Source organism: Phalacrocorax aristotelis, chromosome Z (genome assembly GCF_949628215.1).
Source record: "Phalacrocorax aristotelis chromosome Z, bGulAri2.1, whole genome shotgun sequence".
NCBI classification, from domain to species: Eukaryota; Metazoa; Chordata; class Aves; order Suliformes; family Phalacrocoracidae; genus Phalacrocorax; species Phalacrocorax aristotelis.
The window spans coordinates 56880058-57009848 of record NC_134311.1 but is presented as its reverse complement, the minus strand read 5'-3'; the positions used below and the strand labels follow the sequence as shown (position 1 = coordinate 57009848).

The following is a 129791-nucleotide window of genomic DNA, read 5'->3' as shown; positions in this document are numbered from 1 at the left end:
AAGATGGAAACAGCTGCGTGGGTATTTTGCTTTCTAAAGTTATTGACTGATTGTAACTGAACTACCATTCAGAAGCGTGTCAAAAAGATAATATTTGAATAAATAAGTTAGGATTTGGCCACCAGAGGTTGTAGGTGTGCTAGCATAAATCCAAAGTCAAGAAAGGGCTAAAATCCTTGCACTCTGAAGGATGAAAAGTTCAGATGGTACAAGCCACATCAAGATTGGATCCCTTCCTCTAGAGAAGGACAAGTACTGTAAGACAGCTCTTAGCATCAAGTAGGCACTGAAACACAGAGACACCACTGAGGCTTCTGTCTTTGAGAGGGAAGGGGTAAGCTGAGGGCTTGCTCAGCTAAGAGCAGGCCACAGGTGGAGTTGTCATGGCTTAAGCCATACACAGGTAGGCTTAATGGGTAAGAAAGACACAGCACATGGGCCCAGGTGTAATGACGCTGCAAATGGACTTGCAAGGCAAGGTTTGGGCTGCAGAAAGAATCCTTCCATCAGGACTTTTTCATCTTGGTCATGGCTTGGGGTCCTTGTATAAGGGTCAGCCCGTGGCTATGGCTAGCATTACATTCATGACACACACCCTAATGGCATATATGGAGTGAAGCTGCAATGGGAAGTTTAGCCACAAGGACATTTCCCTTAACAATTTTTTGTTTTGGCCATTTTAATACTATTATTACTAATAATATTTTTTATTTATTTGAGGTCTTAGGGTAAGGCTCAGCACATGCCTTGGTTTAAGGCTAGGGTTTGAGTTCAGAGAGAGGCAAAAGCCTCAGATTCTAGGTTGGAGTGGGACTGCAGAGAAGCTGCCAAGGGAAGGTTTTGGCTGCAGAAGGTGGGTTCCAGCCAATTTTAGGGTTGGAAGACAGTTCCTAGGGGTCTAGTTGTGGTGGATTTGCAAAGGGGCTACCTAGGGGACCATTTGGTTTGCAAAAGAATTACTCTCAAAGACTTTGATCAAGGTAATGTTTGAGTTTACCTGGGGTTAAGGCCCTGGGCACTTTTAGGGTGAGGAGAAAGACAGGTCCTAGGGGTCTAGCTGGAGTGGGGCTGCTGAGGGAAGGTCTGGGCTGCAGAGGCCATGTTTGGGTCTGTCTGGTGTTAAAGCTCTGTGCACATCTAGCGTTAAGGTTTGAAGGGAGACAAAGCCTAGCAATTTAGATGAAGCAGGCTTCAGACAGGCTGCTAAGGTAAAGCGTGGGCTGTCAAACCAGTTATCTTCTGACAATTTTTTCATCTGTGCCACGGTCTGGGTCTTCTAAGCTTCAGGGCTACCTGGCCGCTTTTAGGGTTAGGATTAGAAGAGAGACAAAGCTGAAGGGACCTGTTGTGGTGGGGCTGCAAAAGGACTACCAAGGGCAGGTTTGTGCATCACAAAGAACTCTCCCCTGAGAACTTTTCCATTTTGGCCGTGGTTTGGTGTCTTTGGCTAAGGTCAGCCCACAGTTAAGATTAGGGCTAGGGTAAGGGATATGGTTTATAAATGTTACAAAGTCCCTGTGTGAATTGTTTTGGAGGTGGGTACTGGTAAGGATTTGAAATGGGAAGTATTGGGATGAAGAAAGAGTTCTCCCCTATGAAGGAATTCAGTCCTGAGAAATCTTAAACAGAGGATGAGTAGTGTAATAGATCTTCAGTTTCATGAGAATCCTGCCGGTCCCCAGTTATGCAGGACTCTGATTTTCATCTGGAACTTGGCCCTCTTTGTATGCTATTTGTTCAGAATCAAAACTTAACTTTCGAGTTTCTGCTCAAGGCACAAGCTTCATGTCTTAACTGTTGAAGTCAGTGATGTGACTCCCAACAGCTAGAGTTATGCATTTGGCCCGTTCAGACAGTGTTCTCCAGACCATTTGACCACTCTTCTCACCATAATCTATTCATTAACCAATAACATCCCATTCTTCAAAGCTTCTCATGTTTGCCATGGGGCCTACAATAAATATAACCTGTTTAAATATGCTTGGTAACAGATGGCGATTATAGCATCAACATTTTTTGTACAGGGAACAGGAAAAAAAAAACTATTTAGAAATGTATTAACCCAGGTAAAGTAACTTGTGTTGCAGTTTTCCCTTGTCTCGTTTTCCTCAGGTCCTTGGTACAAGGCACCCTGATATTTTGTGTTTGCCTTAATCTAGATACTAAATCTAACTTTTCTTTTTTTTTTTGGCACAGACTGTTCACTCTTAAGGATTTTTCTCCATGTCTTACCTGCATCCACTTGTCAAAATAGCTATTGGAACAACAACAAAGAAACTGAAAGACCAGTGAAAGAAATTCATGATCTATAATAGAAACAGAGGCTGAATTCAGCCTCTACAATCTCTAAACAATATTGAGTTCTGATGGATAGAAAAGAGAGTGGTTTCCAGAATTCATTAGCAGAGATGTCTCTGATAAACCAGCTGCAATCTCTCTCATAGAATGGAAACAATTATGCAACATTGAAGTTCCAGTTTGGTGCTATTTGCAATTTTCTGAAACTTTTAGAGCTGAAGGCCTCCAGGTATAGTTGCTGTCTGAAGGTAAATAGTGCTGGAAGGTTTGGTCAAAGCAGCTCAATGTTAAATAGTTCAAGGAGAAAAATGAAGGCAAAGCCCCCTACTCCTCCTCTATTGAAACCTTTGTTTAAGCTTAAAAAATCTACAAGCTTTTTTCTCTATGTCTTGGCCTATGGGCCTATAGGCCTTCCCGAGAAGGCCTATGGGAACTGAGACAGGTGTATGTTTAGAATGTGCTTTACCTTAGCAAAGAGCCTTATGGAAGAGCATTTGATAATACTGCTTTTAAATGGGTTACCTGATTAAGGGTGATTAAAAACATGTACTCATGTACTCATCCTTTCCGTACTGGGAAATTACTCAACTGTCTTGAAACATCTTTCAGTTTCAAAACCAGCTGTAATATACAATAATTTATGATGTTATTAGCCTCCAGGACCAGGTCTGAAATAATGAAACTTGTGTCAGTACACTGCTTCATTTTAAGTGTGCCATTTTAATATTTTGTACTGAGACCAAACATGGCAAGTATATTAAAATAAGAAATGTAACTCCAGTGAAATAAATGGAACTATAACAGGGATTAGTATGGTGCAGCATCCACATGAAGACTTTTTAATCATGATACCCATATGATATGTTTTGCAGTTCGTTTAGGAATCAGGATATTCTGGGATTGAAGCCAAACCAGAGGCTTAGGTCTAAAATAAATTTTATTTACCAGGCAAAAAGCAGCTTTCATCAGGAAAACAATACATGATTTCAATAATGATACAAAGAACTTAAATTAGATGTACATTAAGAAACAATATTTAAAAGGCACAAATAAATTGCTGAAGGTTGGCTGGCATCCATGTAAACATCCACCTCATGAAAAGCAAGATTCAAAAGTTTAGCAAGTGAATACTGAAGGAAAAATCAATCATTTTCTTAACTAAACAAATGCCATATTTTTTTCCCACTACGTAGCATCCTAGTTCTTATATTCAACGTTTGGACAGGTTCAGTGATGTTCATGTATGCCTTTATATGCTTTCTTTAGTGCTTTTTAAGTGAAAGATATGTTGACCTATTTATTAATTACAGTGTTTATGAAATGTAATTAGTGTATCATAGGCAGTGATATAAAAATGTTAAGCAACTCTGCAAACGTGTATGTTGTATCTATGAATTCCAACTTATAAAATACAAATTTTATAAATCTACTGTGCTGAATTATAGCAAAATATGTATTTTTTTAAAAATATGTGTTTACAGTTATAGTTAAAAATGTGTCTGCATATGAATAATCTCTGTATCTTCTTCAGATGAATTGTTTGCATTGCTCCATTTTAGATTACTGTTGAAAATACACTGGTTTTGATGAGAATTAAGGCTATTATGATAAATGGTTAATGCTGTGCACTGGTTAAATTAATGAATATATTTGCTATTATAATTTCATTACTTCAGTCCTTTGGTTTTGTAAATTTTGTAATTAAACTCCTTTAAAGACAGGGTTTTTAAAGAAAGGCCTAAGTTGTAGGTTTTCCTAATTTTTTTTATTTTCTCTTTTGTGTGAAAAAAGACAAGTTTTAAAATAAGTAAAGATGGTCATGAATTTTGATTAAAAACAGTGGATGATGCCTATTAATTCTGCACAGCTCTACAAAACTGTTTTTTTTTCACTTTTGTTTTAATCCATTGTACTCTTGGGAGGATATTCATGTTCCTCAAGCCCTAAACTAGTCACTAAAGTTTTTGAAGGGTTTGCCTGGTCAGTTCCTGAGGGTTGGGTATTTAAGAAACAGTTTGATTATTGTTACAAAGGTCTAGTAGATATTTCACTGTGGCCCAGTTCTTATCAGTGGCTGAGAAAAAATTATTTAGGGTTAATGGATCTGGAGGCAATACCTACTCATTAACTTAACTTTGTGCATATATTAACATTCCCAGACTGGGGGACAGACAGATGCAAACTTATTTCTATCTTGAACTAAGCATTTTATACAGACAGTAAGTATTACCTCTATTTTATACTTGCCTTTACTACATTGAGCATGCACTTAGAAGTTATGAGGTCTCAACGAGAATATTGAGATTTGAACAAGTTGGGAAGGTCCTGCTGTGAGTTAATAAATAAAATATGACTTGCTACCTGCTGTCTCATTTTCTAGCATTTCCTATGTGAACTGCCAAAGGTTGAGTAGGGTGCAAGAGCTAGCTGTTGGTGGTTAACTTAAATTCTGTTGTATTACATTTCTTCACTGTCTTCAGGTTTTTATGACTGGTTTTGATTGCATACTTGTTTATTTCATTCAGGAGTTTTCCCATGCTTCAGAACTAAATTTTGTCAGTTTAATATAAATGATGGCAGTATTATATGGAAAAAAACTTTATGTAGTTGCTTTGCTGGCAGAGATGGGTGCCTAACGACTGAGAAATTCCTTAATCTTATTCCCCCAGAGTAGATTATTGAAAATACTACTATGCTGGGTATTACAAGTCTCCTTACACAAAAGCTATTGTAAGGTTTGCCAAATTTAAAATATATTTGGCAGAATGAGGAACATTTTCATCTACCAGAAAAACTCTGAAATAAAATGTACTAGCGTTTAAGAGTTTTTACTCAAGAAGTCAGGACGTTGTTAACAGGTTTAAAGATTGCCTTAAACTTTACAATATGTGTAAATGTGTTTTCTTCAGGGCTTTTCTACAAAGCCTTACAATAGGAATAACTAAAACATAGTTTTTACTTGGCATTTAACTAAAGCCTGTAAAGAGTTGGACCTATGTATTTTGGCTCTGAAAACCCAGGTCCCTCTCTCTCAAATTGCTAGCATTTATGTTACCAGTAAGCTATAAAAGTGATTTTCATTTTAAGATGAAGGCAGCCCAGAGATGTACACATATCTGTGTGCCCATACACACTCTTGCACAAGTCAGTTACAGAAGGCTAATCAAAAGTTATAGGTTAAAAATTGGAACAATTCTGTCTAATGCAGCAGTAATCCACAGTGTTGCTTTTATTCACAGCCAGCATTTTTCCAGGTGCACTTGGTATACGTTCTTTAATGACTTGTAATTCAAATAAAGTAATTTTTCCCATTTTACATTTGCAGGCATGTTCCTTCTTGCCTTCACTTTTAATCTGGCATTTTTTGCCAGAGTTTTACAGCCAGTGTCATAGAGGAAACGAAGCAGGGCTGCAAAGAGAAGCTGCCCAGCACCTTATCTATGAAGAGGCTATCATACATCCATAATACATTACACCAGCTTGAGGCAAGTTCAGTCTTTGTTGTGAGCTATGTATTAGTACACTCTCTTCTGACTAATTTATAACGTTGCTGTGCGAACTTGGTTAGTATTAGAAGCCCTAGAAATGTCAGGTTTCAAAAATGATCCTTCTATTGATAAAAGGATTCAGTGTAAAATACTATATTAAAGCAACAGTGAAGCTGAGCTTTTGAAATTACAAAAGGCAGGAAATGCAGAGTTAAGGTTGCCATGGAAACCGTAACTCTACACCTTTATGTAGGTACCAGGCTATGGTTTGAATTACTTCCTCTTTATACAACTCTATAGGTGTTCCTTTATTATGTGAATTCTAATTATATTGACTGCTATTTATAATACATACTAATTGCACTGGCTACTCAGCAAATATTAGAAATCAGGCATTAGCTGTGGCTGACTGTATCTTACACTCTAATATCAAGGTGACTATATGATGTGTACTTAGAAAAGAATATTATGGCTAACTTCTTGGCCAAGGTATTAAAAAGTGCTTTTTCTGAGTTAAAATTGCACAATATGGCCATCATATTACAAAGTATCATGACAAGAAGAGAAAAATCTTAGAAAATGGAGGCAGTTTACAGGAGGTAAAGTGAAAGTGGTGCTTTATGGACGTTTAACCAGGATGATGGTACAGTTCTTCAGCAAAGCGTGAAAATACAGCAGCTTCGTGAGCAGTATGAAGCCTCTGCAAAGTTTGCATTAGACTACAAACCTGAAAATTCTCTGGCTCAATTCAGGGTTCCTGTATCTGCCTGCCAAAGGGGCAGATTTATATGACGTTTTGTCTTCTCAACTGATATGCAAGGAATGTCCAGATGTTGAACATGAGGAACCTCAAGTCGAGAGACCTGGCAGCAAGCTAACATCTTTAGTATGGTATTTTGAAAGGTGTGGCAAATTGCATGGTATATTGCCCAGAAAGAAGTCCTCTGTCCATGCAAGCAATCCATATGTCTGGGATAATCTGGGTTTTTTGGAGAGAGGGCACATTTGCATCTAAAGTTGCTGGTACATAAAGTTTGGAAGACTGTAATTAAAACAGTATAAATAAAAAGAATGCACTGTGAGAAAGATGTAAAAGGAGCGTCATTAATTTTTGTTTCTCAAACTGCTGGTTGCACTTTAGGTAGTACTGTAAGTATTTATAGAAGATATAAATATTAAGGTGAGCATGATGTTCAGGTAAAGTAAAATATTTATTTCTACGGTTTTCATTGCCAATGACTTATGAGAAAGCCAAAAAAAAAAGGCTTTAAATGTGAAAGTGAGCACCTCGCTGCCTCGTGATGGCTGCCCCTGCGAACCCTCTGCCAGCTTGTTTCCTGCCCAAGAAGATCTTGGGCCTTCCACAATACAGGAGAGGGCAATGAAAGAGGGCTGCAGGGTTTGGTGCTCTGTTACTCCTGATACCAGAAGGTTCATCCTCGTAGCTCTCCGCTGGACTCTCTGCACTAGTTCCCTGTCTTTCTTGAACTGGGGAGCCCAGAACTGAGCACAGTACTCTAGCTTTGGTCTCACTAGGATGGAGTAGAGGGTGAGGATAACCTCCCTCAACCTGCTGGCCACAGTCCTCTTAATGCACCCCAGGATGGCGTTAGCCTTCCTGGCCACAAGGGCACATTGCTGGCTCATGGTCAGCTTGCTGTCCACCAGCACTCCCAGGGCCTTCTCCACAGAGAAGGTCAACCCCCAACCTGTACTGGTGCATGGTCTTGTTCCTCCCCAGGTGCAGGGCCTTACACTCACTTCTGTTGAATTTCATCAGGTTGCCCTTGGCCCAGCTCTCCCACCTGTCCAGTCTCGCTGAATGGCAGCACAGCCTCCCGGTGCATCAGCCACTACTCCCAGTTTTGTATCATCAGCAAACTTGCTGAGGGTACACTCTGACCCTTTGTCCAGGTCCTTGATGAACATGTTGAACAGGACTGGACCCAGCTCAGACCCCTGGGGAACACCACTAGTGACAGCGCTCCATCCAGACTCTGCTCCATTGATCACGACCCTCTGAGTTCTATTGTTGAGCCAGTTCTCTGTCCACCTCAGCATCCTCTCATCTAACCCACGCTTCCTAAGCTTACCTATGAGGGTGTGATGGGAAACAGTGTCAAAAGCCTTGTTGAAGTTGAGATAAACAGCATCACCTTCTCTCCCTTCACCTACCCAGCCAGTCATGCCATCATAGAAGGCTGTCAGGTTGGCCAAGCATGATCTTCCCTTGGTGAATCCATGCTGACTACTTCTGATAACCTTCTTGTCCTCTGCATGCCTGGAGATGACCTCTAGGATGAACTGCTCCATCGCCTTTTCTGGGATGGAGCTGAGGCTGACCAGCCTATAGTTTCCCAGGTCTTCCTTCTTGCCCTTTTTGAAGACTGGAGTGACACTGGCTACCCTCCAGTCCTTGGGCACCTCTCCTGTCCTCCATGGCCTTTCAAAGATGAGGGAGAGTGATTTAGTGACAGCATCCACCAGCTCCCTCAGCACTCATGGTGCATCCCATCGGGGCCCATGGATTTGTGAGGATCCAGTTTGCCTAAATGATCTGTAATCCAACACTTCTCAACCAAGGGGAAGACCTCCTTTCTCCTGATTTGTCCTCTCTTCTCTGGTGGCTGGGACACCTGAGGGCCAGCCTTAGCAGTAAAGACTGAAGCAAAATTATATTCAGTAACTCTGCCTTCTCTGCATGCTGCCTCACCAGGCACCCACCTCCCTCAGCAGCGGGCCCACAGTTTGCCCAGTCTCTTTTTTTACTACTTTCTTTTAATACTGAGAAAAGCTACAGCACTGCATAGCAATGAGGCAATGTGTGCAGTCTAGCAAGGTCTTATGTTTCCCTGATTGCAGTTGTGTCCTTCCCTCTGCCATGTACCTGACACTAGAATTGCATGCAGTGGGTAAGGAAAAGGTTGATGTTTCTAAGTTAGTTACCTAAACGTTGTAGATTAAGTAGCTTTCTGCACTTGCCTAGGCGAAGTTAAGAGGTAAGTTAGTGTAAGGGATGTACCATATGGGTATCACTCATGGTAGGAATCATATCACAAAATCCACAGTTCTAAGCAAGCCAAATCCCTTTCAGAAAGTATAGGAAGGTAGACAGAAAGACAGATGGATGGACAGGTAGCTTGTTTTCATAAAATTCTGTTTAGAAGCCTTCTGGTACAACTTAAGGTAATTTTTTTTTCTCTCTCTCTCACTGAGCAAAGTTTACCTGTATTTCCCTCAGAATCCCCTTGCTTGCTGCCCAGGAAGATCTCAGGCCTTCCACAATACAGGAGAGGGCAATGAAAGAGGGCTGCAGAGTTTGGTGCCCTGTTACTCCTGACACCAGAAGGTTCAGGGAACTCAGGGGTAGGGGCTTCCTGAAAGCTATTGAACCAGCCAGGACTTTTGGGCTAAAATTTACCAAACAGTAAATCCCATTCCTTCCATGTCAGTTTCTACAAAGAATTCAAATCTGATGCCTGTATTCTTCCTTACTCATGCTGTAACTTACATATGAATGCTGCTTTTATGAGAAATTGCTCCTAAATTTGGGGGCATGAGGGAAGCTGGAATGTTTTGCTTACACAAAGGGAAATCAAAACTACAGTTGGAGGCTTTGGACAGCAAAAAGTAATGAAACTATACTTCTAATACACAAAAGGTGAAATAATGTAAATGGCAATTATGTGCTTTGCATATAACTTCCAAATGTCACCCATGGTCAGAAAGGTGAAGACATGTAGGAAAGAACATCCTAATATACTGTTGGCAAGATGACGGTAGAGGAGTACTGGTGGGGGCAGTATTTCTTCTGTGCATACTTATATGCTGCCAGGTCTATCATAAACCATAACTTTCGATGGCAAAAGCATCTGTCCATGACATACTTGCTCTTACAACTGAAGTAATGAAATACCTACCTGCTCAGCCTCAGAAATAGCGCACACCTAAATACTACAGAGAGGTGAGAATATACTTTCCTATCACATATACTGGACAATTCCTGTACATAACTATTTGAAGTCTGAGGGCATTAGAGCGTGAGCAAATGTGCTGGCTCCTCGATTTCTCATCACTTGCTGAGGGTATGTTTTTTAGATTTTTGAAGAACCATAGTGGCAAAACGGTATTAGACTGGTCCTTCTTGAAAGGACACATCATAATTTCCTTCCTCGTTTGAGCACTGTTTTATACTTGTAACTAATTTCACACTCAAGATCTAACATTGCAGAGTAGCCGCAAGGGCTGGAGGAGGTGTTTGGCCCCGTCAGGAGGACAGGGGAAATGGGTTCTTCCTTGGGCTGTTTCAAAGCAAGGTGAGGGTGGCAGTGTCCTGGCTGCAGGCGGGGCAGGGCAGCGGGCCCTGACCCGGGGCTGTTGCAGAGCTTGTTAAGGTCATTTGATGAGCAGGATTTTTCAAGAGTGTAAAAGTACACAGAAAAGACATAGGGAATCATAAAGCACAGAAGAAAATGGGGAGAGAGATGGAGGAGGAAGGAAACAGCCCAGTCTGATTTCTGTATTTCAATGATTTGTGAGAGGGAAAAACCTCCACGCCTTTCCATAAATCTTAGACATAGGAGAAACTATGCCAAACTATGCCAACAGAATTCAAATGTAGAGCCAAGGATTCAGGGTTAGGAAATGACAGGAGTGAGGCTGCTTGTGTAATTTTAATTCAGCTGCTTTGCTCGTACGCATTATGTTCACTTTATCTATCCTTCAGTCTGCTGAAACAGAGATCCTATTAACGGTCCTAGGGGCTAGTATTCCCAAAATTGCAAGTCTCCCAGAAGATGGAGAGCACTCGTGCCAACTTTAAAGCTGTCCCTCAGGTAGGATTACGCAGGTATTGTAGCAAGGAGGAGTTAGGTTCCCCTGAACAGAATCCAGTTGCTGTAACCATAAAATCATCCTCTCTTTCATTTCGTTTCTCTTCCTCTTCCACTTCAAACGTACTTCTGCAGCTCTTCTTAGAGCCTTTATAGAGCAAGCCTTTTGTTGCAGGCAGGTTTGGGCTAAGTTGGAGTCACTCGACTGTTGAGAATAACTAGTACGGTTTGCAGTTTACCACCGTTACACAGACAGCACTGGACAGGGATGATGTGCGGATGGAGCCTTTGGGTTTCACTGCTGTGATCTGACAGCAGAGGAGTGACGTGCCGGGCCCTTTACCTGCTTCTGGAGGAAACGCCTGCCCTGCTGAGCACAGCGCCCATCCAGGTTCAGGTATGCAGCCACAAATCAGGCTTTAAATGTCTTGATAAACTAAACTAATATATTGGCGGGGGAGAAATGTTGTTATTTAACATGGAGCAAACAATTTCAGCCTGTGTGAGTGAGGATTTGCTTGTAATTTGCTAGTAGTGAACAATTTGAAAACGGCTGAAAAGGCAGATCCAGTTATTGAGACTTTGTTTCCGGCTATCGAGGTAACAGGCTCAGAGAAAGCTTCATCTCTTAAGGATTCTTCTTAATGTGTTAAAATTACAAATCTGAAACTGGATCTGAGCAGCCTTCATGGAGCTCTTGAGGTAGCAAGGCGGTACACAGCTGTCGGCTGGCACAAGGACCATTGAAGCAGCGGCTGAGACTGACGCCTGCTTCAGGGGCCCTTCAGGTTGGCGAGGCACCTGACAGCCAGCACGTTAGCAGAACAAGGGAGAAGACTGCTGTTATCTGTAGTCACCAGAGACCGAGTACAGGGATCCTCCGGGTGAGACTTTAGGGCAGACGTTGACAGCACCGCGCAGACGTGCTGCTGCTTCTCAGTGTCTACACTGTCTCCCTGGTTGAGCACCCAGCCGTATTCCTTCAGGGGACCAAGTGCACTCTCCTGTGCCCGGTCCCGCCCCTGCAGAGATGCTGTTGGAATACACCATTGCTCCCTCCCTGTCTGCACAGCCAGGTTTCCTACAGAAAACCAGAGCAGCTGGGGGAAAGAGGGGAGTGTTGCTTCCCAGCACGTATGTGGGCTGTGGCCAGGGGACACAACGTCTGCCTCCTAGTGAGATCTGGGAAGTTCTCTCACGTCCCCCGGTTTAGAAATGTCCAATGGCAACGGGAAGCACCTCCATGGAGCCTCTCAAAGAAAAACTATTTCAGAAGGACTACTTTCCCCATACTGCCTCTGTAGTTAAAGTTATGTTTCTGTAGAGCAGAAGGCTAACTTAGCTCTGTGATGTGAACCTCATCCATGACAGGGGTACCTTTTGTCCGTAAGCGTGAGTGGGAATCCAGAGAAGTAAACTTCCCTGGGCGTATGTAAACTCACAGAAGCGTTCACAAAAGCTAATGACAAGGAACCAACCTATACTCATGTTACCTTGCCAGACTCTAGAAAGTACTCAGAAAGGTTTGTTACTGCAAGTGCCCTAGAAGCCTGCACTAACCTTTGCCTGGTTTGCTCTTACATTCAGTCAGATATCCCAGAGATGATATCTCAAGCTAATAAAATGGGCCCTTCAAAATATTCCGTGTAAGTGCACCTAAGCTGTCGCAGGTGTGCTGGGCTATGCAGCGTAACTAAATGAGAGAGTGAATGCACATCCTGTAACGTACTGCCTTTTGTGCTGGTAATGCACGCACCACTTGCCTGGTGGTGATGTGCATCCTTCTCCTCCTGAGTATGTATCCAAACTTTTCACACTCGGCGCAAAGGATGAACTAAAATAAAGCGGTTGCTCTGTACACCTTTTGACACCGACTTCCTTGTACCATAAGAGATTTGTTTCTTTCTGGTGAGATTAAATGGATCTAAACTTGGACACGATCCAGATGGCTTATTGTAGTAATAAAATTAAAAAAGAACAGCAAAGAACAGCAAAGAAATAATACCGGCAGTGCACGCATCAGCGAGGAAAAACATGTAAAGAGAAGTATCGTGGCTGAGTTGACAGGCCATTAGAACACCAGGGCCATATTAGTAGACCTTCTGGTTTCTGATGGCCTTGGACAGCGTTATTCATTCTGTGATTTTTTTCCCCCGATTGTCTGTTCATGGGATAGTGATACTTAATCTAAACATCTGAAATGTCTTAACCTCTGACCTAAGAGCCACACCTGTGGCACTATGATGGGAAAATGTAACTGAGTAATGTCATGGTTTGCGTTTGGAAGTTCCTCATCTCCTGCGGAAAGGCTTGAGGATGGTGGGAAAAATGGGGTTGGAAGAGGAGAAACTGTGTTTAAGTGATACTTCAAGGTGAGGAGAAATCGCAACTAACTGCAACTAACTGGTGTTCTCCTCCTGCAGTGTAGTGCCGCAGTTATTTTGTGGCCCACCTGCTGAGTACTGAAGCATGTATCAGAGGTTCTTTTGTGTCCTTCCCTGCTCCGTGATATCAGCCAATGCTAGGATGCTTACAACTTTGTAGTCATCTGTGAGCTGCTTTTTCCATTCCCACACACTGAATAACCAGCTGAGCAGACAGGTATCTAGTTTCTTTCTTTTAATTCTTTTCTTCTCTTTCTTTTGGCAGTGGACAGTGGAGGTGGCTCTTTTCTTCCTTATAAGGAACGGCCAGCCTGTCCTTGATCTCCAGAGGACCCTTCCAACCCCTACCACTCCGTGATTCTGAGATTCTGTGAAGTGAAAAGTCCCACACCTGGGGATGAACAAGCCCACGCACCAGTTACGCCAGGGGCTGGCTGGCTGGAAAGCAGCTTTGCAGAAAAGGATATGCAGTCCTGATGGACACCAGACGGAAAACGAGCCGGCAAAGTGCCTTGCTGGCCAAGAAAGCCCACAGGCTCCTGGGCTGCATTAGGAAGCGTGTTGGCAGCAGGTGGAGGGAGGAGAGAGCTGGGGCTGCTCAGCCTGGGGAAGAGAATGCTCGGGAAGGATCTCATCAAGCTGTACAAGTGTCTGGAGGGAGAGTGTCAATAAGGCGGAGCCCGGCTCTTTCCATGGTGCCAAGTGACGACAGGAGGCGATGGGCACAAACGGGAACACAGGACGTTCCTGCTGAATATCAGGAAACACTTTTTTACCCTGAGGGTGATGGAGCAATGGCACAGGCTGCCCAGAGAGCTGGTGGGTTCTCCATCCTTGGAGATCTTCTAAAGCCACCTGGATGTGGTCCTGGGCAGCTGGCTGTAGGCGGGACTGCTTGAGCAGGGGGCTTGGACAAGATGACTTCCAGAGGTCCCTTCCACGCCCTGGGGTGTGCTGGTTTTCGCTGGGATAGAGTCAATTTTCTTCTCTGTAGCTGGTATAGTGCCGATGGCACGTTGATGTTTTAGTTGCTGTTAAGTCATGGCTAAGTGTCGCTAAGTAGTGCTGGTTAGGGACCTTTCCAGCTTCCCGTGCTCTGCCACGTGCACAAGAAGCCAGGAGAGCAGGGCCACAGCCAAGTCAGCTGACGCAAACTGGCCAATGGGATATTCGATACCGTGTGACGCCATGACCAGTATATTAACGGGAGGAGCTGGCGTGGGGCAGGGCGGTTGCGGCTCAGGACCTGGTGGTGTTGGGTTGGCAGGCGGTGAGCGGCTGCAGCACTTGTTTGTTTTGTTTGTTAATTCCCCCCTTGCCCCACGCCCCGGCTTTCACCTCTCTCTCGTAATTTTCCTTTTCATTACATGATTATTGTTGTCATTATTGTTTTATTTTGATTGTTAAACCGTTCTTACCTCAACCCCCGAGCCTTCTCACTTTTACCCTTCTGATTGTCTGCCCCATCCCACTGGTGGGGGAGTGAGCGAGCGGCTGTGTGGGGCTGAGTTGCCGGCTGGGGCTAAACCGCAACATGGGGCTTTCCCAGGGCAGGCACAGAGTACATCCTTCTTCCCTTGGAGGAGCCCAGTCCAGGCGCTCCTTTGGCACGGAGGAGGTCCCCGGGGTTCCCTGCCTGCATTGCTGGGCTGCCCGTTGTGGGCTGGGGGGCAGCCCCCGAGACCCCTGTGAGGTCACTGTGGGGCATTTGTGTTGGCCCCAGCCTCGCTGCTCTTCAGCAGCCGCAGGCTCTGTCCCGGCACCCTTGGTCCCATGCTCCTGTGAGCGCGCACGTGCACCGTGCAGGCTCCATCAGGACTGCGGACCTCCACCTGGAGCGCTGCCTTTGTGCAGAGCCTCCACTGGCAGCGGTGCTGCAGATCCTGCACGGCAGCTGTGGGCACCACTGGAGACTCCCAGCCAGTTCCTCTGCCTCCTCTGACGGCCTGCGTCAGATACCCTGTTCTAGCTCGAGTTGTGCTGGCTGTCTGGGGGGAGCAGAGGGGGCGAGGGGTCTTGGACAGTGGGCAGTGTCCCTGCGGGCAGCCGAGGGGGACAGGCAGGTGGGGAGGGCAGCCCTTGGGGCTGGCTGTCCCACAGGGCTGCTTCTGCTGCCACTTTTCAGCCCGCAAGGAGACCCTTCAGGAGGCCCTTGCCTCCCCTCTCCCACCGCTTTCTGGTCCTTTCTTATTTTTCCCTTCCTTGCCCTGGGAAATCTCTGAACATCTCTCATGGCAGGGCATGGCGTCGGGTGCTGAGGAGGCTCTGGAGCAGAGCAGCTCTGCTGTGACAGCCTCAACCAGCCAGCTGCAGCGGGCAGGAAAGCGGGAAGCAGCGGCAGACAAACCATGCTCCATCTGCCTGGGCAAGATCGACAACGCCGTCTACGTCGACGGATGCTTCCACACCTTTTGCTTTCGTTGCATCCGGCGGTGGGCTGCCACGAAAGCTGCGTGCCCGCTCTGCAGGCACCCTATCAGCCGCATCCGGCATGCAGTGATGGCTGATGACGACAACCAGGAGCGCGTGGTCGGCTCATCCGTCCTCCAGCAGACGACCACAGCCAGGGAGCGGGTGCGCAGCAGGTCCCCGCAGCGGCGCTACCACCTGCGCCCAAGGCCCACCAACAATGAGCCCGCAGCTGGCAGAAGGGGATCTGGGGGGAGGCCCCAACGGGTGCGGGGTGTCGCAGGTCCGGGGTCCTCCAGCGCCTCTGCCCGGCAGGCCGCAGGGGAGCGCCCGGCCAGGCAGGAGGGTGGACAAGACCCCCGCAACAGCCTGCAGGTGCTGAGAGCACGGCTGATGCATTTCATGGAAATGGAATAAAGATCCAGAAAATTTCTGTGGCCTGTGTCTTTCAAAACTAAAGCACAAGCCATTGCAGGGCATGCTTTCCAGCCTCCCCAGCTCCCCCTTCCAACCACCGGGGCAGGGCTGCCCAAGCCCCTCAGCCATCAGCCAGGCCGCCTGTCCTGGAGACCTGCGAAGCAGGGTGCCATGGACAGAGGCCATGCTGACAGCCCTCTCCCTGCTGGGCCCTCCTGCCGCCACCTCTGCACCCAGACAGCCCCTGTCACCCTCCAGTCACAGCCTCTGGGCCTTTCTCTGACACTCCTCTACCACAGCAGCCCAACTCCTCCAGCCGCAGGCCCCGCGGCCGTGGCTGGGAGGCAGGAGGGGGTCGCTCTTCTCTCCTGGGGACAGGCTGCGTGCTTCCCGAAAGCCACTGCAGGTTAACGAGGCCCGGCTGTGGGTCTCGGTCAGGAAGGCAAAGCTCCAAACCCCAAGCATCCTGGGATTTCGGCAGCCACCCAGAGGCAGGCTGCCGTCTGAGCAAAGCACGCCTGTGCCACGGCCTGAAAGGCGCTGCTTCCCCCCGCATCCAGTGGGATCCACATCCAGCCTCCTGCCCTTGCGCCTTCCCCTAGAAACCCCGGCATGAGCCTTGCACAATCCCACAAGCCCCTGAACAACACTCCCTCGTAAGGTTTGGGCACCCCAATCCCACAAAACTCCCCACCCCTGCAGCCAGTGACCCCTGCAGCCTGCAAGGCCCCTGCGCTGCGTTTCTGCAGGTGATCCCTGCCAGCTGTGCAGAAAAGGACCTGCGTGTCAAGTGACAAGAGGCAATGGGCACAAATGGGAACACCCCGTATTCCATACTACTTACATCATGCTCAGGTCTCATTCTATCCAATACAACTTTAATAACCCCTACCCACCTTCTCATTTTTTAATAGAATATACAGAGTTTGTTCATCATTCCCTTATTCTATGGACCACCACTGTAAAATGTCTGTGAAATATCCACAAATGTCCATTGAGTTCATTTAGTCCATGACTTTGGAACCCATCTTTTGCACAAGTCTTCAGGGTTGGAGAGATGGTGTGTGTGGTGTTGGATTGTTGCATGCAGAAGTCAGTCCTTGTTCCATTGCCGCTGCATTTTGCTTGGTTCAATTAAAGTTCTTTTTTTTTAATATAGTTTGGGAGATTCCCACCATGATACCATTGATATGACATATAGCAATCTTAATTGTGGTGACTTACAACATTATATAGCAATTAACAGCATGCTATTCAGTTCATTGGATGTTTTTACCCAAAATCAAATCCCCTTGAGGCACACATCAGACTCCTCCATTCTCCCACATCACCCACCAGGTGCATCCAGGTCCTTGAGCAAAAGCAATCCCACAGAAGTGTTTGCCTTTGCCTGAGGCAGGAATAACCCAGACTGTTTTTCCCAGCATACTTTTTGCATGCACTAAAGGGACTTTATCCCCTTCCACAGTACATAAGAGTTCTGACTGGACAGGGCCAGCTTGATTGGTAGATCCCCTAGTGTTGACTAACCAGGTGGCTTTTGCTAAATGCGTATCCGATTGTTTAAATGTCCCACCACCACCCCCTTTGCTCTCAGTCTAGTGTTTAACAGTCCACTGTATGTTTTGATTTTCCCAGAGGCTTGTGCATGATAGGGGATGTGATACACCCACTCAACACCATGCTCTTTGGCTCAGGTGTCTATGAGGTTTTCTGGGAGGTGAGCCCTGTTCTCTGACTCAGTTCTCTCTGGGGTGCCATTTCGCCATAGGTCTTGTTTTGCCAGGTCCAGGATAATGTCCAAGGCAGTGACATGGGGGACAGGGTATGTTTCCAGCCATCCAGTGGTTGCTTCTACCATTGTCAGCACATGGTGCTTGTCTTAGCGGGTTTGTGGGAGTGTAATATAGTCAATCTGCCAAGCCTCCTCATATTTATGTTTCAGCCATCATCCCCCATACCACAGAGGCTTTACCCACTTGGCTTACTTGATTGCAGCGCACATTTCACATTCATGGATAGCCTGTGCAATAGCGTCAATGGTCAAGGCCACCCCTCGATCACGAGCCCACCTGTATGCTGAACCTCTCCCTTGATGGCCTGAGGTGTCATGGGCCCACTGAGCAAGAAAGAGTTCACCTTTATGTTGCCAGTCCAGATCCACCTCAGCCACTTCAATCTTGGCAGCCTGATCTACCTGCTGGTTGTTTCGATGTTCTTCAGTGGTCCAACTCTTGGGGACGTGAGCATCCACATGACGTACTTTGACAACCAGGTTCTCTACCAGGGCAGCAATATCTTGCCACAATGTGGCAGCCCAGAGGGATTTGCCTCTGCGCTGCCAGTTCCTCTGCTTCCATTGCTGCAACCACCCCTACAGGGCGTTTGCCACCATCCAGGAGTCAGTACAGAGATAAAGCACTGGCTACTTTTCCTGTTCAGCGATGCCTAAGGCCAGCTGGATGGCCTTCACCTCTGCAAACTGGCTCGATTCACCTTCTCCTTCAGCAGTTTCTCCAACTTATCTTATAGGATTCCATACAGCAGCCTTCCATCTCCGATGCTTTCCCACAAGAAGACAGGACCCATCAGTGAACAGGCCATATTGCTTCTCATTTTCTGGCAATTTGTTATACAGTGGGGCTTCTTCAGCATGTGTCACCTCCTCCTCTGGTGATATTCCAAAGTCTTTGCCTTCTGGCCAGTCCATGATCACTTCCAAGATTCCTGGGTGACTGGGGGTTCCTATTCAAGCCCGCTGGGTGATCAGTGCAACCCATTTACTCCACGTAGCATCAATTGCATGGTGTGTAGAGGGGACCTTCTCTTTGAACATCCAGCCCAGCACTGGCGGTCGGGGTGCCAGGATCAGCTGTGCTTCAGTACCAACCACTTCTGGAGCAGCTCGAACCCCTTCATATGCTGCCAATATCTCTTTTTCAGTTGGAGTATAGCGGGCTTCGGACCCTCTGTATCCATGGCTTCAACACTGTAGGGGTCAACCTCAGGTCTCCCCTGGTGCTTTTTGCCAGAGGCTCCAGGTAGGACCATTCTCCCCGGCTGCAGTGTAGAGCACATTCTTCACATCTTGTCCTGCCCAGACTGGCCCAAGTGCTACTGCATGAACTATCTTCTGTTTAATTTATTCAAAGGCTTGTTGTTGCTCAGGGCCCATTTGAAATAATCCGTTTTCTGGGTCGCTTGACAGAGAGGGCTCACAATCAGACTGTACCCACAACATCTAAAAAAGTTTGTGTTTCCTTTCTGCTAGTTGGTGGAGACATGGCTGCTATTTTGTTGATCACTTCCATTGGGATCTGATGACATCCATCTTGCCATTTGATTCCTAAGAACTGGATCTCCTGTGCAGGTCCCTCGACCTTACTTTGTTTTATGGCAAAACCAGCTTTCAGAAGGATTTGGACTATTTCCTTTCCTTTCCTTTCTCAAAAACTTCTTCTGCTGTGTTGCCCACACAATGATGCCCTCACGATGATGTCGTCAATGTATTGAAGGTGTTCGGGAGCTTCTCCCTGTTCCAGTACAGTCTTAATCAGTCCATGACAAATAGTAGGGCTGTGTTTCCACCCCTGGGGCAGCTGACTCCAGGTGTACTGGACGCCCCCAAGTGAAAGCAAACTGTGGCCTGCACTCTGCTGCCAGAGGGATTGAGAAGAATGCATTAGCGATATCAGTTGTGCCATACCACTTAGCTGCCTTTGACTCCAGTTCATATTGAAGTCCTAGCATGTCTGGCACAGCAGCACTCAATGGTGGAGTGACCTCATTAAGGCCACGATAGTCTGCTGTTAGTCTCCACTCTCAATTAGAATGCTGCACTGGCCATATGGGACTGTTAAAGGGTGAGTGGGTCTTACTGATGACTCCCTGGCTCTCCAGTCAGTGAATGAGCTCATGGATGGGAACCAGGGAGTCTCGGTTGGTGCGATAACGCCGCCACTGCACTGTTGTGGTGGCAGTCAGCACCTGTTGTTCTTTGACCGTCAGCAACCCCCCAACAGAAGGGTCCTTTGAGAGACCAGGCAAGGTAGACAGCTGTTTAACTTCCTCCATCTCCAAAGCAGCTACACCAAAAGTCCACCTGAACCCTTTTGGGTCCTTGAAATACCCTCTCCTGAGGCAGTCTGTGCCAAGGATGCACAGAGCCTCTGGGCCAGTCACAATGGGGTGCTTTTGCCACTCATTGCCAGTTAGGCTCACTTCGGCCTCCAATACAGTTAGCTCTTGGGATCCCCCTGTCACTCCAGCAATGCTGATGGGTTCTGCCCCTATATAGTTTGATGGCATTAAGGTGCACTGTGCACTGGTGTCCACTAAAGCTTTCTACTCCTGTGGGTCAGATTTGCCAGGCCATTGGATCCACGCAGTCCAGTAAAACCGGTTGTCTCTTTCCTCCACCTGGCTGGAGGCAGGGCCCCTCTAGTCCCAATCATGGCATTCACAACTCACTTCCTGTAAATGTGAATCAGAAGCCCCTCTATTACACTTAGAAATAAAATCAGCACTTCTACTCCTCTGTCTGGGGACCTGCTCGCTGGAAACTGGAGCAGCAGCTTTCCTGGAAGAACCTCCCTGAGTGATTGCTCTTCCTTGCAGCTCATGTACCCATGCCTCTAGGGTCGAGGTAGGCTTGCCATCTCACCTCCTCATGTCCTCTCCGTGGTCATGCAGGTAGAACCACAGGGTGGCCCGTGGTGTGCATCTGCCCCTTTGAGCAAAAGGACACTTATTCCTAACAGCTGAGACACTACTCTATAGAGGTGGGGAGTAGGACATATGTTCTTTGAGTTGCTGGACCTCTTGGGATAGTTTCTCCACAGCACAAATGAGGAAGGAGGAAATATTTGCTTTGTAATCCCGTAGCCTATCAATCACGTCCACCACTGCTGGTGCCTCATCATCTCTCCAGGACATTACTGCCAATGAGTTTGCATATGAGGATAGTGCACTCCGTACAAACTTCTGCCACATGGGTTGTGTGCACTGGGCTTCATCTGGATCTTTGGATGACTGTTGATTATCCAGGTCACCATAAATCACCCCAAGCACAGCTAATTCCCTTAGATACTGGATACCTTTCTCCATGGTTGTCCATTTTCCTAGGCGATATGTAACATCTTCCTTGAAGGGATACCTTTCCTTCACTCTGGACAGGAGTTGCCTCCAGAGGCTGAGGGCTTGTGTCCCTTTTCCGATTTCTTTGTCAATTCCCCCTTCCCCAGAAAGGGATCCCAGTTGCTTGGCTTCTTTCCCCTCTAATTCCAGTCTACTGGCCCCGTTATCCCAGCATCAGAGCAGCCAGGTGGCAATTTGCTCACCTAGACGACAGCCAAAATCTTTTCACATATCTCGCAACTCACTCAAGGACAGGGATTGGGTGGTCTCTGTTTCATTTATAACTTCTTCCTCCTCTCCTCCTTGTGATGGCCCTGCTTCTTCATCATCCCTTTCTAAACAAGTTGACCTCCACTTCCAAGAATTCTTGTGTATGGGGGCAACTGATACTGGCATGGTTGATTCTCTGATTCAGGTCCAGTACTTGTCATGGGGGTTTGAGTGGCCACAGTGCTTGTCCTGGGGGTTGGAGTGGCTGCAGTGCCTGTTGTCAGGGTTAGAGTGACACTGTCACTTTGTCTTTCAATCCAGAGACCTTCTCTTCCCCTTGGGAGCACTGAATACTGTTGAACAGGGCTCGGTATGCATGGGCGAAGCCCCAGCACGTTGCAGTGAACGTGTCTTTCTAGAGTTTCCAGGGTAACAACATACTTTCTCCAAATATTCTACTAGTTTTTCAGAATTCCTCACTTATTCAGGAGTGAAGTTCCAAAACATTGTGGGTGCTCACTGCCCTAGGTGTTTGCCCATACTATCCCACATGCCCTGCCACTCATAACTATCAAGCCTTGCGGCAGACCTCTGGATGATATTCTTAAATTGCCTTCTAACCTTAGTCAAAACCAGAACAACATGCCCAAAACCTAAAAATAAGTATATCTCAACTACCCAAGGATGTTCAAGATACAAAAAGGTTGCTGCAATAAAGGTGGAGACATCACAGAAGAAAGTAGCAAAGATACCATTCTGTATTTCCTCCACATAAAATCTCTCAGAGGAGGAGGTATAATTGCTAATTGCCTCAGTAAGGTGGTATCGAAAGCACAGTAAACAGTTCCAGCAAAAACCTCAAATAGCAGACAAAGATGAAAACCAGTGTTTGCATAAAAAATCTTCTAGGCAAAGCATCACTAATCATGGCAGAACACAGCAGACTAAACAAACCAACAGCAATCTTTAACACGAACTGCAAAAATGAGAACACGGTGCTGTGACCATTAGCTGTTATTACCTTAAAACTCTGAGCCCTACATTGGGTCCTAAAAGAGACTGTTGTGGTTTAGCTGGCAACTCAGCTCCACACAGCAGCTTGCTCGCACCCCCACCTGCAGGATGGGGCAGAGAATCAGAAGCCTAAAAGTGAGAAAGCGCCAGGGTTGAGATAAGAACAGTTTAACAAAAAAAAAACAATAACACCACCAACAGCAGCAATACTGCAATGAAAAGGAAAATAAAGACAGAGGCATGAAACCCAAGGACAGTGTGGGGGAATGAACAACCAAAACAAACTGTACTTGACGCCACCAGCCACCCAGCTGCAACCACCCCCCCGTGCACCAACTGCCCAAGTTAATACTGGTCATGTTATCACATGGCATGGAATGAACATCCCGTTGGCCAGTCAGGGTCAGTTGTCTTGGCAGTGGCCCTGCCCCTCCCAGCCTCCAGCACAAGTGGCAGAGCACGGGAAGCTGGAAAGGTCCCTGACTACTACCAGACACTACTGTGAACAGAATTAACTCTTTCTCGGAGAAAACAAGCACACCAGTATATTAACGGTAGGAGTTGGCGTGGGACAGGGCGGTTGCGGCTCAGGGACTGGTGGTGTTGGGTTGGCAGGCGGTGAGCGGCTGCAGCACTTGTTCGTTTTGGTTGCTAATTCCCCCCTTGCCCCACGCCCCGGCTTTCACCTCTCTCTTGTAATTTTCCTTTTCATTACATGATTATTGTTGTCATTATTGTTTTATTTTGATTGTTAAACCGTTCTTACCTCAACCCCCGAGCCTTCTCACTTTTACCCTTCTGATTGTCTGCCCCATCCCACTGGTGGGGGAGTGAGCGAGCGGCTGTGTGGGGCTGAGTTGCCGGCTGGGGCTAAACCGCAACATGGGGCTTTCCCAGGGCAGGCACAGAGTACATCCTTCTTCCCTTGGAGGAGCCCAGTCCAGGCGCTCCTTTGGCACGGAGGAGGTCCCCGGGGTTCCCTGCCTGCATTGCTGGGCTGCCCGTTGTGGGCTGGGGGGCAGCCCCCGAGACCCCTGTGAGGTCACTGTGGGGCATTTGTGTCGGCCCCAGCCTCACTGCTCTTCAGCAGCCGCAGGCTCTGTCCCGGCACCCTTGGTCCCATGCTCCTGTGAGCGCGCACGTGCACCGTGCAGGCTCCATCAGGACTGCGGACCTCCACCTGGAGCGCTGCCTTTGTGCAGAGCCTCCACTGGCAGCGGTGCTGCAGATCCTGCACGGCAGCTGTGGGCACCACTGGAGACTCCCAGCCAGTTCCTCTGCCTCCTCTGACGGCCTGCGTCAGATACCCTGTTCTAGCTCGAGTTGTGCTGGCTGTCTGGGGGGAGCAGAGGGGGCGAGGGGTCTTGGACAGTGGGCAGTGTCCCTGCGGGCAGCCGAGGGGGACAGGCAGGTGGGGAGGGCAGCCCTTGGGGCTGGCTGTCCCACAGGGCTGCTTCTGCTGCCACTTTTCAGCCCGCAAGGAGACCCTTCAGGAGGCCCTTGCCTCCCCTCTCCCACCGCTTTCTGGTCCTTTCTTATTTTTCCCTTCCTTGCCCTGGGAAATCTCTGAACATCTCTCATGGCAGGGCATGGCGTCGGGTGCTGAGGAGGCTCTGGAGCAGAGCAGCTCTGCTGTGACAGCCTCAACCAGCCAGCTGCAGCGGGCAGGAAAGCGGGAAGCAGCGGCAGACAAACCATGCTCCATCTGCCTGGGCAAGATCGACAACGCCGCCTACGTCGACGGATGCTTCCACACCTTTTGCTTTCGTTGCATCCGGCGGTGGGCTGCCACGAAAGCTGCGTGCCCGCTCTGCAGGCACCCTATCAGCCGCATCCGGCATGCAGTGATGGCTGATGACGACAACCAGGAGCGCGTGGTCGGCTCATCCGTCCTCCAGCAGACGACCACAGCCAGGGAGCGGGTGCGCAGCAGGTCCCCGCAGCGGCGCTACCACCTGCGCCCAAGGCCCACCAACAATGAGCCCGCAGCTGGCAGAAGGGGATCTGGGGGGAGGCCCCAACGGGTGCGGGGTGTCGCAGGTCCGGGGTCCTCCAGCGCCTCTGCCCGGCAGGCCGCAGGGGAGCGCCCGGCCAGGCAGGAGGGTGGACAAGACCCCCGCAACAGCCTGCAGGTGCTGAGAGCACGGCTGATGCATTTCATGGAAATGGAATAAAGATCCAGAAAATTTCTGTGGCCTGTGTCTTTCAAAACTAAAGCACAAGCCATTGCAGGGCATGCTTTCCAGCCTCCCCAGCTCCCCCTTCCAACCACCGGGGCAGGGCTGCCCAAGCCCCTCAGCCATCAGCCAGGCCGCCTGTCCTGGAGACCTGCGAAGCAGGGTGCCATGGACAGAGGCCATGCTGACAGCCCTCTCCCTGCTGGGCCCTCCTGCCGCCACCTCTGCACCCAGACAGCCCCTGTCACCCTCCAGTCACAGCCTCTGGGCCTTTCTCTGACACTCCTCTACCACAGCAGCCCAACTCCTCCAGCCGCAGGCCCCGCGGCCGTGGCTGGGAGGCAGAAGGGGGTCGCTCTTCTCTCCTGGGGACAGGCTGCGTGCTTCCCGAAAGCCACTGCAGGTTAACGAGGCCCGGCTGTGGGTCTCGGTCAGGAAGGCAAAGCTCCAAACCCCAAGCATCCTGGGATTTCGGCAGCCACCCAGAGGCAGGCTGCCGTCTGAGCAAAGCACGCCTGTGCCACGGCCTGAAAGGCGCTGCTTCCCCCCGCATCCAGTGGGATCCACATCCAGCCTCCTGCCCTTGCGCCTTCCCCTAGAAACCCCGGCATGAGCCTTGCACAATCCCACAAGCCCCTGAACAACACTCCCTCGTAAGGTTTGGGCACCCCTAAGCGCTCTTACCCCCAATCCCACAAAACTCCCCACCCCTGCAGCCAGTGACCCCTGCAGCCTGCAAGGCCCCTGCGCTGCGTTTCTGCAGGTGATCCCTGCCAGCTGTGCAGAAAAGGACCCGCGTGTCCTGGTGGACGCCAAACCGAAAACTAGTCATCGATGTGCTCTGGCGGCCAAGGCGGCCAACAGGCTCCTGGGCTGCATTAGGAGAGTGTGGCCAGCAGGTGGAGGCAGGCGATCCTTGCCCTCTCCTCAGAACTGCTGAGGCCACAGCTGGAGTCCCCTCTGCCGTTCTCCGCTCTCCAGTGCAAGAGAGGCATGGTCACGTTGCAGAGAGACCAGCGAAGGGCCACGAAGGGGGTGAAGGGATTGCAGCCCCTCCCATAGGTGCTCCCATAGGAGTAAAGGCTGAGAGAGCTGGGGCTGCTCAGCCTGGGGAAGAGAAGGGTCGGGAAGGATCTCATTAAGCTGTGCAAATGTCTGGAGGGAAATTGGAGACAGAGGGAGCCCCGAGACGGAGCCCCAGCCCCCTGCACAAGCCCCAGAAGTTCATCCCAACTTTTGGGCACCCCCAGGAAAACACCTGCTCACAGAGGAAAGTCTGAGAGAGCTGGGACTTCTTCCTGAGCCCCTTCATCCACATCACAGAATCACACAACCACAGTATGAGGCTGGAAGCGACCTCTGGAGGTCATCGTCTCCAACCTTGAGTTCAGGGTCCCATCAATGTGTATAAAAACCTGATGGGAGGGATTAAAGAGGACAGCCTTCCCCAGCGGTGTTCAGTGACTAAACTAGAGGCAACGGGCACAAACTGAAATGCAGGAAATTCTATTTAAAAAGGGGAAGAAACATTTTCGTGGTGAGGGTGGTCACACTGTTCAGCGATTTCTGAAAATTTCTGTGGCAGCTGCTTATGCCTGTCTGTATTCAAAGTTCGTAGCCAAGAGATGAAGTTCAAATTTGTGCACCCGTCAGAGCATGGGAAGCTAAAAAAGTCCTTGACTAGCATAAGCCCTACCTAGCAACAACTAAAACATCGGTGTGTTATCAACATTATTTTCATACTAAGTCCAAAGCACAGGACTATGCCAGCTACGGTGAAGAAAATTAACTCTATCCCAGCTAAAACCATGAGAGTATCCACCCCTTATTCCTTATTCTGAGGGCATTAGCGCGTGAGCAAATGTGCTGGCTCCTCGATTTCTCATCACTTGCTGAGGGTATGTTTTTTGGGTTTTTGAAGAACCATAGTGGCAAAAAGGTATTACAGTGGTCCTTCTTGAAAGGACACATCATGCATTTCCTTCCTCATTTGAGCACCGTTTTATACTCGTAACTGATTTCACGCTCGAGATCTAACACTACCCTAAATACATGTAGCTGGAACGCAACTACTGCAGCCTTCCGGATATGCGTCTTTTGCCACTGCATTGGCATAAATTCCTTAAGGACTGACACAGCTCCTTGATGAACTCCTGCAGAGCTGCTGCCTCTCCCAGTGCTGAAGAATCGCTTGCTGCTCCGAGTGCGAGCACAGCCGTGGACAGAGAGCACCTCGCAGCCTCCTGACGGCAGGGGTGGTCGCCCCTGCGAGCCCTCTGCCGGCGGGCTCACCAGCAGGACCTGGCAGCCACGCGCAGGCAGGCCACGGCTTTGCCCGTGGCACCGTGGCACAACTCATCTGCTGACAGCAGCGACCCAGGGCTCAGCCGTGCTCCCACCCCTCTTTTAAAACGCTAGATTTCCTGGCTTGGTCCGTCATGCCCGTTGTCAGTACTGAAGCCCGCAAGGGCGGGCTGCGGGGGCGGCCTCTGTGAGGAGAGGCCGGGGCTGCCCCGCGCTGGACACGGCCGGTTCCAGCCGAGTCCAAGGGACCCAGCCCGGGGAAGCGCTGAGCCCATCGGAGGAGCCGGTCCCGCCTGTGTGAGGGGGTATTCAGGGAAGGGCACGGGGCTGCCCGACCTGCGGGGCGGAGGGGGGCGGCCGTGGCGGGGCGGGGGGGAAGGGCGGGGGGGGGCAGGGCGCGGCGGGACGCGACGGGACGCGACGGGACGGGGGGACGGGGGGACGGTTCCTCCCTATGGCATCTCTCCGGGTGCTGCAGCCTGTTCTGCAGAGAAGGAGGCTGAGGGGCGACCTCATCGCTGTCCACAGCTTCCTGAGGAGGGGACGTGGAGAGGGACGTGGTGAGCTCTCCTCCCTGATCCCCAGTGGCAGGATGCATGGGAATGGTTCAGAGCTGCGCCGGGGAGGTTTAGGCTGGACACGAGGAAGCACTTCTTTACTGAGAGGGTGGTCAAACACTGCAACAGGCTTCCGAGAGAGGTGGTCGATGCCCCAAGCCTGTCAGTGATTAAGAGGCGTTGGGACAATGCCCTGAATAACATGCCTTAACTTTTCAGGTGAGCCCTGAAGTGGTCAGGCAGTTGGGCTAGGTGATCATTGTAGGTCCCTTCCAACTGAAATACTCAGTCCTGTTTTGTCCTGTCTGTCCTGTCCTGTTCTGTTCTGTTCTGCGGCCTCTGAGCAGCGATGCCCTGCCCTGCCCTGTCCTGTCCTGCCAGGAGCCACGGCCAGAGGAGGGGGCGGTTGGACGGGACAGCACCGAACGCTGCATTGGCTGCCCTACCCAGCCCGTGCGCCTTGAGCCTGACCAACAGAAGACGGAGGCAGAGTAGCCGCAAGGGCTGGAGGAGGTGTTTGGCCCCGTCAGGAGGACAGGGGAAATGGGTTCTTCCTTGGGCTGTTTCAAAGCAAGGTGAGGGTGGCAGTGTCCTGGCTGCAGGCGGGGCAGGGCAGCGGGCCCTGACCCGGGGCTGTTGCAGAGCTTGTTAAGGTCATTTGATGAGCAGGATTTTTCAAGAGTGTAAAAGTACACAGAAAAGACATAGGGAATCATAAAGCACAGAAGAAAATGGGGAGAGAGATGGAGGAGGAAGGAAACAGCCCAGTCTGATTTCTGTATTTCAATGATTTGTGAGAGGGAAAAACCTCCACGCCTTTCCATAAATCTTAGACATAGGAGAAACTATGCCAAACTATGCCAACAGAATTCAAATGTAGAGCCAAGGATTCAGGGTTAGGAAATGACAGGAGTGAGGCTGCTTGTGTAATTTTAATTCAGCTGCTTTGCTCGTACGCGTTATGTTCACTTTATCTATCCTTCAGTCTGCTGAAACAGAGATCCTATTAACGGTCCTAGGGGCTAGTATTCCCAAAATTGCAAGTCTCCCAGAAGATGGAGAGCACTCGTGCCAACTTTAAAGCTGTCCCTCAGGTAGGATTACGCAGGTATTGTAGCAAGGAGGAGTTAGGTTCCCCTGAACAGAATCCAGTTGCTGTAACCATAAAATCATCCTCTCTTTCATTTCGTTTCTCTTCCTCTTCCACTTCAAACGTACTTCTGCAGCTCTTCTTAGAGCCTTTATAGAGCAAGCCTTTTGTTGCAGGCAGGTTTGGGCTAAGTTGGAGTCACTCGACTGTTGAGAATAACTAGTACGGTTTGCAGTTTACCACCGTTACACAGACAGCACTGGACAGGGATGATGTGCGGATGGAGCCTTTGGGTTTCACTGCTGTGATCTGACAGCAGAGGAGTGACGTGCCGGGCCCTTTACCTGCTTCTGGAGGAAACGCCTGCCCTGCTGAGCACAGCGCCCATCCAGGTTCACCCATCTGATTTGAACAGTTCTCTCCCCTCTATCACTCCCCATGTCACTGTCTCCTCCTTCGACTCCTCAGGTCTGTATTATGTTTGATTTGCCTGTTCCTCCTAATGTCGGACTTCTCTATTCACTTCCCTACCGGTCTGAAGTCTCCCTTCTATCCTCCAGCTTAGATTTTCCCCATCTTTGTTTCTATTCTGCTTCCCTGCCTGTTAACCTTTTTCCAGCTTCCCTCACTGGATTTTAGCCCTGGGTCTTTATCTGATCTCTGTCGTTTGTTCATTGGTTCCCACCCCTTTGCCTGCCATTTCTATATCTGGTCTTAGTCATAGTTTCCACTTGGACTTTTGACTGTTTTCCCATAATGTGAAATATAGGTCTGACTTTTTATCAAGCTCGTTCCAGACTCTAAATTGTCTTCTCTCTTAAGCCTGAGCGGCAGAATGGCACTGGAGCCATCTGTAGAGATTTGTAGGTAAATTACCAAGTACATGTGACAAGAATTTTTTTTTCAAACTTTAGGCTGTTGTAAATTGGACCAACCTGTCAGAGGAATGAAGAAGATAAAAAGTGAAAGAAAAAAAATTCAGAATGTTTATGGTCAAATTCCATTTTTCTGCTTCACAGCATGAAGATGTTAGTGCTCCTCAAAGCTTGGTCAAAATTTTCTCACATGGAGAAAAAAAATTGTATATGCTAGGACTTAATTCTCAGCAGCACCTGAAATCCAGCTGCATGGAAACTTTGTGGAAATAGCTGGAAATTCCAGGTGTTCTTCATGGGAAGATTTACAGAAATACAGCATAATTTTCTCCAAATACGACTTTTTCAAAGTCTCAGAAAAACTCACCTCTAGGAAGGAACACTCAGGCAGAAAATTAAGCTGTTTCCTCAAATATCCACAGATGCTATTGTTAGAACATGTACCAGAACGTTTAAAAAATAAGTAGGAAAGAAGAACTGCTAAAAACAGAAGCTAATTACTCTAAAGCAATCTCATATTCACTAGTGAATGAGTACTTCATACACTACAAGTTTTCAGACCCTGAGAAATAAAAATATTAACTTATTACTTCAAATATAGGAAGCATGGATACAGAAATCATGGGTGATGTTTGGAATTTGTTAGTTCTGCTAGAAATAACTTGGTCTGGTTTGGCAGGAGCGTTCAGAAAGAAAAATGCTGTATGATTGCTACAACTTACTGTTTCTGAAATCACAGACCGTATTGCCTATAATGTAAATATGACTGAAAAAAATTCTGTATCAGTATGTGGTTTCTCAGATGTGATGCACAGAGGACACACTAGAAAAGAAGACTCATTGTGGGCAAGTATAGTATTGCCAGGATAGGAATGCTTTTGGAGAGGTTTCAGATGCACAATGTCATTATTGCTACATTTCAGAACTCATAAATAAAAAAATACACTCTCCTGGTTTGTTGTTTTGGTCCCCCCCCCCCCCCAATATTTTCAGCATCTTCAGCTGAAACTGCAAAAATATCTGCAAGGATTTTGGGTAACAAAGCTGAGTGATGTATCTAGATAAACTTGGAGTAATTAGACAGAAATGACAAGCTGACATGATCAGTCTACTGGCATAAACTGTGCTTTCTGTATGGTCAGAAAAAACACTGGAGGAAATAACAGTCACTGATAAACCTGACTAAGAAATGAAAGCATTACTCAGGGCTTAGTATCTTTAAAAAATTCCTGTAGGGGTGTAGTGCCACAGAGTTGTGTAGGAGATGTGCGATCTATTTCTGGTGGTAAGACAATGAAATGTTGGAAGTAGGTGCCAGAAAACTAACGTTCACTGGCAACAGGACAGAGTTAGAAATGTTGGACCATAAGGCATCTCAGGGAATTATGTCATACAGTTGCTTTCAAAAGCAAATCTAGTCTTAGTTTGAGAGTACCACATTTACTTGAACATAAGGCGACACTTAGGTTTCTTCATCTATGCCAGGAGAAAAAATGGTGAATGCGTATTCCTCCAGAATACCTCCAGGCCCACCTAATATGGCAGTGAAGATTCTTCTAGAGTGATGGAAATGCAGACAGAAACCTTGGGCTCAGGGAAGAGGATGCCATTTACTCTTTTCCCCTCTTTTCTCGACTTCATTTATAAATTAAAGGCAGATCCTGCAAGGGAAAATGATGGAGAAGAGAACCCACTCACTGAAAGAAGCATGTGTGTGGGGAGGGAGATTTGTGATTAGACAGGAGAAAGGAGGGCAAGGAAAAGGCATAAAGGAGTAGGAGGAAGGAAGAGACACAAAATAGCATCAATGCATGAGAAGTGAGGGAAGTGTGAGGTGCTGGCTCTCTCATCTTCAAAGGGAATAAACATCCCCAGTTTCCTTAGGATTTTGGAACTTACACTCATCTGGTATTAAACCAAACAGCAGCTGATATAAGGGGGCAGCAGTAGTACCCCAGCCCAGAGCCCCAGAGGAAGTGGTGTCTGCAGGCTGTGGGTCACAGGAGGAAGGATATCTCTATGCTTCCAGCTACCTTCACCTCCTCCCATGTGGAGGCAGTGATGGCTGCCATCTGTGATTACTTTTCAGTCATTCTTTCTTTTGCACCCAGTCCTTATTTTGTGAGGCTGCTCTGGAAGCTACCGTCTTCTTGAAGATCAACAACCTTTGGAGTATGAGTAAAAACTATTTACAGCAAGTTTATGCTCATTTATTCTTTTGCCCTTTAATAGCCCTTTTTGCTCTCTTGCTTCTGTTAACCTCATCCAAAATATTTGGAGAACATAATAGTGTGATGTATTGGATTTTAGTTTGGTAAACCAAACAAGCCAATTTTTATTTTTCTACCCTCAACATCTCTGATGTTCCCTAAACATCCTTAGAATTTCTCTCTGGTTTTGGTGCAGCTAGAATTCTTTTTATTTATTTTTTATTTTAATATGCTGGCTACAGCTGAACAAGGAATTGCAGTTAAAATATTTTCAGTGCTTTATCCAGTGAAATGGGATTTCCCTGTCTCTTACAAGAATGTTTGTCTTTTCCATGGGCATGGTGTCTCCTAACCAATGTGTGACTGACCAGTGCAGGGCTGGTTTTGCATGGAGAAAACAGAGGTACTATGGAAGGTTAGGCAAAATGCAGACCCTTGTGGTGCTTTTCCTGCTTTTCCAGCTATGTTCTGCTCTCTTCCAGGACTTTGGCCAGGCCAGTGGCCATGTCTCAGCAGGCCTGAGACAGCAGAGCCATCTGTTTTTTTTCCCATCTACAGGTATCCCACTGGGAGGTTCAACCCAACACTCCTTTCAGAGGTATCAGTACTTCTGCCAAGTTCACAGGTGTTGCCCCAGCTGGCTGGCCTTCAGGGCAAGGGTGTCAGAACAGGGTTTGGCAGCTTGGTTGTTGGTGATGAATATGCATACCAGGAATATGCTACTTCAGAGCAGCAAAAAACCAGTCTTTCTCCTCCACCATCCTGTTCTTTGCCCTGCCTGAAGCCATCCACCTCTTGTTTGATTGTGGCATTACTTGGTATCTTTGTGGAGCAACAGCCACTGACCTGCTGACAGTTTCCATCACGCGGCATGCTCCACAGCTCAAGACGGCCTCCATGGGAGTGCTCTAGACAAAGAGGTATTCTAAAATAGCAGGGGAAAAAGTCAAAACAACCAGCTTAGAGCTGAGCCTCTTGTCTTCACTACTAAATTTCTCCATGTTACATTACTTCAGTCTTCGAGGTGATTGTTTATTGTTTCTCCTGTTAATGTCTGTGATTTAATCACCTATATTGCTTTCTTTGAATCTGCACATACAGTTCATCCTTAGCTGATGGATGTCACTGTGTTTTTGTATCATATATTAATTTGGGGAACGGCAAGACAGAGGAGTGATTTCAGTAAGCTTGGCAAGCATCAACAAAGGCTTTTTCCACAAGACAAATAAGGTTAACTCAACCAAATCAACCTGAAACTGATCAAAATTGTAACTGAGACAAAGCTTAAGGCTTAGAGAAATCTCAGTCAGACCTGGACGAACAGTAGCAATAAACACAGAAGTGAAATAATCAATTACGTGGAGCTTCTACACTTAACTGTAATAATCAATTTACACTGTTTAAGTGAAGAATTAAGAGGAAATAAAGGTGAACTATCAGATTTACTTGGAGTGATGCTTTCTTTGTCCCTACAGCTCTGTTTCCCCACCGAGGATCTTATCTGTACTCTTATTTTGTTACAGAGGAGCATGAAATATAGAGGGCATTTCACAAGTCAGTAAAGACACTCTTGGTATCCCACATGGGGTTGCTCTGGAGATGGCAGTGTTTCTTTGCCCCTGAATCTGTTCACACCTCTCATTCTCAAGTGAACATGCAATTCTTTCCCCCAGGGCTCAGTGTATAATTTCTTTATTTTTTCTTTTATCTTCAGGCTCAGGGATTTCTGGTTTTGCACCCATATGGTGGGAAAACATACTTCATGCAAGCCAAATATGTGAACAAGTTGAAAGGCAGAGACAGATGGAACCATCTCTGTGATACCTAAACAAAATGCTTTGGACATAATGAAATACTAAATCATTTGCATTAGTGTGTGAGCTGGAGCTGAAATAACAAAAATGATGCAACAGGGTTACGCAGATGAGCATTTGAGCCTTAGTGTCGTTGCACTTGACCTGCTGTTACTGCATACAAACTGTCACATGGGACTTTTAGAAGCTAATGAATCTAGACTCCTAGCTACTTGACATCAAGCAACATATTTATATGCCATGTGTTGTTTACACTTGCCTAGTCTGAATTATTTTTGATCATAGTCTCTCTCACTCTTATCACCCTTTTCATACAGAAAAAAGAACTGTTGTGGATCTTCATCTCTACCCCACCAACACTGGGGACTGCCTTGAACAGTTTTACTGATAGAAGTCTCTATATCTAATTCGATTTTTAGTGGAAAATACATAGAGTTGCATATGTTTCAGAGTTAGCACATGAAATCCAACCAAGAAATTACAATGGCAGCCAACATACCATTGTTGGTTTTGTTGTGTTTTGCAACGCCATAACATCCACTGGTAAAACTTGGGTCTTCATTTTGGTGTGGAGATTGACATCTAGTATCTTACTGATCTCTCCCTCTTATGTTCGTTACAGGTTGATACGCTTCTGGTGGCTACAACATCACTTAAGCAGGAAAATGCCATGAAAATATTGAAAGTGGCCCCAGAAGTAGCAAGGAGCAGGGATGCGTGATCCACCTGGGCATCCCTGTGCCGTTGGCATTGTCTAGGAGCAGATACATGTAACTTTTATAAATTCTAGAAAACTTGGAGAGTTAATGGAAGCATTTGCTGAACTTAAGATGAGGTAGGTGCCCTGAAAGGTGGTGCTAGAGCTTGGGCTGGTACTCTGTTGGATTAGAAGCAGCAACACATGCGATCTATTTGCACGGTACCATTGGAGAACTAGCCAAAAATAGTAGGACCTGGCAAGCGCATAATGCTGGCTGTTCCGTTGCAACACTACTAGCATGGATGTGCTGGAATCGACGGGTTTTCGGGCCAGTTTCGGAACAGCTGTTGGGTTGCCTTCGCGTTCCGTGAGTGACGCTGCTGGGTTTGAAGCACTGGCGAGGCCAGGGGATTCAGGCACGAGTTCCTCCGGAGCGGAGCCCGCTGCCGCCGCCATCCGCGGGGCAGAGGGACAGAGGGCTGCCGCAACAGCACCCCGCGCCGGCCTCAGCGCCCCGTTCCGTTACCCCCGGGGCGCCGCCACCCGGCTCCTCCCCCAGCCGCGAGGCGCGGCGTTACCGTGGAGACGGCGCCGCGAGGGGGGGGAGGAGGCGGTGGCGCGGCGAGCCCCGAGCCCTCTCCCCCCGCCCTCCTCCCGCCGCCATGCCCTATTATAGAAGAGCTTCCGGCGGCGTGGACCACTCTGACATCATCCCCCGCACCCCGGTGACGTCAGCGCCGGGAGCGGTGCGTGACGTCAGTGCGTAGGGGTGTAGAGCGGTGACGTGTGCTATTTAAAGCTCCCCGGGCGGAGGATGGAGGCAGAGCGAGCGGGTACCGCCACCAGCAGGAGTGGCGTGTAGGACTCAACGCGGCTCGGCTCGGCTCGGCGCGGCGCGGCGCGGCGCGGCGCGGCGCGGCGCGGCTCGGCTCGGCTCGGCTCGGCTCGGCTCGGCGCGGCGCGGCGCGGCGCGGCGCTTGCCTTCCGTTCCGTTCCCTTCTCGCCCTTCCGTTCCCGTCCTTTCCCCCGGGAGGAGCGGGACGGAGGCGGGGGCTGCGGGCGGCGGCTGCGCCTGCCCACCGCGAGGGGACGGGCGGGCGCTGGCGGAGGTGTGAGGCGGAGCCGGGGGATGCGAGCGGACAGCGGTTCGGGGGCGCCGAAGCAGCCGGGCCCCGCTTGACGCGGCGCTCCCTCCCTCCCTCCTTCCCTCCATCCCTCCCTCCGTCCCACCGGCGGGGCTGAGCCCGCGGCCCCGTCGCAGAGGAGCGGGGGCTCGGTGGCGGCAGCTCCTCCCGCCGCCCGCTGGCGGCGACGGACCCGCCGCGCCCCAGGACGATGCCCGCCTGCTCGCTGCAGAAGAAGGCGTGACAGCGAGGAGCGGACCCTCCGCCGCGGGAAGGAGGAGCGGCGCCCCGTATCTCCGCAGCCGGGGGTGGGCGGGCGAGCGGATCGCATCGCGGGAGCGCGGGGCCCCGGTGCCCGCGCGGCCGCAGCCCGTCGCCAGCCGCCTCGCTCCTGGAGCCCGATGCCAGCGCCGGTGCCGCGGCTAGCCCTGCCTCCTCGGGAAAATGCCTGGGTGTCCGCGGCGCTGCCGGCGGGTGTGCTAGGGGGAGCGGCGGCGTGGAGCCCTGCGCGCACTGCCTGCCCCATCCCGCTCCGCTTCTGAGGCGCACGGAGCCCTCGGCGGCCGCTCACGTCCTGGCGAGAAGCGCCGCCGCAGCCGCCGCCAGCCTCTCGCGGTGAAGGCGAGCGCGTCCCCGTCCGCCCGCAGGAGGGGACCCGTCTGCGCCCGTAGGAGCCGCCGCCACCGCCCCCCTGGGGGCCGGAGCCGCTGCCTGCGGGCGCCCGGCGGGGCCGGCGGCCATGGGAGCCCGGCCCGCGGGGGGCGCTCCCTAGGGCGCGGGCGGCCCCGCTCGGCCCGGCGGCTGCCAGCCGGCGGCGCGGCCCCCCGGGCCTGCGCGGCGAGCCCAGCGCAGCGGCCCGCCGCCACGGGGCTGCGGCGGAGCTGCCGGCGCGGCAAGGAGCGCCACGGGGACGCGGCACCGCCAGTGCCCGGCGCCGCCGGCCGCCATGGGGTAAGGATCGCGGGGGGGGCCGCCGGGCTGGAGCCGGGGCGGGGGGGGTGGGAGCAGCTGCCTCCGCGGGCGGCTGCCGCTGCTGCTGCAGGCGGGCGCTGCCGAATGCGCACGGAGGCGAGTGGTTTTCCTGGCGGGGTACACAAGCAGCAGGAATCATGCTGCGATAGATGCTGTGCATCAGCCCGATGAAAGAACGGCAGTGCGCTCCGTGAGGGGCGCGCCACGATCTGCAGAGGTTTGCTTCCGCCGTAGCCACATCGGAGCCCTGGAAGAGCCCGCTTGGCTTCCAGATCCCCGCCGTGAGGACCTTCCCCGGGTCCGTAAGGGGTGCTCAGTCCTGAAAACGGCTGCTTTAAGCCCAGTGTGACAAGGTGAAACGAAGGCTCATTTTAACTCTTCTGGAGTCTTCAGAGGATGTCAAACACCGTGTGAATTTCCCAGTAATGTGAAGAAGGCTATAAGGAAATTTGCTTTACAGCAGGTCCCCTAGTAAATTGGGGCATCCACCTGAGATTTTAAGGACATGTGATCAGATTATCAAGATTTTATTCCTTCTCATCAAATTAGTAGATAAAAAAAAAAGTGGCATAGATACCTGTGAAAACTTTCTGCAGTTGTATCCTTAGTAATTTGTATAGTGAGGTGGAAGAATAAACCCTACTACCAGGTTTGACTGATAGCCTCTGAATGGGATGGAAACTCATCCATGTTCAAAAGCAACAGAAACCTGGTATGATTTGGCTAACTGCAAGGTGGAGGCAGACTTCCAATGCATTAACAAGATGCTGTTTTTCTATGACTTTATGGAATAGTTCAAAGCATAAAAGTGACAAATCATGTCCTTTGTATTTTGGTCATTCAGGAATTCGAATGTGAAATTGGTATATTAATATGGAGGTTAAAAGTATCTCTTTCCTCAAGCCGTTAAGGACACTTGGAATTCTCGAATTTGTTAACTTCCTTGCATGTGGGGTGATAACAGCTGTGCAGTCCTTGGCTCTGTCCTAGGCACTGGGGTTCACTCTACAAGATGTAGGAAGGAAAGAACTTCTAGGCTAGCTTTTATTTTCCTGATGTATTCCTTTCCAATTTTAAAAGAAAACACCAACCAAACAGAATAAACCCAACCTCACAGCTTTCTATGTATTCAAGAAAGTGACAATGTGTTTCAAAAAACTCCCCAAAAGTGAAATGATATTACAATGCTTTTGGGATAAATTCCTAGAACTGTTAAGCAGACACAGAATCACATCCTTAAAATAGAAAACCTCTTAGTTATTTAAAATCAGTATTGTGTTTGTGGATATGTCAGTTAAATGTATCATATTACAAATACAGAGCACTGTTGAAGAGGAGTAAAAGTTCTTTTGGCAGAACTAAATTGAGCATTTCTGAGAGAAAAAAAAAAAAAGGACTCCCCCATTTTATCAACTCCAACACTGCTGGTGTTTTAATATCATAGCTTCTTGACGAACAGGACAAATCCTTATCTGTAGAGGGAGTTGAAATAATCTTAAATACTGAAGTTGTGATCACTTGAGTAGTATGTTGGCACACTGAGGTCAAGAAGACAAAACTTGCTAGCACAGATTTTGAAGATTCTTTAGACAGTACACATTGATGTACTGCAATATGGAGTTCCTTTGCAGACCATCTTCTAAAAAGGTGGACAAACCCAGAAGTGTAGGTGTGTGTTATTGATAATCTCCCTGCTCTCTAAATGTGAGGGAGCACATCTGATCCAGGGCCAGCACCAGCTCTGGGGATCTGATGTTAGGTATCAGGCATTTACTGGTGTTCAGAGCAGAGGTCTTGATTCAGTAGCTATCTTCTATTAGCATCTAAATGCAGATGCCCATGGATTTTGGAGTATTTCTAGACCAAGGTGTACTGGACTCGTTTAACATTGCAGTTGTAAAAATAGTCTTCTGATACTATACTAAGGACTTAAAGCTGAGTGCTCTAGAAGCAAGTTGCAAAATGGTTGATGATCTGCGTACTTGGCCACGGATCCTTACTATATTACACCTTACTATAGTCAGTATTTAATGGGTACTGCTATCCTCTGTAAGCTTGTACAGTGAGCTTGTAGTACCTGGCTGGTAGAGAGTTTGCCTATTCTAATGGCCAGAACACAGAAACCTTGGGATGGTGGAAAGGAATTGGCTTGACAAAGCAGCAGCGACTTTCTTACTCTCATTTGTTACAGTGTAGAATGCACTCCTCTGCAAGTGTAGTTCACCCCGTGCAGCGCATTGAATACCATCAGGCAAGCCAGGTAGTCATGTGCTCTGTGTGTGGTGGTTACGAAGCTGTGGGTGACTGGTCTCTGGAAGTGTGCTGCTATTAAATATTTGTTTTGAGAAACATGAAACTAGAGAATGGTCTATAGGGTGCAGTAGTTCAGGAGGCCCTCTTCTTAGTGCTGTATCCCATATGTCTATGCATGTCTTTCATCTCACTGGAGAAGGTAAACAAGTGAAGCTCTGGGGATTGTACAGGCCAGGCACATAGGATGACCACTCTTGCTTTTCTACCTGCCAGTCTGTCTCTCCTCTCCTAGTTCCTCATCCTTGTTGCATAAAGACAAGTTCTTATCAATAGTCACTGTTGAGTGATCTAACCATTTATTTGTGCAGGCTCTCCTGTTCTTTTGGCTACACAGAATATAGAGTTCTTTAATAGGAAAATATGGATTTTTGTGTAAATAAGATGACCTCAGTATGTTCTGTCCTAGTTCATAGCATGTCTGTCTTGTATTCCCAGTATTCACAAACACAAAATTTGTCAGTATTGTGCAATCAGTCTTCTTTGAGCAGAGATTAGATTACATTAAAAATCCTCAAGAAACAGATCTTTTGTAGACATCCTCAGGATGTATACTGGTAGCCTAGATCATTGACTATATTGACCAAGTAAATTCCATGTCAAAGCTGCAAAACATCACCATATTTCACTGGTCATTGGTACTCCTTTTACTTTTAGCTGGAGGCAGAGGAGGCAGAAGTTTGTATTTGCAGACTGTGATGCAGTCATTGCTTAGGCTGACATGAATACACTTCATGTTAGACACAGCATGGAAGTTACACAGCCATGAATTCTGGTAGGGGTGGGAAGTTGGTGTCCTGTTGATCTTAATCTCTTGGTTTAATTCCTTGTTTATTAATGGGTAGTCTCTCCATAACTACTTTCCTTTATGGCCTTCTGTGCTGTGGACAATTATCCAAATTTATCTTATTAGCTTTTCCCTTCTCTCATGCTGAATGATAAGGAATTACAAGATAAAAGCTTCTGTAAGATGTGCTTGTCTCTGTCATGTCATGTTAATCAAGTGTCTTTATAAAGACTTAAGCTTCTCTTCACTTTTATTGGGACTATATTTAGTACATTATCTTTGTAAAGGTGGTTATGATATGTGTCAGTTTGAGATGGCAGAACTAGAATACTAGGGTTCTTGAGTTGGCTGGAGCGTATTGTGGAAGATGACTATTTTAAGATGTACTTATTAGCATTGTAGTTGCCTAGAAATAAGTATTTTATTTGAATTTTTGGCTGTCAGAAAATGTCTGTTGCTGGTTGATCCATTCTTAGCTCATGTGCTCTTTGAGGGATGGGAAGTTAGTCCAATGCATTTTTACAAAGCACTCTGGATGCAGGGACCCATTTTGAAGAGAGGATGCTACAGTTGTAGGGAAATTGACAAATCATGCTTATTCTAAACTGTAGGATGCAATAATTTTTACAAAGCCAGTCTGAAGTTTTAAAATATGTGAAAGAGTAGTGTTTGAAGGTATGAGATAAATCTTGCTGTGGAAATGGGTTTTGGTTTGCTGCCTGTTGACTTGCTTTCTTAGGTGTTTCCAAACTACAGTCTTGTCCTTTAAACTTCTCAGTTTCCTTTCTCTAGCTGGGTAACAAGACATTAACACTATAAAGCTGTTAGGAGCCAGAAGCATTGTTGACTGTTGAATTTGACCTGACTCAGGTTCTTTAACCTGTCTTTTTCTGCTCCCACAAGGCTTAACAATAGCTCTCCCAAAACTTTGCCTGAGCAATAGTTCCATCAGCTGTGCTCCTCTGACACAGAAATATTGCACGTAGTAGAGCACAAGGTACAGCTTCTTGGCAGTAGTTCAGTGTTACTGCTATTCTTGGCCACCTTGCTATCTGACGGCTAAAATGAGATGCTTATTGTGTGAGAGCAATGACAGCAAAGTAGTTTATGCTGTCTTCTGTATCAGTGTGGAGAGTATAACAAAAACAGGTCAACATTACTCACTATAGACAACAAACTTGGCATTTTTGACAAAATCAACAAAACTTGGTTATCTGAAAAAAATCAGTAAGGTATAGATACCTAGACAGATGGACTGTATGTAAATCAGCTTGAGATAGTTAATGAACTACTTTGTCAGGCAGCAACGTGTGGAGACCTCTACCATGCTCAAATTATCTTCTGTCACAGTAGTTTTGTGACCATGAAATAAGCATGAGAAATCTAAACCAGCTCTTCTGGCCTGGCGACACATAAACAAGTGTCCTGAATACCATGGGGGATGGCTTCCATGCTGATCTAGGCAAGGTATTTGTAATACCTTAAGGTTGCAATTGATTTGTTTCAGTATTGTCATGCTTTATAAAGACTAGTAGACCTGTTCTTTGGGTGAAATCCTAGTTCTGCTGAAAAAAAAAAGCATTTCAGTCCTTTACATTCATCATGTTGAGATTATTTTTATTCTCAGTGTCTCAAGGCAAACATCAGAGGGAATGCTTTGCGTGTGTGTTCTTGTGTTTTCTCTCTCCTGAAGCATGCTTGCCCTACCACAACTCCTGTTGTCTTTGCAGGACTCATAACCAGATGTTGAGCCAATACTTGAAGAAATGTGAAGTCGTAGAAGCCATTGAGATTGCCATAGCTTGAAATACTGTAGCAGGCCCGCACTTCTAAGTGGGGGAATCAATGACACCTAACTGGCATTAGAGTTTTTCTACCTGCTAGGTAGTAAAAGTAATAAGTAGAATTCAGATATCACTATTATAGGAATTTTGTTGGAAAACATTTATTCTTTATGATTGTCTCTTAAGACTAATTTGATTTAAAGCTCTTAGCTGATCACTCTTTAAATCACAGCTTTCCAAATCCATGTCTATGCATTAGTGTACTACAAAGAGAAGAGCATTATTTCATGATGTAACACTAATTTACTAGTAGTTTAATATAGGTGCCTGGGACATCATTTTAGCTGAGCCTATGATTTCCAGTGTATTCTGGATCAGTGGCCATCTAAACAATGCAAACACTTTGTACAACTCTTTTAGATATGTTTAATTTTGAAGCTGTTGAGGCCTAAAGTAGTTACCAAGAGCTGATGCCTCTTCTAGTCCAGAAGTTGTAGTTTAAGAGGCGCTTATGAAGGGAGCAGGTGTGGTGTAGAGATACCCAATGAGGCTGAGACCAGATCTGGAACTGAACTCACATGAGTATATGTGTGTGTATATATATATGCACACAGAAATTAAGTGTGCTTGTGTTTTAACAGTGTGCCCCTTGTCTCTGAGACAGTCCTGCATTCGAGAAAAATCTCAGGCTTCCCCATGTGTGTGGTTATAGTCTTAGTAATAAGAAATGTAATAGTGAACAAGGGGACAAAGTGTTCTGTATTATTTAAAGTAAAAACAAAAATCAGAATACTCAGTCCATCTTTTTTTTTTTGTTTTTAAGGTAACATGTGAGATTGAAATGTGTATCTGAAAGCCTTCCTTAGGTGAAAGCCTTTTCTAAAAATGACTTTGCAAGAGCACGCTTTCTAGTTCTGGGTTTTGTGCTGTTCTCCCTGCAAGGCTTTTTCAGATGTATTTAGTCTTAAAGGTAGGGTGCAGTGGGTGTGGAAGCATTGCACTATGAAAAATCCACTTTTAGATTGAATTTTGATAATAGGTTTCTGTTCCTCATTCTATTGAAAGTTATTTTAGGTTTTATTTTTTCCAAGGCTGGGCTGTGTGAGAGTCACCAAAATTAGTATTGTGCTCAGGACAGGGAGAAAGGAGGCTAGAGGGAGCTGTAGTTTTATTCCACCTGGGCCTTTTACCATGCAGTGTTTGGCTCTTGTATCTACACAGAACCCTGGTAGTGGTATTAATGTTGTCTGCTCTATTCTGCAAAGTAAATGGAACTATGTTTGAATACTGTATTGATTTTGTGGAGCTGCATCACAAATATGCTTCTGGCAACACAGAGCATTTTGACACGCTTCTCCGGTGGCAAGTAGTGGTGAATGCCAGTCATCACTAAAAAAATCAGTCTGGGGAGACAATGTTTTCACATACAATAGATGATGCTGGATTGCCAGATACAAGCATATATTGACATTTCCAGTATCTAGTAATGATTTTATTTAAGCTACAGATATCAAGTTAGCTAACTTAAGCAGTCCGCATCACTCATTTTGACCGATGGCTTTTACCTGAATAAAGAGGGAAGAACTTGAAATACTTAGTTCCTGTCAGGTTTTTTCTTCTTCCTCCATATACATGCAAATGATTCACAGACACTGCTTGTCCATCTTTATGCCTATTCTTTGTTAACATCTTGATCATTAAGTTTTCACTGAACTTGCTGCCAAAAAGTGGGAACAACAGAAGATGAGGGCTGCTTTTTCCTTTTGTCTGCTGCACACAAACATTAACCTAGCTAACTGCATGGCTCTACAAATACAGGGGTTGGCACAAGGGAAGTGTCATTACAGGTGGGATAGACCTGCCTTTTGCTGCTGCAGTGTCTGTTTATTCTGGCAGGAAGTCTTCAAAAAGATCCAGTCAGAGCTATCCCTGTCCAAATTTGCTCCTCAGTTTTGAAGCTCAAGTCTGGAAAGATTTTTTTGAGACTGTCTACTAGGTTGAGACTCAGCTTGTTGAGAAATGGCATTAATTCCCCTTTCAATAGTACCTTTCAGAGTAAAAAAACATAGTAGGTAATATTGCTAGGGTTTAGAATTTGGGTTTTTAAAATGCTTTTTAAATGACTTATTCTGTAAATAGTATGCTATAATCTTGAATCCATAGTTAATCTTGAAGCTGTTCTTGTAACAGGACATATAATGAGATCTTCCTTGAGTTTTGAAAACTGAAGAATGAGCTTTAAATGGTCAACACTTTACAGTGAAGTGTTGGTGAAATAAATAATCTTTGACAGGTATTCTCACAATTCCTCCTACTTGTGTCTGTTCATTTCCAATAGTCTGCTAGCCTTGGCTTGTCTGAACAAAAATCTGAAAGAATGTACTGTGTGATATTGGAGAAACCAGTGTTTTCTCCAACACATGACTTACTGTGGAGCGTGCAGCCGTGTCAGGGCTTCTTAGGGTATGAAGTGTTTTCCATGCCAGCAAAACTAAGCAAATGGAATAATACATGCTGTTGTCAAATCATTGCATGCAGTAACTGAGGTCCTGAGCAGCTGTTTGGCCAATAGACTTTGAAGCTGTTAATACCTATGCTTTGCACTAGCTGTACTTTTCCCTGACTTGTGTGTGACTAAAAGACTTAACCTGCAATTAGACAGGAGCAATTTCTCTTGGATTAACTTACTTTCAGCTTCTGGAATCTGATTTCCAAGTACCTTTTTGACATCTGAATATATGTCCCCCCATGTCAATATTTGTTCTTGTTCTTGAACAAAACAGAAGGATTTCCTGTGTCAGCTTTAGCAAGCCTGCTACCCAGGCACCCAGAGTTCTCTGCATCTAGACATATGCAGAAACTGGTTTCCTACCAGGAAACGATTGGCAATACTTGGTAATAGGTGATGTCCTGCTGATACGAGTCCTAGGTGGGCTTGGTTCTTCAGCAGAACTGCATGGCTTAAATGGCAGTATGTCTGGCTATGCTCAAGAGTAAAAATTCCAGAACCTCTGGGAAGTTTTCTGGAAAAAAGGCACAGGCGCTGAAGCACATGGTTAAGTAATGATCCATTTTGATGGGATTTCAGTGAAATGTGAGCACTGAACTCTAGTTTCCCTAAGTTACTTCACATCTGAATGCAAATGCTGCCCATGTCTCTCAAAACAGATCTTAATGGGCCACTGAAGATCTGAGATTTTTTACTGATAACTGTATATTTGGTGACCTTAAATGCAAGCTACATCTTTCAAAAAAATCCTCCCTTTTTGTCCCATTAATTATGAATTTTTAAAATAAAGTTGGAACAAAAGCTAGAATAGTTCTATTACTGGGATGGATTGAAGGGCATCATAGGGGCCTTTTCTGTAACATCTGCAACTTTTATTGTTAGCAGGATTTGAGAATTAATATTATTCTGGAGCGAAGTTCATAGACAAAGGAAAAGAATCTGCAACTTTCCCAATTGTTCTTACAAAGAACAATTTTACTTAGCATGAAAATATATTTAAAGAGTCCTTCTCTTCTGCGCCTTAGTAACAACATTAAACCTTAGATTTAAACAATACTGCTGCTCTTGAATGCTCAGAGGTGTACATGGTAATTCTCAAATCACTTGCACTAACTCAGCCTTTACAGATAGGACCCAAGTCTAGATCTTGTAAAGGTTACCTTCTCTTCCACCTTCTTGATGGTGTTGTTGTCTTGCTACTTCTGCTACTGGATATTGTTTTTGTAAAACTCAAGACTTTACTGATTCGGAGGACTTTGGTGTCACTTAGAGCAACATGTATAGGATGTTGCATATATTGCTAGAATAATCTGGAAAAGAATAGTTGAACACCAGGAGGATTCTATCAGGGAAGTGTATTAACTCTCACAGCTATGTTCAAGTTCAAAGTGGGTTTACAAAATCCAACCATCCAAAGAGTTCTGCAGCCTTGGAAAATGCTATTTATGTAGTGGGAACCTGGAACAAATGTTTGATTTGATGTCCTGTATGACTCTGGACGAATCCTAACCAGCCTATTTAGACCCTAAAAGTTGCTGACTTGATGATCCTGCAGCTTGCATATGACAATACTTTTCTGAAGTCCATCAGGAAGAATATAGGTGGAATTTACCCAGTTATTAAGATACAGACTTGTATTTGCCCTGTACAAGTCCTGCTAGCTTTCTCATTGTAGAGGGGGAATATTGGGAGGGATAGAATGTGGGTACGTTAAGTGATTTTTGGAAAACTAAATCATTGAATGCTACCTCACATGAATACCAGTTCTGTAGCAGAGTACATGACTGTGTGCTGCTATTAAGATGTGTTGATAATGCAGTTTACGATTAGCATTGCAGGTTAGGATCACAAAGTGAAACTTCATCTTTCACCATTTGAAAAATGCAACTAGTATTCTTCTATGAGAAGCTTGTATTGAACAAGAAATATTCCTAACCAGCACAGCAAAATAGCAGTTAACCTTCTTCATTGAAACTTGACGGTCATGGTGACCTGACACCGTAATGAAGGCCATTAGAAAAAAAAAAGGCAAGGATTCTGGTTTCAGATACCATTATGCTTATAAATTAATATGCTGTATGCCAGAGGTTTGGGAAATTAGTGGTCATGATCAAACTTCACACAGAGATGATTAGAGTCACAGAATGGTAGGGGTTGGAAGGGACCTCTGGAGATCATCTTGTCCAGACCCCATGCTTGAGCAGGCACACCTAGAGCAGGGGGCACAGGACTGTGTCCAGGTGGGTTTTTAATACATCCAGAGAAGGAGACTCCACAGACTCTCTGGGCAGCCTGTTCCACTGCTCTGTCACCCTCACAGGAAAGAAGTTTTTCCTCATATTCAGGTGGAACTTCCTGTGTTCCAGTTTGTCCCATTGCTCCTTGTCCTGTTGTTGGGCACCACTGAAAAGAGTCTGGCCCCATCCTCTTGACACCCACCCTTTAGGTATTTATAAGCATTGGTAAGATCCCTCCTCAGTCTTCTCTTCTCCAGGCTGAACAAACCGAAGTCTCTCAGCCTTTCCTCATAAGAGAGATGCTTCAGCCCCCTGATCATCCTCGTAGCTTTCCACTGGACTGGCTCAAGCTGTTCCCTGTCCTTCTTGAGCTGGGGAGCCCAGAACTGAACACAGTACTCCAGATGTGATCTCACTAGGGTGGAGTAGAGGGTGAAGATAACCTCCCTCAACCTGCTGGCCACAGTCCTCTTAATGCACCCCAGGATGATGTTGGCATTCCTGGCCACAAAGGCACGCTGCTAGGCATGGTCAACTTGCTGTCCACCAGCACTCCCAGGGCCTTCTCAACAGAGCCACTTTCCAGCAGGTCAACCCCCAGCCTGTACTGGTGCATGGGCTTGTTCCTCCCCAGGTGCAGGACCTTACACTCACTTCTGTTGAATTTCATGAGGTTCCCCTTGGCCCCTTGGTGAAGGGAAGATCAGCTTGGTGAAGGTTTTAATCATTACTTAATTATTAAAAATGATACTTTAACTGATACCTTGTCTTACATGTATGTTGTTCATCTTCCTGAAGAACACTGAGATTTTTTTTGCAATTAACTATGGTATTAGTACTTCCTACTCGTGGCCTTCTGTTTACTAGTTCAAGCAGTCATATGTTGTAGTATGTATTCTGTTTCTAAAGATAAAAGCTCTTAGAGAGTGGGAAATGGCAGTTTCTGCTGCGTGGACTTGTATGTGATGCTTCAGTTAAGCCTCCTGTGGAAGTAAACATATGAGCACCTAAGTGCTCCAGTTTGGGAAGACTATTCCATGTTTAGCATATATGAGTAAAATGTTTTTAAATACGGCTTTCTTTAAAACTGACTTTGCAATGCAAGCATTCTTTAAGTAACTAAGTTTACTTGCTTGTTTCTGGCCACTATTTATTTCATGGAAACAGAAACACTAGGGCTTGGCTTCTTACATTTAATATCTTTTCTGGTATTCATGCAAAGGAGTGGGTGAGGGAGGCTTTTCTAGTTCTTGTTTCATTGAATGCATTGAAACCTACTGGTCCATTCAGGTACCATGTAACGAGAATCGTTCATGTTCATAAAAATGGTCATACTGAAATAACTACCTCTTAACAAGCATTGGTTCCTGGTCTTTGATCAGGCACTTTCTACCTGTAGTAGCATGTATTTATTGCTTGAGTATTTTTATTGTAGGCCACTAATGTAGGCAGTTCCAATTCCACATGAAATTGGTAAGAAAATTCCTATTTTATCTGTCACGCAGGCATCTGAGCCAACACTTCTGCACAAACTGGATGGTGTGCATTTTGTTGCTCAGATTGTCAAAATGCTGAGCAGTTTCCTGAGATCTGGGTTTTTTTTCCTGTGATTACACTTCCAACAGGTAAAGTAACTTCCACCTGGGTAAAGCCCTGATACCTACCTGCTATCTTGGGGTTAGAACTACAGTCATTGTAGGTGTCTTTCTGAAGTATATTCTGAAGTATGCTTTGCAAAGTGGTTGATAATCTAGTATAGTACAGCTAACACATAATGCTTTGTCTTTACCAGCCTCCACCAGCGTAACCAAAGCAAGCGCATGAGCCATCAGTGAAGAAATGTTTCTTTATGTTATTTGGATAGGAATACTCAAGGGTTGTACTGATGCAGCCATTGTGTTTCCAGCATAGTCGTCTTCCCTATGAGCTGCTCCTCAGTAAGACAGCCTAGTCCAGGTATGGCCATTCCTCTCTGGCTGTTGGGGCCCATCCCCATCACACAGCACTTGGCACAATCCCTTGGCTGACATTCACTGTGCAGACCTGTGTACCTCTTCCCATGTCGGCCTCTGTAGTGGGCACCTTTTGCTCCATGACTGTGGTCATACTGGTATATTTAAAAGCAGGTTGTGCCCTGTATGCTTGTTGTGAATCTCACCACCATTACAGTGGGAAGTTGCCTGACAGCGCAAGGTATGTCGTCGGGGGAAACAGGATTTGGAGGCATCCTAGGAATGCCTTCAGTGATCTGACAAGCAAACTGCTCTGCCGGGCCCTCAGGAACAGTATTTGGGTGTTCTGCCTTAGGAGGAGTCTCAGAGCATCTTTGGTCTATGTGAGGTGTGAACAATCAGGGAAATAGATCTGTCACTTCCAGTTACAGCTCAATATAGATGCAACCACTGCTTCCAAAATTTGATAGTGTTTACTAGGCTGTAACTTATCAGAAGGGAGGGACTTGCTGGCGTGGTAATGGCATGCTCAAAGTGAATTAAAGAGACTTTATAGTTCCTGCAGTGCTCTGTAGGATGATTCAAATTGATTTGTTACTTATGAATATAAAATTAATTTGTTTACCTTTCTAGGGGTCTAATTCTGTTCCTTGATACAAATGAAATAATCCAATTCTAGTCTTGTGATGTGGACCAGTGATTCTTTTTGAAACTTAGCATGCAGCTGTAGTGGTCTGGATGGGATTGCAGATTGTTTGAAGATCAGTTGATGGTGAAAGTGATGAAATGCACGTCTGTTCAGCCTGGTTCATTCTGCTGGTTCCATATGGTCATCATATCATCACCACAAATTCTGATACTTGCCCTGGAGGAGGCATGACTTCAACTTTGAGGTGTCTGCGGTCAATGTGCAGGTTGTGCTGATGATTTATTTCAGGGTGTTTATTTCTGAGAGTTAAGTGTAAAAGCTCTCAAAACTGTTAACTGACAACTTCTTAAGTTAAATAAGGGGTTTATGGATTTTAAGCTGGAAATGAAAGAAATGACAAGTGCCAGGCCACTAAAATAAAAAGCACTTTCACGTGTGGAAGGTCTGTTAAAATTAGTAACTTTGAGATGTGGAAAAAGGTGAGGTGAACTTGGTTGATGGGAAAGAAGTGGTAAGGAGATGTGATCATTTCTGTATGAAGGCCTACAAGGAAGCAAAATAGAAGTTTAAAGTCACTAAGGAGGTTAATGAAACAAAACTGGTAAGAAGGATTACAGGGAGGGGTTGCTAAAGCTTGTGGTGCCAAGTGAGGAGACCTCATCTTGCTACAGAAATATGAAGCGAACTCCAAGTGTGCCATAATAAACAGGGAAGATTCCTCAGTTTTTCTGTTGTGAAAAGTTGCTGAGAGATCTAGTCTTTAGAATAGCAAAATTGTGACTAGTATTAGTTGAGTGTTGTCTCTCAAAGTCAAAGATGATTGAAAAACCAGCAGTTAAAGTTAACATCATCTAAAAATACTAATTTTTAAACACTATCACTGTTTATCATAGAATTGCTAATTATCTTGGTGGAAACACATGATGAATTCATTCTGTGATTTTCTTTTCCTTTGATTCCTTTTTAGGTTCCAAAATCCTTCTCTGTCTCTATTGTCAAATGCCACAACTTTGTTGCCTCATACCTGTGACATACAGCCGTCAGAATAGAAACTCTTGTCATAGGCAATGAAGAGACTTGATGGAGTGCACAAAATCACACTGGAAGTCAAATCAGAAAATACTGTGATTACATTGCTTACTGGACTCTGCAGTGTCTCCTTCCCTGGAGACATTCAAAACCCACTTGGACACGTTCCTGTGCCCCCTGCTCTAGGGCTACCTGCTTAAGCAGGGGGGTTGGACAAGATGATCTCCAGAGGCCCCTTCCAACCCCTACCATTCTGTGGTTCTGTGTGATCCTGTGTTTTGTGGAACTTAAGCTAATGCAGGATTGCCGCTTTCTTACTTCAGTGCTCTGCATGACTGCATGTCCTAGTGCCAACCTTCTATTCTTGGTTCCTTCTTGGTGTGCTAGCGGTGCACAGTGATACTTGTCAATGCTGCTGAAGGATTTCATTTCAGCAACTAAACTGGTCTAACCAAACTTTAGAACAGAGGGTGTTGATTTTTGGACAGTCTAGTGCTTTCATGTCGGGACAAAGCAAGGCATTTCAGTCTATCAATTGTTTGAATGTGGTACTCTGGGTGGCATTTCTACCGCTGCTGTCTTATGGCCCTTACATCCCACCAAACAGTATGACTAACATCAAAGAGTCTTCATGCACTTGCAGGGTGCTGTTTTTCCCCATCTGTGCCTCAGCAACAGCATCTAAGTGGCCCCATCTGCTTTGGTGTAATTCGTACCTTGTTTAGTTCATGTTTCAGTTTTTACCTTCTCAGATTTGTGAGAAAGCAACACGAGTTTTTGCTGTTGATCTGGATATTGGATAATTAGTAAGACCCATCTGATCTCACTGTATCATGGATGAATATGATCCATGTTTTCTCTACTGATACAAACTTGCTCTGGAAAAGGAAGGAAAAAATGGAAAATATCGGTCATACAGTGAAGTCAACACTGACTGACCAAAATAATCTATTCCCTCTTAAGTTAATACGTTAAAACCTTCCCCACCTGATGCCAAGCATCTGAAGATGGGATGATACAAAAGACAATTCTTGGCTTCTGAGTGCTTTTGCATTTTCTGTGCCTTGTGATCTGGGGAGGGCTAAGGAGGCATGTGAGGGAGTTGTTCCCAATGCAAGAATCTGCTTGGTATGCTCGAAGTATGCTTAGTGAATTAGTGACCAACTTTATTATTAACACAGTCTGTAATATATTTGAGGTGGATATGTGTGTGTGTGTATGTAAAAACACTCATCAGAGAATTGCAAAATGAATACGACTTTAAGGCCCTGAAGGCAAGCAGGACAAAGAAGAGTATTGGAGAAGTATTTAGGGGACAGCTGTTTAAGGGACCCTTGTTACTGATGTTTTGTAGGTTTTCACGGTAAGTGATATGCCTGAACAGAAGTGCCAGTGAAATATATTGGAAAAGTGTATTTTCTAAGAGGGAGGGTGCCAAAGAAGAGTTGGTCAGGCCAAATGAATGACTAGCCATAAGGCAAGAAGGTAGGTCTGAGAGACAGATTAGACCAGGAGCCAAGTGACCTGGCTTTAATACCCTCTCCATTCTCCAGTGCCTGGGTCTGCCAGCACAGGCAGTGTCCTGTCCTGCCACCACACTGTCCCGACAATAAACTGTTTGTGCCTGGCTTTTCTTGTCCTCTGTGGAGACTAGGAGCCTGGGCATTGATTTGTCCTGTGCTTTGCAACTCTGACAGCTTCCATGCTGTGGATGTTACTAAATTTGTGAGACCATAATCTCAGTGCTGTGCTACAGTTAATTTTAAATTTGTGCTGTGGAAGAAGCTCGCTATTTTTCTAAAGTTTACCAGTAGCTACTATCCTTCAGTGGTCTTTTATGAATGGGAAGCTCAGTCAGAAGAGGATTGAGCTCAAATGAACTTTCTCATTGCTCTTCATAATTACATTTTATGGGTTTTGTTTGTTTGCTTTGGTTTTTTGTTTGGGGTTTTTTGTTTTGTTTGTTTTTTTAAAAGCAGGTCTCATGTATGGGCTTGCTGAGCATTTAGTTGAGATTAGCACATAGAGGGTGGTTAATTTTTTTCTCTGAATGGACTATAGGATTACATGCTCATAAAGATGCCATCCACATCAGTGGATATGCCAAAATGTTACCAGAAGAAATCAATTTCAGAAGTGTTTTCTGCCCTACATTTTGAAATTACCTGCTTTCCTGACTTGCTCCTGTGTCATACAGAAACTTTGGTTCACTATAACAAATAATCAGAAGTAGACAGTTTTTCTACTAATAAAAGTCTATAATTGCAGACTTCATTAGAGTTCTCTCTACTGATAGGTGTCGAATTTAGCCTAGCTTGTATAAAATTATATTCTTTGTACGTAGCTGTATACATATGTTTTGCGTATACTTCTTAGCTGACAGTAAAATGTTGTGAGTTTGTTACACTACTTTTTTTTGAAGTCTAGGGTTTTAATGTATGCAAATATAATGCGGTTGTTACCCTTCCTGCCTGAATAGCTCTAAGTTTTCAACTAGTCTTTATAGGGACATTGGCATTTCAAATATCATAGATATCTATGAATTTTATGAAAATAAAGAGATAGGTCGAAAAGAGTACTTGCTGAGAGCAAGAGTTTAACTCCTGATAGTCACAGAGGAACCTCTTGGGTAAGATGTTCTGCTCCAAAATGCAGGAAGATTTCATGTGGAAGTTTCCTTTTGCAAGACAGTTTCCTTTTGTTCTAGTCCAATTTTTATTAATTCTGCTATATATACAAACACTTAAAAATAAAAACAACATGGTAAAGAAGAGGAAAAGGGGTTGCGCCATCATCACCAACAGCTCCTTATTGAATGAACAGAGTATGGGACTGTGTAACGTGCTGTCTCTTCAGGATGATACAAAATGATACAGGTGTAAAATGGGATTAAGTTTTCTGTCATGTTTCCACTGGAATGGGTACTGTGGTATTTCTATAATGTCTAATTTCTGCCTTCACTGTAAGTAATACCAGTGCTCTGGAGTCTTTTCCTGAAGGCTGTTTTCTGGGACTTTTTTATGAACCCATCACAGAATCATTTCCAGTAGTAAAAAGCTTTTACAACTTGGACAGTATCTTAGAGCATGTTGTGATTTCCCATTCACAGACTAAAGCTACTAAGTCAGTCTGAATTCTAAGACCAGCTATGACTCAGTCCGTTTAACATTAGTGTCACCATTGTGCAGTGCAGTTTAAGAGGGGAGTACAGCAATGTATTTGCTTAGTTATATACCCTTTAATGTTAGAAGCTGTTTCATTGGTTCAGTGGGGGGTTGCCATTATCTTCTGAAGTTATTTGACATCTAAGGAGCTTTAAAAATCTAATGTTTGAAAAATTTTTCAGTGTTTTCAAAGTCTGATCTGTAATTTCATAGGACTGGAATTACTTAAAACCATGTTCTCTGTTTCTGCCAACTTCGAAACTTCTTTGTTCATGTATAAGACTAGAGCTAATGAGCAAAGAACATGGATGAAGAAGCATCAATACTGTAGTGTTGGTAAAGGTGGAAGGGAAGGGGTGGAGTTTATGGGCTGGGGTTTGAACTTTTCCTTCTGAAAAATAGGCCATACTGTGCCATAAAATGTCTATTGTAGATTTATTAAAATAAATGTTAAAAACATAGGTTACAACTTACCTTTGAAAAAGGAAAGTGTTGGAGCTGGCCAGACTGATAAAGGCAGCAGGCCTGGTGGCTGCCTTGTGGCATATCGGCAAGGCCTTGTCTCCTGATCACCTATGACAAAATACGAATTTCACAGAAATGTAAATATGAGCAGATCACTGAATGATTTTCTTCTGACTTCCAGTATCTTATGCCAGTTAAGTACTGTGCGATAACTGATTTCAAGCTGAAACACCTTAGTTGTTCAAACCTTCAGATCCTTGAAAATTGAACGTATAGTATGTAATGATGTTTCTGGTAAAGGTGAATGTATTTTTTACTTACCCTTATAGATTTAATGAAAGGTGCTAGATAATTTTTCTCCCTCACATCCTGAAAAATTGCTGGTATTATTTGTGGTGGTATGCTAACTCAGAAGTGGTTAAAGGTCTAATACCAAAAGCTGATTTTTAAATGGGAAGAAAACAGTTTAGAAAAAAGCTTGAAGGCAGAGCTCTGTGTTGTATTATGTAGCTATAGAACATATTCTATAAAGTGAGCCATTGAACTTTATAGGTAAATAAATGCATGTATGTATTAACTTCTAACTGGATACAGAAAACTTACAAGCTTTTAAGGAACAACTTCCTGAGCTTTTGCTGACCTTGAGTAAACCTGACTCAAACCCAAAACATAACAGCAAAAGCAGGTCTAAAAATGTAAGTGTAAAACTAGATAAACTGCTAGTGGTATGGGAGAGATTTCAATGTGGTTGCTTGATTTTAACTTCCACTTTTTTTACTATCTCACAGCTTGTTTTGAGACATTAAAGTTGTTATTGTATGTACGTAATATAAAAAGCAAAATTTTAAGAGGTACTCATTTCACAAGTATAATCAGTATGTTTTGTTCAAGTACTTCATAATTTTAATTTTTATTTCAAGATGGCAGTTGTCAGTCAGCTTCTGTCCAGAAAAAGTTTTTATTTCAGAACAGTTTCTGTACAACAAAAAGCTAGTGTTATGCAATACTGTCCCACAAGCTACTGTGTACAGTATTTATTGGACTAAAGAGCATTTTTAGGAATAAGGAAAATTCTGTGTTCTTCTGTTGCGTTGAATTGTGTTTGCAGAGCTTGTTGACTCAGACTCCTGAGAAACCATTGGCTGTGTTTGGATACCATAGTTGAAAAATTAATTTTTACTACAGCTGCACTTATAATTACTCTCCTCATTTCTTTTTGGGGCGCTCTCCTCAAGCTGCTTAGAGTAATAAAAACTTGCTACAGCTTTAAAAACAAGCTAGGGACAGTATTTTTTAAGACCTTAGCAGGGCATTGGGAGAAAGCTGTAGTCTTGGTATGCTGTCATTTTGAAAAAACCAAAAACGTCTTTGTCATATCCTAAATCTGAGGATAATCAGCAAATGCCTGAGAGATCATGCAGGGGATTCATGTTGTCTGCTATGGGGAGAAATTACCTTGGATGACAGATACTACAGAGGCTTAGAACTCACTGTGCAAAATTCCACCTTCAAAAACACGTGATGCCTACTGAGAGCATTTGCAGTCCTTAGGACTGCCAGAGCGTGTGTGCTGAGCACACAGGCTGCCATGTGGCAGGGTCTGCTGTGCCCACGGCTGCAATGGGCTGAGGGCAGGACACTTTTTGTCCAGTCTCCACTGTGGATAGGGAATTTGGAGTGTAGTTGCACTCTGGTTCTGAGCACAGGGATGTTGTCCTGCTTTTGGATGCACAGAGCGTCATCTTACTCTGAAACTCTGAGACTGAAATCTGAAGGGTGGGATCTTGCACTGTTTGCAACTTGCAAATGTGATGAAAAGAACTTCCAAGGCACATTTTGTTGGACTTGTCTTGTATGTGTACACCATGTGCTAGAAAACAGTAAGTCTGGATGATACACTTCAGAGTTTAAGATCTGCATCAGGGAAATAGAAATTGCTGAAGTGATTGACATAAATGTTCATTCTCATGGACTTTTCATTACCCAATTTAGAGCTATGAAAGCTGAGTGGAGTAGGAGGACCCCATCACACTGGACCTGCTCATTTATCCCTTTTTGTCCTACTGGTTGGGGAAAAATAGCTCTGCTTAGAGATTTAAAACTTCTAGTGTATTTGAATGCTTTGGGGATCCAAGAGGCTGTTATATAAGTTTTTTTTTGTGTGTGTTTGTGGCAGGGAGGGAATGTCATGCACAAAAAACACATTTTTATTCAGGAAATTTAATTCAATTTTATTTATTGCCAATGAAGATAAAGACAAACAAATAAGCACAGAAAACACACCTCATCTTCTGTTGCGTTAATGGTAGGAGTCTGAGGAGTGGCGAGGGAGAGACCCTACTGTTGAGTCACAAGGTTCAGACAGGACTTCCTTTCTAAACTCTTTCTTCGAGAATAGTCCAGGTGCAGCTAAGTCCAGTCTTAGTCTCAGACTTGGTCAACGGTTTATTTTCTAAGGGCTGTAGAAGTAACCACTCATCAGGGTATTTGTTGTTAGTAACTAATTTGGCAGATGCCCAGGCCATCTTGTTGTGTTCAATGAGAATGATCACAGCTAGGTTAATGAATAGCACAATTTATTAAAGCAACAGATACACAGGTTCTTTGGATTACCAGTGATAAGATTGCTGATTACAAGACACAAATAAATGCCAAAGATGTGAGCACACTGCTAGGCTACAAGTATGCAAAACAAATATGAAGCAACTCTAATATGAAGCAAAGCAACTCTAATACGTTAGGGATTTAAAGTGACTCTACAGAGGTTTCCAATCTTACCCAAAGGCATCCCAGTGGGGGGGAAGAGAGGCTTAGCTCGTTGGCTGGTCCCAGAAGTCAGAGTGGTACACAATGGTATCTTCCCTATCACCCTCTTTCTCTTCACACATTTTACTTTTTTTATCTTTCAGATGGAGCTTGAGTGACTCTAGTCATACTTACCTCTATTATGATTGGTGTAAAATTTCCTCGCTTTGCTTTTAAAAGTGTAGACTGGAAGAAATTCAAAGCATGTGCTCAGTGCGGGGTGGTCACACCCTAGAGGCGGGTAGCTTTTGCGATGGAGGCGTGTTTTGGTATTATAATGATATTATAATGAGCAAAGTTCACTAAAAGGATAGCATTTTGTCAAAAGTATGACGGACTGTTGGCCCAGGGTGGCAAATATGCAGCGTACCAGCTCCATGGTACCTCAAGTTCCCATTTATCACAGAACCTGGCCGCAGTGCCTCCACACCACTCTACCTTCCAGACAACTGTTCTTAGAGTCAGTATGCCAAGTTCTCCTGGCATTGCTGACATGTAAGGTTACTAGGGAACTTCTGTGGAATGGATTTCTCACATGCCAGCTGCACTTCACCCTGAAAGCTTCTTCAATGCTGTACTTTTTCTAAAAACATAAATTTAATTTTTAAGTCACCTCCAGCGATTATTCCACATGCTCCCTGCGGACACCTCTCCATTCCTTCCTGGTCTCCCATCCCCTCATTGACAGGTGGCACTCAGAAGATGGCGGTCAGTGCTTGTGGTGGCTCCTTTTTCTTTTGTTACTCAATTCCTTCATGGGCACAGTCCCCTCAGTGTTAAACCTGCTCCCGCATCTTCTGTCTGCTGCTTGGGCAGCTCCAGCCCCTGCTCAGGTGTCATCTTCTGTGTCTGTTTTTTTCCTCCAGCCCCAATCCTGGTCTGTTCTTGTGTCTGCATAGGGCAGTCCCTGACCTCATCCCAAACGATGCAGCACCCAAAACCCTGTCAATTTATCCCAGAATGTAGGGGGAGCGGACAGGATGTGTAATTTTAAGAATTTATAGCATCATTAACACTCCACAAGGGGAGGCAAGTAGCACATCAGCTAAAGCTGTAGAAGTTCATACCTTCTGAAGAGTTGTTTTTACAGTAACTAAGACAACAGAATGCCGGCCTTGAGAAGCTGTAGATATTATGGCAATGAAAATAATTTTGGAGTCATGGTAAACAACAGTCTGAGGAAAGAGGTCTTCAGCACTAGTGTTGGCACAATCTGGAAGTACCAGGCACATCAAAGAACAGATTTTTTTTTTTTTAAGATATGGATTAGCAAGGAAAGTTCTTTCTGACCTTCTGTACTAACTTAAGCTTCTTTTGTGAAAGCTTTGATTAGTCTAACATATGGAAAATGAAACCTTTGGTTCTTATATTCATTAGTCTGCATTGTTTTGAAAAGGATGTGTTAAGATGTCAGAATGGAAAGATTTTTTGAAAACACCATTCAACTGTTAGAACACAGGCTTTTCCCCTAAGCCTCGCCTGAGACTGGGCACATGTCAATGAATGGATTTCGGTATCAGTGATGAAAACTGGTGTGACTCTACCTGCTTAAGTGGTACTTCTCATGCTTCTTTAGTTCTCACATTGCCACCCAAGTCAAGGAGCACTTAGTGCTCCTTTTTAGTCTGTGTTTGACCATGGTAGTGTTGCAGTCTAAAGCAATTAAGAACAGCAGCACTTAGCATTGGAAAAAGGAAGCGATTCTCCTATTTAATTAACACTAATACTCCTATAACTAGTATTACGTCAACTGAATTAATTGAAACTTTCAGACTGGGAGAGCATTATGTCCTGTATGGGTAATGGAAGAACAAAAAGTTTGAGTAAAGATTGATTAGCTGAAGTTACAAATCTTCTATATGTTTTTATACATTACCTTTTGTTTGTTTCTGAATGTTTTAGCAAATCTAAAATTTAAGTAGCTCTATAGTATGTTGCTACAGAAAAGTACAGATGACCTAATTGTACAGCAGCTGCAATGGACTTCAGTGGCACATCAGTGACTGATTCTGTAGCACATTTAGTCCTGTAGACATAGATGCATAACTTCCATTTGTTTGAAGAAATAATCTTTATAAATATTAATTGTCAAAGCGTTGGTCTAATTCTAGAGACACCTGAATTTTAGTGTCTTTGTCAGACAAAAATCCTAACTACCCCAGTAATCTGGCAAAATCATTATTTGTCCTGCTAGTTTAATGAAGGGAGCTATGCTTTTTCCACAGGGTGTAGACAGCTCATCATTCAGGAAAGCTGTAGTTTCAGTTAAAACATAGAAAGAAAAGACTGTAACTCTACTTTTCTCAGGAGCAATTAAAAAAGTGCAAGGAAGCTTCATTATGCTCTTCCATACCTAACGGTAATGTCTATGCCAGACTCACACATGTGCCCTGCAAAGTGCTCTGGTTTGTCTCTGAGCAACACCGCTGAGCGATCAGCAGGAACATGCAGGCCACCTTGTCAAACCAATTGAGGATATTTAGCTGGGGCTACGGAATATTTTTGTGCTGACAGTGCAGGAAAGCAGCAACTCAGGGCTGAACAATCAGACTTTTACTGACACTCCCGCTTGCTTTAGTCATATAGTTTTGCCTACCTTTTATATATTAAAATCCTAACCTGTGGTATGTTGAAAGTCCCACTTGTGTGATATATTGCACTGTGACAGAACTGAATATCAGTGCTGGTCAAATGTGTGTTCATTAACCACACCTCTACAATTTGGATTCAACTCTTCTTTTTAGTTAATGTGGTCAGAGCCTTTATTTTCTCCTTTTAATGTCAGTCTTCATCCAAATAATTATCAGGCATCTAAGAATTTTTATTTTGATGGGCTCTTTAATGTCCAGAGTTAAAGAACTGGTGTATTACATTATGGTAATGTGCATCATATTACATTTGGATATGCTTAACTGGGAGGTAGATGCAAAATGTGTCTAATATTGAAGACAAGAGCTAAAGTTTAAGTATGATTGAAGAAGTAGTTGCAGATATTTGAAACAGCAATAAGAATTAGCATAAAGATTCTGTTAAACAAGAGGGTTATAAAAGTCACCTTTGCATAACCTTTGTTTGTGTGCAAGGGATTGGGTTCAGGAAAATGGCGATGCAACATCCTGTAGCTTGGTGATTTAGGAGGAGAAGGTGAGTTGGTGCTGAGGGGACAATTAACATTTGTATGGAGGACCAGCATGTGAATTGATTCCCCTTGCCTGCTTTCCTTCTCCTTCGGCTTTCACTGAAACTCTGTTTCACTGTCTTTGGTCTGTTCTGTATCCTTTCTGTCACTTCCTCCAACACCCAACATAGGAGAACACATCTTCTGGCAGATGAGCTTCCAGGAGCCCAAGTAATATGATTCTGCTGCTGAAAGCGGCTGGTCTCAGCTGCTGTTACTGCCAACTGGGAGAGATATTTCTGAGAGTTCACGTGTACCCCTTGTAATAAGGCCAGATTAAAACCCTTTGACTATGAGTACTCAAGATCCTAATATCTTTATTTTGCCTTTAGTTTAGGCATAAAACTGTATTAAAAACTTACCTCTTAAAGGGAAATGAGGCAGGGACAAAGGAGATATTTCTTCATGCCCTGGAAATGGGAGAAAACAATAGAGTCCAAAAACCTAAAAAGTTAAATCCAACTTAGATTTCTGGTACTTAATATCTTTGTGATATGATGGCAACATTCCCTGAAGAATAAAGCAATCTATTTATCACTAAAATATAGCTAGATTTAAACTGACAACTATCTTAGTGATGTGAAAATATTTTTAGATTTCTGTGCAATACTATATGTCCTGGTAACAATAACGGGGAAAATAAGTTGTAAATTCTAAAGTACAGTAGGTTTTTTAACCTTATATAATTTTATTTGCTAAGAAGTTAACTTTGAACCATGTATTTTACACATATTTAGTGTTGCTGTGAAAGTGTTCAGGTGTGAAGCTCCAAAGAGTGAGGGTTTCACAGCACATGTTTCTGGCCCTAATGAATGTTAGTTTTAGAGTAATTGGATTGAATCAGCCAGTTCAGTTTCAGGTTATGGCCTAAAATTCTTTAAAATAATGAGAATTTTAAAAGATTTTTTAAAAGATGGGGGTTTGAAGTAATACGTATTCTGCAGTGTGCAGTGTAATGAGATGAAGTTACACATGTATTAATGCCAGTTAGTTTAAAGGGATAGATGGAGAATGAGGGCTGGGGAGATGATGGGTCAGGGCTGAATCTGTATTAGAGATGTCTGTCTTTATCTGACTCTACAACTCGGTGCTGGTTTTGGCCTTAAAAGTCTTGCATTTTGCTTGCATATGTATATTAACGCACTTACCTGCTCTATGCAGCAACACACAGAAAAGTTCTTAGGAAAAATATATCATGCATCGTCAAATGCATGCATCCCAGTGGGCACTACTGCCAGATAACTTCTGTGAAATGATATCATGTACAGCTTAGATTCATTACTTTTACTCTCTGCCCTTCAGGGAACAACCCATCTTCAGCACCCGAGCTCACGTCTTCCAGATTGACCCAAACACTAAGAAGAACTGGGTTCCCACCAGCAAGCATGCTGTTACTGTGTCCTACTTCTATGACAGCACAAGAAATGTCTACAGGATAATCAGTTTGGATGGCGCAAAGGTAAGTTTTATTTCAGAAAACTTACTTGGTTCATCAATACGTGTATTTTCTAGTTTGATGTCCTTCATGTATCTTCTCAGATGCTTTTGTCATTACCTGAGTAACAGGTTACTGACATGTGAGAATAGTAATATTTCTTCATTACATGTCTTAAAAACTTCATTACATGTTTTAAGTGTTTATTCGGAACTGCTATTTTTCATGTGTTCATATTTACTTTGATAAATCTGTTACTGAATTTCAGTGGTGACCTGTTAATACTATGAGCGGGCTAAAAAGACATTCCCTGTGAGATGCACTAAAAAGTACAAATAGTGTTACAATAACCTGTTTTCATCTCTGCAGTCAGGGATCTGTCAATATCATTGGCCTCAACTTTATGAAGGACATCTGTTCAGTCCCCATAATCACTTAGTAAATCCTGTGTTATGTAATCTTCCAATTTTTGCTGTAGAGAATGTGAGGATGCCCTCCTAATAAAGCTCTCCATGATAAGCTTTTATCAAAACTCAGTTGATTTGGGGTTGGGGTTTCTTGGGGGTGGGTTTTGTTGTTGTTTTCGATTTTTTTTTTTTTTTTTTTTTAATTGGGAAGGATAATGTCTTGAGCTACTGTTAAGAAACCTCGTCTGAGAAATTAATTTGACATGGAGAAAATACTTGGCTGTTTTGTAGATTCTACCCCAAGTGTGTATAAAAACAATAACTTTACAAACAGCATATCAGAAAACTCTGCAAGAGAGACATCAAGGATATACCAAGCGTAATAGAAAGATTCAAGAGACTTTCATGTGCAACTTCTGAAGATGCATCTGTTCATGATGGTTGGAACTGAAGTACTCTGTTAGAGCATAGCCGTATGCAGAGAGATTTTGTGGCTATTTATTGAAAGTTGAAAAATATTTATTTTTAAATATCCAGAATATGGCTACGTTAAATGAGGAAGGAGAATTTCTATAATAAAGAAGTATATAGAAATATATCTCATAGTCAGGGATCGCGATATGATACTACTATAATTGATTGAGACTCTGGTATCAAAGCCTACCAAAATTTTTCCAAGTTGAAGTCTTACTTTGTTTCTTCCCTTCACAGGCTTCCTTCAAATGTTTCTTATTATTCTGTCAAATAATCAAAATACCTTCTGTGTGACTGCTTATAAATAAAGACTTTGGGACTGCAACTAGATGCTGTGTGAAATTAAGACTATCAGTTATAGTCTGTAGCACCTTCAGTGACCTGCACAGTTTACAAAATCCTTATTCTGGTATCCACTGGGGTTTCTCTGCCTTTGTCCAAAGCTGCAACTCCTGCAAAGTGGCCACTGAGTTAAACTGTCAAGCTGTTGTTTATCTATTTATTTGTTCTTTTGTCTACTGCAGCATTTTCTTTACATTTGCAGTACTATTGGCAGGGTATATTGATAATGCAATCTATCACTTATATTTACTCTGTGATTGCTGTAATCCTAGTAATGTTTTCATCCAAGTGTTAGATGTCTGACAAAGATACAGGATCCCAGTCATGATTAAGAAAGACCCATGTTTTAATCATTACCATACTGCTCTGAAACATACACAGGTGAATAGCAGGGGCACCCATGGAAGAATTTTAAGCAGGTTTTCAGCATAATTCCTAGAGAAATTTTTTATTTTTAATTAAAGCCCCTCCTTTTTTAACATGTCTGCACATATGCAATATAGCATGTACAAGGGGATACATGTAAATATAAAGCATTCTTAAGTTTGGAGTGCATCCTGATAGTGTCTCCGCTGTCTGGCGTGCAGCTGGGTGTCAGTAACACTGCTGGCATCTGAGCTTGCAACATCTTTTATTGTTAATTGGTCAGACAGAAGCGTTAAATTTGCAAAGGAGAAGCTGCTATGCAATTTAACTCTCCCATTTTAAGTTTTGAAATGAAACTGAATAAAGTAGATTTTTTTTTTTTAAAAAAACCAAATTTTACATTGAAGATGTCTGAAATATACATGTTGCCAGCGGCCAAAAGCACTTGTCAAACCATACTGGTTTTGAAGCTGTAATGCCCCTCCCTCAGATGGAATAGATCCAACCAGTTTTATTGTATACCTTGGTACTGGTGGGATTTACAGCACCCTGTGGGTTTGTATGGTGGAGAGGATGACGTGCACGTGGCCACTTGGTTACAGTAGCTCAGCAGTGCTGAGCAATAAGTCAGTAAGTGATAGCAACTCACATGTATATTCACTTAGACTGCCGTAAGGAAAGTTTGAGAGAGAGATACTTCAGATTTGAATTATAATCCTATTTCTGTCCCACACCCTTCCCTCTCTTCAGGTCAGTGGGTTTCAGTAGGTTTCCTGGATAAAATTTAACTTCTGTATGGATTGTCTGAAAGTCTTTAAATCTTTCTTCCTGAAAATAAAAGGACATTTTTAAGATGTACTCTTCACTCACCTCTGAGTGATGCTATTGTACATTGGAGATTCCCACTTGAATTTGCTTGTGGAGGTCCTTGGTGTTATTTTGGGAGAGTTTTTTTTCCTTATTCCATCTCTGGGTCCATGAGCCAGATTCAGCTGAGACAGGTCCTGTAGAAGCAAGTTCTGCTTATTTTTAATGCACTCTGTGTAATGTTGTTTTCTGAAGCTATAGTGTGCTGTTAAAATACCTTACACAAGAAATGATGCATCTCCCTCTAATTTGACTCCAGAAAATGTTCTAGGACCATAAGGTTTTAAGTGTACAGGCCATTTTTGTAGTCATGTACAGTGTCTGGATCCCTGTTGCTCACAGCAGGGAGATCCTGATGTAAATAATCTGATAGTACTCGAGGCTGGTTTCTGTGACCTCCTGAGTAAATATCTTTAATGTGACCTTTTTCTTCTACCACTCTAGGAATCAAGAGAGAGCCTGAAAAGTAAAATTTTGTAGGCAATACGACATGACAACATGAGCAGTTGTTGCTAAGGCTTTCGATTCTCATTAATTTTATAGTCATTTCATAGCTCCTTGGAAAAACATGTTTTAGTACTTCTTTCTCCTAGGTGATGACAGGAAGTCTCCATTATTTCTCCAGTAATACTGTAGACAGACACTAGGTTTATTCCCAGAATCCTGCTGACTTTTTCCTTCAATCTCTGTCAATCACTGAGAAAAGAAAGGCCATCAAGTAATGCGGTTCCTGCACTACTAGTTAACTCTCTGATAATTTTTTCACAGATGCAAGATAGGAAAAAACCCCTAATAATTTGAGCTCAGTTAAGACAAGGGAAGACTCTGGAAAAGAGTGGTTTTCCAGTCTGTAGGTTCCATGAGCCTATGTATTATTTCTGAGTCAAGTTTCCCATCGGTGTTACTGCAATAGATGATCTTTGCATTTTAATGACTGTTGTAAAATAAACTTGTCACACATTAAAGTGATAACCTGTTTAATGCTAAATACAGGTTTCAAGTAAGGCGTGTAAGCACAGGGCTTCAGTGATCTTCCTTTGAAGAAGTTAAAAAATACTGTGTGTCTCAATTATTATTGCCATCAATTTTAGCACTAGATAAAATCATATTTGGCCACTGCTGTATATCTTGTAGCTGTTGGGTTTGCAGTCAGTAAAATGAAGAGCTGAGACACATGCCCTATTTTCTTATAGCTAGACTAATATGAAAGGAAAACATGAAAGCTATTTTATTATTTCAACAAAATCTAAAGATAACAAAGTCATTTTTCTTCAAAAGCTAAATGCCTGACTGTCAGATTGACTCAGTTCTGTTGTTAAGATATCCTTGTACATTTATACTAACAACATTCTTAAAAGTTGATGTAATATTTGACACCTGTCATATTGGTAGCTCTACAGTGAGATTTGGTGTTGAGGAGAGCAATTAAAGCAGTCCCTATTTGAGTTGGCAGGACGGGCTTAACTATAAATTCTAATTCAAAAAATAAATTTTTTTTTTTTAGCTAAAGTTATGAAGGATTCATATTTAGTATTTTCCAGTGGCTGGTACTGACTATATCTGTCGTATGCCTTAGCACTGCATTTCTAAAAAGCAATAATTAGTTTAGCACATGAGAGATCTAGCATTCTAAAGCTTTTAATTCAGAGAGGATTGAAAGCCTTGATTTCCTTGTAAAATTGGTAATCTAATGAAAGGACTTTTTTTTTTTTTCATCACTGGGATCTGAATGTGCTCTACCCAGTGAGAAACTTGCTGTCTTTGGACTAATGCTGTCTACTGGAGTGGAACTCCCTGATTTTTCTCTGCTGGAAAGTAAAGGGAAGAATCAAAGCAACTCTTTCTCATACAATTTTTTTTTAAAGTTTTCTTCCTACATTTCTGCCTTGCAAGGAAGCAATTTGACAGTCACTGTAATCCAGCCTAAATGCAGACTGCTGTCAAAACAGATACCCCATTCTAGTCCAGGCAGCGTGTTCTGGGTTCTCTCTTGTGCAGCCCACAATGTGCTCAGCTGAAGCAGTGAGCAGCCTGGACTGAAAAATGTTTGTTTTCTCCAAGGCTTTTTGCTGGGTTAATTTGCAACCAGATGTGCCACTGCTAGTGCAGCAAACACCAGTCCTGCAGGCTTTAAACCTGCCTGTTGCTTGGAGGTCATAAGTCCCTGTCCTCAGAGTTGTCTTCTGCATTTAGGAAGTTACATCCATGGCATAACATGCACACTCTCAAATCTGTGATGTAAGGCCAAATTAAGCAATGGATGGAACTAGGTCTTAAGCAAGCTAGACAGCATAACTAGAGCTTGAGTTGGGAGGAAGACTTTTCTGCACTGTCCCCAGGATATTTAACTTCAAACATGTTACTGTTGACAGCTTCCACAGGAAGAGAGATTTAGCATTAAGTGAACTTGCACAGCTCTGTTGTGGGCTTCCACCAGGTTATTTCAAAAGTGGGCTTCCAAGCACTAACACTGCACAAGAAGACAAGAAGCATAAAAGAAGAAAAGAGTTCCAGAACACCTCCTTTCCAAGAAATCCGTCTGCCTATTTCACCTTCTCTCTTCTGTCCTGTGGCACAGACAGCCATTTTCTGTGAGGTCAGTTGGAGGCCATAGTGCAAGTGCAAGACTGCTGGCTTTGTTTGGGCTCTGAACCTTATGTGTAAAGAAAGAAGAATCATGTTTGAGTTACCAGTGCCTTCAGTGTCTAGCTTCTCCTCTATGAAAATCTGAGGAGATGTTTTGCAGACAATTAGTGCTGGAGATGGTTCTCCAGTCTCTGATCACACAGTAAATCCTGTCCTTGACTTGATTGAATCCTATGCTGATTCAAATGCAAGCTTTCAGACATTCCAAAATTTTCCAGGAGTTGTTCACAATGGTAGCCAAAACTTGCATTTTGAGGCAAAGGTTATCAGAGATAACCTGTTTGACACCCTCAGCTACATACAGATTTGTTCTTCTAATTTAATGTGAGTATAGTGGAGCTGCCAAAGATACTGCAGAAGATGCAAATTTTGTTAAATTCATCTGTGCTGCAGTATCTTTCCTTGTCTTTCTATATGTTGAAATACAGTGTGTTCTTCTGAACTTTCTTGCACTACATCTTTTTGCCACTTCACCTGAGAATCACCATACACACATGGGAGCCGTTTGTGGACTTAGCTGGCCCCTCAGCAGTAAATTTTTCAGGCTTGCCCTGTAAAATTCAGAGGAAATTTTATGTTGATGGTTGCTGTGTTCCAGTGCTACCTAAATCTCAGCAAAAGCAAAGAGTGCTAAGTAAACTCCATAACTACTCATTTTAATATTCATCCAGAAGGCCATCTCACACAAGTAACGCAGACTGATTTTGACTTCTAGAAGATATCAGGCTTGGGAGAGCAGTACTTGGTCTGTCAGATGTTGAAGTTTCTCACTGTCACCTGAGAAAATGCTCTTATTCTCTACATATCTGTAGAGTTCCTGCTATTCAAAGAATAAAAGAAAAAAATTGTTATTTACAACAGAGAAGGTGGTTTGGACTCTGTGGAGTTTGTTGCTGCTCTAGGATTCTTCAGCAATCACTGGCTTTAATCTGCCAGGGGTAAGGCAGGGGTTATGGTTTTGCGGAAGCAGGAGACATGCACACTGACATTCAAAAGGTTCCCAACTCGATACTGTAAGAGAACTGCAGTAGGACACATACTGACAATAACCTTTGAGCACAGTAGCTGGCATGTAAGAAAGATTCTTGTTGAATTGTTATCCTTACAGTGTGTGGATTTGCTGAGGAGTTTTAAGGATGTTCTCTTTCACCCGGGTGTTACAGAGCACCAGTGGTTCATGAAAAGGGCTGTGAATTATTTAACAAATGGTGGCTGAAACTCTTAGTAGCACCAGACAGATTAGAAAGCATGCCTGCATTTCACTTCAAATATGCATACCTTTGGGTTTACAGTTAGTCTTTCTTGTTCATGTCGGCTGGTTATAAACTGTACTATGCAAAACTTTTTTAGTTAAATGGAACCCATTGGTGTCACTGTAAGACTTTATCCTGACATACTTTGTCAACTGCGCAGCCCTACATCACAGATTTAGAATATGTTAGAACTTTAATGTGATGAAAATACTGTTGAAATCCATGGTAAAACTTTAGTTGCTTTTAGTGGAGCCAGCATATCATCTAATAGTTGATTTTTTTGTTTACATTAGCAGAAGTTGTATGCTGGAAAACGTCCTTCTTCCGTCCTGTATATAACAAGAACTAAAGAAAAAAAATTATTCTGAGTAGCTCTTCTTCTGTAGTTGGTGTATGATCCTGTCACTGTTAGGCATGCTTGTGTGTGTATAAAGGGAAAAAGAGATTCTTGTAATACAGAAGCTGAAAAAGAAATTATGCTTCTTGTTTGATTGCATGTTTTCCAGTCAGAATCGCATATGCAACCGGGGGTGGGGGGAATGCAAGGGTGAAGCTTATAGTGGAGCTTGAGAGGCATTGCCTTAGGGGACAAAGAAATACATTTGTGAGACAAAAAAGGATGCTTCTAGTTCTTCTGTTCTGATCTCATTAGCCTATGCAATGCTTTAAAGGATGTTTTTTATACTTGCTAACTACTGAATGACCGCTTGCAATTTCAAACAGGTGGCCCCCCCCCCCCGCCCCAGCTTTTGCTCCTTTTACAGAATGTATGCAAAAATATGCTTTTGTAATTTTAGCTATGATTGAGGTAGAAAACTGTTCCCTAGTTCCTACTGTGTGTCTCATTCAGTGTACACAGATGCTTGACTACAATATTGGCATTTTCAATTATAGATGGTCTTTAAAAAAAATTAAAACCACAACCCCCCTTTTTTACAACTATTACTTTTTTTCAGGCAATAATAAATAGCACTATCACCCCCAACATGACATTTACTAAAACATCCCAGAAGTTTGGCCAGTGGGCAGACAGCAGGGCAAATACAGTCTATGGTTTGGGATTTTCATCTGAACATCACCTTTCAAAAGTAAGTATGACCTAATGGCAACTATTCAGCTAGTCAAGAATGCTTGATTCCTGCTTATTGTATCTTGAGTCAGGGTTCACAACTACTGTTATTTTAAAATAATTTACAATAAAATGCTCTGTGTTGATCCTTATAATGTAAAAAGACAAGATAAAGTTTGGTGCCTGCAAATTTTACTGATGGAGGAAAAGAGGGAGATTTAAGCTATCACAGTGTATGTTGTTAATGGTTTCTAATTATTAATTTGTTAGGTTATTCTTCTTTTAGAGTTGTTTTTCCATTACAGTTTTTCATGGTATAATTTAAAGGAGTAAATATAGTGTTTCTTCTGTGTTTATATCTCCTAGAAAAAAACGTGTTGTTAGTCTTCAGATGCATTTTTTGTCTTTTAACCCACGTTCACTTTTCTACTATGTAGCACATCAAATTACAGGTATTTTGATGTGTGCAGGCTTACAGTAAAGCTAGTGGTAAATATATTCAGTGTAAAATAAATTTTCTTGTTGGAATACAGAAGTTGAAAAGTTTACTAAAGAAACTGTGCCCTACGTGAGGGGTTTTTCCAGTCTACTTGTGCAGGAGTGAAGTACACCTCATTCCAAGGAAAGCAGTAGCCCCTGTTTCTCAAAGTGATGGTATAGTTCCTCTGAGTACCCTTTCTACAATACCAATTACTATTGATACTATGGTAGGTAAATCCAGGAACCTGTACAAGCCAGTGACATTTTTCTCCAGGTGAGGAATTTCAGTTCAGTTTAAGAACATGTCTCTCTATTAGGAAGACAATTTTAATCTTTGAAGGATACAAAAGATCTGGAAACCCAAGCGCAATAAAAGGAGTGTATAGTTCATGCTGAAGTAAGGATTAATGATTGGCTTGTTTTTTAAAAAAGAAAATAATACTGGCCCTTTTGAGAAAGTAATTGTAACTATCCAAGGATAAGCATGGACCTGTTAGAAATCCATTAAAATGAGAACCAGTACATCTGCTGTATTTGGACAAGTGCTACACTTGTAAGATTTCTTCCTTTCATAATCAGATAGCTTTCACTTCCACAAAGTGACACAAATGCAGGAAATTCTGAATGATACTCATATTGCATGTGCGTTTGTGCACCTATCATTGCTTCAGTGAACTTTGAAGCTTTGACACTTACTTAAAACGGTGTGTATGTCCTAGAGGCACTTGCTTACCAACGTGGTAATAACTTTTCTTAATATTTAAATAGCTTTAGCATAAATGCTAATTAGGCTTATCTCTTTCACATACTAGCTAGTTTTCCTTAATCAGATAATGCTTCTTTGGAGGCAAAGTATGCTGTAGTCATGCACACTCTGTGTTTGCCTGACTTTAAACACTAGGTTAATCTTGCCAGTGAAAATACTTCAGGTTTTTTATCTGTTCTATCCTTGACTTTTTTCTTGCTCTCCCCATGTGGTACTTACTGCCTTCTTAATTACAGTTGTTTCAATCCCATTCTTTCATTGACCTCAAACAGATGTCTGAGAGTTTTAAGCATGCCCTTGGCTTAAAACTTTATATTACTGTTGAAAAAATAATCTGAAAATCTACAGTAGATATTTTGTCTTAAGTAGATGTTTGATTAGCATTTTCTCAGATTGCCGTGTTTTACAAAGAATACAAAAATCTGTTGGGAAAAATACCAAGTCACAGACCTTTTCTGCAACTTATGGTGATGAACCTTCAGAACCCTTTCAGCAAACTGCTCCTGTTGTAGTATATCTTAATTATCAAACTGATACTTATGTGAGTTGAAATTGCTGATTGTTGCTACTAAAATTCATAAAGGTAAAACTTCTTTTGTGACTTTAAAATTAACAAATATATTTGGTGGGGAAAAGGAAAATTTTCTTCAGATTACGGACAATTCAGTCACTGGAATTGGTAGATAAGTTGGTCTTGGAATGAGAAAAGGTGAATTAGAAACTGTGGATCTGCTGTGTAGCTTTAGAGACATACATCTATATTCTTCTTGTCTTGTCTTTCTGCTCAGATTACTAGCTCTCACTTCTGTGCACTGGCATTGTAGTCCAGATTACCAGGGCGCTCTTCGGTACACCTAGCACTGTAGAATATAAAATCTAATTTAGGGTTCAAGGTACTACTGGGTATTAGTAATAGGGCTAAGAAATAAGCTGTATTAATGGATTTGTTCAGAAGCAGGTTGCTTCTAGAAGTTGCCTTAAAAATTGATTCTGGAACTTCTTTTCTGTAGTTTGATTTATCAAAGTCCTTAAGTGAACAGCCCTGCTGTATGTTATTTGATTTGCAGTAATGTCTCTGGGCCCCAGTGAAATATTTCAGGTTCCAGGGAGCAAAAGACAGCCTGCAGCCACAAAAAACTTAGTCTAGCCTGTGACGGATTTCAGCATGTTAATGAAGCACATAATCAGAGCAGATAAGAATAAACTGTTTATTCTCAGAATATTGTCTGCTTAGTTTATACTAAACATTCGATTTTTGGACTATTTGTTTTTGGTTTATGTGCCTTTGTCCCCCTAAACTAACTACTACAGCATCAGTAACCTCCTTCTGTACAATTATTGTGACTGAGAATTAGTGGGGTGAGAATATCTGATTGAAAAATCATGGCACTATGATCAACTTCACATACAAACAAATAGAAGAAAATTAATTAAACATTTATTTATATTCATTAGACCTTTTCTCAATATGTTACACCACAAATTCGGCTCAAGATTGTTCCACCAGAAGTCAGTGATACCTGAAAGATGATTCCTATGTTGAAGAATATTCCTTTCACAGGATCGGGATTTACTAGCAGAGTCCCTCTTGCTGCTGCAGTAGGAGCAACAGAATATCCCATGATTCAGAAAAAAAAACCCAAAACCTGAGATGATTTTCTCATCCAGAATCTAAATCTGTGCTGTTGATAGCATCCTGATGTATGAGAAGAAATACTCCTTTTCAGGTTTGCTGATGTCTTACCCCTTTGAATTAGTTGACCTGATTTATTCCATGTAATTTAAGAGTATGCCATATGGCAAAAATGCCACCACAGATACCTGTAAGAGGCTCTTGTAGTCTCCCTGCACAATTTTTCATCTTTTCCTTAAAATATTGATCCTCCAGAGAACCTTTCCTTTCATACCATGAGTTCTCATCTTTGTTATTCAGGAATTTTATCAAGAGATTACCATTATCCATCCCCTGACTGTCTCAAGGAATTCTAGTAAATTTGTGAGAATTGTCACTGCATTAGCCTCATTGCTGCTTTCTTAGAATGTTATCTGTTTATCTAGTATAATTTTTTTTACAGTTTCTGCTGCTGTGATACAGAAGATCATATTTACTGCCTTGTACATCTTCAGCCATTTATCCTAAAACTCAGCACCATGGTTTCCATTTACCAATCCTCTGGTCTTAAAGCTGATTTAAATAATAGGTTACTCATCAGATTTTGACGTCTATGTATAAGTCTTGAATAAGTATCGTCTAGTTCTGGTGATCTGTTACCAATTTTATCATTTGTTCTGAGGTGTTTTTTGATGCTGGGTTAGAGTTTCAGGGTGGTATCTTTGTCTCCTGTATTCAGAAAACGTATGCTTTTATATAACCTGACAGGTGAAATATAGATTACAAGCAGAGAGAAGTGATATTCAAATACTAATAGCCTACCAGGAGAAGAAGTTTAAAGACAATAAGGTTTTGTAGGTCTCGCATAGCAAGTGAAGTTCTGATAGAAAACAGCTGAGGAGATTGTGTCACACAAAAGGTAGCCTTGATCCCTTCTAAACACATGCAGTGCAAAACAGTTTCTTTGTATGCTTCTGCTGGAGAGATTTAGAAGCTGCTGGTGAAGCTTCCAGTGTTTCTGCAGAAGTGTTTCATTCTTAGGCTGATCATAATACGATAATGTTCTCTATAAAAGCAGTAGGAAACAAAAACAAATGCTTGGCTACTATAGCAATTAGTGTAGTGTCAAGCTGAGATCTATGAAGCCAAATTTTTCTCTAGCCGGAGAAACCAGGCCCTATTCTTAATAAATTGATTTAATCTCTTAAGTTAAAAGCTGCATGTATTTCTAAATTGCTGCTTTAGCTATTTTCTGGAAGAGGTACGTGTAGCATAGAAATCAAGCTTCATAGGGCAGTTCAATGTGCATTTCTTGGATTTAGTGTTCAGTATATGCAAGTGTTTAGTTCAATTAATTTGTTCTTTTAACTTGATTGATGCCAGTGAACAATCAAGAAATGAACTTGACTCAATATTCCCACTGCTGCTTTCCTAATTAGCTATTGAAATTATAATTGCTGTTAAAATTTGGGAAGAAATCAGTATAGTTTCATTCATGAAAGAATGAAGCCCATTGAAAACTCTAGGCTGATAGTGGCCACAGTAGGCTTCAGAACAAGATCATTTGTTGTCAGGAGGAGAGTAAAACCTGGATCTGAAAACAGCTGTGTAAGGCAGCTTATCACGATTATTAGCCATCTCTGATATGAGGGTTTTTTAACACTGTCATCAGCAGATCAAACTTGGTTGCATTGTAAATTTCCTGACATATGAACAGTGTACATTATGTCTGAAAGGTATTGAAAAGTATATCACTGTGTAACTGACTTAAATGAGTATCTAATAGGAGAAAAATTAAAAAATTCTACTCACAGAATTTGACTTTGTAAAACATTAAGTACGGCATTCTGTTCTGCATGTAATGTTCTTCATGCCTACTCTTTCTCTTTTTCCTTTTTTTTAAACATATGTACCTTCAGTTTGCTGAAAAATTTCAGGAATTCAAAGAAGCTGCACGACTAGCAAAGGAAAAATCCCAAGAAAAGATGGAGCTGACAAGTACACCCTCTCAAGTGAGTCTTATTGCCTGATTCAAGCCTAGTACTTTATATCTGTGCTACTTCCTGTATTGTATCTTAAACACACATCTTGTATTAAAAATGAGTGGGGTACTTCCAGTTACCCTGATTCCTCTTAACAGTCAGCCAGAAGTGTCAAGCAGTCTAAAAATACATTTAACATACAATCCAGAGGCGTCAAAGGGACTTACTTTAAAAGAAATTTGGCCTTTCGTTTGTTCCCTTTCCTTTCTTTGAGCTTTCCCCAGAAAATGAGTAAATATGGTGAGCAGTTATGTAAGTAGGTCTATAGTAAACATGTTCTGTGTTTCTTTATTATTTTATCTGTCAAACTTCAGGTGGCGCACTGTAAAGAACTCTTATAGAAGAACCATTGCAACAAAAATCAAAGTTAAAACTGCAAACTATTTTTACTTATTTCCTACTGTGTAGTATTCACTTGTGTTGAAGGAAGAGGACAGATTCACATGCTGGTCCTGGAGTTTTGTTACAGTTAGCCATGATGTAAAATAAGAGTTTGTCAAAGGTATCTCCAGACATGAACTGGGTTAATATAGGCCTAATAGGAAGATAAATTAATATAGTCACGTTTACCCTAGTCGTGCTTAAATTAATTTAATTGAAAACTAATACTTGGAATTTGCTTTGAGAAAATAAATTGCATGATGCTTTTATACCCCCACACTCCTGCTCACCCCCTACCCCCGTGTTTCTGTCTCTGTGTGTAGCTATTTGCTTAGTTTTAAGCAATAGTAAAGACAAACGTAATTCCTTCCCTTGGAGGATGAAGCAGCTTTAAAACTAAAGCAGGTGTTCCTTAGTTGAGTAGGATTAATGCAGTTGATTCTGTTTTCTGGAGAGTCTTCATTCATTGAATCAGTGTATCTGTTGGGTGCTTTGCACTGTAATATGCTCCTGATCTTCGATGGAAGAAGGATGGCAGGCAGTTTGCAACATGCTGTATGAATAGTTTTATTGCCACCAGAAAGCTACAGTTGATATCCTTCCAAGAGAATTCAGTAGAAACCACAAGAATATACATAATGAACCAATCTCATGTTGTCTTCCCAGTAAGCATTTTGCCCACATGCTAGGTTGGCTTTTGCTATTAATGGGAAACTGCTTGCTCTACAGTAACAGGAGAAAAATAAGGCAGTCTTTTATTAGTTTTCTTGACTGTCTCTAAATTTCTGATAAATTCCATAACTAAACACAGAGATAATGGAAGTAGGTATTTCAATATTATAACCTAATATATACTTGGCCTTAGGAACAGTGTAGTGCTTCAGCCAGGCCTCTAGTTACTCGGTATTATAAGCAAAACAATTACTCTGCTTCTCTTTTGACATGTTGATTAATAGTCTGGACTCAGAATTTAAATCTCGCAGTGTTGAATGGAGTGACTTACTATTTGGTGTGGACATAAATTGGAACTACTCGCTCAGAGACAAGATGCTTTCGTCTAGGAGCTGCCATGGGTTAAAGCTTTCTCTTAAACTATATAAGCTATTTATATTGTTAATTTTCCTGTATAGATTTCCTTTTATACTTGGAACCTAACATTTTATACTGTAGGCAGCTACAGAAATCTTACCTTGAGCAATTCTGTAATGCACGGTGAGAGCTGCAATTTAATTACTGCGCACTTAGAAATAATTTCGTATTCAGGCCTTACTTTTCATCTCTCAGCTTTTTGCTGTGTTGATAAGTTAGAATATTAATCTGAAAGATGCAGTTAGTGCAAGTGCTGACACATCACCATAATAGTCTTCACATACTTAATGCTTCTCATTAGTTCCCCAGAGAGAACGGAATTGAATCTGGAACTTTGGAGTTTGGAGCAGATGAGAAGCAATGTCTCCATGGCAAACTGCAGCACTTCCATGGTGCTGGGACTCATTCAAAGAGATCTGTGTCTGGGGGAAAGACGGGTGCTTGGTAGTGGAGAGGGAAGATAGGACCCTTGAGATGTCTGAAGGAGCACTTGCTGTCATTTTAATCATCTGCCAAAAAGTGTACCTGCAATGCAAATAATGCAAGTGTTGCCTTTCTCAGTCATTTTACGGCTCATCTTTCCCTTTTGCATAGTGATCCTTTGCAGAAAGGGAGAGTAAAAGAGGAAAGAGATCTTTTCAGTGGCCAGTCAATACTTCGCAGGAACCTGGCTTTTTTAGGAGGCATTGACAGAAAGGCACTGGGAGGTAGCATGAGAGTAGTGAGCTCTGTAACAGTAACCCAGTTAACTACAAGTGTCAATCCCTCTGCAGTCTTGGACTTGCAGATATCTTTCTGCATTGAATTAATAATTGGTAGGATATGGCTTAACAAAATCAGAAAATATACATGTCAGGTTTAAATAAAATACTGTATTTCTCTTGGTACTGCTTTAAAAAATGCCATTATTTACCAGTTATTTAAAGTGCCAGATATGGTATGTTGCCCACCTTCTCTGTTACACCATTCTAAAAGATAAAAAGTGCACGTGCTTTTTTCTGCATTCAGCGTTGTTGCTACAGATTGAATCTTTATTGTATCTCTACAACTAGTGTAACAAAACCCTTCAGAAGGTATTTGCTGTTGACTGTTGTTTGGTGTAGCCCTGCAAGTGCTACTGGTATGTGTGAGTTTAATTTATGAATGTCCTGCAAAAGCGTGGTGTGAAATTAAGGAGAAACAGAAAAAAGAGGTAACAACAGAAATATCTCAGAAATAGAATATGTATTTGTAGTTCAAGTACTTACCAGCGTTAGCCATGATAAAACTTAAGAACAATCGTATCTAAAATCCACTGAAGTTTGGGTGCTTCTGTAAGGTGGGGGTGCCTGTGTGTGTGTGCATGCATGTGTGCGTGTCCTTCTACCAGAGAAAGACAGTGCCCTGGATCAGCCAATTACAAGAGGGGTGCTGCTTTCTTATGTGTAAGTCCCATTGAGAGCACGGCACTTTCTTGAAATGAAGAGGAAAGCGTTTCTGTGTCAGACAACTTGTGCTTTTTACCCATTGCATTAAAATGGATTGATATAAGAATACATACTTTATCTATATCTGGTATGTCTGGATGCTTCAGTCTAGAAAGGAGTTGCCTATTTTGGTACTTCTAAGACCAATGATACACATAGGTACCCCATGTGGTATCCCTTTAACTCCGCCTTAGGTAATAAAGCTTTGCAATGCTCTTATCTTGTTTATGTAAAACTAAGCCACCTCCTGTTTCTCACGTCCATCTTTTAATATAGGGTATTATTTTCTTCATGTCATAAACTCATAGATCTTAGAGTGACAAGCTACCTGTGGTCTATTTTCAGTTACAAGCTTGCCTGTGTACTGGAAGAGCAACACTTAGATCTAGAGTTCACTGAGCTGCAGGATGCAATAGCCTGAAAGCTGTCTCTCCCTCCTTTTTTTTTTAAACTAACCTTAATTAGGTTCAAGTACAGAACCAAACAGAGCAGTTTGTGCAGTTTGCAGTCTCACCCTATCAGTTTTAAAACCAACTGGATTCTGAACCTCAGTTCTTCCTCTCTAAACAATCTGTCCTCAGTATTCCTTTTCACCCCCATCATTTCAGATTAAGACCTCTGTTAATTTCTGAACTTGTGTGGTGAGTAGTTTATGCAAAATACTTGTCTGTGATTCTGAACCCCTCCTATGCAGACTATTAGGAACAGCAATTGCCTGAAAAGTTTTAGATTCACATTTTTTAGTGCAAGGAGTGGGTTGGTTTTGGCAAAATGGTCATGGTTTATCACCTGTGGGCTTTTTCTTTGTAGAAGTACAAAATTTACTTACAAAGCTTGTGGAAAAAGTAACTTTCTGGGATGTTATGTGAATTTCTATACTGGAACAAATACTTCACATGGGTTCCAGTATCTGAATCAGCAGCCTGCAGACTTACGTCACTGCCAGTCAGTACTAAACAGAGAACCACTTTGAAGAACAGCAATGCCAGGGGAGTATATGGAATACTTAATGAAAAAACAGTATGATACTTAATAACAAAACAAGCTGGAATTGTTTTGGTTTGTTCATGATTTTAGAACATCTACTCCTCCTTCCCTTCTGTTCCATATCTAGTCACCATTATAAGGTGACTTGACCTGTGATGTAAAGCCTGCTGGTTTTACTTTAAAGACTCTTTTGTGACTGCGTGCTTTTAGTTCATAAGATTTTGAAATTTAAGACATCTTTTGATGAATACCCCTCTGTGATGTTTAGTTTATATACTCTAGGCACTGTCGTTTTATACTGCTTAGCATCACTGGAGTCCTGCATACTCAGTAGAGCCAGGGCTCCTTTAGACAGTGCAGATCTCTGACAAACTCTTAAATAGCAAAATATGCCCAAGTCAGACTCTCACATTTACTTGTCATGTAGAAAAATACTAATACTCAGTCCATGTATAAGTCCAGGACTGGTGAGTGACTTAAAGTTCAATATCCTCCAGAAACCTATATATGATACAATAGTGGATTTATACCACAGGAGAGCTGTTAATCCTTTCTTCTGAAATACATGAAATAACTGTCTGTAGCTGACATGAGTGAGAAATATCAGGCCTTAAAGCACGTCACGGATTTAAAGGAAGACTTGTCATTTTCAATTTAAGTACCGTTTTTTTTCCATATAGTGTCTACACAGTTGAATGTTAGAGCTAGATTAACCTGCTCTCCCAGCTAGAGGGGAAGGATGAAAATCTTTTTTTAAGCTGACTGCAATTTCTTCCCCAACTCTGTAAAGTCAGGAATGGATATGTGAAGCTACAATGGTATGGAATAAAGACTTCATTAAATATGAACATCTCACAAAAATGTTTCTAAAATTCTTCTACTCTCTCTAATTAATATAAAATGGGAACGAATTATTTGTAAACGTTTGTAAAAATTGTGTTCAGTGTAAATGGCTTTTTCTGTTGTCTTTGGTGCTTTATTCATAGCCAGCTTCATTACAGTTGGCTGCAAATAAATTATTTATCAGGCAGGGATAGTTGTCAGTGTGTGAGAGCACTGTTTAACCTGTATTATTGGTGGAAGAAGTACGTACTAGAATCTGATGCTTCTCTTCTACATACAAAATCAGCCCCTCATGAATTTGCAGGCAATGAACCTTTAGGTATTACAAAGACTGATGTTTGTCTGCATTGATTTTTGTCACTTGAATTTCATTCACATTAGAAGTCTGTGAAAGTGCTTTACTGAAAAATAAGCCTAGGTGGGACTTGCACATTTGTTTTTCTTCTACTGAAACAATTATTATGCATTCACACTTAAAACATTTTCATAAGTAGGCTGTGGCTTTATGTATCTAATAATAGTGGTGTAGGAATTTTAGCTTAAAGATAGAAGCCATGCAGATATTGTAGGGTGTGGTATGTATTTTTTAGAATACGTTGTGTAATTTGGTAAGGGGAGGAAATAAAAGAGAAACTCTTGGGTCCGTAAAGGCTTTCATTTAATGTCAGTGGAAACTTTTTATCAAATCAGAGGATAATAATAGACAAAACCATATAATTTGTATAAAATAATTCATGTGCCTGATTATCTTGCCAGCTCTGCTCTCCTTTCACACTTAATTTCAATTCATTTTCAGTTCAACAAATTGTTATGTAAAAATCAAGATTTAATTTTGACTTTTAAAGTATTAACACTTAAGATAATAATTTTGAGTATAAAATAACATTCTTCCTGAAAGTAGGTAACAATTTGCATATATATACTTTAAAAATTACATTTATATTGTAAACAACAATTTATATCTGTGGAATTAAGTCAGTGAAAGCTAATTATTTCTGCTTTTTAATCAGTAGGAATTTAATAAGGTGCAAAACACTGGTGCATGTGCATTGTATAGCTTCATAATTGCTAAATATAATAGAACTTGAAGTCAGTATTAAAAAGTGTATCACCCACTAATTCAGGTTATAGAGTGAGATGCGTATCTCTCACTATGTGAGAAATACGGCAGAATAAAAGCAAAATTTTGGCAATTGTTGTTCTGCAAATGCTTAATATAATTTAAAATGCAATGAAAACATTGAACAACAATATTTTTGGTTAAGGGACACCAGAAAGATATGGACAGCAATGATAACAGCCAGATCTTACTTTCTTTAAAAGAATTCTTTTTTTTTTGCATCTAGTTAAGTCTCAAAGTCAAGGACATTTCCTATGGATGGAGGATAAGATTCAGTATTGGCTTTCAAAAAGCCTTATCCTTTTAAACTAGTTGAAGGCTACAAGTGGAGGTTCAAAATTAAACCCTGATCTTATATAAGATCATGACCATCTTCAGATACTTTGCAACTACTTCTGAGATTGCTGTTCTTCAGCTTCCTATGCAGAGTGTTTGACAGCTTGGAAGAAGAGCTGCTGGCCTTCTGACTGTGCTTGTGCTTCAGTTTAATAACATTAAATAGTGGTTTTATGTGTTCCCTATGCAGATGCTAGAAGGCTGTGTGGCCATAGGAGATGCTTTGCTTTTGGAAATACTGTAATTCAGCTAATCCTCTGCTGTATAGGTACCCTTCCATGACATCCATTGAACTCTGTTCATGAAACTATCTTAGAATTAAATGTTACCACTTGACTACTAAAAGCCCACTAACACATTTTAAAATCAAGATGAGCTACTTAGTTTATATGAGTTGCTTATCTCCTGCAAAAATCATTACTTGAAAAAGAATATAATAAGAAAGAAAACACTAAAATTAAACCACATACAGGGGCGGGGTCTTACAGGGAAAATCCTATAATGTTCTAGTTTAGGATGTGGGCTCCAAGGGTGTACTTTGTTTTTATAGAAAAGAAGAACTTTTCAGTGACTAGAAATTAGCAAATGGTGTTTGCTGGCCAAAACAGAAATGTACACATTGGCATGATGAAGGGTGATTAAAACTGCACCAGTGCCTTCTACTGGGAGGCAGCCATTAGGTTTTTAGGTGTCCAATTACATAGCAGTAACAGAAGCTGCCTGGGTGTAGCTGGAGTACTCTCCTTCCCAGATGATACCATGACCAGCAAGAGCTAAGCCGGGCTAATGTGCCTGTGGAAGTTTTGCAAGGACTCTGCTGAGCAAGTGCTCTATATAGATGTCCAATAGGCCAAACGGTGTATGCACCACCAATGGCTCGTCCACTACTCACTATGGTCAATAAACAATATGAAAGCTAGATTTTGAAACAAATACCAGAGTTATTTGTTCCACTGTTTTAAAGTAAGGGACAAGAATCCTGGTTGTCAATAGTCACCCATTGTGTAGCAGGAATGAGGGCTGAATGTAAAACCAGGAAAGAGAGAGAAGTCTGTAATAAGCAGGAGGCTGGATACTTGCAAATAATTCATAGGTCAGTTGTACAAGATAATATGAATCTTACGGTAATATACTTCTAAATTAAATTCATGTGATGGAATATGGCCATGAGGGTTGCAGGAAATCTGAGCCTCACATTAATACTACCTAAAATTTTTGTATAATTTAAGAATTAGTGTTGATGCTTATACACACATAGCCTTTCTTAGCAGGCCAGTTTGTAATTTAATCTGTTGTTTGTTTTATTTAAGGAATCAGCTGGAGGAGATATTCAGTCTCCTTTAACGCCAGAAAGTATTAACGGGACGGATGACGAGAGAGCGACGCCAGAAGTGACGCAGAACTCAGAACCAAGGGCTGAACCAACCCAGAACGCATTGCCGTTTACCCATAGGTACAGATTCCATTCCCACATCCTGATTAAGTGATACCTGTCTCCTTCCTTGTTAAAGGGACCTTCACCCATGTTGTGTGGAAAAAAAAAAAACAAACCCAAATTCGACCCAAAAACTGGACTGGCTTTCAGCTTTGCAATATAATCCTTAAAGAAAAAAACATGTATGAGAAAATCTCTTGGAATAAGATTTGGGGAACATAACTTCATAGTTTAATTAGCTTAACATGAGCCCTTGAACATTGGTTAGTGCAGGTGTCCCTTTAACAGGAAGCATTACTTCAATATCTGACATCTTAGTAAAATTAACTGCTTCACAGGCAATTCCAATTAATTTTTTTTTTTTGCACATATTCTTTAAATGACTGATAGGACTGGATGTCAGCCTTTCATTGATGAGTTGTTGGAAGAAAAGCGACTCTTACAACACTTCTGGATTATGAATTTTAAAGCAGCCTTTAATCGAACAGTTCTCTGACAGTTGAAAACATTTTTCAACTTTTTTTCAAAATATGAGAGGAGTGTAGTTCTGCTCCAGACTGAATTATAATTAGTTGCACTAGGAATGCTGTGCTCTGTTGTTCTTTAAAAAAGTGAAGACTTTTTATTTAATGATCCAAATAATGAGTTAAGATGGATATTCTTGCCTATTAGAAAGGATTGTAAATGGGCCACTCTCAGTAAAACACTTAATGTACTGAGACCATGGATGGTAACTGAAACGTTTATTAAACTTAGGACAGAGCTAGAAATACTAGATTTATTTTTTTAAACATTGTGTAATTCAGTTTAAACAGAGTTTAAGAGCTCTTGATCAAAGGTTGGGGAATACTAGGACGTCAGATATGTCCTGCAATTCAGAATGAGCAAAGATGGAATTGGAATTGAGGAGGACTTCTTGGTTTTTGTAAGAAGATAATAAATACTATTAAATGCATCTGGAAAAAATAGCATACATTTTCAAACAAGAAAAAAAAATTATACTTTTGCACTAATTTTTTAACAGAGTGATTGTGTTTATTTTTATACTTCAGCTGTCATCTGTGCATCGATTATATGTTTTAGAATAAATGGTGCTTTGTAAGAGTGCTGGGTGCATGTTGAAGGAGTATTACAAATGTTGCACTTCTATCAATGTTCTGTAATGAGTTCATTGAAACCGTTTGTGTGTTGGAATTCTCTATCAGTATTTCTGTGAAGAGCGAGTCGTGATAAAGTCCACACATGAGTAGTGGTGTTTTTTTTTTTTTAAATTATAGCTGCAAGATCTCCCCTGTCATTCTGCATATGTAAATATGTTTTCTGGTATGCCAATATAGCAACTACGCTTTGCTCTGCATTGAGCGTGACTGAAGACATGTTGTGAAACTACCCAGCTGTAATTTTTGATGGTGTAGAATAGAGGTTACAAAAATTATATGTGCTTTGCGTTTTTCTATCTACTTCATGTGTGCAGTGTGAGTGCCTGGTGTTAGTTTTTTGTCCTGCTAAATGCCACTAGCTAGAATTGATCTTCTAACAATAACTCTGCATTTTGAGGGACATTTCTCATGATGATACATAAAAGACCAGGGTTTTGGCCTGCTAACAGTAACTTCAGGTTTGTTAGCAAGCTATTACTGAAAAAAATGCAAATTTTAAAAACACTTTGAAATAAATTGAATTTTGGACTAGATAAAGTTTTTGTTACAAATAAGTAAAGATTATTTATTTATTTATTATAAATAAATAAAGATGCATGAAACACATGCATGAAAGGGATGGGAAGTGAAGCCTCCAGGGTTGTGTTAGTCCTGGTTAAATATCATGTTTTTGTAGAGGCATTTCATAATACTGAATTGGCAACTAAGTAGACATACCTAGCTGCTTGTACTGGCTGAAAGGGTGCTTTCTGCAGGCAGTCTGTTTGCCCTGATTTAAAAGAGAAAAAAAAGTGAATTAAATTTAAAACATTACACCCCGACCATCAGCGACTCCCTGGATTTTCATGTGTCAGGGATTCTCCTAGAACCCTGCCCTTCTGACAGTGCTGTGTGTTGGTGGCAATCCACGTGTGACAGAGCGGAGTTGCTGAACTGAGCCCTTTCCTTGTGCACCCTAGTAACTCCTGATGATCACTGACCCTCTTTCTCCTGCACTCTGTATTTCATCAAAGGTAAAATTTAGCCAGTGCCTCTGGGCGAGGCGGGTAGTGCTGGAAGGGTATTTGAGTGTTGTCTTGTGCAAGGCAATGCTTTTTACATACTTGCCTTTACTCCAGCAGCTGTTGATCAATCACTAGGTGCTTTTTAAAAGAAAAGGCATTGTAGTCTTCCCTCCAATGAGCTCTTCTGTAGGGGATATGAGAGTCACTGAGGCTGACTGTGCTTCACTGAAAGAACACTACTGTAGCAAGTTCATTTCTTCCAAAAACAGGGAAGCTGTATAATTCTGCTCTGGCATTGACAGCACATACTTATCCTGTGAAGAACCGAAAGGAGTGGTCCTCAGTGTAGGCTGGAGCATAGGGAAGGCACATGTGGGGCTGCATGCCAGGGACCCAGGCAGCCATGGGCAAATGTTGAAGCTTCATGGGAAGGATGAGGTGCTGTGGCACTGCACAGCAAAGGTGGCTGGTGAGGTGGGAACTGTCCTGCTGCCGAGAGGGATGGCAAGCTCAGCCAAGTGCAGGTGTCTCTGTGGCAGAGGACGGGGTAAATGTTTGAAGGAGGCTGCTGTCAGACCAGTGAAATAGGTAAGGGGTCTTCATGTCTGTGTGTGAACTGGAAGGGTCTGACAGGAGTTAACAAGGTCAGAAATCACAGGTGTGGAGGTCATGCTTTAGTCTGTATCTTACTACTTGTCATTTTTAATCTGCATACCTGAAAAAGGTTATATTTTATTTCGTTATGACATGTCCTCGCTGGCCAGATATGTCCTCTCCTGCAAGCATTCTTCTTTGTGCTTTCTGTGTCTTAGTATAAGTAGTTGGGGCCTGTTATTTCAGCAGCGTAAGTGTAGGCTAGTTATTTTCTGACCACTTATACCCAAAAGCTGAAAAACAGCATTACTTAAATCACCAGAGTTTTATTATTAAACTCAAAGAGTCTTATTATTTTAGTAAAAAATTATAAGTATTGAAATGAACATTTTCCATTATATGTCTAAAATCCCATTCGTATCCCATGACCATAATAGTGCAGAAATCTAGTTGCTTCAATTTATCCTCATCTGGAAAGTCCTAATGCTGTTACAAGCAGTGTAACTCTGGGCAACTGCTTGAGAGATAAGGTTATTAAACAGTTACGAGCCTTGCACAGAAGATGAACTCTTGTAATTAAGCATCTTGCCTTTTTTTAAACTATGATGGTTAATGTTGAATTATGAAATAATATTACATGGGAACTGCCACAGACTATAATATACTATAGCCTGAGTGCTTCTTTCATGAGTAAGTGTTGCCAGGATAAATGAAAGTAAAATGTAGCCTAAGCCTGGCATTAGAATTTTTAAGAATTTTGGGTGAGACACTGATCAATCCTTTTCTGAATGATAGCTAGCCCAGAAAGGCTTTTTTTTTCTAACAGAAGCTAGTTAATAAAATCTAATATTTAAAATAATTAAGACTAAAATAAGAATGTATTTTCGTTCTTAAGTAAATCTTAGTTTCCTCAGACATCTGTGTTTAAAAAATATTTTGCAAGTTCTTTAGGTTGTGATTTTTTTGACCCCCAGCTGAAAACTGTTGATCTTAAAATGGGGTTTGGAGAGAAGAAAGTTGCTAAAAACTTTAACTACTTCTGATGTGACTGGCTTTTAAGTAAAAGTTTTAATCCTGCTGGTGCATAGTATACAATTCCTGGTCATCTGAATGAGCCCAAAGAAATACTATTCTAAGCTTGTTCAGCCTTACAATCTAATTCAAATATTAAAACTGGATAGTGCATCTGGAAAACTCTGCTACTTGCTGATTGGGGCTTTTGGTAATTGTTTGGTGAACTTGCTCTTTCACCCTTGAAGAGAAGACATTTATTTATAACAAGCTTTATTCCATTTTGGCACCTTGTGAAGCTGATATACACACTTCCTGGAACAAAATGTAAGAGGATTCTTCTGGGACAAATCTTGAAAGTCTTGAATTTTCTGTCAACCATGACTTGAACCTGTTACCTCATTTTTTTCTTGTAATACTTAAATTTGGAATTTCCATTACATAATGTTTTGATCAGACAATATATATGTGTGTTTGTTGCTTGTTTGTTAAAATTCCTATTTTTGTATTCAGACAAGTTTTTAATAGGGAATTTTGACTCATTGCCTTAGTGAAAATGGACTTATTCTGAATGATGTTTATATCTTAGATATGTTATTGTCTAGATAGCTTACCATTTAATAATGCTGCATGTAAATCCAATGCTGTACAACAAAGAAAAAACAAAACTCTTGCTGCTAGCTCATGTTCCTTCATATGTTCATTAAAAGTTGTATGCAGAAATCTGTTTAGTAGATTTTTCACTGTATATGAAAACTATTCACTTCCACAAGCTTAAATATTTTAGTTACGTTACAGTAAAGGTACTTTGTGGATCGTGCTGAACAGTTAAGTTGGCTTTAAGGAAAAGTTTTGAGTAATAATTTTGTGTTTTGTAATTTGAATTTATACTCAAATCCTAGTGTTTGGATGTGCTTTATAGGGTTATTCATAGCTTCCTTACCAAGTAGTCCTGAGGGGGTGTGTTACTTTTTTTTTTTTTTTAATTCTTGGTTTTGAATGTTATTTAACCTGATCACAGGATAATTTCTTGTTGTGAGGAAGCTCAGGAGCTCTCTAATCCAAGCTACTGCTCAAGGAGGATCAGCTATGGGATCAGAACCAGGCTGCTCTAAGCTTCATCCAGTTGGGTTTTGAAAACCTTCTAGAATGGAGACTCATAAAGCCAGGCTTCTTAAAAAAGGTTTCTCTGTAACATAAAAGGCAGTAACTATCTTCACATTGCACAGTACTGTAATGAACTGTGACATTTTAGGGCACACTGGAGGAACTCTGGTAAATTCAATTACTGTGTTGAGAAAAGATTATTATTTCTTGAGGCACACACAGAGCAGAAACTCAAAGGTGATATGTTCCTGCTGTCAGTGTAAGCTAAGAACTGGTTAATATAGCAGCTTAGACGTAGATCTTGACTTCACCTCAAGCAACATTTGTCTGATGTTGAGAAAGTTGTAGCTGTGCTGTCCTTCAGCCTCTTGTGCTCCACCAGCAAGAGCCTAGTGGTCTCTGGAAGAAGTACACAGGGAGGGATAGCTCTTCTCTCCCCCCCAACCCAATTCCTGCTGCTTCCTGCACTCCTGCAATTCTACCTAGCTGCTGGGATCTAGCTCAAGTAGGCTATCCTTCAAAATAAAATTTCTTGCTGGAAAATTATTAATTTTAAAGGAAAATCTTGTCTTGTGTTTGTGTAATTTTTCATGTCTCTGACTTCCCTGATTGTGACAATTTCTAAAAATTCTTTAAAGTATCTTTGGATTACATAGTAAACCATTACATAGTTTTAATCCAGTAACATGTTGAACACAGCATAATACAGCTCATCCTGTAACATTTCCATGAGATATCTCTATTAAGGGAAGGAGAGGTGGAGAGGACTTGTATCTGGTATTGGAAGAATGGTCATGGTCTATGTGTTGCTAAGCTCTTCAAAATGAAGAAACTCTGCAACTAATAGAGCTAACTTCAGTGACTGGAGGAATGGATGAGAGCCAGAACTAAAAATAGCCTAACACTTAAAAGAGTAATTTCACCATATCCCTTGTGCACCTAAGCACTTTCTAGTTGGAGCATGTGAATTACCTGCGGTTTATTTATTGAGAACTCCAAGGGGTGATTCAGGTGATGTGAGCAGGGTGTTTGAAATTAGATTATATAAACGCCGTCCTCAGGGACAAGTGAGCGCTCTTGAAACATATCTATCAAGTACGTTCTTAGAAGAAGAATATAATCCTTATGCAATCTATATTAAAAAAAAACAAACCAAACCAAAACCATACTACTTATACTGTGTAATTTCCCCCCTTTAATCACATACATAAGAAAAAAAGCCCAATAAAAATTAAGAGAAGAAAGAAGGAACTATCTTGCTTAAGGAATGAACTTTTGTTTTCTAAAATACATCTGTTGCGTTCAACCTGTCCAAAGTATATATGATATTAAAAGATTGTCTGTTAATACTTAAGCAACTGAAACATTGGCTTTGTGATTTGGGATATGTGCTGCTTAACACTAAATCAGATTCTGTAGGGTGAGTGGTTTGGGGTTTTTCTTGGTTGCATCCATTAGTTCACAATGATTAATTTTGTTAGGTATTTTCAAGAATACAGTTTTCTGAAATGTGTTACTCATTTTAGGAGTCTACCCTTAACACACAGTGACTTTTTTGTCATTTTTAGACATTGGTTGAGGAGCTATTCTCTCTATTCTAGATTTTCCTAGTGATCTGCTTGAATAATGATCTTCTATTATGTATTTTGATACCAGTGTGTATGCTTGTTTAAATTTGTGAGCAGTGTCTGTGAGGTTTGTTTTATGGTATGATTTGTACATATATTATTTAGAATCTGCTGTTTTGTGAGTTACATGCTCAAACATGCAATCATCTTTTCAAGAAGAATTAAAATGATAGTTAGATCTTATTATGCAGACAGTAGATAACTCATGCTTTCTTTACTCATACTGCCATCAGTGTTTTTGATATTGTTCAGTGTCACCGTAGGAAACCATTCAACCAGTAAGTAGGGATAAGCTGCAAACTCAACTTTCCCCAGGAACGATGAAGGAGTCCAAGGTGTTGTCTTCAAAATATCAGAGATCTCTCTGGGTAAATTTTGCTGAAGTTAGGTCAGCATTTCCAACTATAATCAGTGTCTTTTCCAACATTTGTTTTCTTCAAAACTAAGAAGTGTCATTAGTATCAAAGAGAACAGACACCAAAGAAATGCCCAGGTTTCAGTGCACTATTTTCCAGAAAAAAACACGATTAAAACTTCAGAGAGGAATTAGCCACTTTGTAGAATTGCTTTTTATTTAAAAAAAATAATCTGTAGAAACACTTAGTACTTTGAAACTACAAATGTCGTGCCTTCATTGGATTGGAAGCCTCAGTGCATACTTACCATTTTTCAGCCACCCATTAAAGAAACAGAAAGCCAGTAACACCTGAGGTTAGCAGGAGAAAAAAACCCACATAGCTATTGATCCTGAATCTCAAATGAATTTTCTAACAGTCATGGCCTTTGGAAAGAAAAGCCTTTTGTGAAAAACAAAGGCAGAGGCGATGTTTTGCAGGACGAATATTTTTCACAAAGTCTGATTGCTCAAATCAGTCCTCATTGGTTAGGAGAGTTTATGCATGAAAGCAGTTCGTGACCAAGATAACATAAACCATGCAGGCCCATACCTCTAGCATGGGATTAATTCTTGATGAGGAGGTGGGGGGCTTTCTTCAGAGCCTTTCCTATGGCAGTCTGTTCTGCAGGTAAGAGTGTCACACTGTTTGCACCTGTCTGCACACACACATGCTATGCTTCTCCAAAGAGACCTCTTCAAATTATGCCCCAAGAGCCACTGAAAAGTATATGTTAGAAGATAAAGGCTCCCTGTAGCTGGTGTGTTGCTGCTTTATTTCAAGTGCAAGACTTAGTCAACTTATCTTTACCAATGCAAAATACACTTATACAACCATCTATATGGGTAGACAAATGCTAAATAAACTTTTCCAGACTTGTTCATTTACTCTTTCCTGTCTCTAAATGGACTCTGTGGTTGTAGTCTGGTTCTATGAAACTGGGGAATAGTCTAGACTTGGGTTTCAGGGTACATATTCCCACCCACATAGGAATTACTGAAAAGGTTACACAATTTTAGAGAAAGGAAATTAAATAAAACTGAAGATTTGTGGCCTTCAGATCACTTTTAAGTATGCTGCAGAACAATCTTCATCACTATCTTGTTTCGATTCTTGTGTATCTTACTCACTTCAACGGTCACCTATTGTCAACTTCCAAATATTTTGTAAAATCAGTGTACAGAACATGGATGAACTTGTGTGACTTGTAGTCATGGTACAATGGCTCTGTCATATTCTTAGAAGTAAGGGAAATTGGAGTGTTGCTGAACAGTTTTGAGTTCAAAGTCCCCAGGCTGAAAAACAGGTTTAGAAAAACCTTAGAAAGCAAGAGAAAACTTCGCTTTTTGTCAGTTTTGGTATATTAAAATATGTTATAACTCATGGCAACAACATACTCTCAAAATACAGCCATACTCTCTTAAAGATCATGTAAACGTGCCGCCCAAAGCCATACTTTCTTAAGTATTTCTGAAGTGTGTGTTTTTAATGAAGAAACATATCCAGTTGTTCAATTGCTCAAGTGCTGGAATATCTTCACCCAAATTTTTTATGACGAGGGTGATGAGACAGCAGACCGTGTTGCTCAGAGAAGTTGTGGGTGCCTCATCATTGGAAGTGTTCAGGGTAGGGTTGGATGGGGCTTTGAGCAGCCTCTTGTGGTGAAAGATGTCCCAGCCTATGGCAGGGAGGTTGGACTAGCTGATATTTAAGGTTCCTTTAAAGGTTCCTTCCAACCCAAACCGTTCTGTGATTCTGTAGCAGGAATTAGTTTCCTGCTTCACTGAGAAGACAGGAGCTAAAATTAAGTCACCTGCAATAAAAATAAATAAATAAATAACCCCAAACAAAAAAAACCGAAGCAAAATAACAACAAAAAAACCCAACCCAAACCTTTCAGTTAGTGGCTTTTTTCAAATGTAGGCTCTTTGTGTTTCCAAGTCACTTGGCCCCTCTACCCTGCACCAGGTATAGGGTCTGTTTTGGCTACTCCTCTGCTCTTCTGAAAGATCTCTGTGTTGCTGTACCTCATCTGTCTGCTTTATTCTAACAGAAAGGATATATGTTGAATATTTTAGGCAGCAGGACCAGACCCAGTGGAATATTTGAGGGAAGTATTTTTAAAAAGGGGAAAAAAAAAAGTCTGTAACATAGTACATTTTAGTGAAAGTGAAGCTCCACTGAATGCATCTGATTGATGCCAGTTTAGTCTTTTTCATACTGGTACCAACAAGTTACTCTGCCTTCTGTGTTACCTCTGTGGTAATGGTGAATCATGAGATAGATGGTCTTCTCATATGAGAAGCTGCACATATATAGAGACAGAAACCCACTTCTGAAATCTTACATATGCTGTGGGGTTATGGTTTCACTACAGTCTGGAAGGCCTGATGATAAACATATAACTATGATGACAATGTTAATGACTAAACAATTACTATTGACACAGTTTAGAACTCATTTTTCTCAAACTTCCAAGCATAATATAAATAAACGTACCTTCCTCCTTGAACAACTTACTGGAGATTAAATGATCAATTTACTTTATGGATTTTTATATTCTTTTTAGTCCTTTCTGTATTACTCCCTTCTTAACTGCCCCCTCTCTTTTGAGAAGAGGTACACTCTGGAAACAGAAATCAGTCTGGCTAGCACCATCTTCTGCAGATGTTTAAGAGCCTGACATTCATTTTATTCCATACTGTAATTTATAAGGATACTATTAGATGTGGGATAGGGGGATTTATGTTGTATCTGACCTGAGTTACAAGATGCCAAGCACCTCAAGTCATGGAGTGTTTCCACTTTAAGTCTTGGTGAATTATTAATTGTGTATTCTCCTATAGTGCACGCATGGATAAACTGCTTAGATGGTGTTAATGAAGCCCATATGGACTTCAAAATTAGCTAATTTTTAATCAATTAGATAACTTTCTCCTAGGGGATTGACCATGAAAGTCAGAGCCAACGATAGCTGGCAGCAAATACTTAAGTTATGGATTTTTTTCCTGTTGAAGTTATGAGATAGATGTGCTGCAGTGCCAAATTCTGCTTGGGTTAATAGGAAGCAGAGGTGGAACATGAGTTTAGGAGGTGGCTGCAGCTCCTATTCCTTCGCTACCTCTCTGACATAGTTAAAGTTTCAGAATTAGCAACTGTAATAAGCAACTGTACCTTGACGAGCTGGTACATGCTCTTCCAGGAGTCACACAGAAAGGGAGATTGGATAGAACTGTGTGACCGCTTCTGTCCCCTGGAATATTTTTCACTCCCAGGCACATGTGCCTTAGGAAGAACTGTGGTGTGTCTGTTGACTTCTCCAGTTCAGAGCCAACATACAGTTGCCTGCATGCTGCAAAGAAATCATGGTGAACTTAATGAAGCCATGTGCTGGTCTTAGGCGTTTATTGCTAGGATTCAGCCAAATAGATTACCTCTGCCTGCTTCTTGAAAGAATGCATATTTAATAAACTAAAGTTTCACAAAGCAGAGAAAAGCAGTTTAGAAAACTCTCTATATTAAAAATATATAACATGAGTACTAAGTGTAGTTTTTAAAAGAATTGTTTCACATTTAAATGAATCACTTATACAAAAAGTAGTTTTCATAAAAATTATTTTTTTCTAGAATTTATCTGGAATAGAGCTGACCAAAATTTAAAAGCTGTATAGCTGTATATTCTTTGAGGGATCATTTTGCATCCCTGCAAGGGATGTAGGACCAAGGACCAGGAGCTCTTGATTTTCACATGAAGTAAAAAGCTTGCTTTCAAGTCTAATCTAAAAGATTCATGCTGTTTTACTACTATGATACCCTTTAGAGTGTGTTGTTTTTATCAGATTAATTAAGATTGCTAAAGGTTTCTCCCTTATTAGCGGTAGGCTTTACAAGTAAACCTAGTTAAGGTGGAAATTCCTTTGGAGAATGCTGTGGTCTGGGTCCTCTGGGGGGGAACGAGCAAATTCTGCCATGTCTATGTGACAATGAGTTTGAAAAATCACACTGGAGGGGCTTCCATAGTGCCTGATGCATTTCCTCCTAGACAGGCACCTAAGACCAGTCAGATGAAGTGCCATCTCAGGATACTTAATCCCGCTTTTTCAGATCTAACCTGGGGAAGATGGGTTTCATCTGCTAAGCCCTCTTTACTGGGTCCAGCCTTAAACTGAACCTCCTGCCACCATTATGATCCAGAGCTTTGCTTCCTCATTTTTTCTGGAGGCAACACAGTGTCACGTTACCCAGCATTGCTGTCATCCTGCCATAGCTCGGCATGGTGAAAATGCCATTATCATTCACTCTCCATACTCTCCAGGTCATGGTTCTTGTCCAGACAGTGGAAGCCCCTGTAAGACTAGAGTAAAAGCTTGTTGATCAAGTAAAAGTCCAAAGTCGCTTTATTGTAAGCCATTTCAGAACGTATCTGAATGTGCAATCAGTATTCCAACTCTACCTGAACAAGTTCCATTATTCAACATAATTGTCTCGTGTTGATTGTTGCATTGTAGTAAGCAGACCCCTTGCAGTGGAACTTTGATACCATCAACGTACTTCCTGCAGACGTGGGTAGAGGTTAGTGGCAGGCACACATAAACACAGAAATGGAATATTTTGTCTGTCAGAAATATGAAGCACTTGAATATATTCTATTCTTGAGGTAAGAGTTAGCCTGAAGAATAAAATGGGGAATACAGCTAAATGGAGATCAACATTTCCTGTAGTTTTCCATCAGCTTTATGCTTTATGGAAACTTTCTGTGCTTAAAGAGCCACATCTTTTCGGTTTCTTCAGTATTGCTGTAGATGCCAGTGACATTTTGTAGTACAGGCAGAAAGTTGTTTGTGTTGATCAGTGTTTAGATCATATAATGGGGCTCTGCTGAGATGAATTTAAGTTATTGAACAGCACTTTGGTGAGATGTGGACAACTGCAATTCATAAGCATCATCAAAGTATTTCAGAGTGGCACCAAACAGCCATCTAGTTTTGTCTGTAATGAATTGGGTTGGCACAAATCAGCAATGAACTAGAATATAGAAGGCATTTTTTTTTAATCGGCTCTTAAGCCATTTGGCAAATGAAGGCATCTGAAGCTGGGTGAAAGTGCTGGAATAAAATGTCTGGTATGTCTAGGACTCTTGTTTTCTCAGGTACACAATAATAAAACACTACATGTGGTCCATTTGTGATGATGAACTTTGATTGTAGGTTTGTTGGTTTGCAGATCTTACTCTGTGGCACTGTGGTGCAATGATGTGTTGTCTTCCTGTCATGAAATGCAAAAGGTTTGGTTTCAAAATTAAAGTTAGAACAGGGGAAACCATTCTGCTGGGAGACTGCAACCACATAGGAAATTAAGAAGTAATTTTGTTTGAACAACATGGCTCAGACAAAAAAACCAAGCCAAACCAAAACACTGAAGGTGAATTCACTGAATGATAGTAAGTTATCTATCTCGGTAATTTGCCAAAGGAAGAAAAATAAAAGGTTTTTTTCCTTCACTGTAGTGAAAATAGGTATAGAAATAAGATAGGGGTTTGCGGTCTGAAGCCAAATGCTTTTTCATGTAGGCAATACATTCAGATTAAGCTGGCCTGAATTTGAAGAGGATAGCTAAAATAGTTTCCTACATGCCCAAAGTGTGATCTAACTGATCACCATGTATGACTGCAACTTGCTTTATTATTACTTACTTTATTTAGGAAGTACTCTGAAATTTAAAACTAAGGTAATTAGATGGCAGCACTGATTGTGTAGCACCTTCTTCCTACACTCTCCAGAGATTTTAGTATTCTTGTTTAATTCTACTTTAGCACTTTAGGGATCATTCATGCTGGGCTTACGTTCAGCATAGTGGGAGGCTCAGGAAAGCTGGCTTTTAAATGTCTTCACATCATGCTGTTTGCTCTATCCTTTTCCTAGTCCAGGTGCCTTGTCAGGGAAAGTGTAATAGAGCTCACAATATTAGAAAACAAACATGCTGAAACAGTACTGTAGCACAGAGGCATAGCCTCGCGAAAGAATGGGAGCTCAGCATCTGTTCTTCTGCCTGTGAACTCACAACTAGCAACTTTTGTGCAACTTCATACTCTTGGCATACCTGCTGGGTTTGTGACAAGTTAAGTAAGATAAGACGGGGGGAGAAGTGAGGAGCCAAGCTTTATATTTGTCTTTGAAACTGTTGCATCAATTGAGTGTTGAATTGGGAAGAATGGATCTATAAATTATTATATTTTTGACTTCCAGCTGAGTTTTTGAGCCAAATCATCTGACCTATGCATTACTCTGAAGCTAAACTGAAGGAAACCTAAGATCACTTAGTCTAGACTGAGCAAATAACAACTAGCAACTACCAGTGAATTAAGGAAGGTCCCATGTTAGGTTTTTTCTTTGAAACTTGGATTTTTTTACAATAAGGGAGATAAACTTCTGCAATTAATGCATGTTGTTGTATTTACTGGGATAAGCAAACTGGCAGTTGTAATGCAAAAATCAATTGCACCAGTAGTTATTATTTGTCATTATAAGATAACATAATGTACTAGCTGGGTGAGGGCCAAAGAGTCATAATTCAGAATCTTTGTGCAACTGCCTGATTGCATATGAGTATTTTGTAGGTCATTCTACAGAATTGCTTTCTGTTGCTGGTAGTGGAGTTGTGAGGCCCTGCAGCTGTAATGATTGTTCTGAGTTCAGTAGTTTTTGCTGTGAAATAAGACAGGAACCAGCATTAAGGGGTCTTAGAGGCTGAGCTATCCTGTGATATCACTAACAGAAAGTTCAACTAAGATCTAAAACAGGCATGTGCAAATCTTTGGCATTCAGCCGCTTATAAGAGCTGCTGTCTTCAGCAGAGGCACAATGCACTCCAGTTAAGCCTGTGACAGTACCTAGAAATGCAGGCAGAGAATTGTACTGAGGATCTCCACCCCTTGCTTGTGGTGTATGTCAGATTTACAGGGTTGGAGAGGTCCCTTTAGCCATCTCACTGCTCTACATGTGGCTGCAGTTGCTCAGAGCGTAGCTTTTACTGTCTTCATTCTGTTGTTACAAAGCTGAGAATCTCTGCTGAGCTCCATAGAATTGACCTGTAGCTGCAACAGCCTCATGGGCCACATCTATATAGCTAAATAAAATGGGCTTTGGGCTGAGGGCTGAACCATTTCCATGTTACAGCAATGACACTGTACCTCTTCTGCACCCACACAGTGTCCTTGCAGCTGTAAGACACAGTTACCATTTTGTATGGAGTCCTTTTCCAATTCCACATACCTGCAGTGATTTGAGGGCTGCATTACCAGCTACCAGAGTGGTATTCTCCTTTCACAAAAGCACAGACGTGCATTGCATGCCCAGAAATGTTTCAGGTGGGCATGGGAGGCTTGCAGATCACATGAAGCCTTGGAAGACTGTAGAGATGGAAGGGCACTAAGCCTGACTATGCGCAAACTATGCTTGGGATCTGTCTAGCCAGCTGACACGGACCAGGGCCGTTTGCAGAGAGTGTGAACTCCCCAGTCCATATGGCCTTGAGAAGCTCGAGGCTTTTTGGCCATTTTACTTAGTGGCAGAGGTGTGGTCACTGGGAAGAGAGTTGTTCCTTGTCCTTACTACCACAGCGTTTTTGTGGTGAAGCTAGGGAAGTTTCTCAAACTTACTGAGATGTATTGAGAGCACAGTTCAGTGAAACTCTTAAAATCAAAATATCACTTGATAAATGAGAGCCAAGGTGAGAGAAGTGTAGGGCAGCTGAATGCTCTCTCCTCTTCTGTTATGTTGCTGACAGAGTGCGGATTGGTTCAGTGCCCACACAAATTGCTGTTATAGGTAGGATTTTTGAAAGAAACAGAGTTCTGTCTAGCCAGGGGCCTCAGCAAAACTAATCTGTACTAATTCAAAGTGTGGATTTACAGTTAAATTGCTTTACATTCTGTGTGTACAAATGAATTCCAGAATGAAAGTGGTCATAATTCAGCTCATTTTAGTGTCAGGGCCACCGTGTCCTGGTATCTGACTTGCTGATAACCACATCATCTAATTCCTTTTATAAAGTGATTAAGTGCCATAAAAGCCCAAGTCAATTTGACTTACTTCACAGTCATTTTAGAAAATGGGACATAAGTTCCTAAATAACTTAGGTTACTTTTGAAAAATGTGGTTTTGTTTGAATATTTGAAGTATTCAGCACCATAGCAACAGCAAGGAATTAGGCCTAGTGTTTAATGCACTAAAAAAAACTTACTGGGTATCAGCTGTGAAAAATATGAGATACATTACAGGCACAAGAATAAACTACTTCCAGTGATACGACTAAGCAATTTCAGTAAGGGAGCAAGGGCAAATATTTTTTAATTTTTCAGAGTATGTGATAAATGTTAGGTCTACAAGGTTTTAATGTTTAGTGCAAAAATAGCTAAAAAATTAATTAGCTATGCTTGCTCTTGCACAGGGCTAAAAGTTATAAGACAGTTGCTGATTTTGGTTAATGCTCTATGGCCTTCATGAACCGATAATCTAGTATCTCTTTACTATATAAAATTAAATGGCTAAGACAAAAATGAGATCTATTTAAAAGAATAAAATTAAAATAAAAGTTGAGCCTCCTTATAGAAATCAGGGATTTTCTTAGTGCTACTGTGTTGATTCAGGTTAAGTACAAGTCTTCCGCATTGTGATACAGTGTACAAAAGACATGCATATAACTGTTCTTAACAGTGTAAGTTTAAGGAGAAACAGAGTTTAAATGTCATCTATGTAAACACATCCAGCATCCACTAGCAGACAATAGAAGCTTGGAAACTTCATTATTTCTTGTGGAGAAGAGTGACTCTTCTCTTTGTCCTCCACTTTAACTTGGGTCAGGACTGGGATCTCAGTCCCTGATTTATAAGGATAATAGCTGAAGCATTAATTTTGTGTTACCACCCAGTCCTCTGCACCCCATGGTGTGCCCTTCAGGAGCTCTTCTGTTGCTATTGACTCTTAGTGTTTCAATAAGCAGTGAACACCATCATACTTGGGGATTTTTTTCTCTGGCTGTGTTGTCTTCTGCAGGAATACTGTGCTGGGTTACCATAGAGAATATTTGTGTTAAATTTTCCTTCCTTAAAAGGAACTTAATATCCAGTCTATTCCTCAGTGGTAAGCTTCCATATCGAAAGGCGGTCTGTGTTGTTGTGGTTTCTGTGGGCCCTGTGACAAAGGAAGGCTGTATTACAAAATGCAGAACATGGATTTAGGCAGTGGATCTAGATATGGTATACCCACCAATTTGCATTGCATAGTGGCCTGCTATATAGTGGAAAGAGTCTGTACCATTACTCAACCTCTTTGGTTCATCTTCATTCATCAAATCTGCAAAGATCTTGACCATTCCAAGTGAGCTGATGGAGCATAGGGCAAGAGATGCCTAAGAACAGAACTGCCTCTAACAGAACTGGAAGGGCAACTCTTCATCTGTCCATGGCCTGCACAGGTACTTTGGACGATTCTGAATCCAAGAACATGGTCAAACTGGAAGGCTAAACAAAAGTGAAAGATCATATATATAACACCTTGAAAGAGACATCTGTAATAGCTCCATAAGCACCCCTCTGCCCAAATTAGCAGAAAAAGTTTCTGTGTATCTGTCTTCTACACTGACACAGAAATTGGGATTCAAGCATACTGTAGCTCTGAGTTGAGCAAAAGGGTGTGCAAAACAAAACAATGTATCCTGGAGTGGCATAACCCTTCAACATTTGCAGAGAATGATAGGCTCTCAGAAAAGTCATGCTCTCACCTGCTGATTTCAGCCATTCATCTGCCTTTCTCACTTTCCAGTAGGTATGTGTGGCTTTGCGATTAGTCACCTCACTTGAAGTATGATGTGCTTCCAGGGCCTCCTTCATCCTTTTTGCTGTCATCAAATATGTCATTTAACCAGTCAAAAGAGCTGATTCACAACTATGCATCCCTGGTTTTGTGCTGATGTAACTCCACTGAGATTATGTAGATATTCCTTATCCCAAAGGGAAGAACAGATCTTTCATGCTCTGTTAATGTTGCTACTTCTCTCCCCAGGGGAGCTATCCTCCTTTGCTAAAAATTCTTTGGAATACTCTAATTAAGATAAGGAGCTCTTTGAATATTAATTAGTTTTTCATTGGCCTCACTCAAAATATTTAACTCAAAGTAATTTCCTTGTAATTATCTCTTGATTATAACTTTGAGAGGATTTACCCTTTTTTAATAAATTCCAGTTTATCAAGTAAGACTTCCTTTTGTATGTGTCCAGTTAATCTCAACTACAGATACGACAATAAGCGGTAGCTATAAAGAGGCAATTTTGTTTTGTTTCCTAAGTTTTCTTATTACAAAAGCTGCCATTCTTACAGTAGCTTTCCCTCTTTTGCTGATCTTTTGCTATACTGTAGATAACTGTTCCTCATGCACCTAAGTTCAGAGTCTTTTGAGTGGCTGAATCTGCTGGGTCTGTGCAAGCAGAGAGCTTTGTATGAAGACTAAAATGTCAGAACAACTCAAAATTTTCTTTTTTGCCTCTTCCTGGAATGGTGAGATAGGACATGATCTGCTCCACTGCTCTTTCTTCAGCTTCTCTTTCATTCTTGGACTCCTAATCAGGTATAATTAAATAAATCACAAAACCCCTTTCTGTTTCCAATTTTGCATTCAATGTTCAAAAGAGATAGAAATTTCCATGTCATTACCAAGGGCATATGGTACTTTGGACTAGCAGCAGGACAAACTCTAAAACCGTCATGTTTAAATTCTTTCTATCATGAAGTAATTTTACTCATTTAAAAGATGGCCACAGAAGGTGCCTTTTGAAATCTCTGAAAAGGGGTGAAATTGCCAAAATACCTGTGTAAAATTTATTCTAAATCAGGACATGAAGTGAGGAGCTGGACACTCATTCTCAGCATGAATGAGAGGAAGGTTGTTGTGAGCTTTTACGAATACTTTGTGGGATCCTGCTCTCATACTCTGTGCCAGCAGAGTCAACATCTCTATCTAATAGGACAGTCTCATCATTACAATGTAGGCAATAGGAAGTGTAGCCTGTTGCAGAGATCTCACCCTTCCAGCCTGGGACCTCAGCATTATCTGAAGCTTATTTGATATGGAGGATTTCTTAAGGACCTTGTGTAGAATTTCTTCCCAAATGCACCAGGGAATTTTAGATAAACCCAAACACTTGCCTTACACTTCCAAAGAGAAGAAGCTACCCTACTTGAGTTCACTATTGCTCTCGGATACTACTGTAACAGAACCAAATCATTCATAGTCCCCCTTTGCTTCCTTAGGCGTGAATTGCTGCTCCGTAAGGCTCACCAGCAAGGCTGTCAGAAAGGATCACTCCTTGCTGCCAGCACAGCTAATGCGTTGTTACCAGCTGGTTGACATACCTCTCCCGCTGATCGGTAATGCTCACTCCACCAGACTGTTGGGCTGCTTCCAACTCATGCCACTATTTATAATCTGCTCTATTCATATTTGTCAAGTCTTATGGATTTAGTTACTATACCAGTTGCCAAATTTTGTAGTGAAAGCGCTCCAATCTCTACTCAGCTGAATTCCTCCTCCTTTCTTCTATCCCATCACTGCTCACCATACACCTGAAGCGCAGGTCACAGTGACATCTGAAGAATTTACAAGCTCTTGAGTAACTGTAGTTCTCTGAAACCATGACTACGCTATAGTAAGAAATCCAGTTTTAAAATTAATTCATATTATGCAACGAATCCAATATTAAAACCCATAAAATATTAATAAAGCAGAATTCTGCACGCATTTTATTTCTATAAATCTGAAATAAAGCTTAAACCATGTATTATAGTGTTGGTACTGCACACAACTCAGCAAACAATTAATAAGCAATACTGATAAAAAAAGCAGAAAACATCTCTTGATTTTAACTGTCTGTGCTGGCTTTGGCTAAGATAGAGTTCATTTTCTTCATAGTAGCCAGTATGGGGCTATGTTTTAGATTTGTGCTGAAAACAGTGTTGGTAACACAGGGATGTTTTAGTTATCGCCGAGCGCTGCTTACATGGAGTCAAAGCCTTTTCTGCTCCTCACACCACCCCACCAGCGGGGAGGCTGGGGGTGCACAAGAAGCTGGGAGGGGACACAGCTGGGACAGCTGACCCAAACTGACCAATGGGATATTCCATACCATGGGATGTCATGCTCAGCATATAAAGCTGGGGGAAGAAGAAGGAAGGGGGGCACGTTTGGAGCGTTGGTTTGTCTTCCCAAGTAACTGTTACACATGATGGATCCCAGCTTTTGTTTTTCTTTCATGAAGGCATCTCTCAAAATAACTTCATTCTGAATGTGACTCAATAATGTGTGCTCCCTACCCCCTGCCTTTGTAAGCCTTCTCCAACTGGCTAAACCTGGTGACTGGAGCTTTTCGGATTAATTTTCCTTAAGTGACCTACTTTGCAGAGAAAGATAATCATGCATTTATAGCCTCTGGCACTCTATTCAGGTCACAGATGGACAGATAGCAAAGCTATTCCTCAGTGACTTGCTGGGGTTGTAACTAATCTCCAATGAGAAAGGAGATCAGTCTGATATTAATTGGTCAGAATGCCCAGAAGTTTGGAAGATCATTGGCTCCTACCTTAATTTTCAGGGAGTGTCAGAATTAGGCTGTATGATACCAGCCAGCAGTTATTTTAGGAGTGTTTTGTGGTAGTGATCAAATTACTGGATGCCATAGATGTTAAATATCTAACTTTGAATTCTCTGCCTTCATGGTGGAGTACCATGCAGTGTTCTGTCTGTGGACACATCTAATGTTACACACATACCAGACACCATGGCCAGCACCAAGGATTGGAGATTCAGGAGAGTTTTGACCTTTTGCTCACCGACAAGTGCTTACAATCCCGTCAACAGTTGACATTGTAAAGATAATTTTCTGTACAATCAGACCTAAACCTCTGTTATGAAAGCACTTTTTTGTATAGTACGATCTGTTGAGCCAATAAAACTCATACTTTGCTGTTATCCATTAAAGGCCCATTCTGCCTCTTGTATTTGGTACTAATATAGTGATGTGTGCAAAACAGCGTTTTCTCTTATTTTCATATGTTCAGAAGTTTCACAAGGGAGATGACCCACCTTTATTCTCTGTTATGATATTTTAAAAGTTTGGTGGAGCTTTTCACACTGAGAAGGAGGGAGCAAGCAGGAGTGTAAAGGATGTCTCTCTTTTTGAAGGATCGTTTTGAAACTTGTGAGTGTGCCAGGTGCTCAGTGATGTTAATTTGGACAGGTCTGAAGAAAACACTGTTAAAATTCTGACACTGCCTGCAAAGGAATGGAAGGCTTTTAGAACAAAACAAAATATGTATGCAGATTGAATCCTTGCAGTACAGGACTGCAAATGTGTGTGCCTGTGTACCACAATGTATACATACAGCCTTGCTCTTTGCACTGCAGAGTAAAACTGAAGGGTGTTTTGGTCGAAGTTGCACTGCATTTTGGATCACTTTGGTCACTGAGTAAGTGTTCATATTTCATGTGCTTCCTAGAGCAAACAATTTCAGAACACATGAGGAACAGTTTGGGTTTGGTTTAGATGTTCGTGGTTGTTAAGACAACCTGATAGAGCTGTGTGTGTATTTCTTATGATAGAATCTAATGCATTGAGAGCAAAATTAGTTTGCTTTTAGTAAAAAGCCTTTCAAACGGAAACTAAGTAAAAGGTTTTAGAGAGAAGGAGTTTGTGCAGCTCTCCCATACCTCTCCTGAGGTACTGTCATCAAAATTCTGGACATGGGCTTTAACAGTTGTTGGGAGCCCTCTGAATTTTCCACACATGTCCTTCAGCTTCTGCATCTGTTTGTTCCCTCTCCTGGGTGTTAGCACCAGGATCTTCTCTTCTGAGGGATAATTCTCATTGTGTCTGCACTGAATGTTTCTCAACATTTCCTTGGGAACTGTTGATAAATTTGAACCAATGTAGCTTGACAGATATAGGCACCAAGCCTTTGACACTGTCTCCGACAGAGTCCTCTTAGAGAAGCGGGCAACTCATGGCTTGGACAGGTGTACTCTTGGCTGGGTAAAAAACTGGCTGGATGGCCGAGCCCAGAGCCTTGTGGGGAACAGAGCTAAATCAGTTGGTTGCCAGTCACGAGCGGGGATCCCCAGGGCTCACTTTTGGGACCAGTTTTATTTAATGTCTTTATTAATGATCTGGATGAGGTGATTGAGTGCACCCTCAGTAGGTTTGCAGATGACACCAAGTAGTGTTGATCTACTTGAGGAACCTGGACAGGCTGGATCGAGGGGCCGAGGCCAATTGTATGAGGTTTAAAAAGGCCAAGTATTGGGTCCTGCACTTGGATCACAACAACCCCATGCAACATTACAGGCTTGTGGAAAAGTGGCTGGAGAGCTGCCCAGCGGAAAAGGACCTGGGGGTGTTGGTTGACAGCCAACTGAACATGAGCCAGCAGTGTGCCCTGGCGGCCAAGGCGGCCAACAGCATCCTGGCTTGTATCAGGAATAGTGTGGCCAGCAGGAGCAGGGAAGTGATTGTGCCCCTGTACTCGGCACTGGTGAGGCCACACCTCAAATACTGTGTTCATTTTGGGGCCATCACTACCAGGATATTGAGGTGCTGGAGTGTGTCCAGAGAAGGGCAGTGAAGCTGGTGAAGGGTCTTGAGAGTAGGTCTCATGAGCAACTGACAGAGCTGGTGTTGTTTAGTCTGGAGGAGGCTGAGGGGAGACCTTATTGCTTTCTACTGCTACCTGGAAGGAGGTTGTAGTGAGGTGGGTGTTGGTCTCTTCTCCCAGGTCACTAGTGATAGAACAAGAGGAAACGGCTTCAAGCTGAGTCAGAGGAGGTTTAGACTGGATGTTAGGAAAAATTTATTCACTGGAAGAGTGGTCAGGCATTGGAACAGGCTGCCCAGAGAGGTGGTGGAGTCACCATCCCTGGAGGTGTTTAAAAGACACGTCGACACAGCACTTCAGGGTGTGGTTTAGAAAGTCATAGTAGTGTTGGGTTAATGGTTGGACTTGATGATCTTAGAGGTCTTTTCCAACCTTAATAATTCTATGATTCTATGTATAGGGGTCATACATAAAAAATTTACTACTAGTCCTGCCATAGCAGGACTACAAAATAGAACTACTCAATTGCATGAAATGTCTGGAATGGATATTTGTTTGCCGGATCAGAACATCAAGGAGGAGTTATGAATGTGATAATGAACTAGATTTTTTTGACATGTTTTTACAGAATTTGTTGATCAGCTGTGCTACTGTAAGTGAAAAGTAAATCTGATTAGAGAAACAGAAGAGTAGACGTTGTTACAGAAATTTGTTCTCATCTTCTTTAATATGTGAGACAGCATTCCCTGATGAAGTAGGATTATCCTTATTTTAGTTTAGTCATTTAAGATTTAAAATTTGCAGTGGTGAACTTCTAATTAGTTGAATACATCATGAAATGCTAAAGCAGTTTGAAAGAACCTGTATTCCGCTTCTGAAGGAACTTATACTCCTGTTCAAGGGCATGAAGCAGCATTTTTGGAAGGAAATACTGGAGCATGGAAGAATCAGACATGTTGTTTTAGTGAAACAGTAGATGTGTTTTGAATTGGTAATTAGTGTTCCTTGTTGGCTGTTGATTTTGACCACCTAACGAGCATTTATAGGAGTCATAATGTTTTTGAAATATGCTTTGGTAGGATGGGCTGTGCATATGCCTGAAGTGGAAGAGAAAATTCAGTGGACAAAACGGTGGCAGAACGTTTCATTGTTCATATGTGCATATGTTTGATCTTTGGTTTTCAATGTTGCCTTTAATGGTAAGCCGACTAGACAATTCTGTATGTATTTTCCATGTAGATGTGCATCTCATATGCTGATAGAATTATACAAGTAAACATGAACGTGCTGTTGGCATACTAATATATTCACCTGATGTGCCTGAGATGTTTTTCCCTTGCATACTGAGTGCTAAGATAGGATCTCTGGATGATGGCAAACTAGTTACCTGTGAAAATTAAAGCCCTGTGTTTGCTCAGAGGATAACTAAACCACAGGCAAGGATTGTTCCTCCATAGACTGCGTCAGTAAAAGCCAACATTGGCTTCGTCTTTGTAATGAAGTAATAATATCTCTGTGTTCCTTGACCTTTAGTCTCTTTGCTGATATTATTGAGGAGAGGCGTATTCATAGTATTATGGTGTTGAAATTCAAGATCTTTGAGTTTGCAAGTACAATTAAACATGGTATTTAATAAAGAAAGTATCTTTCTGGGATAGAAGGCTTGAATTAAGACAACTAAGCTGTAGTTCCAAAGCACTACATCAGTTCTCTTTGCTCAAGCTTGTGACAAATCTTTTTCTACAATATGTTTCATAAAGTAGTAGATTAAAAAAGCACTTTCACTTCATACATATATATTAATATAGTGACTAATGATTTACATATTCTAGAATTACATGCTGTTGCTTTTGGGAAGCTGATGTGGATTTCATCATCCTTAACATTTTATTAAAAAAACATACCCTGTTGAACAGGGACAGCAGAGGTTGTTTTCCAATAATGATATATCTACATTTCTGAAATTACAGTTTTGATGATTTGAGCATTTGGGTTCTCATTTGGACATTCAGTTATAGGATTTTTGCATAATACTATACGACATTTTAAGAAAAAAAAACGGGGGAAGCGATCTGGGGGCTCTGACTATTCTCATTCTGTATGTGCAGTTCGACAATCAGCAAGCACTGGGAGGCAGAACTGGCCACGCTCAAGGGTAATAACGCTAAGCTCACAGCAGCCCTGCTGGAGTCCACTGCCAATGTAAAACAATGGAAACAACAACTTGCTGCGTATCAGGAGGAAGCAGAGCGTCTTCATAAGCGGGTAAGTTGATACAAACAGCCAGGATCCTTGTGGTGGAAGTACTGGTGACTGTATTCGCTCATGTTCAAGTAAAGCAAGTAAGTTTATTGTTGGGGCTTTAGGTTAATCTTTGAGACAGAAATTAATGATTACTTTAAAGTACGCAGGGGTTCTCTGTTGGGAAAAATTTTCCCTTGTAGCAGTTCCTTTTCTGCATAGGGTATTGTTGCAGGGAGAGTTATCTGACCTTATGACATCTTTGCCAGCTTTCACTCTTCATTTGATGCCATCACATCTGTTTCAGGATCTTTTCCATAGCGTTACACTTCAGTCCTTCTTGCAATTAAGCCCATAGAAACCTGACATCAAATCTGTAACTTAAAGTAACCCTGATGTAGTTTCCACATATAACAAAGGTGACAGCTCCCTCTGATCCTTGCACCTAAAGAAAACTGAACATAGATTCAAGATCATTATATGTAATTAGAGATCTGCTCTCACTTTCATACAGGAGGGCCTGGGTCCAGTTCCCTTCGCTGTAAATTTTGCAGAGGTCATTTGGCAAACCAGAAATCAGTGCACGGGGTGGAAAAAGTGACAGTGTTTGGGGGAGGAAAAAGCATGCAAGGTTGAAGGCTGCATTATAAAAGCAAGTAGATAATATTCCTCTTTTATTTTCACATGTAACTATATATTGTATAATCTATTCACCTTTATCCATATGAATTTGTCATCATAGCTTAGGACACATTTTTGTGCAAATTGAAGGCAGGTTTAGCACATATATGGAGGCAAGATGTCTTTCATGAAGCTGTATTGCTTTTTTTATATATCAGTTAACTTAAATATCAAGGAGTAGTACTGAGTTAAGAAAATAAAACCAAACCAAAGCACAGCTTTTTTGCATGAAAACAGCTTTCATGAATATGCTGACAAGAAGGGAAGGGTCAAGTAGCAAACATCACAGACCTTTTAGTTTGGTTTTGTATGCTGTAGTCACCCATATGAAATAAGGTATGGCAATTACAGTTAGCCAAATCCTGCAAATTGCAAAGGGTTCTTTCAGACCTGCTCTTGACCTGTCCAGCTTGTGGCTGTTAGTAGTTCTAAGAACACAGCTCATATTAATCTGAGGGTGGAGAAATTCAGCAGGCTGCATTGAACCTGGGGATATGGAAGGGTAGCAAGAATTCCCTTAAGCTTGAGAAATGTGGGGAAATGGCAGGTTGTTGAGGCTGTCCTATGGCTAGACTGACTTGCAGGCAAGGTTCCTGAAGTCCCAGCCAAATTATTTGATAGGGAAGAGTGATAATTTCCGATGGACTGTAACAGTGTGTGCCATAACTGGCTGGGCGAAATGCATGAAGTGTAATTAAAACCAGTGCTTTTTGCAAAGTGCTTTCAGTTCAAGAACTTGGCAGTTGATGACAAAACTGCTTTGCCTCAGAAATTTTCGAGTCAGGAACAAGCTTATCGTGTGTTTGTACAGAGGGAGACTTCTGCTTTGTCTGACATCTCACTTAGGCTTCCCCTTTCGCAGGGTGGAGATCTAACCTGTGCTCCAGGTTTGTGAATAGATGATAATAGTCACTGTTGATAAAATTATTTCAGTTACAACCTTGTATTAAAATTACCATAGTACAGATGCTTGAGTGTATTTGACTACCAGATAGGCTTTACAGTGAAGAACTCATTACAAAAAGGTGGGCATAATGATGTAGCATTCTTCCTAATAAAATGTATTAAAAACTCCTGTTGCAAAGCTGAGACAATGCAGTCCTTGCCTAAGAACGAAAAGTAACGCACAACAACAGCATCTGCTTTTGATGTGGGGAGACCTAGCTAGGCAAGATGGGCAAAGTTCCTTTTTTCTTGATTATAATCTCACTCTTAGTCAAATCTTATTTAAAATCCGTTATTGGAAAATACAGTTAATGAATACAGGAACTTTTAGCAAGTCGTTTTGCTTTTATATGATACTACCGTTAACAGAAGTAGTAACCAAGTCTTAGTAGCTACATTCATTAATAGCTGATGATTTTTCATAACCTTTCCCCAGCAAATTTCCTGCAGTTATTTTGTATTTCTGAGGGCAAGCAAAATCTTATAACACAGGATTGTCTACACTATGCTCTTTTGATGACTGTTTACATGCCTTTATTAAATGTTTCTGTAATCTGTGACCTTGGGGCTTGTTGATACGTCATGTAGAAATAGGAATGCTCTGTGCCTATGTCTCTCTGGACATGCCTGTAAATTATGACAGAATGATTCATCAAGAGTACTGCCCTCTGTTGGAATTGCCTTTAATAAAATATAGACTTGGCTAACCCAATAGATTGAACTCACTAGGCAAAAGTTTGCAGAACAAAAAAAATAATCTGTTATCCACACGGTGTGATACAAGAGCTCTTCTGACCTTCATGCTGGAGACTGATCTTTCAAATTGAAATTGTGTTCCATTTCAAAAAGACATTGCTTCTCCCCTACAGAGATCGAAAACATGCTGTTGAATTGGCAGATCTGGAGACTGTTGGTTATGGTTCATGTGGTAGCAAGCGGTGTTAAGTCACTGTATTATGTTATCTTTCTGTTGAGTTTATCTGTTCAGCTCAGTATAAACACATAGCTGCAGTTGATCAAAAAATGTTCCTCAAACTGGAATCCATCACACCTGAGATTATGTAGAAGTTATATATCGAGTCTAGGGTGGTAATCTTTTTTTCTTGTAATGCTTGGAGACACAAAAACATGAAGAGTAAGTGTCCCAGTCTTAAGAAGGCTGACTAAGGTGTTGAGTTTGCTTCTGTAAGTGTTTGTCTTTCTTCATAGGATAATCATCTAGATAGTCCTAGAGATGTGCTTTTAGTCAGATGAAATGAACTCCATCCTTAGTTCACAGAATCACAGAATAATTTAGCATGGAGGAGAACTTGGGACGTTATCTGTTCCAATTCTCCACTGAAAGCAGAGCCAGATTTGAAGTTAGGTCCAACTCCAGGGCTGGATCAGGTTACTCAGGTCTGTGAATCAAGTCTCAAAAAATGGAGATCCCACAGCCTCTCTGGGCAGCTTTTTCAAATATTTGACCACCCTTGTCCAATTATTTTTCTTAGTATCTTATCTAATGGAAATTTGCCATGCTGCAACTCACATCTGTTGCCAGTTCAGAAGAAAAATGGGGTTTGATCCAAAAGACACTTTGGCAAGAAAAGTTGAATAGACTGGATTTTTAGAAATACTCATAGAAAAAATGATTTCAAGGAGAAAAAAAAATTTGGAGATTAGTTTGCATGTTCAGTTGTGATTTAGTTGTTTTTTATATGGAAAAGTTAGCTGTCACAGCATCTTGCCCACACTCTTGGAGAAGAAGAATGTGTGTACATATGAATGCATTGAAAGGATATGCTCGCTTACAAGATCATAGTCTTGTATAAAATAGACCAGTCTCCAAAGGAGTATTCACTCCTTTTGTGTTTTAGGTTTATATACAAGTTTTGATGCCTGAGTCATCTGTTTGCACGTTACAGCAGGCTCGTATACTCTGTCAAGTATGGTGTGTGTGGAGAAGTGATGCATATTGATTAGTAAACTTGGCATTATTATTTCCATCTTTAGTTTCTTCTTTATATACAGAGCCTGATAAATAGCCTTCTTTACCTAAACAGTTTCATCTTTATATTAAAAAAAAAAATATTGCTAATACTGTCTTCTTATTTGACTTCTTATGGCACCTTTTTCCACAGTTTGAACCTTGTTATGTGTATTTATAAACATCCTTTAATTTTACATTATATCTCATTCTTTTCTATTTTTTTCATTCATTGTGGTAAACTGGGTCTTTTGTCTCATGCAGTATTTGCTGTAAACTTTTATTTTTAAGTTGTTGTAAAATACTTTAAGCCCAAACTGTTTTATTCTATAATTGTTTTCAAATTGCACTGAAATAGTTTTTCTGTGTATCACATTGTTTATACTTTTTCAAATACAGAAACAAAGCTAAAATACCCCTTTCTTTGATTTTGATTGCATTTTAAAAAATTATTTTCATTTATTATTTGCCATTTCTGTTGAAGTATAAGATTTACATATCTATCAGTTCAGCTTTTCTTATTAACCTACATTTATTTGCTTTCTCTGAGGCCTTTATCTTTCTTCTTCCATTTGTTCTCTGCATTAATAATGCCTGATGCTGAGAAGAAGCAATACAGATGCAGTGTGGCTGAGAGCAAAGTTCTCAATAAATTTTTTTACTCTCTTCTGATATATTGTGAGCTTAAGTCAGAAATACTGTACTTTGATATTTTGTCAGACTTTATGTTTTTCAGAAGTTTGTTAAATGAGTATATGTTTTTTCCCTCTCAAATAGAAAGAGATAATTCTGGGAAGATGTGATCCCCAGTGAAGAGCTTAACTTGGAGCTCTCAGCCTTCTGTCCTCTAATCTGCTCAGAAGCAACTTAATAGCAAGGATTTCCCTTAAACAGGGTTGGGGAGCACTCCTACACACCTTGCATAGCTTTTTGAAGTCAAACGGGATTAATGAGTTTAGAACAGCTCAGTAACATGAAGAAAAATCCAGAAGTGAGCTACTTCAGACAAACAGAATAGCACTGGAACTGGTATTAATCCTGATACCACAAAAACGAAAGGATTGAATGCTGATATGAATTATGGAAAGTAACCCGAAGTTCTGTCTTTGTCATGTAAAAATGAAAATGATAAATTTTTGTCTTCCATGCTAACTGCTAAAGTAAATCATCCTATGACACTGGGCATAGCACAGAGTAATAACACCAGTGCATAATAATAAAATCTGCAGTCCTTGAAGATCATTCATCTGCAGGAAAAGAATACTAAGAGAAAAAAAGGTAAAGGGAAGTGATCAAGCTCTTGGGTATTCCTGAAAGAGCAGAGGGGTAAACTCTTGCATTCTAGCTTGTTATTTTACCAGGATTTCCTAGGAAATAAGGTAAAATTAGCCTATTATGACTGTTCTTTCATTCAATGAATGAAATAAGTATGAGGACATCTTATGTAGTCGTCAAAATCACCTGACAAATAATGGACCCTGATTTCACTACTGCTAAAAGACATTTTAAAGGGAATATTAAAAAAATATGTAAGCACATAGAAATAAAACTGGTCATTTTATTGGGCTATTTCTGTGCTACTTAAAGAAAACAACAATCTATAAATGCAGTTATTAAAGTCTATAAAAAGTATGGAGTGCTATATAAGCCATCTGCTCAGATTATCTATAGAAAATCTTCGCAGACCCTTTAGCAGTCACCTCCATGTTTCCACCATCTGCATTAATACTTGAACAACCAAAACTAAATTTCAAATATGCAGATGTGATAAAGTTGCTTGCTGAATCAGAGCCCATATTGTGGGCTTCATACTTGCTGAGAAGTCTTACTGGCACCACTGTGGGATTACCATGAATAACTGTTTGGTTTTATGTGGCCGAGGAGGGACATTAGCTAAAAGGGGAAATACAAAAGAAGGTGACAGAAAGTGTGGTAACAAGAAATTTATTAATGGAGTTTTGATCCAGAAATTTATTGGCAATGCACCTTTTTATTGTGATGTCTGTCTCTTGTCATCCTTCTTTTAAGACTGTGTCCCTGCTACCTCCACTGAATAATCCAAATTTATATTGTATTTAAATTTTGTTTGATTGTTAAAAGAAAAAAGTTATCTAAGTATAACTTCCTGCTTAAGATACTGTAGTTAGTATGTGGCTAGATAGCAGCTTGGTGCCATTTGTTTATAATAAAAATAGATAAGCATTTTGCAGGGTAGATATGGGTAGCTTGGCAATTTAGTCAAAACAGTGGGATTATAATTTTGTTAATATTGGTCTATGCATTTATTTGAAAAAAATATTTATGGAGATGGACCTATTCTGAGTGCATAGAAAATGGATGACCTAAGTCCATATATTTACATATGCAGTCCTTTCATCCAGAATTGCAAGCAAACTCTTGTTACACTAGAGACTCCTGAAAAGGCAAAAAGAAATGGCAGCTCTTGCCTAAGTGAGATCATAACGCTAAATATTGACCAAATGTCAAGAGAGATGCTCTGGGGAGTATTAGATTTTTCTATGGCACAGTAAGATCTGGAAGGGCGAACTGTTCTAACTTCGATGCTTGAGTTTTTAGAAGACATATGGGAATATAGTGACTTCATTATTCTTGAAATTACAATCTTGCCTTAAAAAAAAAAAAAAGCTCATATTTCAGAGAAGGCTGTAATTATCTGCGTAAGGTTGGTTATCCTTCTTGCAGTGGAACTAGTTTCTAATAAAAAGAAATCCAGGGTAATATTTCAAAAATCCTTGAGAAAGCATTGCAGAGGCTGACCACCTTCTTTGCATGGCATGAGGGGATACCAAAGGAAAAATAAAAGCATTTTATTTCAGGGATTTTTTTTTTCTCAGGTGTACATTTTTGCTCCTCCAATGTCCATTTCACCTATCATAAGTACCATATTATTTTTGAAATGGTATGTATTGTCAGTCTTGACATTGGAGTATCAGAGCATTTCCTAGGACAGGATTTCTGAAACCCAGCACATATTCTCAGCTTACTTTCTGTGTGTGATTTGTAATACAAATAATCCATATCTAGCCTTTTTCAACATTCAACCCTTGTTTCATAATTACAGCTTACTAAAAAGACAGTTTCTCTTCAAACAGAGCAGGTGAATCAGATTGTGTTCCTGAAATCAAAATATGAATTAGTCTTTTTTTAATGTGTGGTGAATTGAAGGCAAGTTTTTTCTGTCTTTTTCCTTGCTTTGATTTGTTTTTAGAGTAGAATTGCATTTAGGACCCAAGACTATTTCATTAGGGGTTTTTTTCTGGGAATTCACTTTCACTGAATGTGTCATATACAAGATTATAATTTGAAAAAAAACCCAAACCACCAATCAAACTACTGTCACTCTGAGGAAGGAAAAAAAAAGTTTTCAGAGAAGGGTCTCTTATCCCCATCTTCATCTTTCTAAAAAACCTAAGAAAAATGTTAAGACCCATTTATCTGCAAGTTACAAAAAGCATACTTTGTGGAGGCATGCCACAAAATTTTTATGTAGTCAAAGGTTTGTAGAATGAAATACATCCTGTAATTCCAACACTCGCTGGAGGATGAGGAAATTACTGGATTTAAATCCTCAGCATTAAAGGGTGACATATCTGTACTGTGTTTGCTATTGCATGTATTCCATGAGCTGGCCAGATAGCTGGAAAAGAATATCTGCTGATTAGATTGCAGAGAAAGGGATGTCCCCTGAAGTTAGTATTAGCATTATCAGTTGCAAATAATCATGGCTAAAGCTCAAAGCATTGACTTTAGTAAACAACTTATATTTTCAAATATTCCTATTGCAGTTTCATTACTTTCTTCACAAAAATCAAGCAGATGACGGATTATTCTTCTTCCATCTCTGTAGAAATTAATAACTATGGAAAACATTTTGATACTTCCATGGCTTGTGGCATCAGTGCCCACAGAGGAAAATGTGTCCTTTTCAGCAAAATCTTTAATTGTTTTCTGTGTAGAAAAAGTAATATCTTGTTGGTAACGCACAAAACTCCCCCTGCCCCCAGGTTATCATTTTATCTACGGGTAAATCGTGGAAAACCTCAATAATTAATTTGCTGTCAGAAGTGATGTATATGAATAATACTATGGTGTGGGTTTTGTTCTTTCAGCAACAACCTTGAAAAGCAATTCTCCTTTTTTTCTGCATTTTCACATTTCTTAGCACCAAAAACCTTTCCAAAGTTTTTTATTCTTGAAAGCTATACTGGAATTATTTTTATGATCGGCTTGTTGTATGCTGTCTTGCATCTTACTGTCCACCATGAAGAACTGAGAGGCTTCTTCTGCATAAATCATATGAAACTTTATAGAGTTATTCCTAGTTTTGCTGAGCCATGTAACATCATTTCTCTTCTTCTTGTGGAAAGCAAAGGGCTCTTTTTTCTTTGTAGGAGGTTCATCTTGAATTATTGATGGAATAATATTGTCACAGTCACAGTTATCATCCCTTTAGGGATGTAACTCAACCAGCTAAAAATACATAATTAATACTTAAGTTCAGTCTTGCATGTGAGCACTCTGCCTGTTCTGCACCGTAGCCTGGGCAAGTAGACCTTGTATATTGCATTCCACGCTAAATAGAAGGGATAAAAATACCTTTAGGAAACAACATGTTAATAGCATCAACAAAACAGGCTACAGCTACACTGAAAATGTGTTCTAATCTGTCTTCCTTTGCATTTCTGTAGCAGTTGAAGTAATTTCTGTATGAAGTTTAGAAGGAATTTCATGATCTATTGGTACTGAATTTAAGATGCTGAACAAAAACTATTGTTGTTTGAGATCAGAAGTGTACAAGTTTATCTCAAGAAAGTGATTTGAAAAAAATGAATCAACCTGCAGCAAACATAGCACTGATTCAATAATTGCTTGGGGAAGGTGACCACTTGAAATATTTCTGTCATTCCACCTTCTTTGCCTCTGTCTAACTGAAGTCTTTACTTACTGTCTAAAGCTCATATCAAGGCTGCTAGTCCTTGTGTTATGTGGCCCAAAGCCTCACTCTTCCAGTCTTCCCTGCAGCCTACTATGTGCTAGCTGTCTGCTGCAATGAAAATTTCTGCCTGGCATCCTCCTCTATTTATAGGCTTTTGACCCTAGATTAAAATTTCCATAAAACTCTAGAAAGGCCTCTGCTGAGAAGGAAGGTCTAGGCGCTGACAGAACAAGTTGCCTTGCTGTCTTATTTCAGCTGACGTATTTCTCACAGAAGTGTGCATTTAAGTATAATGCCAGCCATATACTAGAAGAGTTAGCTCATTAAATAGTCACTAAAAAGCCCTTTCAGAATTTTTTTCCCTACCTGCAATCCTTACCTGGATGATAAATGCAAAATAAAGAAGCAGAGGCTAAGAACCATACTTTTTTAATCTCAAATATGAAGCCACAGTATTGACTTTTTTCAGATATGCAAGTCAGTACAGTCTTACAGTAGCATAATAGAAGAGACCTTCTTTAATCAGTTACTGTTCAAAGACTGTTCTTTCAGTCTGAATTCTGTACTGGAAACAAGGCTTAATCATAGGTACATTGCGCAGTGTTGCTGTGCAAATGATTGATTGAAGCTTGCTCTTAAACATGAAACACTGAATGAGGAAATGTCCCTGAAAATAGCACATGGGAGGGTCAGACTAAAGCATTTTAGCTTCATTTTATGCCCCCTTCTGTGCATAATGCACAAACAGTTATTTTTAATGATTTTTGGACCATTGGTCATGAGAAAAATAAATTCAATTTGAAACAAGGAAATAGAGCAAGTAAATGCTGTCCAGATTTTTGCCTAGAGCTTTATCTTTTGTTACTTCTGTTTTCAAATGCATATTCTTTATATCACATCATTTTCCAGCCCATCTTACTCTACAGATATTTTTGAAAGGGTCACAATATGATTTTCTTTTTTATAGGTACGTTCAGGAAGATAACATCATGAAGGTATTTGACATCTTTTCAGATCTCTGTAGGAATGAGCATTTAACTAAGACTGCAATTAAATAATGGCATTTTTTGAATTTTTTGAATTTGTTCTTTTTTTCCAACTTCCTGATTTTTCAACAAACAGTAAACAAAGTTGAGCAATGCGTAATTTTTTATGCACAAGCAGTAAGAGATGAATGTTTGCCCAGAGAAAAGCTGTACCAAAGTAAGACATCGCAGCCCTTCTAGTGTTGATAATTAATTGCCCTTCTGACAGCAGTTGCCTCTGTTGGCAAGAAGGTTTGTGACAGGACAACCTGCTCTGCTCAGGCAAAATTAGCTGTGTTTGCTTAAGCAATTTCAACAGATGTTTTGAGTTAGTATGGACCGGAGCATACTGGGAAACGCTCACGTGAGCCATGCAGCTGGCAGGGGTGTTGCAGAAGGTGTTTTCAGCCAGCAACCATACGTGCAGCTGAGAGCAGTAACATTTCATCCACTGCAGTTCAATCCACCAGCCTCCTTGGATTCCGAGCTTGCACCAACACATGCATCCCCTCTGTGTGTACCAGCCCAGAGGAAGCCATGTGGAGAACAGCGAGTGTCCAAGGGCTTCCTCAGTCACAGGTTGAGACACCTCTGCAGACTTGCTTCCAAGGCACTAGGTGCTAGGACAGAAGTGGTTTGGGGACTGTGTTTTCTTCTGTCTCTCCGGTTGAGGCTCTTACACGTTGTGTAAATAAGTATTCACTGGGCCAGTGCTTGATAAGTGCCAGTGGGTTGTTGCTGTGTGCAACAGCTTTAAAAGAGAGATTGACCTTCTTGGAGGTTGCCATTGAATGTTCCAGTCTTTCACAATGGGCAAGAGAGGGCCTGACCCTGGGTTCTCCTAACAACCCTAGCCCTGGGTTCACAGAGGCTTCCACCTCCAATTCAAGACTCAGTTCAGCAGAAAACCTTGGAAATGTTTGAGAAGTTAAACATCAGAAGGGGTGAAGGTGAGTGAGGCAAGTGAGTTTGACAGTTCTAGCAAAACTTAGGAATGAGCTAGAGCTCTGCGTAAACCTGCAGTGTCAGAAATACAGGAATCTGCATAAAACTGTGGCAGTTCTACTAGACAGCAAAGGGTTCTTGACTGGGCAAGACCCTGAGCAACCAATGTGACTTCAAAACTGGCCTCGACCAGATGACCACCAGGGTCTCCTTCCAGCCTAAATTACTCTGTGCCTTTGTGATTTTTGCTGGATCTGGATGTTAGTTCAGATACTGTGTAGACATAGTTTTATCCCAGTTGGTGTGTTCCAGTTCTGCTTGTTTGTGTTTGTGTAATTGTAGTGGTGAATACTGTAATAGTCACAATTGGTAGCAGTCACAAGGAACCTAAATAGATATATTTTTGTGTAATGGAAGCAAATTAAGAAAATTATCTAAGACTTCAGTTGTAATGCTTCGTGGCATATAAAACTGAGCAAACTGCTATTACTTTTTGCCATAAGCATTGATATTTCTTTTGGGATGATTCCAGAAAAAAAGAGTTCTTTGGGGTGGGGGGTAGGGTATTATGTCACCAAGCTGTACCCTCATCCCTCATTTCCCATACCCCTCCCAAGAATTTGCTGTGATCTCAGTTCTCTCCATTTATAAACTGATGTGCAAAAACATCTAATCACAGTTTTCCAGTAGAAGAAACTAGGCTCATCATGGCTGTTACAGAGAGGAAGTTCACGCCATGTGACTCTGAAGGGAGAAGTTGGTAGGGATTTTGTATTAATTTTCTTGTATTTCATCTTGGCTTTCCTTTGACTTCTCTCTGCACTCAGTAGTCTACCTTTTAAGCCTAGAAATAGTTTAGAGTCTGAAATTACTGACATCACAGTGACTTCACTAGCTAGACTACATTGGTGCTGGAAGACACCAAGCTGGTTTCCTCAAGGTGTTCTTTTATCTAAGAAATAAAATTATCCTGGAGAATGCCTGCCCTCTGTCTAAGGGCTACTTCTCCAGGAAAGTTAAATGGAGACTGAAAGGTTTTTGTTGCAGAATTGGGTAGCACTTTGTTCAAAGGAGTTTTTAGACCAGGTTTGTTAGTTACTGTAGGTAGATGGTGCACCTCTGTTGAAGACTGTATACTAAGATTGACAGGCTCATACCTTCTGGAAAAAAAAAAAAGAGTTATTTGGTTTTAAATAGTATTTTTAATATTTTAACAGTTTGTTATTAAACAAAAAGATTTTAGTGCACACATCCACGCAGACATGCAGTGTGAGTGTTCTTTAATATTTTGATCTGTAATTTGAGATGTACCTGAACAAAAACTTTTCTGCATAGACTCTAGTTGTATGGATTTTATTTATTTGGTGCAGAAGCTATTTTTTTGACAACTGTTTACCTGTGAATGGCAGGATATTAACATCACTTTGATTAAAGAATAAAATAAAAAGGCCATACCACTGCCAGGTATCTTAACTTATCCAAGGGCAGGTGGAGAGTGTTTGCTGTCTGCTAATAAAGAGGTACTGTGCAAATCCAAATCATGCCATTAGCTGTTGGCTTTGTGACTGAGAGATGAGATCTGAAACAAGAGGAAGTAAGAAGCTGGCAACTGTACATTGGAGGCTGAGTGTCTGCTATTACACTGTTGATGCTGAGTTAGAAATTGAGACTGTGAAATGTTAATTGGCTTGCTAGGAAGTGGATGAGCATTGTGGCTTAGTTGATTAAGATGGTACAACATTAAAAAGTGTCAGATGGAGAGGTTAGCTAGACAGCTCTGTGTTTAATTGTCTAGCCATTACTGTTTCTGAAATGGTAAGTCAGCTTCTTTCATAAAGTTTACAATAATTATTAAGTGTAAATTTTAATTAATATTCTTTTCAGCCTGCAACATATTAAATTTATTGTTTTCAAGAAGGCATAGCAACCATTTTACTGTTTAATTAAATTAAATTTAACAATATGTTAAGGAATTTTATGCTAGCTTCGTAGGAACACCTTCACCATTTTAATCAACATGAGTTACCCAGAACTAAGACTACTTTTCCAATGCAGCTATTGCTGCAAAGAAGTAATAGTACCTTGAATTTGTTGAAATTAATTCTGTATATGTTGCTTCTACTTATTTCAACAGGTGACTGAGCTAGAGTGTGTGAGCAGTCAAGCCAATGCAGTCCACACACATAAAACAGAATTAAACCAGACAATACAGGAGTTAGAGTCTACACTGAAGAAAAAAGAAGAGGTATTTGCTAAGATTTATTCTTGGCTCTTCTGTTATGTCATTTCTAAAGGCTTTTAATATTAAGCGTCTGATGGCTGGTAAATACTGTATTATTTCATATAGATGTTATGAAGTAAAATTTTTTCAGCTTCTTTGAAATTATTAATATTTTTCTGCGTATACAATTACAACAGTCCAATATAGAGCTGGGTATCTGAACAACAAAAAAAGGTATCATGTTTTCCTGTTTGCTTTTACCAAGCATCTCTGTTTGCAAAAGGAAGTCATACGTGGTTTCCACAGAGCAGTCATCACACTGATGCAGTCCAAATTCACTAAGAAGGGAAGTTTTCATAAGCACACTTTCCTTTTTCGAGGGAGTAGGGTTTGGAACAAATAATAGATCAATGCATTTTTCAGGTCAATCTTTTTTTTAGGCTATGTTAATATAGCTGGCTTTTATGATCCCTAAGATCAGCCTTTCCTTAAATGCATGCTAAGCCCCCATCCTGAAACTTGATGTATTTATTGTGCCACCTGCCTCGGGCTGGACCAGCAGCAAGAAAATAACAGGAATTGCAGTAATGCTTGCACTGGCACGAGTCCTAGAGGAAAGCAGGTTTGTGCCACAGAATGATTGAGGATCGCTTCTTTATGGATGGGAAAAAAGGAGGTGGAAGGAGCTGTGTATGAACGATTATTTGCCCCATGTAAGAGCAGAGAGCCCTTGAGCCTTCTGTGGCAGACGCAGTGGGCACTGGTGTGCGTGTTCATAGGGGCAGTGTGTCTTGCAGGGTCTTGTCTCCAGCAGGGCAGTTGTTAGGTGTTTCCCAGGAGGGTGCAGAAGAGGCACAGTAGTTACAGAATATCATCCCAAAATGGAACAAAACCTTTTCCAAACTCCCTCATGCTTAAGAGATTAGCCTCATGTTGGTAATGTTTCCCATTTTGGTGCCCATTCACTTTTGAATTATGCTGAGTTTTGGCTGCAAAGAGATTTTTCTGAAAGGAGTTCTGGGAGGTGAGTATGCGGTTCTGGGGACAAGTACTTAATAGTTTTAAGTTTGACACCTTTTAGTTCCATTAACTGTTTCTTTTCTTGTCTCCTGAAAGTAAGCTGAGAAAAGGTTTCTCTTCTGTTCTTTATTTTATCTGTATTTATTATTTTTATACCTTGTTACTTTCTTCTTGCTAAATTAGAGATACCGTTTCGTTTAGACTGCCTTTTTAGAGAAATCAGTGGTCAAGTCAGACAATTTTTTGATGCTCAGCCCTGCTGCTAGTGACATAATAAGCCACTCACAGATGAAAATTTTATTTTTCTCTTGAAAAAAGGGAGAATGATAGATTTTAATAGAATTTAAAGTATAATTTTTTTCTCTAATTACAAGGACCCTTAATTTTCCAGGAAAAAATTATTTCAGATCCTTTGTGTGGGAGAATAAAACTTAGACTTTTATAAAAGAAAATGCTTATCTGTATTGTTGTTTATTCAGAATGGAATTGCTGTTTTAGAACTGTGATTCATAGTATTGAAGGCAGGGCTTAAATTTCATGTGCAGTGATTGGCAGCAGCCAACTGCCAGTTTTGGTATCATTGGAATGGCTTGTTCAGGAGAAGAAGCAGTAGCCTGCTTACCTGCACTGAGGCCAAGCCAGGTAATGTGTTGCTAGCAAGGTTGTTTCTTCTCCCGTAGGAAATAGAAGGATTGAAACAAGAAATTGACAATGCCAGAGAGCTCCAGGCACAGAGGGATTCTCTGACCCAGAAGCTACAGGTAAGCTATAGCGCATCATCTTAATTTAGGGACAAGGGAAAAACGATCGTCAAGTGAGCAGTTCACATCAGCAACTTGCACCATATTCACTGAAGGTGCCAGATCAATACATGTTAGACTGCAAAGCGGAGGGTTGGGACGATCCTTAGGAATTTATATAAAAATTTCCACCTCCTATAAGTTGCTATTTTTACCTGAGGGAACAGACCCAAATTTCATTTACAAGTCCAGAGTACTCTCAGGCTAGCAGATGTCCTCCATCAGTACATGCCCTGCACAGTTGTGGTCTCATTTTCACTGCTGTGTCTTCCCATATGTCTTGTATGCCACTGAGATTGTCAGTCTGCATCATCAGGTTTGTATTCAATTTCAAACATGCCCTGAGAAAGTAAAGGTTAAAGTGTTTTTGTGTAGTATAGACTTTAAAAACACACTTTGACATTTTCTTGGAATTATTTAGAATCATTGTGGTTTTATTTTTTTTTTCTTGGTTGTTTCTTTACTGTGTGTAAAGCCAGATACCTCAGCCTACTGGAATCAGTGTACCCTCAGTATACCCACCCTTGCTACATATGAGCTCCTGTCTGTCTGTCACTGGGCTGACCAGCCAAGGCATACCCACCTCCCTTATCAAACCTGTCTTCAGAGTGAGGGTGACCCAAAGCTTAGGTGGGTTAAGGTCTGAATTCAGACTTAAGAGTTTTGATAGGACTGGAAACTCAAGCGTTAAATAGCGCCAAATCCAAAGTGCTGAAAGGTGACCCTCACTGTTCTGTGGCTTGACCTAAATCATGCTGAAAGCAAGCCCCATCAGGTAAGCCACAGCTTAAAAATCATTAAGAAGGTATTCTTTGAAATGCATTACATGAATTGGAACTTCCTTGAACCTCATTTTAACGTGCAGAATGAACCACATAAGAACAAATGAGTTTATTAATTTTTCCCCATTCTTAAGTCAAATTATTTGGAAAAAGTGTGATATTACTTTAAACTGTCTTTAAAGATTGTTTTGGATACACCTGAGCTTAGCTCTTCCACTGTTCCAAAAATTCTTGCTGCTTTACGCTGAAAATGGGAGTTTCCAGCTGAAAAGGCGTTTATCTGAGAGACTCAAAAGGGAGATTATAATAGAAGTTGGAAATTGTTCTAGCAGTAGCATATGCAATAATTTCAGTGTAAGATCGTATGAAAAGTAATAGTCAGCCAGGAATTAGCTACCCTTGGCAAACAATAGTATGAGAGTCTAGTAAGAGATGAAAGATTAGAAAATGCTAAGTTTTTATTAAAATTTGTAATGTCAGTAGATTCCTTTTGGTATATTTATATCTTTAGTAACCAAATGGATATATTGTGTGTATATATGTCCATACGTCATGTTGTAGGCAGTCAGTTTCTGAAAATAGTTCTATATGTTTCTATTCAAGTAAGTTTAAAGCTCGCTTAGGATCTGAGTTAAAAGTTGCCTTTCTTAAGCTTAAAGCTTATTACTGATCTGACACAGCCATCTAAAAGATCTTGAGTCTTTGCTTTGCTATAATCATCCTGCTTTGATTGTACTGGCCTTCCCTGAGCCACTTCACCCTACATCTTTGACACCAATGAAATGGCGTTTTCTTCTGTAGCTCCAGGCTAACTGCCTCACATCCATTCACTCAGTTAACTTATCACCTGTTTTCAGGGTGATTGTCTCCTTGGTCCGTATCTATTTATTTGTCTCATTCTTTGTTTCTTCCACTTTATTTTTCCCTCTTGGGCTTGCAAATGGATTATGTAACTCTAAAATATTTTGGAATATAGCCTGTATGAAAATTGCCATACAAAGAAATTACTCGTTCAAGGTGTATTGCATTTCTGCACACTCCTATCAGGGAATGAATTAGAAATCCGTTATTGGCAAATTCCAGTGAAGAGCAATATGTTATCACTGTGAAGGGTAAGTATTCAGGCCCTTGTTACTTAACAATTTCATTAGCAGTGTAGAGAAGACATATCAATGAGTCATGATCAGTGTGACTCTCACAGTAAATCAGGATATCTTTATTACTGTGACTGATTCCTAAATATAGCTGTTGTTCATGGTTTGAATATTTTATTCAGGTCCTTGCACTGAATTCCGCAGAAGATTATTACAGTGCAAACAACAAACATAACTTGTTAATAATTTATTTATTTCCTAAAAGAAAACAAGGTATGAGAAATGATTGGGTTTCCTGTAAGAAGTAGTTGAAAAGACAGTGTAAAATACAGCTTGCAAGGGGTCTGAATGTATTGGAAGAGTCCGTTTATTGTTAGATTAGATTAACTGCAAATAAAGTGAAATTACACAATTAGGAGAACAGATTACATTATGTGGACACCTCTCCACTTCTTCCAGTCAAGACTCAACAGTTTTGAGGTAGACTGATTTGTAATAGGAAGCTGCACATAAGCTGATCATGAACTTGTAATGCAATACTATTGCAAAAAACATCAATACTACTCTAGGGTAAATATGTGTAAGTATCAAATGTAAAATTGGAGAAGCAGCCTTCTCCAGAAGTTAAAAGTGACAGCTGCTGGCATATTTCAGTTAGTTCTACTTCCCATATGTTATTAAATATGTTAAGCCTAAATTAGGGAAAATATAAAAGGAGGAAATGTGAGAGAAAGTGTACTTGAGAAAATGTTTGGGAAACTAAATGTATATGGATTAGGAAAGAGATGTCAATGGAATATAAAGAGAATATGCAAACTGGAAATGTAAACAAAAGAAGGGAGCTCTTTTGATTTGAAGAGGCACAGGGCAAGGACTAGCAGCAGAGAGTTAGCCTTTTGCTGAAGGTGGATTGAATTTCCTACATCTAATGTAAAGCTTTCGGTTCTACCTGGGTGTTCCCACCCTAACAGTTCACAGTTCCTCGGTTTAAGAGTGTCTGGAGAGGGCCTGAAAGATGATCTTCAGTGCTAGATATAGGCCAATGGGATGCTCTTCAGGCCCAGATATCTCAAAACAAAACCAGATATGTATCCATGGATTTGTACCAACATGGTACACTGGCTTGCCTGCTGATAGAAATGAATCATCTCTGGAGTAAGAGCAGTGGCAAGGAGACTTCCTAAAGCACATGCATTTGGTGAGTAGAAGAGCAGCAGTGACAGGAGAATCCTGATGTGAGCAAACATGGAAAAACAGCAGGTGGTTTTGTGTGAGCTAGAGAAGGGACTGTGTCATTCCTGCAGAGCTGAGAGGACCCTGAAGTTTCCTTTTTTGTCCTGTACTGCAGTGACTGGGCCTCAGATGGTCTTGAACCGGTGCAGGCACTACACCAGGTAGTACTTGTCAGTGCTCAGTTTGGAGGTCAGGAGTAGCCTCAATGAAGGAGAGCCCTCAGAGGGTATTGCTGGGTTATAATCAGTTAGCTTGTTTGTTTATAGCAGTAGTGGGATAGCTAATCACTACACAAGCATGTATGTATTTTAGTTTATATTGTTTCTACAAACACTCTTCATTTACCTTCCTTCAGTGCTTTGGCAACTATATTGTTTGGTGTTAAACCGATTAAACTAATTCTTCTCTTGATCCTGGCAGCTCGGGGTAATTCCTGCTCTCAGCTGTGCTGTTCAAGACCAGTGACCAAAACTCTGTTATTTTTAACTTGCTCATTTACAAACAAGAAATAAGGGAGGTATTCCAGTTCAGCTTGGATGTAACCCTTGGCTGCACAAGCAGCCACAATTTTGAGGAGATCAGGTTCCCAAGGCTCTGCCTTCTCCACCTATACCACTGCTGGGCGTCCCAGAGCTCTCCGCTGCTGCAGAGGCCTGGAGCCGAAACTGAGCACTGGCTGCATCGCCCCATCCCTCCTCCAGCCAGCAATGCAGCAGCCGACTGACACTGCCATCAGACCCCTCACAGGTGGAAATGGGTCTTGGGTCATGGACTTTGACACAAGGGTGCCATTTGTACCTGTTACGCTTCGACCGCCCAAATACATATTCAGTATGGGTCAGGTTGTTTCTTACAGTTAGCTGAGATCTCTCCAATGTAAACATGTATATATTTGGTAGCTTTGAGCGAGACAGAAGAGTTGTAACAAAAACAGGGGGAGAGTGGGAGGGGAAAAAGAGGAGTTCCTCGGGCTGGGAGCAGTGACTGCTGCCAAATCTCCCTCCCTATGGCTATGTGAAACTAGTTGTAAAAACTCAGAGCAGGCCCATTAAAGCTTTGTGACACAAAGCTGCTGTAAAGGGAAGCAGCGTTGAAAAAATGCTAGTGTATGTGAATGCAAATTCACTATGCGCTTTCCCAGAGAATGGCTGCACGGGATGTAGGGTGTGCTAAGTACGCTGTCCCTGTGCTGCCTTTGAAAGTGGTTTTCATAACTGAAATTAGGAAATTTAGCATGAATTTACAAGATGTGTAATGAATGGGACAAATAATAATATACTATTCCAGACCCATGCGATTGCTACATTCATAATCTGATAGAAGAGACAGCACCCAGGTTGCACACAGCAGAGCAGCCATGACCTCCCTCCGCTGTAAGGTGCAAGACAGAGCTGTGAGGGGTCCCAGCAGGCTGGCACCTGGGAGGCTTGTCTTCCTCATGAACGACAGTGGAGCTTGCTCGGGGTCAGATCCCCTCAGCTGTGTGTAACATGCTGCCACTTCATCTTTCCACCCACTGCATAGGAACATAGTGTCCATGTGGCACTGGCGGCTCGCGCGCTACCCCACAGCTGTGCTTGTGGGGCTTTGCACGTGGGTGCTTTGGGGCACAGTGCAGCGAGACAACACATTCAACTTGGACTTGCTGGTTTAAATCTGTTACAATAAACGTCACCTTAACATCGGTCTTGCTAGTCCATGTTTCTGCTTGTTTGATTCTGCTAGTTCAAGTTCTGCTAGTTCAATTCTGCTAGTTCAATTCTGCTAGTTCTTGTTAGTTCAGTTTTCAGGGTGAAAAGGCCTATAATGTAGGACAGGAGTAAGGTAGTACTCCTCCATCCGTAAAGCAATTTCTGTATGAGTTTCTGTATGAGACCATGGAATGGGGACTACGCCCTTGAGCAATTCATGTAGTCTAAATCAGGGAATACTTGAACTTAAGTAAACCTTTGAGAAGCTGTTTTCAGTGGGCGGCACATTTCTGAATGATAGAAGCAATAACTTACCTGAATAAGTATATCACATCCATTGTTCATTGACTAAATTTTATCCTTCTCCAAAAGTTTCTGTCCTTCAGATGAATTACTGAAAAAATGGAGGAAGTACACACACAATCATAATAAAAATTTGGGTTCTAGTTTGGGCTTGGTGGAAACTGTAAAGGGTAACAAATCGTTTTGAAAACCAGTTGACAAAAATAGCACACGAATACAAGCAGTAGGTTAGACTGCTTTCTGTTTGCAGACGACACATTAACATGTTATGTATTTTCTCTGAAGGAAGTAGAAATTCGAAACAAAGACCTGGAAGGCCAGCTGTCTGATCTAGAGCAACGTCTGGAGAAAAGTCAGAATGAGCAAGAAGCTTTTCGCAATAACTTGAAGACACTTTTAGAAATTCTTGATGGAAAAATATTTGAACTAACAGAGTTACGAGATAACTTGGCCAAGCTAATAGAATGCAGCTAAAGAAAATGGGATTTCAGTGCCAATCAGCTTAAAGATGCACTGTCTCTCTTTGTAGGACTGTGGTGGGCTCTGCATCAAAGTTGCACAAAATTAGAAAACGCTCCTCTGAGAGGGCTTCTTTTAAATTTGAGTCTTATTTCAATGTAAAATTTAGAACTCAACTTGTCGCTAGTTGAAGAGAAAAATAACAAACAAAAAAACTTGAATTACAAATTACCTCCTTGTACATTATTGGCCATAGATAACTTGAAAGATATTAACAGTAATTGAATGCAATCCTTTTCTAATTATCAGTGATGGAAGAATTAGCAGTGTCCCAGGTCACATCCCCGTTTTGTGATAAACACAATATAGGTTATCTGCTGTTTTATTTATTTAAGATATTTAATTGCTGTGTTTTGTGCAAGAGCTTAGTGATGACAGCCCTGTATTTTGTTGTTCTTAATAATTTCTCAGGATACTTTGCACTGTGGAGAAGCAGTGCCATTACCAATTTATTCTTGCCAGGAGTGAGAGAGAGTTGCATCTTTAATTGAAACAAAGTTACTATACCTGCTTGTATAAAGTTCTTCCTTTGGGGGTTTTTTTGGTTTGGTTGGTTGGTTGTTTTTTGGTTTGTTTTTTTTTAATATATATATATATATACACACTGGAAGATACCGTATTTCTTTATGGAGCTTACTCTGGTGTTCTACAATATTGTCCAATGTAAGGTTTACTTTTTCATATGAATTCCTTGTAATTACAGTGAGATACTATCTTCCACTTAATTATATTTTGAAGCCAACCAATGATGGAAGGTGAGTCCCCCAGGAAAAAGGAAAAAAAAAAAAGCCAAAAACACCCTGAGAACTTTAAATGTAAAATTTGACAGGCACAGATAACAAGGAATAGCCAGTCGTTTGTTTTCTGGCCTTGATGGATATATCAAATTTGTATGTTCAATTAACTGTTAACCTGTTCTGCAGGACACTTTTTCAGAATGTCACATGACTTTCAGGTTTTGTGAATAATGGCTTATAGGGAGCACTCTTTTATTACAGATTGCATTAAGGGCATAGAGCTATTGCAAGGGATTACTCGTATACTGAACTTGTCCAGCCAAGAAGGCTGTTTCTGTAAGTTTTGTTGTCATAGCAAATTGAAATGGAGACATGTTTACTCTTTTATGGGTCTTCATAACACATCTTTATTGAAACTACACCAGGCAATATTCTGAACTGTTAACTAAATGTTTAAAAACAGGAAATCTAGTTCAGTTATCCTCAGTGAGCAGGTTTTAAAGTTGTTTTGATGTAATTTTAACAGACTTTTGGCAAACACACATTTCTTTATATAATAGATTTATTTAAAAAAAAACTCTTTGAGAGGTAAGCCAAGTGTCATGTGTCTTGCATCAAAGTACATTCTTGCCATAAATTGCTTGTAATGTTGAAGAGGGCATTTTTAAAATGTATGAATGAGTGTCAGACTTCAGAGTCAAAAGATGCACGGACCTTTTGTTTGCTCCCCAAATTAATTTGAATGTTAAACTTGAAATTTAGCTGCTTATTAAATTTGTACCACACAATTTTCTCCACTTAGAGACTGCTATTGAAAACTAGAAAAGATAAGTTTGTTTTCATGTGTGTATATACCATATAATACACACAGGTTCTAATTTATATTAGAAATACATGCTTTATTTCTAGGATACCATTTTTTTTCTTTACCAGTGATTTATCAGGTCTCCTCTGACTAGTCAGGAAAATGGTTTAGGTCAAATGCTAAACCATCATGTATTATACGGTATGTAATGTACACAATGTTTAAGTTTTCTCCATATTTTTAGGGTGTTTTCTCACTTATTTTGTTTATTGAAGGGGTGGGGGGAGCTTGGTTCAGCGTGATGCTGGTTGAAAACTTTGTGGTGAACTACATGTTTTTCATTCAACAGATTTTAGATGGTGGTGTGTGTTATCTTCATCAGGTCCAGATGAGCAGATACAACCAATTTTTAATTTACCTGGGGATGTTTTTGCCTGATTCTCCTGTCACTTGAGCTGCTGTAAACCAGATGTATCATGTGATGTCAGCAACATTCAGCTGGCACAACATCTGTGGAAGTGCAAGGAGAATCCGGCCTGTTAATGCTCAGTGGACATAATAAGGATGAAGAAAGAATAAAAACACAGAAAGTTGATGATGGTATAAATGTAATATTATTTTTACTGATATTATTATTGACATTTTTAAAGATATGATGTCATTTACATGTGGGAAAATAGTGGACAGAATAATTCCACTAAAATTTTGTGAATATGTGTGGTACATGAGTATTTCTATGTATACGTACACACACATATGTATATACAGAACATGGAAAAATTTAGATGTGCACATTTTTAATATTTTCCTATTGAAATTAAATTTAAAATTGGAAATTGATATTTGAGAATTTCTTTTCTCATAGAGTAGATATGCTTCATTTCTTTTCTTTTTTTAAAATAATACAATTACTGAGTGCTGCACCTTTGAATTCCCAAGTAGTTGCCAAACATAAATATGGGATAAGGTGGACATACGTGCACATATAAATAAAAGCCTATTGCTAAGACTATTTTTGATGTTTATGTACAGTAGGTGAGTGTTGAGAAATTGTGACCTAAAGTTCATACTTAGGTGGCTATACCTACTGTAGCCTCTCCACTTCTGTTTTAAGATAAAAGTTTGCCTGTTTGCACCATTACTTTCCCAGAGACACATATTATACATTGCATCTATCTTTGATGAAACTGTGGGAATATGTATATGAGAAAAGAGTGTTGAGTACTATAGCTTGAAAACATGACCATTAACTTGCACTGGAGGGGAGATCAGTCACATCGTGTGTAACTTGTTACATGGCAACTACAGTCATGGGGAAAAAAAAAAAAGGCAAAAAGAATTACCAAAACACCTAACAGAAATACCCAATAACAAAAACAAAAAAAACCCACCAGTTTTTTATTTTGAAATACACTTGCTGTTCTCTGGAGAATGTACTTTTACTCTTTATTTTTTTCTTAAATCTTTTTCGAGTATGTGCAAGTGATAGCAGCAGCTACCTTAATCTTTCAGGTGCTACTGGATTTTGCATTAGTGTGTTATGTTGTGAAATCCTGACTTTGACATAAAAGATTTTTGTAAGTATATCCCCGTCCAGATAGTTAGTTTTTGGAGTGTCTTGTTCATAATCCATATGCCTCAATGATCCAGAAATTGCATTTTTCTATGTGGACAAAGTAAATCGTGTGAACTGATCTGTCTGTTACAGACTGGGAGTTCCTTTTCCTGGCTAATATATCCAGGAAAGAGGAGAACAGAATGAACTGATAATGCAGAAATGCTGTTATAAGGTCTCTAAGAAAACACATTTTCAGGTAAAATATAAATAAATAAAGGGCTAAACCAGATGTAACACAAATAAGTATCATTTAATGATATCGGTGGCATTCCCAGGATAATTCCTTTAAAGAAGACCCTGCAAGAATGAACAATGCGTCAATTAAAGATGAATATTTTGGGATGTGTCTTTTCAGTTGTCAGTTGTGAAAGGTTTCTGATTTCTGCTCATTTTCTACCAGTTAGGGATTAACTTCAGGTTCGCCTTCAATAAGAGGCTAAACCTCAATTCGTTCTGTTTTCTCCTGTATTCCATACTGAAGTGGCTACTGAACAGTGCTCTCTGAACACTGCATTCAAAAGTCAGAATCAAAACCTTTTTCATTAAGTGCCGCATGGAAACCTGTTGCAGACCTTAATTCTCTGCAGAACTGGGGATGTCATTAAAAGCACTTACTTTGATTGATTGCAGAAATCTTGGATCTTGAGGCCAAAGATAGGTCTGATTAGAGATTAGGTCCGGATGTCAACAGACAATTAAAAAAAGGACCATCAAGAAATTCCATCCAACTGAACGTGACAGTTAAGTGCACAGCTACACCCTGGGTTTTATCAGGAGATGGACCTGACTCTGCAAAGCAATGTTCACGTTGTCGTGTTTACATTTTCTTAGTAATGCTGCATATGTGCACTACCTCTGAATGGTGCTAAGCAGAGAATGTATCATGGAATAACAGATATTTTTTAAAAATCTCTATTTTTGCTTAGTAGCATTAGTTCCTTGTTTTCCTCGGCTTACTTCAGACAAGTAGGATTAATTTTCCCCGTTATATTAAATGTTTGGGAACACTGAATAGAGTTTTGTGCTAGATCCTGGCGTCAGTTCAGCTCATGTCCACTGTTCTGGCTGTGCGACGTAGCCAGAAAGCAGGTGCAACTGTTTATATCACAATACATGCAATACCTTTAGATACTATAGATAGAAGTGGGTTTTCACATCGTATGGGGTCTTGTAGCTTGCCTGCCACAACCTCTCAGGGACCTGTAGCTGCCAGTACTGCCTCTGCCCTGCTGGCAGCTCATCCTAGGACCAAAGAAACACAAGCGTCATTTATACCCACTTTCTCCCTCATTGCCAGGTCTTGCACAAGCAAAGCTCAGCTGCAACCATACATCTGGCAGTTTGTGTAATTTTCAGATACAGGCATGGGAAGGAGGAGTAACCATCAAAAGATGTTTTATATTTGGGGCAGGGGATGGGGGGGAATCCAGAGTTGTCAAAAGATTCCCTTACATGGAAGCAGTAGCTGTAAAATAGGCAAGAATGGTTTGCATAGCAAAGGACAGACCACCCAAACTGCACAGCAGTGACAAAAAGTTTGTTAGAAAGGATCTTGCTTTCCTTAGGTGTTCACATCATGCTAACGGTGAGCACACTTGGCTTGCGCCAAAACTCTGCTCTGATTGCTGTAGGCTTCTCAGGGTCAGCATCAGATGTGTGTTTCGTGAACACAGCCGAAGTGCGAACAGTCTGCAAACCCCATGTCCTTTCGGACTCTTATCTTCACAGCTGTGGTGGTTATTAGTCATTGGTAGTGGCTGATGGCACACCCTATTTTTCTCTGCAGTCAGTTCCTATCACCCGTGGTGTTTGTGTAACAAAGTTCTGAGCTGGGCTTGGGGGTTTTTCTGTCTTTTAACTTTGAAGTAGTTTCAGACCTTGTCCGTCCCTGCTCTGGGGATTCTCATTTGCTTTCATCCGAGTCTGATCGCACTGCATGGATCCAGCAGTGTGTCAGCCACTTTTGCTTCCACTAGATTGAGAACAGAAACCTAGAATTTTTCTTGGAAGAGAACTTGCATTTCTGTGACTCTGGTAATCACTGAAGAGGAAGAATTTTTTCCCAGTCCATCAGGAAGGAGGCAGAGCCCAGGACCTTCACAAACAATACATGCATCCAGGTGTTAAGGGGAGAGGAAGAGCGACACTGACAAGGTATGTTTAAATATAATCTGCATGTATGGATCTTGCCTTCTGAGTTAAATATGGTCATGCCGATACTTGCAAGCTTAGGATTTTCAGAGAGGGAACAAGAAGACCTTTGAAACTATCTCAGCCTGGATTGTATTTTGTTAAATGATGATGGGAATTTCATCTAAACAAAACAATAGAAATGGGAAGCAAAATGATCTTGCATCCCCCTGCAAGAGAGA

General features: G+C 41.5%; 1 protein-coding gene across 1 annotated transcript; it reads left to right on the top strand.

The window, feature by feature from the left end:
* The first annotated feature begins 35838 nt into the window (after positions 1–35838).
* Positions 35839–126641, top strand: HOMER1 (homer scaffold protein 1). Its single transcript, XM_075079353.1, has 9 exons — positions 35839–35990; positions 60183–60339; positions 67627–67758; positions 72517–72609; positions 80172–80314; positions 103942–104098; positions 116731–116841; positions 118518–118598; positions 124026–126641. The coding sequence occupies exons 1-9, from the start codon at positions 35986–35988 to the stop codon at positions 124212–124214; spliced, it is 1068 nt and encodes a 355-aa protein (XP_074935454.1). The 5' UTR covers positions 35839–35985; the 3' UTR covers positions 124215–126641.
* Positions 126642–129791: the final 3150 nt, after the last annotated feature.

What these genes read in the sequence shown, in the direction of transcription:
- HOMER1 (XM_075079353.1), top strand. An exon ending in TCAGTTTGGATGGCGCAAAG is followed by an intron (nt 60,340 to 67,626) that starts GTAAGTTTTATT and finishes ACTTTTTTTCAG; the next exon opens with GCAATAATAAATAGCACTAT. An exon ending in GCATTGCCGTTTACCCATAG is followed by an intron (nt 80,315 to 103,941) that starts GTACAGATTCCA and finishes CTGTATGTGCAG; the next exon opens with TTCGACAATCAGCAAGCACT.